General features: G+C 43.3%; 17 protein-coding genes and 1 pseudogene across 18 annotated transcripts in view; 1 reads left to right on the plus strand and 17 right to left on the minus strand.

The window, feature by feature from the left end:
- The window catches only part of LOC121271569 (ferritin heavy chain, oocyte isoform-like), a 10,907-nt gene extending 7,185 nt beyond the window's left edge, over positions 1-3,722 (minus strand). Inside the window, exons 1-3 of the mRNA XM_041177578.1 lie at positions 3,720-3,722; positions 2,937-3,080; positions 2,351-2,476 (exon numbers count right to left, since the gene is read on the minus strand). Of these exons, the coding sequence (XP_041033512.1) occupies positions 2,351-2,476; positions 2,937-3,080; positions 3,720-3,722 (273 nt within the window). The remainder of the gene's footprint in view (positions 1-2,350; positions 2,477-2,936; positions 3,081-3,719) is intronic.
- A 2,693-nt stretch (positions 3,723-6,415) lies between these two features.
- Positions 6,416-8,059, minus strand: LOC121271568 (ferritin, heavy subunit-like). The gene is made up of 4 exons (XM_041177576.1): positions 7,958-8,059; positions 7,203-7,349; positions 6,901-7,032; positions 6,416-6,562 (listed from the first exon to the last, which is right to left on the minus strand). The coding sequence occupies exons 1-4, from the start codon at positions 8,057-8,059 to the stop codon at positions 6,416-6,418; spliced, it is 528 nt and encodes a 175-aa protein (XP_041033510.1).
- Positions 8,060-12,278: 4,219 nt separating this feature from the next.
- LOC121271560 (ferritin, higher subunit-like) lies at positions 12,279-14,164 on the minus strand. The gene is made up of 4 exons (XM_041177569.1): positions 14,050-14,164; positions 13,320-13,466; positions 12,803-12,928; positions 12,279-12,434 (listed from the first exon to the last, which is right to left on the minus strand). The coding sequence occupies exons 1-4, from the start codon at positions 14,149-14,151 to the stop codon at positions 12,279-12,281; spliced, it is 531 nt and encodes a 176-aa protein (XP_041033503.1). The 5' UTR covers positions 14,152-14,164.
- Positions 14,165-18,846: 4,682 nt separating this feature from the next.
- On the minus strand, positions 18,847-22,273 carry LOC121271510 (annotated as a pseudogene).
- Positions 22,274-23,301: 1,028 nt separating this feature from the next.
- LOC121271623 (ferritin heavy chain B-like) lies at positions 23,302-25,495 on the minus strand. The gene is made up of 4 exons (XM_041177669.1): positions 25,305-25,495; positions 24,548-24,694; positions 24,021-24,146; positions 23,302-23,620 (listed from the first exon to the last, which is right to left on the minus strand). Exons 1-4 carry the CDS (start codon positions 25,404-25,406, stop codon positions 23,465-23,467), a joined length of 531 nt encoding a protein of 176 aa, XP_041033603.1. The 5' UTR covers positions 25,407-25,495; the 3' UTR covers positions 23,302-23,464.
- A 4,160-nt stretch (positions 25,496-29,655) lies between these two features.
- On the minus strand, positions 29,656-32,445 carry LOC121271818 (ferritin heavy chain B-like). Its single transcript, XM_041178109.1, has 4 exons — positions 32,320-32,445; positions 31,589-31,735; positions 31,091-31,216; positions 29,656-29,811 (listed from the first exon to the last, which is right to left on the minus strand). The coding sequence occupies exons 1-4, from the start codon at positions 32,419-32,421 to the stop codon at positions 29,656-29,658; spliced, it is 531 nt and encodes a 176-aa protein (XP_041034043.1). The 5' UTR covers positions 32,422-32,445.
- A 4,757-nt stretch (positions 32,446-37,202) lies between these two features.
- Positions 37,203-40,406, minus strand: LOC121271512 (ferritin, higher subunit-like). Its single transcript, XM_041177492.1, has 4 exons — positions 40,314-40,406; positions 39,406-39,555; positions 38,715-38,840; positions 37,203-37,418 (listed from the first exon to the last, which is right to left on the minus strand). Exons 1-4 carry the CDS (start codon positions 40,404-40,406, stop codon positions 37,203-37,205), a joined length of 585 nt encoding a protein of 194 aa, XP_041033426.1.
- Positions 40,407-42,893: 2,487 nt separating this feature from the next.
- LOC121271653 (ferritin heavy chain-like) lies at positions 42,894-45,482 on the minus strand. Its single transcript, XM_041177765.1, has 4 exons — positions 45,375-45,482; positions 44,108-44,254; positions 43,386-43,511; positions 42,894-43,049 (listed from the first exon to the last, which is right to left on the minus strand). The coding sequence occupies exons 1-4, from the start codon at positions 45,474-45,476 to the stop codon at positions 42,894-42,896; spliced, it is 531 nt and encodes a 176-aa protein (XP_041033699.1). The 5' UTR covers positions 45,477-45,482.
- Positions 45,483-47,617: 2,135 nt separating this feature from the next.
- Positions 47,618-49,718, minus strand: LOC121271648 (ferritin, higher subunit-like). The gene is made up of 4 exons (XM_041177759.1): positions 49,617-49,718; positions 48,730-48,876; positions 48,133-48,258; positions 47,618-47,773 (listed from the first exon to the last, which is right to left on the minus strand). The coding sequence occupies exons 1-4, from the start codon at positions 49,716-49,718 to the stop codon at positions 47,618-47,620; spliced, it is 531 nt and encodes a 176-aa protein (XP_041033693.1).
- A 3,843-nt stretch (positions 49,719-53,561) lies between these two features.
- Positions 53,562-56,184, minus strand: LOC121271652 (ferritin, higher subunit-like). The gene is made up of 4 exons (XM_041177764.1): positions 56,062-56,184; positions 54,797-54,943; positions 54,069-54,194; positions 53,562-53,708 (listed from the first exon to the last, which is right to left on the minus strand). The coding sequence occupies exons 1-4, from the start codon at positions 56,161-56,163 to the stop codon at positions 53,562-53,564; spliced, it is 522 nt and encodes a 173-aa protein (XP_041033698.1). The 5' UTR covers positions 56,164-56,184.
- A 2,077-nt stretch (positions 56,185-58,261) lies between these two features.
- LOC121271649 (ferritin, higher subunit-like) lies at positions 58,262-60,325 on the minus strand. The gene is made up of 4 exons (XM_041177760.1): positions 60,224-60,325; positions 59,452-59,598; positions 58,787-58,912; positions 58,262-58,417 (listed from the first exon to the last, which is right to left on the minus strand). The coding sequence occupies exons 1-4, from the start codon at positions 60,323-60,325 to the stop codon at positions 58,262-58,264; spliced, it is 531 nt and encodes a 176-aa protein (XP_041033694.1).
- Positions 60,326-63,883: 3,558 nt separating this feature from the next.
- LOC121271513 (ferritin heavy chain-like) lies at positions 63,884-68,566 on the minus strand. Its single transcript, XM_041177493.1, has 5 exons — positions 68,503-68,566; positions 67,864-67,931; positions 65,108-65,254; positions 64,399-64,524; positions 63,884-64,012 (listed from the first exon to the last, which is right to left on the minus strand). The coding sequence occupies exons 1-5, from the start codon at positions 68,564-68,566 to the stop codon at positions 63,884-63,886; spliced, it is 534 nt and encodes a 177-aa protein (XP_041033427.1).
- Positions 68,567-70,338: 1,772 nt separating this feature from the next.
- Positions 70,339-72,515, minus strand: LOC121271650 (ferritin, higher subunit-like). The gene is made up of 4 exons (XM_041177762.1): positions 72,414-72,515; positions 71,523-71,669; positions 70,859-70,984; positions 70,339-70,494 (listed from the first exon to the last, which is right to left on the minus strand). The coding sequence occupies exons 1-4, from the start codon at positions 72,513-72,515 to the stop codon at positions 70,339-70,341; spliced, it is 531 nt and encodes a 176-aa protein (XP_041033696.1).
- Positions 72,516-76,505: 3,990 nt separating this feature from the next.
- Positions 76,506-79,080, minus strand: LOC121271654 (ferritin, heavy subunit-like). Its single transcript, XM_041177766.1, has 4 exons — positions 78,967-79,080; positions 77,690-77,836; positions 77,023-77,148; positions 76,506-76,652 (listed from the first exon to the last, which is right to left on the minus strand). The coding sequence occupies exons 1-4, from the start codon at positions 79,066-79,068 to the stop codon at positions 76,506-76,508; spliced, it is 522 nt and encodes a 173-aa protein (XP_041033700.1). The 5' UTR covers positions 79,069-79,080.
- Positions 79,081-84,420: 5,340 nt separating this feature from the next.
- Positions 84,421-88,026, minus strand: LOC121271651 (ferritin, heavy subunit-like). Its single transcript, XM_041177763.1, has 4 exons — positions 87,925-88,026; positions 86,189-86,335; positions 84,924-85,049; positions 84,421-84,567 (listed from the first exon to the last, which is right to left on the minus strand). Exons 1-4 carry the CDS (start codon positions 88,024-88,026, stop codon positions 84,421-84,423), a joined length of 522 nt encoding a protein of 173 aa, XP_041033697.1.
- Positions 88,027-104,775: 16,749 nt separating this feature from the next.
- On the minus strand, positions 104,776-118,863 carry LOC121271646 (ferritin heavy chain, oocyte isoform-like). Of its 2 annotated transcripts, XM_041177758.1 has the most exons (5): positions 118,799-118,863; positions 114,794-115,109; positions 110,092-110,238; positions 108,402-108,527; positions 104,776-105,006 (listed from the first exon to the last, which is right to left on the minus strand). In XM_041177758.1, the coding sequence occupies exons 2-5, from the start codon at positions 114,827-114,829 to the stop codon at positions 104,854-104,856; spliced, it is 462 nt and encodes a 153-aa protein (XP_041033692.1). In that variant the 5' UTR covers positions 114,830-115,109; positions 118,799-118,863; the 3' UTR covers positions 104,776-104,853. The 2 variants fall into 2 exon arrangements, with proteins under 2 accessions (XP_041033692.1, XP_041033691.1); XM_041177757.1 differs by lacking the exons at positions 114,794-115,109; positions 118,799-118,863 and adding an exon at positions 113,465-113,566.
- Positions 116,628-130,961, plus strand: LOC121271514 (ferritin heavy chain B-like). The gene is made up of 5 exons (XM_041177494.1): positions 116,628-116,641; positions 118,782-119,049; positions 128,543-128,689; positions 128,798-128,923; positions 130,503-130,961. The coding sequence occupies exons 1-5, from the start codon at positions 116,628-116,630 to the stop codon at positions 130,656-130,658; spliced, it is 711 nt and encodes a 236-aa protein (XP_041033428.1). The 3' UTR covers positions 130,659-130,961.
- Positions 130,962-137,183: 6,222 nt separating this feature from the next.
- Positions 137,184-137,605, minus strand: part of LOC121271613 (ferritin heavy chain-like) — a 2,131-nt gene continuing 1,709 nt past the window's right edge. Inside the window, exon 4 of the mRNA XM_041177651.1 lies at positions 137,184-137,605. This exon is cut by the window's right edge and continues 13 nt beyond it. Coding sequence (XP_041033585.1) covers positions 137,463-137,605 — 143 coding nt within the window. The 3' untranslated portion in view covers positions 137,184-137,462.

Here is a 137,605-nt window from a genome sequence, read left to right on the forward strand (position 1 = left end):
GGGGTTGAGTGTAGGGGGTGATGGAGGAATGGGCCAGAGTGTCCCAGAGGGAATGATCCCTGTGGAAAGCCCCTGGGGGGCGGGGGTGGGGGGTGACGGGAAGATGTGTTTGGTGGCATCATCATGCTGGAGTTGGCAGAAATGGCGGAGGATGATCCTTTGAATGTGGAGGCTGGTGGGCTGATCATGGCTCTGGGAGGGAGAGGAAGGTGTGAGGGCAGATGCATGGGAGATGGGCCAGACATGGTTGAGGGCCCTGTCAACCACCGTGGGTGGAAAACCTCAGTTAAAAGGAAGGAGGAAGACATGTCAGAGGAACTGTTTTTGAAAGTGGCATCATCAGAACAGATGTGACAGAGGCAAAGGAACTGAGAGAATGGGATGGAGTCCTTACAGGAAGTGGGGTGTGAGGAGCTGTAGTCAAGGTAGCTGTGGGAGTCGGTAGGCTTGTAATGGATATTGGTGGACACTTGCAATTCACCAGAAATTGAGACTGAGGGGTCAAGGAAGGGAAGTGTCAGTGATGGACCACGTGAAAATGATGGAGGGGTGGAAATTGGAAGCAAAGTTAATAAATTTTTCCAGATCCAGTCGAGAGCATGAAGTGGCACCAAAGCAGTCATTGATGTACCGGAGAAAGTTGTGGGAGGGGGCCTGAGTAGGACTGGAACAAAGAATGTTCCACATACCCCATAAAGAGACAGGCATAACTGGGGCCCATGCAGGTACCCATAGCCACACCTTTTATTTGGAGGAAGTGAGAGGAGTTTAAGGAGAAATTGTTCAGTGAGAGAACAAGTTCAGCCAGACAGAGGGGAGTAGTGGTGGATGGGGCTTGTTTGGGCCTCTGTTCGAGGAAGAAATGGAAATCCATCAGACCATCCTGGTGGGGGATGGAGGTGTAGAGGGACTGGATGTTCATGGTGAAGAGGAGGCGGTTGGGGCCAGGGAACTGGAAATTGTTGATATGATGTAGGGCATGAAAGGAATTGCGGATGTAGGTGGGAAGACACTGGATAAGGGGGAGAGAGAATGGAGTTAAGATAACAAGAAATGAGTTTCTTGGGGCAGGAACAGGCTGACACGATCGGTCTGCTGGGACAGTCCTGTTTGTGGATTTTGGGTAGGAGGTAGAAGTGGGCCGTCTGAGGTTTGAAGACCATCAGGTTGGAAGTTGTGGAGGGAAGATCGCCAGAGGAGATGAGGTCAGTGACAGTCCTGGAAACAATGGCTTGATGTTCAGTGGTGGGGTCATGGTCCAGGGAGAGATAGGACGAAGTGTCTGCGAGTTGACGCCCAGCCTCTGAGGAAGAGGTCAGTGCGCCAGACAACAGCACCACCCTTGTCAGCAGGTTTGATGACAAGGTCAGGATTGGAGCTGAGAGAATGGAGTGCGGCAAGTTCAGAGAGAGATAGGTTAGAGTAGGTGATAGAGCAGAGAAAATGAGACAACTGATGTCACGCCAACAGTTCTCAATGAAAAGATCAAGAGCAGATAAGAATCCAGAGGGAGGGGTCCAGGTGGAGGGAGAATATCGGAGGTGGGTAAAAGGATCCGTTGAACAGGGAGCGGACTCCTGCCCAAAGAAGTGAGCACGGAGACGAAGGCAGCGGAAGAAGAGTTCAGCATCGTGCTGAGCCCGAAATTCATTGAGGTGAGGGCGTAAGGGTATGAAACTAAGTCCTTTGCTGAGCACTGAACGTGCAGCGTTGGAGAGGGGAAGGTCAGGGGGTATGGTGAATACACAGCTGGGGCTGGGATTGGAAGATGGGATGGGGACAGAGGGATAGGCAGGGGTGGAGGGTCCTGGATGGGCGTTGGTGTCGATGAGTTGTTGGAGCTTGCGTTCCTTAGCACTTGAAAGAAAGACAGACAAAAAAGGTTCCTCGTTGAGGTGTCAGATGAGAAGAATAAAATGACACTGGGGGCAAGGACAACTTAGAGAAAGGGTGCATTGGTGCTGCTGGAGGGAGAGTTCGAGTGTGTTCATATGGCGGCGCATGGCACTGAGTGTGGATCTCAGGATACGACGAGAACAGCAGTCCAAGGAGCGTTGTATGTCCCAGAGATACCTGTAATCGACAGCGGGGATTGAGAGCAGCACCATCAAGGGACATCTTTTGACTGGTGCATGTAAAAAAAAAAAAGCATGGTACTACTTCAGATAGAAGTTGATATTCCCTCAAGTATCCTGGCCAGTATTTATCCAGAGCCAACTTAATGGAACAGGTTCTGGTAATTTAGCAGCTATCATGCTAGATTAAATTGTGACTCCAGCCAATTCAACACTTAGTGATGCTTGGGACATCAAGGTCAAAAAAGTTCAGCATTTCATTTGAAGGACCTTACATGAGGGTCAGTGTTCCCAGGGGACAGCTTGTACAGATCCAGATGACTCTGGTTCACATTCTTCCCCATCTGCAGAGCTCTCTGCATTGCCTCCAGACCATTACTCCAATCATTCTGCTCTGGCTTCTGAAAAGGGGAAGAGAAGTCTTGTTAGTGCTACTGGAAAGTGGAAAGTTCTTGGGATGCTACATTGGAAACCAATACTGGACATTAGGTCAGTCCATCAGCTAAGAGTGAGAACACAGATTCATAAAGCCCATTTGTCTTTTTTTGGGGAAAATGACTCATCCATAGAAGTGCACATCTCTACACTAGTCTTAGCCAAGCACTTAAGTTTAAGCCATTAGTTTGCAGCACAGGAACACTTTCGTTTGATCCAGATTTATTGATCCGTCTCTAGCTATTAGGTTAGGATGATCAAGTGCCAAAGCCACCCCAACTCATCCACCGCCCATTCTCAATTCAATAGTAGCTGTTTTAGCCATTTCAGATACAAGGAACCAGAGGGTGTAGTAGTAGGTAAACTATTTAAAAATGAGCAAACTTCTTTTCAGCAAAATAAATTATATCAAGTTGAAAATCCAACCTTGACATCCTCCAGGCTGATCCGGCCTCCACGTTTATTCTGGAATTTCATCAGTTTCTCAGCATGTTCCCGTCCCTCATGTGACTGCTCCTTGAAGAACTCAAAGTGACACAGGGCAACATCATCCTGGTCAAAGTAAGAGGACTGCAGGGAGAGACAAAATGGAAAGGAAGAAGTCAGGTTAGGTGCAGATCATGTCCATGGTCAACTTGGTAGGTGACCATATTGAATTTAAAATCATTAATTCCACTCATTTATAAAAAAGGTATGAAGTTGTTTCAACACTCAGCCCCTGCTTAATGCAATAGCTGAACATCCCCATCCCTTTCAAAGCATTGATTTTAAAAGTTAGAAAAAAGAGAAATTTTTCAAATTCAGTCTAATACAACAATTCCAGTCCCAAAAGAAAGCTCAATACAACAGGATTTACTTATTTAGAATGAGGAGGGAGAAAAGCACTCATCTTAAATAGTCAATTTTGCACTAGTCACCTGATTAAGTTTAATTGTTATTATTAACCAGATTCATGCACATTCAAGATAAACCCTCTACTGGAAGCTTCATGGAGTCCTGGAGATAGTTTCAAACAAAGTTTAGAACTGGATGAAGCTATTACAGAGCAGGAGACAGTCTGTTAACAAGACCTTCAACAAAAGTCTCACCCCATAACATTCACTGGGAACATTCTAAGCCCAATTCATTGGCCTAGAGAAATCCCACCTGCCCAGAATACAATCAAATCACTCAATTTTAAAATCATACCCCCAAAAATACAAAGCTCACCATGGAGAGCTAAACATAGGAGGAATAGAGCTCCAGGTTGATCTGCTTGTTATCATCCTCAGTCCTTGTGGTAGTTCTGACGCACTTGGGAAGTCATCTTCAATCTACTAGCAACAAGAACCAAGTTCAAACAATAATATGACCTTGTCCTGCACAAACTTATATTTATACGCCTGGGACATCCTGCATTCAAACAGGGAATGACATCACCAATGATGATTGGCTATCAGATTGTCAATCAGGAATCTGCCATGAATCCCGACACCAGTAAGGGAGAAGGGGTGGGATGTGGTTCCCAGAGCCAATCAGAACTTTGAGGTATAGGCAGATTTGGATGATTTTTCAGTGATTGCAATATAGGAAGAGGCCATTGAGCCCCACAGTCTGTTCACCATTCAATTATATCCTGGCTGGTCTGAATTTTAAAGCCATTTGTTCACCTTGGCTCCATATGCCTTCATATTCTCAAAGGACTGCAAGACTATTCTGTACAAACTGTCCTCCTAATTTCACCCAATTAGCCCTGGTTATCATTCTGGTGAATCTGTGCAGCACTCCCTCCAAAGCCAATATATCAGAACTGAACAATGTTCCCGTTGTTCCCTCACTCATACTTTATACAGCTGTTGAAAACATCCATCCCTTTATATTCCAAGCCCCTTGAGAAGAAGACTAATGTTCTATTTCCATTACAATTCAGTTTTGTTATGGTCCACTAGATTTTAGGAATTGCTGTAATTGATCCTTAATCTCTCTGCTCCTCATTCCTACAAGGACACCAACTCTTTCTCCACAGTTCCCAGCTCCTCACCATTTAGTAAACATTCTGATTTATCTTTCTGGATTCAAAGTGGATGACCTCACATTGAACTCTCTCTGCCACAGTTTTTCCCACTGACTTTATCAATATCATCTGCAACCTCCCTCTCCCATCTGCACTATTTACTGTGCCACCTAACTTGTGATCAGGAAACTTGAATATATGGCTCCCTATTTATTTCTCTATGCCATTTATAAAGATAATGAGACATGGAGGCCTCTGCACAGATCCCAGGGGAGATAACTAGTCCCATCCTGCCAATCTGAGTGCACACCCATTATGCCTACTCACTTCTTCCTATATCCTAACTAATTTCCAGCAATGTCTGATGGTTGTATCCAATTGCAACAGTCTTAATAATCAATGGCATGGAACTTTGTCAGTGATGTAATTGTGGTTGATTTCTTTGACTTTCCTCAAGCTGAATCTGATAATGTAACTTCTCAGAATCAGAGCTTCACAATATATCTCAGATTGATGAGTTTGCAAATGGGAATTCCACCCTGTAGATAGTGTTGAACACAATTGGATCCATGTTAACCAGTTCATTGAAGAACATCTTGTGGGGCGGGGTTCCAAAACATGCCTACGATATGAATATTCACAACATTGACCTCAGTGGATTGGAAGAGACTGACTTTGTATCAGAGTCTGCAGTAAATATGAAAATACCAACCAATGAATTGGGCAATAGAATGTGCATCAGTGCAGTTTTAAACTGAACTCCTCACTAAATTGATGTGGAATGTTAATCCCATCAAACCTGAGCTACCAAATCCAGAATTCTTCCCCTACTGCAAATGTCAAGTTTGTGAATGGGTTGTGGGGAAAGATTTTATACCTGGAATGTAAGAATGTTTTGGCTACCTGCCCCAAATATCTGTGTTTATTCAAAGACTGAAGAGTACATTCCTTGGAGAGGTGCAAGCAGCAGTTGAACAAATGTCTACCTGCGTAAAGGGTAAGTGGTCAATATTTTTAAACGCATATAGTTAATGAAACCACCAAAAAAAGAGCAGCTTATTACAGTCTAATGAAAACACAATTGTACACATCTTCCCTCCTAACCTCCGCCAAGTCTGAAGCAGATACTCTCCAGACTAAAAGCAAATGCACTAAGTTGATTTCCTTTCCCAATTTCTAATGTTCCATAGCTTCCTGACATTCCACATCTAGATACTAGAAGTCCCCATTACACCAGGATGGGGGAGATTACAGTTCCAGAAATTGTATATTTCTGAAATTCCCTGCAAGCTTCTAAATGATGAAGCAGAGTTGTCATCAAGTTACCCTGGGCAGGCACAGAAAAGGAAGTTGGTCATGGAAGAACTGAAGACATGTTAGAAGTTTTGAATGAAACTGCATTTTCTACAGCTAGGGATCTGAACTTGGGTTGACAGTGGTGTAGCAGTAATCTCACAGGACTAATAACCCAGAGACCCAGGTTAATGCTCTGGGGACATGGCCTCAAATCCCACCTCAGTAGCTGGAGGGATTACAACTCAATTAATAAATCAAGAATTGAAAAATCTAGTCTCAAATAATGCTGGCCATTTATTGTTGTTAAATCTTAAGTGGCTGATGCATGCCTTTTAGGGAAGGAAATCAGCCACCCTCACCCAGTCTGACCTACATCTGACTCCAGACCCACAGAAATTTGGTTGACTCAAGCACCCTCTGAAATGGCCTAGCAAGACACTCAGATCAAAGGGCAATTAAGGATGGGCCAGTGACACCCACACCCCATGAAAGAAAAAGGAAAATTGATTTACAGTTCCATGATGAATACTGTGCTTTATTTCCATATGCATAATAGAAAGCAGAATTGGATTACCTTCCAACACCATGTTTAGAAATAATAATTCAAAAATCCCAGTCAGCTCAGGGTGAGCTTGTCAAACAGGTACTCTCCCATACCATTCTCAGGGGCTCCCAGTCTCCTCAGGTTGGTGATGTGATCTCCAAGCTTCTTGATCATCTTCACTTGCTCATCCAAGTAGTGAGTCTTCAGGAGGTCACAAAGCTGAAAGAAAGACAATAGGAGAGAAATTAAAGATATTAGAGAGGATCTTCCCTGGATGAAAATTATTTTTGCATTGGGAGGATGAAAAAAGTACTGCACTTGGGTGATGCAGGCAATTCTGGCTAAAATGTGCCCAAGCAGCATGTCACAGTTCCATTACACTGGGAGTGTGCCTCAAGGAACATGGGGATCTCAAAATCCAAATGCTCTGGGTGCTGCTTTTGTGGACCTGGATCACAATGTTTCCATTTTAAAAAAAAAAAGCATTCTACAGTCTGAAAATATGAAACATATATGCAATTCTAGAATGAAGGGCAGATTCCAATATCAGCTGCAGCACTTATATGAGGGTCAGTGGTCCCAGAGGAGAGCTTGTGCAGATCCAGCAGACTCTGGTTCACATTCTTCTCCATCTGCAGAGCTCTCTGCATTGCCTCCAGACCATTACCCCACTCATCCTGCTCTGGTTTCTGAAAGGGGAAAATCAGACAGTTCATTTACAATGGATTAAACATCACATGAGAAAGTGTGAGTAAAGCAACCAGAGGTCCATGTTGCCAGGAAACAATGAGCCACAAGAATCAGTAAACCATGGCATTAACTTCAGTCAAAGGGGATGCAGATAAGCATAAAATCCAACCTTGATGTCCTTCAGGATGATCCGGCCTCCACGTTTATTCTGGAATTTCATCAGTTTCCCAGCGCGTTCCTGTTCCTCATGTGACTGCTCCTTGAAGAACTCAGCAAAGTGACGCAGGGCAAAATCATCCCGGTCAAAGTAAGAGGACTGCAGACAGAACAGAAATCAAACTAGTATGAAATTTCACCACCCACACTTCCAAATGATCTAATGGCTGATCAGGAATTGTGCAGTGTCAGCTTAATGCATATAATTGGAGCAGTCAATTCTAGTTACTTGAAACTAAAGGAAACTTTCAATGCCTTTAAAATGTTTAAGATATTAAATATACTTTCACATGAGAAATAACTAATTTAGTAAATAGGAGGCTCAATCAACAGGAAAGATAAGGCTTCAGCTAACCTTTCCCCCTAGTGCCAGGTGAAATTACTATCAATTCCAGGTGTAAGAGCAGGAGCAAGGACAAATTCAACAATTTCATGCTGGAGGAAGTTTATACTCAGCAGTAGACTATTGAGTTTATTTCACCTGGATGAAAGAAAGCCTAGCCAATATATTTCAATTGTGATTGCAATTCATCATTTGCACTTTAATGCTTTTTATTTGGAGAAACTGCAGTCAAATCCAAACCCCTTGCAGCTTGTGGCAAACTAGAAGTTCAGGAAATGGCTCCCATTTAAATTTTAGCCCCCTAGATAAGGCAACTAGAATTTTAAAGTAAAGGATAGTTTAGGAGCTGGAAAAAGATTGCCTACCATGGAGAGGTAAACATAGGAGGAGTAGAGCTCCAGGTTGACCTGTTTGTTAACAGCATCCTCACAGTCCTTGTGGTAGTTCTGACACACTTGAGAGACCATCTTAAATCCTATTATGAGTTTGAATGATCAAGAAAGTCTACCAACTAGACTGACCCACTCTAACTGCTATAGCAGCAAGAACCAACACATTTAAACACATGGAAACCCAGCATTTCCATAACAGATAAAGAGTGACAGTTATTGGTAGCCAATCAAATAATGAACATGCCTCAAACAAACAATCCACAAACTTATTAATTAATGAAATGAACAGTGGATCAGCCAATCAGGGCTTTGAAAGTCATTTTATCTGATTACTTACTGACAAGCTCCCTTAAAATGTTTGGTTCAAAATGTCTTGATTAACTCACAAGATTCATTTTGTTGATTTGGTTTGATTGGTTTAACTCACAAGATTCAAAATGTCTTGAGCTTAAAATATTTAGCTATACCTTTCTGCTTGCAAATCGGTGACTTTAGGAATTCAGCTGTGCAATTTAAATTCAATTAATTAAATCTGGAATTAAAGCTAGTCTCAGTAATAGTGACCATGACAACTATCATCGATTATCGTAAAAACCCAATCTGGTTCACTTAAGCCCTTTAGGGAAGGAAATCTGCCATCATTACCTGGTCTAGTCCACCTCTGACTCCAGACCCACAGCAATGTGGTTAACTCTTAACTGTCCTCTGACATGGCCTAGCAAGCCACTGAGTTCCCGGGCAATTAGGGATGGGCAACAAATATTGGCCTTGCCAGTGAAGACCACATCCCATGAAAGAATAAAAAGTGAGGTGTGACATGCCTAGTTAATGAATCTTAACCACCATTGTCAAATGCCCAGTTCCAAACTTGACTGCATTTGACTAATTTGCAAGATTTCATGATAAACCTGGACCATCTGCTGGTAATTTTATATCAGGATGCCTGAAGAAAGGAGTAAGATGGAAGTGAAAGAAAGAATCTTCATTTATGTAGTGCATTTCATGGTCGTCTAGCTTGGTAACAGCTAACGTAGGATATGATCTTCCATTACAAATCCAGTTCACTGATTTACCTTTATAGTGAAAGAGTGGCTCCTGTTCTTACCCTCTGACCTTTCTCAGCTCACCACCCCAAGACTGTCTCTTTCATACCGACTCCCTATCAACATTTTATTCTTAAAAATCATTCTGGTGATAAAAGCCAAGGTTACTATTTACTGGCCGCCCTTACTTTGTCCTTGAAGGTGCTGGTGGGCTGTCTCCTTGACCTTGTACATGTGGTGAAGAGAGTTCCAGGATTTTAACCCAGAGATAACGAAGGAACCTGCATTATGACATGGTCAGATTGGGACAAACAGCCTGTTTCGGTGCAGGATATCCAATGTTAAGAAACACTTTCTAAACTGTTTGGTGGTTGAACAGAACACTTACCCCCTGCAGAAAAATGTAACTGAGACCAGAAGATCTCTGTTGACCAGTACCTTACTATTACAGCTAAGTGTAGAGTGGCAGTTGAATGGAACAAGTAATTGTTAAAATAAAATGGAATTTACCAGAAAAGAAAGTTCGAGATCCAAATTATAAATAGAGCATTCATCCACTGTTGTTTTTCTCCTGGTAATTGACTGAAGCACTGTCTGACTAGAGTATATTCAAATACCACTCTTCCTGTTACAGCCTGCCCAGAATGGAGGATGTCACTACCACCACCTCCCCGCAAATAAAGTTGGCTTAAAGTTGAAATGGTAAACAATCAACAGTTTTTTTAATTCTTTCATGGCATGTGGTTGTCATTGGCAATGCCAGGATTTGTTGCCTATCCCCAGTTGCCCTTGAACTGAACATTCCAGAGGGCAGTAAAGAATCAACCACATTGCTGTGGATCTGGAGTCACATCTAGGCCAGACCAGACGAGGATGGCAGATTTCCTTCACTAAAGGACATTAGTGAACTAGATGGGTTTTTTTAAACAATCAGTGATCGTTGCCAAAGTCATCATTACTGATTCTAGCTTTATATGATAGATTTATTAATTGAGTTTAAATTCCCACCACCCTTAGTGGGATTTGAACTCATGACCCCAGAGCTTTGAAGGAAAGCCATGCAGACTCAAAACGTTATCTCTGTTTCTCTCTCCACAGATGCTGCCAGACCTGTTGAGTTTTTCCAGCATTTTCTGTTTTTATTTACCCCGGACCGTTAACCTGGGACTCAGGATCACTAGTTTGGTGAGATTATCACAATGCCACCAGCTCGTCCATTAATGCAGTGTGTACTGGTTACAAAAAATATCGAATGACCCAGGGACCCACTGTGTAAAAGGTAGTTTTCAATTCATTGATCAGACAGATATACATTGATTCAGAATGTTGAGCAGCTTTCAGCACTGATGTTTGGCTTATATGGGAGACTGAATGTATGGTAGCTAAATTTGCCGATGACACCAAGAAAGTAAACTGACAAGAGGGGGCAAAAAGTCTATAAACAGCTATAGATAGGTTAAGTCAGTGGGCAAAAATTAAGCAGGTATATATACACGAAGGTACATATGAATTAGGAGCAGGAGGAAGCCTTTTGGGGTAAAATGTGAACTTGGCCACAGGAAGAATAGAAAAGCAGGAAACTGTTTAAATAGAGACTGCAGAACTCAGTGATACAGAGGGATCTGGGTGTCCTGGTATGTAAATCACAAGAAGTTAGTATCCAGGTACAGCCAGTGATTAGGAAGGCAAATAGAATATTGGTGTTTATTGTAAGGAGAATGGAATAAAGTAGAGAAGTTTTACTGCAGCTATACTGGGCCTTAATTGGTTCACCCAACTCTGGAGTACTGAGTATGGGTTTGTCTCTTGATTTGAGAAATGGTATAGTTGCATTAGAAGCAGTTCAAAGAAGTTTAAATCAATTAATTCCTGGGATGAAGAACTTATCTTACGAAGCAAGGTTGAACAGGCTGGGCCTTTACCTACTGGAGTTTCTAAGAATGAGAAGTGATCTGTTTGAAACATAAGATCCCAAGTGGACCGGATTGGCTGGATATAGAGAGGATGTTTCTTCTGTGGGGAAAACCAGAACAAAGGGACAGTTTTAGAATCTGGCTGTTAAATTCATTAAAAAGTGTCAGAGCAAGGTTAGAGAGTGACTAAAAAAAAAGCATACCGTATCCTAGGCTTTATGGGCATGGGCAGAGAGTACAAGTGTAAGGTGTTTATAAGACACTGGTATGACCTCAGCTGGAGTACTGCCTACAGTTCTGGGCACCACATTTTAGGAAGGATGTGAAGGCATCAGAGAGAGTGCTGAAGAGGTTTACTTCAGTTATGAGAGATTGGAGAATTCAGGACTCCCTTCCTTGGAGAGGACACAGCTGAGAGGAGATTAGAAAGAAGTATTCAAGAACACAAGAGGCCTCAACAGGGTAGATAGGGAGAAATTGTTCCCATTGACATTGATTTGGAATAAGAGGAACTGATTTAAGGTAAAAGCAATGAGATTAAGAAAACCACTTTCCACAGTGAGTGGTTAGGATCTGGAATGCACTGCCTGAGAGAGTGTGGTGGAGACAGTGTCAATCAAGGCACTAAGAATTAGATGAGTACTTGTTGAAAAGATGCAATGTGCAGGGTGGGTATATAGGTTAAAATAGAGGAAAATGACTCTAGATGAAATACTTAGAACTCATGCAGACACATTGGACCAAATAGCCTCCTTATGTAATCAAAAGCCCAGGCAAAGTATTAGACTGGATAGAGACATACACCAATTGGTTTACATGCCCCCCACCCCAGAACAAAGCCAGAGACCTGAAACTCCAAGGCACCATTGGTGATGAGTCCAAATTCCTGTCAGTCAGATGCAAGGACAAATTTAAGGAAATTTTCTTGGCCTTAAATTCAGGAGAAATTCTCATCTGCAAGTTTGTGATCATTTAAAACAAATGAGTGCAACAATTATATTCTTAACAAACAGCTCTATTAACAATTGTAGGAACACATTCCAGAGTTATGACAAGAAGGTGTTGAATATTAGAGGGAAGTCATGAATTTCTTCACTAATCATAGGCCCATGTGTTTGGGACATGAATGGGTAGCTAGCAAGGCAGTGGTTAATGTCACAGCCTCTATCAAATTCCCAATCATTTCAGCATTAAACCCAAGTTAGATGGTCCCTTAAGAACACTTAGGAAGAGAAAAGTCCAACAGAACAGCTTTTATTGGCAGCTTAAGTGATAATTGCTACAATATAGGTCACCAATATTATAGGAATACTTTGAAGAGCTAAATCAAGAGCAAATTCAGTCACTCTCCCCCAGGGTGAGCTTGTCAAACAGGTACTCTCCCATGCCTTTCTCAGGGGCTCCCAGTCTCTTCAGGTTGGTGATGTGATCTCCAAGCTTCTTGATCATCTTCACTTGCTCATCCAAGTAGTGAGTCTCCAGGAAGTCACAAAGCTGGAAAAAGAAGAACTAAGTGAGCCTTGGAGACAGGGTTGCTGTGCAAGAGACTAGTGACAACATTCAGTTTAAGTGGCTCCTTTTATTGGATGAGGAGCAAGTGACAATTCCCAAAATGTTATTGAATTATGTTCCACAACAGGAAAGATTAAGGTTGAAGTTTACCAACACTTGGGTACAGATATACTCTTGGTCAGCTGTATGTAATGGACCAAAGAGATGATTACTCAAGTGAACCATAAGACAAAAAAGTTACTGGTGGTTTTGCAGCATTTTGAATAAGACTGCAAGGGTATATGCATCTTCCAGCAACAGTCAGTCAATCAGGAAATCTCATCCTGCCAGTCAAATCATCAGGAACTTACATGAGGGTCAGTTTTCCCAAAGGAGAGCTTGTGCAGATCCAGCAGACTCTGGTTCACATTCTTCTCCATCTGCAGAGCTCTCTGCATTGCCTCTAGACCATTGCCCCACTCATCCTGCCCTGGTTTCTGAGGAAAAAACCACCACAGAGAAACATGAATTGAAGACTGCAACAACCTCGAGGGCTCCTACCCAAAGGAATGGATTCTGTGCAAGGCAGTATGTGATAGGGAGGGGACTATTCCAAGTCCATGGTTAAGTTATAGGCAGCAGCACAAAAACCCGATTATCTTAAAAACAATGACCACCTCCAAGTATGAGGATCAACAAAGATGTAATCTCACTAGAGAAGATGGACATCCAACACATTAATGGGCCATCAATTCTAGAATTAAAAAGTTTTTTTTGGCAAAGGGATTGCTGTTTTAGACTTGAAATTTAAGTTTTTTCTCCCAAGCCCACCACCACCATCCACAAAACAATACAAGTCAAAGCAGCTTATTCTGTCAGAATGGATACCTTGACGTCCTCCAGGATGATCCGGCCTCCGCGTTTATTCTGGAATTTCATCAGTTTCTCAGCGTGTTCCCGTTCCTCATGTGACTGCTCCTTGAAGAACTCAGCAAAGTGACGCAGGGCAACATCATCCCGGTCAAAGTAAAAGGACTGCAGACAGAACAGAAGTTAAACTGTAATAGAATAAATTTCAACATCTACAATTACAAGTGATCTCATCACTGAGGAAGTATTGTGAAGTGCCAACTTTAGTTTATATATCTGGAGCAGTCAGCAATTCTACAACATTAATCCAACATTTAGAATATTCACTTTATTCATATTAGAATGAATGAATTTAGTAATTAGGGGACTCAATCAGCTGAACAGACAAGTCTTCAGCCTAGCCTAGCCCTCCCCTGCTGGTGAGTGAAATTACTACTGATTCCAGGTGTAAGAGCAAATTCACAAATTTCATGCTGCAGGAAGTGTTTTACCAATAGTAAACTATTCTCAAGTTGGTTAATTACAATCACAATTGAAACATCCACACTTTTAAAAGTGGCATGAATTTGGAGAATCCTACAGTCAAATCCATATCCTTACAACTAGTGGCAAACTAGAAATACAGGAATTGGTTCCCATTTGAAGCTTAAGCCCCCCACATATGGCAACTATGACACATATAGACTTCTAAGTAAAGGCTAGCTTAAGAGATAGAAGTCAGTCACAGAGAGTGATGAAGATTACATACCATGGAGAGGTAAACATAGGAGGAATAGAGCTCCAGGTTGATCTGCTTGTTAACAGCATCCTCACAGTCCTTGTGGTAGTTCTGACGCACTTGAGAGGCCATCTTAATTTCTACTGAGTTTAGATGAGCACAAAAGTCTACCAACCAGACTTACTCACTCTAACTGCTGTAGTAAGGAACAACATATTTAAACACATGGACAAACCAGCATTTACATAACAGATAATGAGTGACAGTATTGGTAGCCAATCAAAACTAATATGCCTCAAGCATCCAATCCACAAACTTATTAATCAATGAAGTGAGCATTGGATGAGCCAATCAGAGCTTTGAAAGTAATTTTATCTGATTACTTACTAACAAGATCCCTTAGAGCTCCCTTAAAAATATTTGGATAAAAATGTCTTGAACTTAAAATACTGAGCTACACATTTCTGCTTAGAAATCAGTGACTTTAGGAATTCAGCTGAATTAGTGAGAAAACTAGAGCCTAGATTTCTTATTGTAGGTGATTGTAGCCTCAATGCAATATCCAGAGCTGAGGTAGTCCAGGGTTAGGCTGCATTATCAGTAGGTAAGGAAGATGGAAGTTCTATCCTACATTTTTCACAAAGATGCCCAACCTATGGAGAAGATGAAGGTTGTTGAGTATATTTTATATTCAAGACATGGTCTGTGTGCTGTTTAATCCAGTATGTGTTCATAACCGGATAGTGATTATAGTGTAAATGGCGGGGAGATGATGGTGTAGTAGGAACATCACTACCCTCATAATCTAGAGGTTCAGGGTGATGGTCTACGTCAGAGCTTCAAATCTTACCATGACAGCTGGTGTAGTTAAGATTCAACAAATAAAATCTGAATCAAAATTTAGTCTCAGTAATGATGATGATGAAACTATTATTGATTGTTGTAAAAGCCCATCTGGTTCACGAATGCCTTCACTGATCACTATTTCTGTCACTAATGATGGAAATCTGCCCTCTTTTTACCTAGTCTGACCTACGTTTGACCCAGACCAGCAGCAATGTGGCTGACTCTTACTGCCCTCTGAAATGGCCTAGCAAACCACCCAGTTCATGGGCACAAATCCATCAAATGATTAAAAAATGTGAGCTATGACCAGCCTGGTTAATGAATCTTAAACGTCATTGTCGAATGCCCAGGTCCAACCTTGGCAAAATGTTTTTATTTATTAATTCATGGGATGAAGGGAACACTGGCTAGACCAGCATTTATTGCCCATCCCTAATTACCCTTGAGAAGGTGGAGGTGAACTGTCTTTTTGAACTACTGCAGTCCATGTGGTGTAGGTACACCCACAGTGCTGATAGGAAGGGAGTTCCAGGGAAAAGTCCCTTCCTGCCTATTCCTATCTATGCCCCTCATAATCTTATACACCTCAATCATGTCCCCCCTCAATCGCCTCTGCTCCAGGGAAAATAACCCCAATCTATCCAATCTCTCCACATCACTAAAACTCTCCAGCCCAGGCAGCACCCTGGTAAATCTCGTCTGCACTCTGTCTAGTGCAATCACATCCTTCCTATAAAGCGGATTCCAGAACTACTTCTAGATGGTAGAGGTCGCAAGTTTGGAAGGTGCTGTCGGAACAGCCTTGGTGAGTTCCTGCAGTGCATCTTGTAGACAGTACAACACTGCCACTGCCATGCATCATGGTGGAGGGAGTGAATGTTGAAGGCAGTGGACGTGATACCAATCAAGCGGGGCTGCTTTGCCCTGGATGGTGTTGAGCTTCTTGAGTGTTGTTGAAGCTGCACCCATCTAGGCAACTAAGGAGTATTCCATCACACTCCTGACTTGGGCCTTGTAGATGGTGGTCAGGCTTTGGGGAGTCAGGATGTTCATTACCTCCTTAGAATTCCCAGCCTTAGATCTGCTCTTGTAGCCACAGTGTTTAAATTGCTAGTCCAGTTGAATTTCTGGTTAATGATAACCTCCAGGACGTTGATAGTGTGGGATTCCAGTATGGTTCTGTCATTGAATGTAAAGGGGAGATGGTTAGATTCTCCCTTGTTGGCTAATTTGCAGGATTTCATGGTAAACCTGGACCATCTGCCAGTGATTTTATAGCAGGATGTCTGGCAGATGGAGTGAGATAGAAGTGAAAGGAAGAATTTTCATTTATATAGCACCTTTCACAATCTTCTAGCTTGGCAACTGCAAACATCGATATGGTCTCCCATTCCAAATCCCAGATTTACCTTTATAGTGAAGAATTGGCTCCAATTCTAATCTCTGGCATTTTACAGCACACCATCCCAAAACACATCAACCAACTCCCTATCACCTTTGTATTCTAAATAATCAGTCTGGGGATAAGAGCCTCGTTAGCAAGGCCACCATCTATTGCCCATCCCTACTTTATCCTTAATGGTGGTGGTGGGCTGTCTTCTTGACCTGCTATCGTACATGTGTTGAAGCTGCTCCCAACAGTGAAGGGGTTGCAGGATTTTAACCCAGGGACAATGAAGGAACCTCCATTATGACATTGACTGGTTAGTGTGAACAGCCTGTTTCTGTGCAGGATATCCAATGTTAAGAAACACTTTCTAAACCGTTTGGTGGCTGAATACAATATTTACCCTGCTGCAGAAAAATGTAACTGAGACCAGAGGATCTCTGTTGACCAGTACCTTCCTATTACAGGCAAGTGTAGAGTAACAGTTGAATGGAACATATACTCCTTAAAATAAAATGCAACTAACTGGAAAAGAAAGTCCATGATCTAAATTGTAAATAGAAGATTCATCCATTGTGTTTTTCATATTGATGATTGACTCAAGCACTGTCTGACCAGTGTATATTCAAATACCACTCTTCCTGATACAGCCTGCCCAGTATGGAAGATGTTACTACCATCACCCAACTACCCCCCAAACCCCAAATGAAGTTAATCTTACCTTGAAATGGTAAATAACCAATTGTTTATACTTTCATGGGATGTGGTTGTCACTGGTAAGGCCAGGATTCCCAATTATCTTGAAGCGAACATTTCACAAGGCAGCAAAGAGTCAACCACATCGCTGTGCATTTGGAGTTACAACCAGGCCAGATCAGGTAAAGATGATTGATTTCCTTCCCCTCAAGGATGTTCTTCTTCTCTCCCTCTCTCTCCTTTTGCTCCACAGGGGCAGCCCTCAAGGACGTTAGTGAACCAGATGGGCTTTTTAAACAATTAATCCCTAGCTGTCACTGTTACCATTACTTAGTCTAGCTTTATATGCTAGATTTATCAATTGAGTTTTACTCCCACCACCCATAGTGGGATTTGAACCCACGACCCCAGAGCGTTAGCCTGGGACTCAGGATTATTACTCTAGTGAGATTATCATTGGTCAGACAGATATACATTGATTCAGAATGTTGAGCAGTTTTTAAGACCAAAGGTTTGGCTCATATTGGAGGTTGAGCCTATGGGAGTTAAATTTGTCAACAACACCAAGATTGGTAGAAAAGTAAGCTGTCAAGAGGAGGTAAAAAGAGTCTATAAAAGGCTGTAGATAGGTTAAGTGAGTGGACATACAAATTAGGAGCAGGAGTAGGCCATTTAGAGTATAATTTGAACTTGGCCAGAGGAAGAATAGAAAAGCAGTAAATTATTTAAATGGAGAGACTTTACAGAACTTGGTGGTTAAGAGGGGTGTGTGTGTCCTGGTATATAAATCATAAGTTAGTATCCAGGTACAGCAAGCAATTAGAAATGTTGGTGTTTATTACAGGGAGAATGGAATATAAAAGTAGTTGAAATTTTATTGCAACTATACTGGGCCTCACGCACATCTGGAGTACTGGGTACCGATATTGGTCTCTGAAAAAGGATGTAACTGCATTAGAAGTAATTCAAAGAGGGTTCACTTAATTCATTCCTGGGATGAAGGGTTTAGCTTATGAAGCAAGGTTAAACCTTTACCCTTTGGAGTTAGAGGGGTGATTTTTTGAAACATAAGATCCTGATGGGACTGGATTGGTTGCAAAAAGGAATTAGAAAGAAAAAACATTTTCCCCCCTCACTGAGTGAGTGGTTGGGGTCAGGAATGCACTGCCTGAGAGTGTGTGTGTGGGGGGGGGGGGGGTGGAGACAAGTTCAACTGACACACTCAAGGAGTTAGATGAGTATATTTTGAAAAGATGCAAAGGGGCAGGGTTATAGGGAGAAAGGAGGAGAATGACACTAGGTGAAATGCTCAGAACTAGTGCAGACACAATGGGCTAAATAGCCTCTTTGTGCAAGCAAAAGCCCAGGCAAGCTGCTAGATCAGCCAGATATAAACCTACTGGGTAAAACAAAGTGAGGGTGTAGAATCAAAACACCAAAGCACCACTGATGAGTCCAAATTTCTGTTGGTCAGAAGCATGAACAAATTTGACCCGTAGGACCAGCCCCAGTAATTCCCCCAGCCTCAAATGCAAGAGCGATCGTCATCTGCGTACAGTTCTATTCACATTTAAAATAAGTTGTGTAACATTATCATCAATTCTAGGAACTAAGACACTTTTCACAGTCATGAGAAGACAGGTGTTGAATATTTTGAAGGGAAGTCATGAATTTCTTCCATGTAATCAGTGACTTGCTAACTAAGATTACTGTTACAGCCTCTTTCAAATTCCCAATCATTTCAGCAGTAAACCCAAGTTACATGGTTCCTTAACAGAGGAAGATGAAGTTCAATACAATAGCTTTTATTTGTAGCAATTATTACTACAGCTGCAACACAGGTCACAAACATTACAGAAGTACTTGTAGAGCTAAATCAAAGCCTCATACACTAGAGATCACTTGATATATAGTTTCTTGGTCTGCAATTTAGATTTGTAGGCCAGGGTGAGCTTGTCAAACAGGTACTCCCCCATGCCATTCTCAGGGGCTCCCAGTCTCTTCAGGTTGGTGATGTAATCTCCAAGCTTCTTGATCATCTTCACTTGCTCATCCAAGTAGTAAGTCTCCAGGAAGTCACAAATCTGGAAAAGAATTAAACGAGCCATGGATGCAGTGCAAAAGACTAGTGACAACATTGAAGTTAAAAAGAGGTGGGATGATTCTTTCTTCCTACGTTGGGATGTCTTACACAATAAAAGGAGTCAAATGTCACTTCCCAAAATGGTATTAATTAGTTATGTTCCACAACAGAAAATACTGAGGCTGAAGTTTGCCAATAGCTGGGTAGTTAAACTCTTGGGTCAGCTGTATGCAATGGCTCATAAAAAAAACTCAAATGAATTGTAACACAAAGTATTGGTGGTTTTGCAGCATTGAATAAGACTGCAAGGCCATATTACAGCCTCTTTCAAACAACAGTGTTGATCAGGAAATCTCATCATGTCAGTCAAAGCATCAGGAGCTTACATGAGGGTCAGTGTTCCCAGAGGAGAGATTGTGCAGATCCAGCAGACTCTGGTTCACATTCTTCTCCATCTGCAGAGCTCTCTGCATTTTCTCCAGACCATTGCCCCACTCATCCTGCTCTGGTTTCTGAAGAAAAAAAGTTAATTTGAGGACATACTCCTTCAAAAATAAAGTGAATTGAAGACTGCAACAAACTCAAGGGTTCCTGTCCAAAGCAATGGACTCCAATAGGGAGTAGACTATTCCACATTAGCAATTAAAGGCAACAGCACAAATTTCTTAAAAACAAAAGACTACCTCCAAGTATGAGAAATAAAGATGATTTAATCTCTCTAGATAAGATGGAGATCAAACATATTGATGGGCCATCGATTCTAGAATGGAGGTTTTTTTTGCAAAGGGACTACCAAATTTAAGCCCTTTTTCCTCCACCCCACCTCCATAACAAGTCAAAGAAGCTTATTCTTTGTCAGGAAGGGTACCTTGATGTCATCCAGGATGATCCAGGCTCCACATTTATTCTGGAATTTCATCAGTTTCTCAACATGCTACTGTTCCTCATGTGACTGCTCCTTGAAGGATTCAGTAAAGTGACGCAGGGCAACATCATCCCGGTCAAAGTAAAAGGACTGCAGGGAGAACAGAGTTAAACTGTTATAAAAAAATGTCAGCGATCTATAATTCCAAGTGATCACATGACTGATTAAGTATGTTGCTGTGCCAACTTTAGCTTATATATTTGGAGCAGTCAATTCTGGTTATTTAAAATAAGCAACATTTGCAATTGTAAATTTGTAGAATGTTGAATACCCTTAAATTACTGAGTCTCCTAATTGCTAAATTCGGTCAACTGGAAAGATAAGGCTTCATTCAGCCTAGTCTTTCCAACTACTGGAGAAAGTGTAAATTTAACAATTTCATGTTGCAGGAAGTATATAACCTAATTAACCTAGCCAATATATGATTGATCTCAATCACATACTTGAAACATCCACTTTTAAAAGTGACATGAATTTGGAGAATCCTACAGTCAAATCCATACCCTTACAACTAGTGGCAAACTAGAAATACAGGAATTGGTCCCCATTTGAAGTTTAAGCCCCCCACACATGACAACTAGGAAGCATATAGACTTCTATGTAAAGGCTAGCTTAAGAGATAGAAGTCAGTCACAGAGAGTGAAGATTGCATACCATGGAGAGGTAAACATAGGAGGAAGAGAGCTCCAGCTTGATCTGCTTGGTAACAGCATCCTCACAGTCCTTGTGCTAGCTCTGACACACTTGAGAGGCCAATTTGGTTTCTATTGCGATTTCAATGATCACAAAAGTTTACCAACTAGATTTACCCACTCTAATTACTGTGGTAGTAAGGAACAACATATTTAAACACATGGACAACCCAGCATTTACATAACAGATAATGAGTGACAGTTATTGGTAGCCAATCAAAACTAACATGCTTCAAGCAACCAATCCACAAACTTATTAATTAACGAAGTGAGCATCGGATGAGCCAATCAGAGCTTTGAAAGTAATTTTATCTGATTACTTAATAACAAGATCCCTTAGACCTCCCTTAAAAATATTTGGATAAAAATGTCTTGAACTTAAAATACTGAGCTACACATTTCTGCTTAGAAATCAGTGACTTTAGGCATTCAGCTGAATTAGTGAGAAAACACCACCACCACCTCAAGAAATATTCTGCGTACTATTTAATCCTGTTTGTAACTAGGTAGTGATTGCAACTTGTTAATGGTGGTGTGATTGTAACATCATAGCACTAGGAATTGAATGGTTTAGTGGGATGCTCTGTGGATATGGGTTTAGATTCCACCATGGTTGCTTTTGTAACTTAAATTAAATTAATAACATCTAGCCTTAGTAATGGTGGTGATGATGAAACTATTATTAATTGTTTGAAAAGTCCATCTGGTTTACTATTGCCTTCATTACGTTTACTATTTCGGTCACTATTGAAGGAAATCTGCCATTTTTACCTAGTCTACCTTACGTGTGACCCAGATCGACAGAAATGTGGTTGACTCTTAATTACCCCCTCAAATGGCCTAGCAAACCACTCACTTCATGGCACACCTCCATAAAAGAATAAAAAATAATGAGCTCTGACCAGTCTGGTTAATGAATCTTAACTGCCATTGTCCAATCCTGAGTATATTTATTTATTTATCCATTCATGGGATGTGGGTATCGCTGGCTAGACCAGCGTTTATTGCTCATTCTTAGTTGCCCTTGAGAAGGTGGTGATGAGCTGCCTTCTTGAACCGCTGCAGTCTGTGTGGTGTGAGGAAGGGCGTTCCAGGATTGTGACCGAGTGACAATGAGCTGTTGTTCCTCCAGTTTGCAATGAGCTTCACTGGAACATTACAGCAGGCCAAGGACAAGCAGTGCTTCACTTGCACTTCCCTCAATCTGGTCTGCTGCATTCGCTGCTCCCAATGCGGTCTCCTCTACATTGGAGAGGCCAATCGCAGATTGGGTGACCACTTTGCAGAACACCTTTGGTCTGTCCGCAAGCATGACCCAGACCTTCCTGTCGCTTACCATTTCAACACACCACCCTGCTCTCACGCCCACATATCCACCCTTGGCCTGCTGCAATGTTCCGGTGAAGCTCAATGCAAACTGGAGGAACAGCACCTGATTTTCTGATTAGGCACTTTACAGCCTTCCGGACTTAACATCAAGTTCATCAGCTCCAGACCATGAACTCTCTCTCCTCCACCCTTTTTTCATCCCCCTTTTTCCATATTCATATTTATTTATTTTTAAATTTTTCATTAATTTTTCCCCTGCTTTTTTCATTATTATTACTTTTTAAATTGATTTCCATTTTCATTCATTGTTTTATCCCCAGCTTTTAGCCTATTTTCAATTTTTCTTCCAGTATCCAGGTACAGCCAGCAATTAGGAAGGCAAATAGAATATTGGTGTCTATTGTAAGGAGAATGTAAATATAAAAGAAGTTTTACTGCAGCTATATTGGGCCTTATTGGTTCACCCACATCTGGAGTACTGGGTACAGGTTTTAGTCTCTTGATTTGAAAAATGGTATAGTTGCATTAGAAGCAGTTTCACTCAATTCATTCCTGGGATGAAGGGCTGATCTTACGAAGCAAGGTCAAACAGATTGGGTCTTTACCTATTGGAGTTTCTAAGAATGAGAAGTGATCTTTTTGAAACATAAGATCTCAAGTGGACTGGATTGGCTGGATATGGGGAAGGATGTTTCTTCTGTGGCGAAAACAAGAATGAGGGGAAGAGTTTTAGAATTTGGCTATTAAGTTCATTAAAAGGTGTCAGGACAGGTTAAGAGAGTGACTCAAAGCAAACTGTATCCTTGGTTTTATTGATATGGGCATGGAGTACAAGTGCAAGGTGGTCATGTTGAACTTGTATAAGACCTCAGCTGGTGTACTGCATACAGTTCTGGCCACCATATTTTAGGAAGGATGTGAAGGCATTGGACAGAGTGTTGAAGCAGTTCACTAGAATGAGAAACTTCAGTTATGGGATAGATTGAAGAATTTAGAACTTTCTTCCATAGAGAAGAAATAGTTGAGGGGAGGTTTGACAGAAGTAACAATTATATTCCTACTAATGAACAGCTCTATTAATTTAGAACAGGCTGTATTAACAATTCTAGGAACACTTTCCAGAGTCATGACAAGAGGAGTGTTGAATATTGTAGAGGGAAGTCATGAATTTCTTCACTGTAATCATAGGCCCATGTGTTTGGGACATGAATGGGTAGCTAGCAAGGCACTGGTTAATGTTACAGCCTCCATCAAATTCCTAATCATTTCAGCATTAAACCCAAGTTAGATGGTCCCTTAAGAACACTTAGGAAGAGAAAAGTCCAACACAATAGCTTTTATTGGCAGCTGAAGTGATAATTGCTACAATATAGGTCACCATTATTACAGGAATACTTTGTAGAGTCAATTCAAAGCCCCATACACTAGAGATCACTTGATTATACAGGTTGCTGGTCTACAATTTAGACTTTAGGCCAGTGGTAAATTCAGTCACTCTCCCCCAGGGTGAGCTTGTCAAACAGGTACTCTCCCATGCCATTCTCAGGGGCTCCCAGTCTCGTCAGGTTGGTGATGTGATCTCCAAGCTTCTTAATCATCTTCACTTGCTCATCTAAGTAGTGAGTCTCCAGGAAGTCACAAAGCTAATGGAAAAGAAAAACTAAGTGAGCCTTAGAGACAGGATTGCAGTGCAGAAGACAAGTGATAACATCCAGTTAAAATGGGATGATTCCTCCTTGCTACATTGGTGTGGCTCCTTTTATTGGATAAAGCACAAGTGATACTTCCTTGGATTGTATTGAGTTAGTTATGTTCCATACAGAAGATACAGAGGCAGAAGTTTGCCAAGACTTTGGTACAGTTATACTCTAGGTCAGCTGTATGCAATGGCCCATCGAAAGAGACCAAAACTCAAGTGAATTGTAACAAAGCTATTGGTGGTTTTGCAGCATTTTGAATAAAACTGCAAGGGCATATTCATCTTCCAGCAAGAGTGTCAAATCAGGAAATCTCATCCTGCCAGTCAAAGCATCAGGAACTTACATGAGGGTCAGTGTTCCCAGAGGAGAGCTTGTGCAGATCCAGCAGACTCTGGTTCACATTCTTCTCCATCTGCAGAGCTCTCTGCATTGCCTCCAGACCATTGCTCCACTCATCCTGCCCTGGTTTCTGAAGAAAATAGGAAAACCACAGAAGTATTTACTTCAAAAATGAAGTGAATTGAAGACTGTAACAGCCTCGAGGGCTCCTACCCAAAGCAATGGATTCCATGCAAAACAGGTGTAACAGAGAGGGGACTATTCAATGTCAGTTATTAAATTATAGGCAACAGCACAAACAAACACTCAATTATCTTAAAGACCACCTCCAAGTGTGTGAATCAATGATAACTTAATCTCTAGAGAAGATGGACATTCAACATATTGATGGACCATTCATTCCAGAAAGAAAGTTTTTTTGCAAAGGGATTGCTGTTTTAGATTTGAAATTTAAGCTCTTTCTCCCAAGCCCACCATCACCATCCACAAAATGATATAAGTCAAAGAAGCTTATTCTGTCAGAAAGGATACCTTGACATCCTCCAGGATGATCCGGCCTCCACGTTTATTCTGGAATTTCATCAGTTTCTCAGCGTGTTCCCGTTCCTCATGTGACTGCTCCTTGAAGAACTCAGCAAAGTGACGCAGGGCAACATCATCCCGGTCAAAGTAAAAGGACTGCAGAGAGAACAGAAGTTAAACTGCAATTAAAAAAAAAATTGAATTTCAGCATCTACAATTGCAAGTGATCTCATTACTGAGAAGATATTGTGAAGTGCCAACTTTAGTTTATATACCTGGAGCAGTCAATAATTCTACTAAATGTTGAATATTCACTTTATTCATATTAGAATGAGTGACTGAATTTAGTAATTAGGGGACTCAATCAGCTGGAAAGACAAGTCTTAAGCCTAGCCTAGCCCCCCCTGCTGGTGAGTGAAATTTCTACTGATTCCAGATGTAAGGACAGGAACAAGAGCAAATTCACCAAGTTCATGTTGCAGGAAGTGCATAACCAGCAGTAAATTATTCTCAGGTTAACCTAGCCAACATATGATTAATTACACTCACATACTTGAAACATCCACTTTTAAAAGTGACATGAATTTGGAGAATCCACAGTCAAATCCATACCCTTACAACTAGTGGCAAACTAGAAGTACAGGAATCAGTTCCCATTTGAAGGTTAAGCTCCCTAGATATGGCAACTAGGAAGCATTTAGACTGCTAAGTAAAGGCTAGCTTAAGAGATAGAAGTCAGTCACAGAGAGTGATGAAGATTACATACCATGGAGAGGTAAACATAGGAGGAATAGAGCTCCAGGTTGATCTGCTTGTTAATAGCATCCTCACAGTCCTTGTGGTAGTTCTGACGCACTTGAGAGGCCATCTTAATTTCTATTGAGTTTAGATGAACATAAAAGTCTACCAACCAGACTTACTCACTCTAACTGCTGTAGTAAGGAACAACATATTTAAACACATGGACAAACCAGTATTTACATAACAGATAATGAGTGACAGTATTGGTAGCCAATCAAAACTAACATGCCTCAAGCATCCAATCCACAAACTTATTAGTCAATGAAGTGAGCATTGGATGAGCCAATCAGAGCTTTGAAAGTAATTTTATCTGATTACTTACTAACAAGATCCCTTAGACCTCCCTTAAAAATATTTGGATTAATTTGTCTTGAACTTAAAATACTGAGCTACACATTTCTGCTTAGAAATCAGTGACTTTAGGAATTCAGCTGAATTAGTGAGAAAACTAGAGACTTGATTTCTTATTATAGGTGATCGTAGCCTCAATGCAATATCCAGAGATTAGGTAGTCCAGGTTTAGGCTGCATTATCAGTAGGTAAGGAAGATGGAAGTTCTATCCTAAATTTGCCACAAAGATGCCCAAACTATGGAGAGGATGAAGGTTGTTGAGTATATTTTATATTCAAGACATGTTCTGTGTGCTGTTTAATCCAGTATGTGTTCGTGACTGGGTAGTGATTACAACTTGAGTGGATGGGAAATGGTGGTGTAGTAGGAATATCACTGCCCTCATAATCTAGAGGTCTAGGGCGATGCTCTGTCAAAACTTACTATGACAGCTGGTACAGTTAAAATTTAACTAATAAAATCTGAATCAAAATCTAGTCTCTGTAATGGTGATGATGAAGCTATTATTGATTGTTGTAAAAGTCTATTCGGTTCAAGAATGCCTTCATTCTTCACTATTTCTGTCACTAATGATGGAAATCTGCCCTCTTTATACTTAGTCTGGCCTACGTTTGACCCAGACCAGCAACAATGTGGTTGACTCTTAACTGCCCTCTGAAATGACCTAGCAAACCACCCTGTTCATGGGCAACAAATCCATCAAATGATTAAAAAATAATGTGTGCTATGACCAGGCTGGTTAATGAATCTTTAACGTCATTGTTGAATGACCAGGTCCAACCTTGGCAAAATGTTTTTATTTATTAATTCATGGGATGCAGGCATCACTGGCTAGACCATGCAGACAAAGGAACAGTATTCCATTACAATCCAGACTTGGGCCTTGTAGATGGTGGACAGACTTTGGGGGGTCAGGACATCAGTTACTCTCCTTAGAATTCCCAACTTCAGACCTGCTCTTGTAGCCACAGTGTTTAAATTGCTAGTCCAGTTGAATTTCTGGTTAATGATAACCTCCAGGACGTTGATAGTGTGGGATTCCAGTATGGTTCTGTCATTGAATGTAAAGGGGAGATGGTTAGATTCTCCCTTGTTGGCTAAGTTGCAGGATTTCATGGTAAGCCTGGATCAACTGCTAGTGATTTTATAGCTGGATATCTGGCAGATGGAGTGAGATAGAAGTGAAAGAAAGAATTTTCATTTATATAGCACCTTTCACAATCTTCTAGCTTGGCAACTGCAAACATCGATATGGTCTCCCATTCCAAATCCCAGATTTACCTTTATAGTGAAGAATTGGCTCCAGTTCTAATCTCTGGCATTTTACAGCACACCATCCCAAAACACATCAACCAACTCCCTATCACCTTTGTATTCTAAATAATCAGTCTGGGGATAAGAGCCTCGTTAGCAAGGCCACCATCTATTGCCCATCCCTACTTTATCCTTGACGGTGGTGGTGGGCTGTCTTCTTGACCTGCTATCGTACATTTGGTGAAGCTACTCCCAACAGTGAAGGGGGTTCCAGGATTTTAACCCAGGGACAATGAAGGAACCTCCATTATGACATTGACTGGTTAGTGTGAACAGCCTGTTTCTGTGCAGGATATCCAATGTTAAGAAACACTTTCTAAACTGTTTGGTGGCTGAATACAATATTTACCCTGCTGCAGAAAAATGTAACTGAGACCAGAGGATCTCTGTTGACCAGTACCTTCCTATTACAGGCAAGTGTAGAGTAACAGTTGAATGAAACACATACTCCTTAAAATAAAATGCGACTAACCGGAAAAGAAAGTCCATGATCCAAATCGTACATAGAAGATCTGTCCATTGTGTTTTTCATATTGATGATTGACTCAAGCACTGTCTGACCAGTGTATATTCAAATACCACTCTTCCTGATACAGCCTGCCCAGAATGGAAGATGTTACTACCATCACCCAACTACCCCCCAAACCCCAAATGAAGTTAACCTTATCTTAAAATGGTAAATAATCAATAGGTATTTTTTATACTTTTATGGGATGTCGATGTCATTTGCAAGGCTAAGATTTGTTGCCCATTCCCAACTGTCTCAAAGTGAACATTTCACAGGGAAGTAAAAAGTCAACCACTTCACTGTGAGTTTGGAGTTACAACTAGGCCAGTTCAGGTAAGGATGACTGATTTCCTTCCCTCAAGGATGTTAGTGAACCAGATTTTTTTTTTCTTAACAAACAATCCTAGTTGTCACTGTCACTATTACTGAGTCTAGTTTTATATGTTTGATTTATCAATTGAGTTTAAACCCCCACCACCCATAGCTGGGTTTGAACCCATGAACCCAGAACATTAGCCTGGGATTCAGGATTACTAGCAATGCAATGATTACTAGATTCAGAAATTACATAGTGACCACTGTGTAAAGGGTAGTTTACTATTCATTGATCAGACAGATATACATTGGTTCAGAATGTTGAGCAGTTTTTAAGCCCAGAGGCTTGGCACATATTGGAGGTTGAACCTAACTGAGCTAAATTTGCCAGTGATACCAAGATAGGTAGGAAAGTAAGCTGTCAAGCGGAGGTAAAGTGTCTATAAATGGCTATACTTAGGATAAATGACTGGGTATACAAACTAGGAGCAAGACATTTGGAGTATAATGTGGGAAAATGTGAACTTGGCCATAGGAAGATTAGAAAAAGCAGTAAACTATTTAAAGAGAGATTGCAGAACTCAGTGGTACAGAGGGACCTGGGTGTCCTGGTGCATAAAATCACAAGTTAGTATCCAGGTACAGCAAGCAATTCAGAATGTTGGTGCTTATTGCAAGGAGAATAGAATATAAAAGTAGTGAAGTTTTACTGCAGCCATTCTGGACCTTAATTCATTCAGCCATATCTAGATTACTGGGTGTGGGGTCTTGATTTGAAGGAGGATATAACTGCATTAGAAGCAATTCAACTAAATTTCACAATTCATTCCTGGGATGAAGGGTTTAATCTCATGAAGCAAGGTTGAAAAGTTTGGGCCTTTACCCATTGGAGTTTAAGAATGAGAGGTGATCTTTTAAAAGTGAAGATCCTGAGGGGGATTGGGTTGGCTACAAAAAGCCATGAGAAAAAAAAACTTTCCCCCTCACTCAGTGAGTGGTTGGGGTCAGGAATGCACTGCCTGAGTGTGTGTGGGGTGGAGACAGGTTCAATTGACACACTCAAGGAGTTAGATGAGTATATTTTGAAAAGATGCAAAGTGCAGGGTTATAGGGAGAAAGGATGAGAATTACACTAGGTGAAGTGCTCAGAACTAGTGCAGACACAATGGGCCAAATAGCCTCTTTATACAATCAAAAGCCCAGGCAAGCTGCAAGATCAGCCAGATATACACCTACTGGGTAAAACAAAGTGAGGGAATGGAGAATCAAAACACCAAGGCACTATTAGTGAGGAGTCCAAATTTCTGTCAGCCAGAAGCATGGACAAACCTGACCCTTAGGATCAGCTACAGGAATTCCCCAGCCTCTAATTCAGGAGTGATCTTCATCTGCAAGTTTGTGATCATTGAAAAATGAAAGTGCAACAATTGTATTCCTACTGATCAACAGCTCTATTCCCATTTAGAACAGGTGATATAATGCTATCACTTCTAAGCTAGTGAGACTCAGTTATGAAAAAGCAGGTGTTGATTATTGTGAATGGAAGTCATGAATTTCTTCACTGATTACTGTTACAGCCTCTATCAAATTCCAAATCATTTCAGCCATCAACCAAATCATTAAACCCAAGTTATCTGGTTCCTTAAGAAGAGGAAGATGAAGTTCAACACAATAGCTTTTATTTGTAGCAGCAGTAACAATTGCTACAATACAGGTTACCAATATTACAGAAATAATTGTAGAGCTAAATCAAAGCCTAATACACTAGAGGTCACTTGATATGCAGTTTGTTGGTCTGTAATTTAGATTTGTAGGCCAGTGGTGAATTCAATCACTCTCCCCCAGGGTGAGCTTGTCAAACAGGTACTCTCCCATGCCTTTCTCAGGGGCTCCCAGTCTCTTCAGGTTGGTGATGTGATCTCCAAGCTTCTTGATCATCTTCACTTGCTCATCCAAGTAGTGAGTCTCCAGGAAGTCACAAAGCTAATGGGAAAGGAGGAAAACCCATTTTTTTTAAAATCAGCAGGCAAAGAACATTTCAGCTTCTAGAGTTTGGACATCTTCCCTTCACCCTCCCCTGTCATCATCCCACAGGGGCCGTTCCCTCTGGGACACCTTGGTCCACTCCATCAAACCCAACCACCCCCTCCCACAGCACCTTCCCATGCAATTGAAGGTGCAACATGTGCCCCTTTACTTGCCCCACCATCCAAGGGCCCAAACACTTAAGTGAAGCAGCACTTCACTTGAACTTCCCTCAATCTGGCCTACTGCATTCATTGCTCCCAATACAGAATCCTCTACATTGGAGATGCTAGACACAGACTGGATGACTGCTTTGTCAAACACCTTCAGTCTGTCTGCAAGAATGACCCAGACCTCCCTGTTGCTTGCCATTTCAACACTCCACCCTGCTCTCATGCCCACATGTCCATCATTGGCCTGCTGCAATGTTCCAGTGAAGCTCAACACAAACTGGCAGAACAGCACCTCATCTTCTGATTAGGCACTTTACAGCCTTCTGGACTTAATATTGAGTTCAACAACTCAAGACCATGAACTCCCCTCCAGCCTACCTTTAATTTTTTTAAATATATATTCCTCCACCCACTTTAAAATTTATTTCAATTTTTATTCATTATTTTATCCCCACCTTTTAGCCTATTTTGGTATCCCCACCCCTACCATGACACTGTCCCCTCCCCCACCAGGACCATCTGTCACTTGCTCATTCTGCTTTCTACTCTTAATGTCACCATTAGCACCTCATTTAGTCAGTATCAACACCCCTTTGACCTTTTGTTCATGACATCCTTTGCAAGCTCTCCTTTGTCTCTACCTAACACTGGCCTTCTATCCAACTTCACCTGTCCCTATCCTCCTTAAACAGTATATATATTTCACTGTATTTTTACTTCTCTTTAGTTCTGAAGAATCATTCAGACTAAACACATTAACTGTCTTTCCTCTCCACAGGTGTGATCAGACTTGGAGTTTTTCCAGCATTTTTCAGATTTCCAGCATCTGCAGTATTTTGCCTTTAGCTTAATGCAAAAAAAGAAGTGTTTAGGCCCCTGTATTGCTTCCACCACCTTTACTTCCCAAAGGCCATTGAGCTAATTTTAAGCAGCTTCACCCTCCATTCTAATTAATCCAACATAAGATTTTTAAGTGAGGAAATCTTTTGAATAAGCTCAAGCAAAGTAATGTTCCACCTCCTTGAACTTACCCAACACCTCACATTAAAGCATCAGTAACTCACATGAGGGTCAGTGTTCCTGGAGGAGAGCTTGTGCAGATCCAGCAGACTCTGGTTCACATTCTTCTCCATCTGCAGAGCTCTCTGCATTGCCTCCAGACCATTGCTCCACTCATCCTGCTCTGGTTTCTGAAGAAAAGAAGAGTTACTTTGAGGAAGTTCTCCTTCAAAAATGAAATGAATTGAAGACTGCAACAATCCAAAGGTTTCTGTCCAAAGCAATGGACTCCGATAGGGAGTAGACTATTCCATATTAGCAATTAAGTTAAAGGCAACAGCACAAACAATTATCTTAAAAATAAAGACCACCTCCAAGTGTGAGAACCAATGAAGACTTAATCTCACTAGAGAAGATGGACATCAAACATATTGATGGACCATCAATTAGAGAATGAAAGTTTTTTGTAAAGGGGGTTGTTGTTTTAGACTTGAAATTTAAGCCCTTTCTGTCAAGTCTAACACCACTAGTCAAAGATGATTATTCTTTGTCAGAAAGGATACCTTAATGTCCTCCAGGATGATCCGTCCTCCACGTTTATTCTGGAATTTCATCAGTTTCTCAGCGTGTTCCCGTTCCTCATGTGACTGCTCCTTGAAGAACTCAGCAAAGTGACGCAGGGCAACATCATCCCGTTCAAAGTAAAAGGACTGCAGACAGAACAGAAGTTAAGATATTATAAAATTACATTGGTGCCATCTATAATTCCAAGTGATCTCATGACTGATTAAGTATGGTGCAGTGCCAATTTTACTTTATATATTTGGAGTCAATTCTGGTTATTTAAATAAACATTTTCAGTTCAACTAAACACTTGTAGAATGTTGAATACTCTTCACAAGAAATTACTGAGTCTCCTAATTACTAAATTCAATCAACTGGAAAGATAAGGTTTCATTCAGCCTAATCTTCCCAACTACAGAAAAAAGCATAAATTCAACAATTTCACACTACAAGAAGTGTATAACCAGCAGTAAACTATTCTCAAGTTAACTTAGCTAATATATGATTAATTAATTACAATCACATACTTGAAACAGCCACACTTTTAAAAGTGACATGAATTTGGAGAATCCTAGTCAAATCCATACCAGTGGCAAACTAGAAGTACAGGAATTGGTTCCCATTTGAAGCTTAAGCCCCCCACATATAGCAACTATGACATTTAGACTGCTAAGTAAAGGCTAGCTTAAGAAATAGAAGTCAGTCACAGAGAGTGATGAAGATTACAAACCATGGAGAGGTAAACATAGGAGGAATAAAGCTCCAGGTTGATCTGCTTGTTAACAGCATCCTCACAGTCCTTGTGGTAGTTCTGAAACACTTGAGAGGTCATCTTAATTTTTATTATAAGTTTGGATAACCAAAATAGTTTACCAACCAGACTTACCCACTCTAACTGCTGTAGTAAGGAACAACATATTTAAACACATGGAAATCCAGTATTTGCATAACAGGTAACAAGTGAGTTATTGGTAGCCAATCAAAACTAACATGCCTCAAGCAACCAATCCACAAAGTTATTAATTAACGAGGTGAGCATTGGATGAGCCAATCAGAGCTTTGAAAGTAATTTTATCTGATTTCTTACTAACAAGATCCCTTAGACCTCCCTTAAAAATATTTGGATAAAAATGTTTTGAACTTAAAATACTGAGCTACACATTTCCGTTGAAAAATATAATTTTAGGAGTTCAGCTGCATGTGTGAGAAAACTAGAGATTTGATTTCTTTGTGGGTGATTTTAGCCTCAGTGCAATATCCAGAGATTAGGTAGTCCAGAGTTAGGCTGCATTGTCAGCAGGTAAAGAAGATTGAAGTTCTACTCTAAATTCGTCATAAAGATGCCCAACCTGTGGAGAGAATGAAGGTTGATGAGTATATATTTTATTCAAGACATGTTCTGTTTAATCCTCTTTGTAACTGGGTGCTGATTGCAACTTGTTAATGTTGGTGTGGTGGTAATATCATAGCACCAGGAATTGAATGGTTTAGTGTTATTCTCTGTGGATATGGGTTCAAACCCCACAATGGTAGCTGGTGTAATTTAAATTCAATTAATCAAATCTGGTCTTAGTGATGGTGTGACTATTATTAAATGTTTTAAAAGTCCATCTGGTTCACTAATGCCTTCATTATGTTTACTATTTCGGTCACTAATGAAGGAAATCTGCCATTTTTACCTAGTCTGCCTTATGTGTGACCCAGACCGACAGAAATATGGTTGACTCTTAACTGCCCTCTGAAATGGCCTAGAAAACCACTCAGCTCATGGCACACCTCCAAGAAAGAATTTAAAAAAAATAATGTGAGCTCTGACCAGTCTGGTTAATGAACCTTAATTGCCATTGTCATATGCCCAGGTCCAATCTTGACAATATTTATTTATTCATCCCTGGGATGTGGCTAGGCCCAGCATTTATTGCTCATCCATAATTGCCCTTGAGAAGGTGATGGTGAGCTGCCTTCTTGAGCCGCTGCAGTCCATGTGGTGTAGGTACACCCACAGTGGTGTGAAGGAGGGAGTTCCAGAATTTTAGTCCTAGTGACACTGAAGGAGCAGCAATAAAGTTCCAAGACTGAGTGGTTCGGAAGCGAATTTGTAGGTGGTGGTGTTCCCATGCATCTGCTGCCCTTGTCCTTTTAGGTGGTAGAGGTCGAGGGTTTTGAAAATTCTGTTGGAGCAGCCTTGGTTAGTTGCTGCCATTCATCTTGTAGATGGTGCACACTGCTGCCACTGTGCATTTTGATGGAAGGAGTGAATGTTTGAAATTGTGGGTTGCTTTGCCCTGGATGGTGTCAAGCTTCTTGAGTGTCCTTGGAGCTGCACTTATCCAGGCAAGTGGGGAGTATTCCATCACTCTCCTGACTTGTGCCTCGTAGGTGGTGGACAGGCTTTGGGGAGTCAGGGGATGAGTTACTTGCCGCAGGATTCCTAGCCCCCCCATCTGCTCTTGTAGCCACAGTATTTATATGTGATAGGAAAAAGAGACATTATAAGTAAGTTATATTGTGCATCTTTTAGGAATGAATTTAACTTTAAAGTTTAAGTTTGATTTGTATTTCTAAATTTGTGTAAGAAAAGGTTAAGTGAGTTTCAGTTTCACTTTAAAATATGAAACCTGGGATCTAGTTTTATTTTTGAGGGAGACAGAAGACCTGAAGCTCTGTTGTATACCTGCATTTCTAAGGAGATTTTTTACAAAACTTGAAGCTAGGTTAAAGCAAGCACAAGGGTAGAAAAAAACTGCACTGTTGCCTAGCAACAGGGGCCCAAAGAAAGTCAGGCCCCACCCACACAGGCTAAGCAGTTGAAAGCAGTTTAAGTTCAGATGGAAGAAGGCGCTAGGATAGGCAGGACATGAAAAAGGACAGACAGCAAGTTCCAAACCAAAGAAGAAAGTCCCCAAGTCCAGGGGAGTGGAACAGGAGAAAGTCCCAAGAAGACCTTCTAGTCAAAGGAAGGACAGAAACCTGTTATGTGAAGTTAGGAAGGATCCAAGCTTAACAGGAGAAAACTGCAGGAAGCAGATTTAAAGTGAGAGTGGCATGTGAGAGGGTAGAAGGTCCAAAGAGACAGCTGAAGGTGTGTAACTCTTAATATGGGCATGCGAAGCAGTGGTGTACTGTTGGCACAGCTGAGCCATTTGAGGGAGGGTGTGTGGAAGGAAGCTTGGTGACCCAGGAGAGAGGAACATTGGAAGGAGAGTTTGAAACACTGGAGGTGGACCCTTGTGGAAGGGATCTGAGAAAAAGCATCAGTTTGAGAAAAGATTCCAAAGCAAGTTCTTGGAGAGTGCAGACTAGAAACCCTCGCGTGAAAGAGAGAATTCAGTGGGACTGGTCGGCTCAGTGTGATAAGCATCTGGGGAGAATTGGGGAGATCCATAGCATCTGTTTTTGGTGGTATCGGTCAATTGGTTATCAGATTGTGCTGTGTCTGACCACAGGTTGCATGGTTCATGTACTTACTGTGAACATTAAATAAGCCTTGTGTCATTCTTACAAATCTGTAAAGGTATAGTTGTGGGTGAAGGAGCATTGTAATAAAGTTCATTGTTTCTTGTTAAATAAATGTTTTATTCTTTTGTTAAAAGTTCATCAGCTGACTCCTGTGATTCTGTTCAGTAGCCACTCTCCACGTGTCTGTAAAAAAAAATAAGTAAAAGTCTGAATCTATCAAGCCAAGTTCCACCTGGGATCAGGCTTGTCTAGTTGTAACATTAGCTGGGATCATAACATATGGCTGGTCCAGTTCAGTTTCTGGTCAATGATAACCCTCAGGATGTTGACTATTGGGAGATTCAGCAATGGTAATGTCATTGAATGTAAAGGAGAGATGGTTATATTCTCCCTCGCCGGCTAATTTGCAGGATTTCATGGTAAACCTAGAACATCTGCTAGTGACTTTATAGCAGGATGCCTGGCAAAAGGAATGAGAAAAGTGAAAGAATTTTCATTTATATAAGCACCTTTCAGAATCTTCTAGCTTGGCAACTGCATATATGGGCTATGGTCTCCCATTCTGCATACCAAATTTACCTTTTATAGTGAAGAATTGGCTCCAGTTCTAATCTCTAGCATTTTACTGCTCACTATCCCAAGATAGTCACTTTTATCAGCTCTATCACCATTGTATGCTAAATCATTCTGGGGAATAACAGCCTTGTTAGCAAGGCCACCATTTACTGCCCACCCCTACTTTGTCCTTGAAGGTGTCATGGGCTATCTTGACCTTCCCACTGGACGTGGAGTGAAGGGGGTTCTAGGATTTTAAACCCAGTGCCAGAAGAAACCTCCATTATGGTATAGACTGGTTAGTGTGAACAGTCTGTTCCTGTTCAGGATATCCAATGTTAAGAAACACAAACGTTTGGTGGCTGAACACTATTTGCTGTGCTACAGAAAAAGTAAGAGACCAGAAGATCTGTGTGGTACCTTACTGTTACAGCTAAGTGTAGAGTAGAAGTTGAATAGAACACATCCAAAAAAAATGCAACTAACCAAGAGAGAAAGCTCCAGATCCCAATTATAAATGGAAGATTCATCCTTTAAAATATTTACTGGTGATTGACTGACTAGATTATATCCAAATACCACTTCCTGATTATAACCTGCCCAAAATGGATATTACTGACCTCCTAATGAAATAGTAAATGATAGCTGGATGTGGATGTTGCTGGAATGGTTAGGATTTGTTGACTATCCCCAATTTCCCTTGAACTGAATGTTTCACAGTCAAGCATATCATTGTAGATCGGGAGGCAAATTTAGGCCAGATCTAGTAAGGGTAGCAGATTTCCTTCCCTCAAGGGCATTAGTGTACCAGTATCTTGTGCAGAAGAGGCCATTTGGCCCCTTGAGTCTGCACTAGCTCGGAAAGAGAATTCCACCTAGTCCTAGTCTCCTGCCTTATCCCCATAACCTTGCAAATTCTCTTTAAATAGTAATCCAGTTTCTTTTCAAACAGCTCAGTTGAACCTGCCTCCACCACCCTCAGGAAGTTTGTTCCATTCTCCAACCACCCTCTGACAGAGTGGGGGAGAAAAGGGGGAAAAAAGGAATATTTCCTCACATTTACTCCCTTTGCCAATTATTTTGAATTGGTGCCCTAAAAACCCAGATGGTTTCTAAACAATTGATAGTTTGTGTTTTTATAAAGACCAGACAGGTTAGACAAAACTAGAGTGGAGAATCAAACTGTGAGGCAAATGCATGGACAAATTTGGGAAATTTTCTTTGCCCCAGCCAGAAGGACTGCCCACCTTACTCAGGAGTAATCCTCTTTTGTTGGATTTTCAATGGTTACAAACTTGCATTTGTATTCTTATAGATCAGATTCCATTAACATAAGCCTGATCCACAGGCCTGACAAGAGCATGTTGAATAATTGTAAAGGGAAGCCATTGATTAGTGAAGACATTCTAGACTGTTAGACACAAAAGGTTAGCCAGTAAGGCTAGGATTAATGTTACAGGCCCTTAATCAAATTCCCAATCATTTCAGCATAAACCCAAAGTAGATGGCCCCTTGAGAACAGAGGAAGATGAAGTTCAACACTTAAATGGCTTTTATTTTCAGCAGTGATAATTGCTACAATACACATCAATATTAGAGCTAATAAACCAAGTCCTCATACTGGAGATCATTTGATTTACAAGTTGTGGCAGCTGTAATGTAGGTGAATGGGTCTGTGGTGAGCTTGTCAAACAGGTACTCTCCCATGCCTTTCTCAGGGGCTCCCAGTCTCTTCAGGTTGGTGATGTGATCTCCAAGCTTCTTGATCATCTCCACTTGCTCATCCAAGTAGTGAGTCTCCAGGAAGTCACACAACTAATGGGAAAGGAGGAAAACTAATTTTTAAAATCAGCAGGCAAAGAGTATTTCAGCTTCTAGAGTTTGGATTAGAATCATTTTTTTTAAAACCTTGGAGTCAAACACATCTTCCCTTCACCCTCCCTTGTTGTCATTCCATAGAGACTGTTCCCTCTGGGACACTGGTGCATGCCTATTACCCCCAATGCCACAACTTCCTCCCACAGCACCTTCCCATGCAATTGCAGAATATGCAACACCTGCCCCTTTACTTCCCAAGGGCCCAAACAGTCCTTTCAAGTGAAGCAGCATTTCACTTGCACTTCCCTTGATTTAGTCTACTGCATTCACTGCTCCCATTGCAGTCTCCTCTACACTGGAGACACTTAACCCAGACTGGGTGACCACTTGGTAGAACACCTTCAGTCCATCTACAAGCATGACCTAGACCATCCTGTCACTCGCCATTTCAACACCCCAGGCCCACAAGTCTGTCCTTGGTCTGCTGCAATGTTCCAGTGAAGCTCAACGCAAACTGGAGGAAAAGCACCTCATCTTCTGATTAGGCACTTTACAGCTTTCCGGACTTAACATTGAGTTCAACAACTTCAGACCATGAACTCCTCTCCACCATACCCATTTAAAATATTTTAATTTTTAACATATTCCACCTATCCCCCACTTTATTTCAATTTTTATTCATTGTTTTATCCCCATCTTTTAGCCTAGTTTGGTCTCTCCCCACCCACCCCTCCCCCACCCCCAACATCCCCCCCATCCCACCCACCCACTAGGACCATCCGTCACTTGCTCATTCTGCTTTCTACTCTTAATGTCACCATTAGCACCTCTTTTAGCCAGTATCAACACCCCTTTGACCTTTTGTTTATGACATCTTTTGCAATCTCTCCTTTGCCTCTACCCATCACTGGCCTTCTATCCAGCTTCACCTGTCCCCACCATCCTTAAACAGTATATATTTCACCACATTTTTTACTTCTCTAGTTCTGAAGAAATCATACAGACTCAAAACATTAACTCTCTCCACATATGCTGTCAGACTTGCAGAGTTTTTCCAGCATCTGCAGTATTTTGCCTTTATCTTAATGTAAAAAGTGTTTAGGCCCCTGTATTTACTTCCACCACATTTACTTCCCAATGGCCATTAAGCTAATTTTAGCAGCTTCACCCTCCATTCTCTAATTAATTTAACAAAACTTTTGCGTGGGAAAAATTTTGAATACTCTCAAGCAAAACAATGTCCCACCTCCTTGAACTTACCCAGCACCTCACATTAAAACATCAGGAACTTACATGAGGGTCAGTGTTCCCAGAGGAGAGCTTGTGCAGATCCAGCAGACTCTGGTTCACATTCTTCTCCATCTGCAGAGCTCTCTGCATTGCCTCCAGACCATTGCCCCACTCATCCTGCTCTGGTTTCTGAAGAGCAGAGAAAGTCTTGTTATTCCAATAGAAGGCCCAGGGGATATGTTCAAGAATAATAAAAAAAGAAAAAAATGGGGTTTAGAAGCAAGAGATGTTAATCTGTACACCCAAATTTTACAAGGGAGTGTTGTGGATGAAAAAATAAATCAGTCACTGGAAATGACAGGAAACTAGATCAGTTCATTGGCTCAACGTCAGCCAGAGTCAAAAAAACCTCCACAATCTAAATTACCCCAATTTGCTAGTATTAAAACCTCAAAATACTTTTCATCTATGGAAGTCTACAATGATAACCCATATTGTGCAGGTTTCATAGTTAACCACCACGATGTCTGGGTTAATAGTGCAAAAAAATCATTCCATCTGAACATCCCCACTTACTGGACCTCTCATCACTAGCTCAGAGTGATGCAAAGTTTATGATACCAATTCATCTTATACCCACCCTCGTTGCAGCACAATTTGAATTCATCTCGCTGGCTTTTACACTCCAGGCTTTAACAGCAAGACAGAGCGAGCTAAGAATCTAAATTGCATCGCAGAAAAGTCATCAGCAAACCTTGACGTCCTCCAGGATGATCCGGCCTCCGCGTTTATTCTGGAATTTCATCAGTTTCTCAGCGTGTTCCCGTTCCTCATGTGACTGCTCCTTGAAGAACTCAGCAAAGTGACGCAGGGCAACATCATCCCGGTCAAAGTAAAAGGACTGCAAGTAGAGACAAAATGGAAAAGAGTCAGAAATAGACCCAGGTGCCATCGAAGTGGAAAAACAGTAGCCCCATGGTAAACAATTCATCCAATCTCTACCGCAATACCTGGTCTTTAATTAAGGACCTGACAGTTTAAGCTGTTTACTGGAAAAACTCAAATTGCTTTAAAATCAATATGTTTTGAATATGTTGAAAGTCTTTCCCTGTGAACAGCTCACCAGAATAGGAAGTGGTAGCACTAGAAAACCCAAGAGCAATAATGCTTTTGGATCAAATTTCATTTCCGCCCTCAATGATTAAGCAAAGTTCAGTGGTCCATCCTTTCCCCCACTCCAATGTGGAGTAATATCAGTGATAAGAAAAAAAAATCCTTCCAATTCAGTAAACACTTATTACAATGTTTCAGGTAAGAGAGAGTTCAGCGTATCAGGATCAAAGAAAACTGGTCAGCTAATGTTTCACTAGCTACTCACCCAATCGCACTTAATTACTCCCCTCCAAGTTCATGTAGTTAAGCACATTTATATACCCTCAAAATAACTCTTCCATTAGAAACTTCATGGAACCCTGGGGTTAGATTTAGATCTAAACTATTCCAAACAGGACACAGTAATTCTAAAACAAGGAATCAACTCCTGTCTTGAGAGTGTTCACACTCAGTGAGGAGGAATAAGTCAACTCATTAACCTAAAAAAATTCTACATGCTCAAGAATGCAACAAAAATCACAGTCCTAATTTTAAAATAGACTCCCAAAGATACAAATAGGAGGAATAGAGCTCCAGGTTGATCTGCTTGTTAACAGCATCCTCACAGTCCTTGTGGTAGTTCTGACGCACTTGGGAAGCCATATCGCTAGTGATAAGAACCAAACTCAAACAACAATCTAACATCTTTCCTCACAAGCTCTTGTATTTATATTACTGGGACATCCTGCATTCAAACAGGGAATGACATAATCAATGATGATTGACAATCAGGATTCTGCCATGAATCCAGGCACCAATTAACAAAGGAGAGGGGGTGGGGTGTGATACCCAGAGCCAATCAGGGCTGTGGTCTACAGGAAGATAAAAATGATTATTCTGTGACCAGGACATCGGAACAGTTGGTGGCCATTCAACCCTCAAGCATTTTCTATCATTCAGTGATATCATGGCTGGACTGGATTTTAACTCTTATACATCCACCTTGATTCCATACCCCTTCATTCCCTTACATAACAAAAATCTAACAACCTCTGTTTTGGAATGTTAAAATGACCTCCATCACTTTGGGGGAAGGGAGTTCCAGATTTCCAGCGTCCTTTGTGTGAATAAATGCTTCCCAATATCACCTTGAACAGCCGGGTTTGAAACATAAGGTTCAAAACCCCCTTTCCGCCAGGGGGGTACGGTTTCTCTCTAACTCCCCTATCAAAACTACTCATCTTCAACACCTCAATTATAATAATCCATTAATCCTCTCTACTCTAGGGATTGCAAGACTTGTCCTCATCTTTTAGCCCTGGTATTATTCTGGTGAATCTGTGTTACATCCCCCTCCAAAGACAATTTATCCAAACTGAACAGTTCCAGATGTGGTCTAACCCACACTTTATACAGCTGTTTCAGAACCTCCACCCCTCTGTATCTCAGCCCCCTTGAGATAAAGAATTAAAATCTATTAGCCTTTTTAATTTCTTTTTGTATCTATTCACTAGTTTTACATAATTTCTGTAGATGGGCAGCATTGACCACAATAGATTGAAAGAGTCTGAACTGCACCACACAGGCCCCAGTGAATCTGAACATCAACTGGCAAGTTGGAGAAATGGAAAATGGATCAGTGGTGAGTTTCAGACAAAACCCTATTGCTCAGTCATTGTAAGGTGTGATGTGGAGCTTTATCCCCAAATTTAAAAGCTATAAACACCAGTATTTCTCTCTTATGAAAATTTCAAGTCTACTTTTAAATTTTACTTTTATGGGCTGTGGGTGTCACTGGCACAGCCAGTATTTGTTGCCCGTCTCCAATTGCCTTGGACAGAGTGGTTTGCTAGGCTATTTCAGAGGGCAGTTCAGAGTTAACCTTGTTGCTTTGGGTCTGAAGTCACAGTTGGTCAGACCAGATATGGAGGGCAGGTTTCCTTCCATAAAAGGACATTAATGAACCAGATGGGTTTTGATGACAATTTCATGGCACCATCACTGAGACCAGTTTTCAACTCCTGATTACTAATTGAATTTAAATTCCACCAGCTTTCCTGGTGGAATTTGAACCATGTTCCTAGTGCATTAGTTTAGCCACAGGATTATTAGTCCAGTAACATTAACACTGCACCATCATCTCCTCCAATTCAGCCCCACGCTCCTGATCTATGGGCACCCGGTGCGGAAGGGGGTCGGGAAGGAGGAGGACCTCCTCGTGAACCTGCTCCTGGGCCTGGCCAAGTTGGCCATTAACAGGTCCAGGCAGCGGGCGATCGATGGGGGAGTCCCGCCCGATTGTTTGTCCCTCTTCCGTGGCTACGTTTGCTGCCGGATGTCCCTGGAGAAGGAGCACGCGGTGTCTGCTGGCACTCTCGAGGCCTTCCGTGCTCGGTGGGCACCGCGGGGACTGGGGTGTTTTGTTGACCCCTTTAATCACATTTTGATTTAAAGTTTGTAAGTTTCCTTTAAACTTTGTCCTTGGTTTTACAGCTGACCTGAATTAGGGGCTGTGCCTGATTTATCCCAATTTTGTTGATTTGGTTTTCATTTAAAAGATTATCATCTCCTCCAAAAGTTGAGAGGATCACAAGGAAAAACTGTTCTTAAATCTAGAGATTATGTTTTGATTACCTGGCCCAGGAATTTCTGCATTTGCTCATTCAAGATAGTGGGAAATACAGCCTGTGGAGAGTAAGGGGTGTAGGTAGCAGTAAAACAAATGCCAACATCTTCCTTCTTGTTAGATGCGAGTCTGAAGCAGATACCCTCCATGCTTAGAAAGAGCTAGTTAACACATGAATTCAGTGTCCTTTCCCCTGTTCCACAACTTCATAACGAAACTCCATTGTAGGAGAAATTAACAGTTATGATTGCAGTATGACATTTTAGAAATCCCTACAGGCTCCTAAATCAAAGTTGCAACTTGAGGAACTCAGGTTTTAGGTGCTGGGGTAATAAATGCTTAAGGCAAGTTCAAATGGGGTGAGATGTTTGTTTTCATGATTCAAATAATCAAATCAGTTTTTGACTTATACAAAGAAAAATATTTATCATTGAACTGATATTTATTTCCAAATACAGTAAAGCTCCAGAACCAGAATTGTTTGATCACACATCATTTCCACCATGTATAGAATGATTCTAGATTCAGTCACTCTCCCCCAGGGTGAGCTTGTCAAACAGGTACTCTCCCATGCCTTTCTCAGGGGCTCCCAGTCTCCTCAGGTTGGTGATGTGATCTCCAAGCTTCTTGATCAGCTTCACTTGCTCATCCAAGTAGTGAGTCTCCAGGAAGTCACAAAGCTGGAAACAAGGCAAGAGAAATGAGTATTATTAGCATGAATCTTCTCCAGAAGAGAATTACCCTCATTTCCTCCTCCCCAGGATGATGGTAATGTGCAGCTTTCACTAGAATTACCCACAAGTAGCAAATCAACTCCATTAAACAGAGTGAAATCAAGAAACATTGATGCCTCGGAGTGAGCTCAGGAAACATTGATCCAGGTCGACAGTGCAGATGGCCTTTGATTAAAAGAAAAAAATCCATGAGTGTAACCTAAACCTATGGAGTTCTGTCAGTGAATGGCTGATACTAACATCAGCCCCGATGGGGGCAGAAGAAATAAACATGGAACTTACATGAGGGTCAGTTTTCCCAGAGGAGAGCTTGTGTAGATCCAGCAGACTCTGGTTCACATTCTTCTCCATCTGCAGAGCACTCTGCATTGCCTCCAGACCATTGCACCACTCATCCTGCTCTGGTTTCTGAAAAGGGGAAAAGAGGGGTCTTGTTAGTGTTATTGGGAGTGGAAATTCCAAGGGGTGTTACAATTTAGAAGTAGCAGAAGCTAGTCTGTGCATGTAAAGACCAGCATGTTGGGAGTACTGAGGGAGTTTAAAATCACTGGGATGATATTGGAGACCATCAAACACAAGATCAGCTCACTGACTCGGCTTTGCAATTTTTAGCCAAAAGCTTCCATTCCCAATTATTAGTCCTTGTTATATCAAACAAAAAGGACAGCACCCTATGTTGATATCTTCAGCCCACATTTGACACCAGTTTCCTTCGCAAAACACCACAAAACCTAGGTTAAGACTTTACAGTTTAAAAGTAGTAATTTCCGAATATCCATTTTTAGTGATCCTCCTCTATCCATTAATCAGGTTATCCAAAGATCAACATCACACCAACTCATCCTATAACTGTCCTCACTTTGCACAAAGAACAATTTGAGTCATGAATCTCAATGGATTGAGATCTTAGGGTGTAACAGCAAAATAATGAACCATTTTAAATAACAAGGACTTTCTTTACAGCGATCTAAATCGTTTGGAAAACTCCAAGTTGAAGATCAAACCTTGATGTCCTCCAGGATGATCCGGCCTCCACGTTTATTCTGGAATTTCATCAGTTTCTCAGCATCTTCCCATTCCTCATGTGACTGCTCCTTGAAGAACTCAGCAAAGTGACGCAGGGCAACATCATCCCGGTCAAAGTAAAAGGACTGCAGGGAGAGACAGAATAGAAAAGGAAGAGTCACAATTAGACCCAGGTGCCATCCAATTGGAAAAACCCAGCAGCCCCATGGTAAACAACTCATCCCATTCTCTGCCTCAATGCCTGGCCTTGAATTCAGGACCTAACAGTTTTAAATTGTTGACTGGAAAACTCAAAATGCTTTAATCAATGTTTTCCTTCCCTGTGACAAACACAGTAGAATAGAGATGTACAAAATTATAAGGGGCACAGATAGGATGAAAATTTCCCCCTTAGAGGGGTCAACAATTAGCAGGAATAGATTTAAGGCAAGAGGATTGAGGAAAAAATTTTCACCCGGAGGGATATTGGAATCTGGAACACTGCCCGAGGGGGTGGTGGAGACTGGAACCCTCACCATTTTATTCATATTTAGTTGAGCACTTCAAACACTTTGGCATACAGGGCAATGGGCCAAGTGCCAGAAAACGGGATTAGAATAGATAGGTGCTCAATGGCAGGCACAGACACAATGGGCTGAAGGGCCTGTTTCTGTGCTGTATAACTCCATGACTATGAGATTAAGAAGTAGTAGCACTAGAATACCCAAAATCAATAATGATTTTTGACAGAAGCTTCATTTCAGACCCAAACTATGATTAAGCAAAATACAGTGATCCATCCTTCTCCCTCCCACACGAATAGTGGTCTAATATCAGTGATTGAAAAAAAAAAGAATTCCTTCCAATTCAGTGAACACTTATGACAATGTTTCAGGAAGAAAGAGTTCAACACATCAGGATCAAGGAAAAACTGACAACTAGTCAGCTAATGCGTCTCTAACTACTCACCCTATCACATTTAATTACTCCCCTCCAAGTTCAAGTAGTTAAGCATATTTATATACCCTATAAATAATTCTTCCATTAGAAACTTCATGGAACCCTGGGGTTAGTTTTCAATCCAAGCATGACGCAATAATTCTAAAACAAGAAATAAACTCCTGACTCAAGAGTGTTCACTAAATCTGAGGAGGGATACATCTAAAGTCAACTCATTAACCTAGAGAAATTCTACATGCTCAGAATGCAACAAAAAAAAAATCAGTACTAGCTTTAAAACAGGACTCCCAAAAATATCATACTCACCATGGAGAGATAAACATAGGAAGAATAGAGCTCCAGGTTAATCTGCTTGTTAACAGCATCCTCACATTCCTTGTGGTAGTTCTGACGCACTTGGGAAGCCATCTCACTGGTGATAAGGAACAAACTCAAACAACAATCTAACCTCTTCCCGCACAAGTTCTTATATTTATACCACTGGGACATCTTGCATTCAAACAGGGAATGACATCACCAATGAAGATTGACAATCTCTGATAGCCAGTCAGGATTCTGCCATGAATCCAGGCACCAGTTAACAGAGGAGAGGGGGTGGGGTATGATACCCAGAGCCTATCAGGTCTGTGCTATACAGGAAGATAAAGATGATTATTCTGTGACCAGGACATCCAAGCAGCTGGTGGGTATTCAACCCTCAAGCATTTTCTACCCTTCAGTGATATCAGGGCTGGACTGGATTTTAACGCTATGCATCCACCTTGGTTCCATATCCCTTCATCCTGTTACATAACAAAAATCTAACAACCTCTATTTTGGAATGTTAAAATAACTTTCAACACATTGGGGGAAGAGAGTTCCAGAATTCCAGCATCCTTTGTGTGAATAAGTGCTTCCTAACATCAGCCCTGAACAGCCAGATTTGAAATTTAAGGTTATGCCCCCCAACACTTCCCACCATCTCTATCTCCCCTATCAAATCCATTCATCATCTTCAACACCTCAATTATAATCATCCCTTAATCTTCTCTACTCTGGGCATTGCAATACTAGTCTATGCAAATTGTCTTCATTTAACCCTTTCAGCCCTGGTATTATTCTGGTGAATCTGTGCTGCATCCCCTCCAAAGACAATTTATCCAAACTGAACAGTGTTCCAGATGTGGTCTAACCCACACTTTATACAGTTGTTTCAGAACCTCCACCCCTCTGTATCTCAGCCCCCTTGAGATGAAGAATCAAAATCTATTAGCCTTTTTAATTTCTTTTTGTATCTGTTCACTAGTTTTACATAATTTCTGTAGATGGGCAGCATTGACCACAATAGATTGAAAGAGACTGACCTGCACCACACAGGCCCCAGTGAATCTGAACATCAACTGGCAAGTTGGAGAAATGGAAAATGGATCAGTGGTGAGTTTTAAATACCAGTCCTTCTCTTCTGAAAATTTCAAGCCTACTTTTGAAAAATTTTACTTTCATGGGCTGAGTGTCACTGGAAGGTCGGTATTTGTTGCCCATCTCCAATAGCCTTGGACGGAGTGGCTTGCTAGGCTATTTCAGAGGCCAGTTCAGAGTTAACCTTGTTGCTTTGGGTCTGAAGTCACAGTTGGTCAGACCAGATATGGAGGGCAGGTTTCCTTCCATAAAAGGACATTAATGAACTAGGACATTAATGAACTAGATGGGTTTTGATGACAATTTCATGGCACCATTACTGAGACCAGCTTTCAACTCCTGATTACTAAATGAATTTAAATTCCAACAGCTTGCCTGATGGGATTTGAACCATGTCCCCAGTGCATTTGTTTGGGCACAGGATTATTAGTCTAGTAACATTATCACCACACCATCATCTCCCCCAGAGGTTGAGGGGAAATCACAAGGAAAAACAAAAGTTATTTTAAGTTGAGATTGTGTTTAGATTACCTGCCCCAGGAATTTCTGCATTGGCTCATCCAAGATATTGATGAAGTGCAGCCCTTGGAGAGTAAGGGTGCAGGTAGCAATTAAACAAATGCCATCCTGCTCAGAAAAGCAGATTTAAGGGTAGTTAATGCTTTACAAAGCTAGAGAGAAATAACAGCTTTATCAACAGCGAATGGTGCCTGACAGACAAATACAGAGACACCTCGATTGCACATTTCCCTTCTTGGTAGAAGAAGGTCTGAAGTAGATAACCACCATGCTTAGAAGGAGCAAGTAAACCCATGAAGTCAGTGTCCTTTCCCCTGTTCCACAACTTTATAATAATTTCTCCTACAAAGGAGTTTCAACAGTTACAATTACAGTATGACATTTTAGAAATCCCTACAGGCTCCTAAATCAAAGTTGCAAGATGAGGAATTTGGGTTTTAGGTGCTGGGGTAATAAAGGCAAGTTCTAATGGGGTGAGATGTTTGTTTTCATGATTCAAATAATCAAATCAGCTTCTGAATTACACAAAGATATTCGTTTCATGATAAATATTTTTATTTCCAAACACCAGCTCCAGAACTGGAATTATTTGCTCACACATCATTTCCACCATGTATAGAATGATTCTAGATTCAGTCACTCTCCCCCAGGGTGAGCTTGTCAAACAGGTACTCTCCCATGCCTTTCTCAGGGGCTCCCAGTCTCCTCAGGTTGGTGATGTGATCTCCAAGCTTCTTGATCAGCTTCACTTGCTCATCCAAGTAGTGAGTCTCCAGGAAGTCACAAAGCTGGAAAGAAGGCAAGAGAAATGAGTGAGTATTATTAGCATAGATCTTCTCCAGAAGAGAATTACCCTCATTTTCTCCCCCTCCCCAGAATGATAGTAAACAATGCACATGGGTAATTCTGGCTAAATCTGCACAAGTAACAATTCAACTCCATTAAACTGAGTGGATTCAAGAAATATTGATGCCTCAGAATGGGAGAGTTTAGTGATCCAGGTCTAGAGTGTAGATTGCCTTTGCTTAAAAGAAAAGCAAATCCACGAGTATGGAATTCTGTCAGTGTTAGAGCTGATGTTGGTATCTGCCATTCACCTTGTGGTGGTTGGGGGGGTGGGGGTGGAAGAAATAAACATGGAACTTACATGAGGGTCAGTGTTCCCAGAGGAGAGCTTGTGCAGATCCAGCAGACTCTGGTTCACATTCTTCTCCATCTGCAGAGCTCTCTGCATTGCCTCCAGACCATTGCCCCACTCATCCTGCTCTGGTTTCTGGAAAGGGGAAGAGAGGTCTTGTTAGTGTTATTGGAGTGGAAAGTCCAAGGGGTGTTACAATTTAGAAGTAGCAGAAGCTAATCTCTGCACAAAGGTTAGCATATTGGAGTATTTACTGGGATGACAGTGGAGACCAATTACTGGAAACTGGACATTTACAGCTTTGGCCCATATTTCACACCAGTCTCCTGTGCAGGCACCAAATTCTGGAGTAATAGTTCAGAATACAGAAAATCATTCCATCCAAATATTCAGATTTTATTGATCCTCCTCTATCCATTAGATCAGATAATCCAAAAATCAATTTATCTTATACCAGCTCTTACTTGGACCCCAACACCAGCAATTTGTCATTAATCTCAATGCATTAAGAACTGAAGGATGTAATGGCAAGATAAAAAAGGTTCCTTTAAATTAGATCAATTAATCTAAATTGCATCACAGGAAATAATCAAGTTAATACCCAACCATGACATCCTCCAGGATGATCCGGCCTCCACGTTTATTCTGGAATTTCATTAGTTTCTCAGCATCTTCCCATTCCTCATGTGACTGCTCCTTGAAGAACTCAGCAAAGTGACGCAGGGCAACATCATCCCGGTCAAAGTAAAAGGACTGCAGGGAGAGACAAAGGATGGAAGATTCAGAACAGATTCCATATTTCATCCATAGCCAGCTTCAGGTGGCTAAGTTACCCTTTCTCCACCCTATTACCTGGTGTTTGATTAGTGAGTTTACAAATTTAAGTAACCTGATATCACCTCGATTAATGTTTCTCAATACATTGAATGTTCTTGTGTCTAGTTCAGCAGAATGAGTTTATTTAACAAAGATTTATTTAAGCTTTATTTGTGCACCAACTTAAATTGATCTGATATGTTTTTAATGCTTTCTTCCATAGGCATCTAATCGTAGCAGTAGAAAAAGAAATCTTCCAATTCAGTAGTTGAAGATTTTGAATCATTGCTTTAAGGATCCAGTCTTAGGTGAGAAATAGTTCAGCACAAAAGAACCCACTGATTTAGTAGTTGAGCACAAATAGTCAGGTAATGTTTCATTAACCATTCATCTAGTTAGATTTAATTGCTTCCATCCAAGTTGACCAGGTTCACACATCTTCAAAGAAGAATCCACTATTAAAAACTCCATGGGATACTCACTTCAGGAATTGGACAATTACAGAACAGTCCAGTCTTCAGAAAGACTGTTTATTGCATTTAGTCAGAGGATGTGGAAAGCAGGCAATAGTTGGCACCACAGCATTACATTCTAAAGCCAAGTTATTAATAAAGAAATTCTACTTGCTCAATGCATTGAAGTCATTGCCTTAATTTAAAAATAGCAACAAAACTCACCATGGAGAGATAAACATAGGAGGAATAGAGCTTCCTGTTGATCTGCCAGTTAACAGCATCCTCACAGTCCTTGTGGTAGTTCTGATGCACCTGGGAAGCCATTTTTTACTTTTACTAGCAGTAGAAACTAAACTCAACCTGATCCCTTCCCTCACAAGCTCTTGTATTTATACTACTGGGTCATCCTGCATTCACACAGTGAATGATATCACCAATGATGACCAATCCCTAATAGCCAGTCAGAAATCTGCCACCACTCCAGGTACTTAATAAGGAGAGGGGGTGGGGTGGGGAGATGGGGTGGAATACAGACAGATTTAGATGATTTTTCTGTGATTGGAACATTGGAACTGGAGGAGGCCATTCAGCCCCTCAAGTCTGTTCCACCATTCAATTTGATCATGTTGTCTAACTCCATTAACCTGCCTGGATTCCATATCCCTTCAAACATTTGCTAACAAATAGCTGGCAATATTAGATTCAAAATGTTCTAATGACTCTCAGCATTTTTGGGGAGAGAGTTCCAGATTTTGATCCTTTGAGTGAAGAAATGCTTCCTGACAACCTCCCTGAACATCCCAGCTCTAATCTTAAGATTATTCTGCTCCTGTACTGGACCACTTCACCAGAAGAAATCATTCCTCTATATCTACCCTATGAAATCTATTAATCATCTTCAACACTTCACTTATAATCATCGGTTATTCGTCTGTACTCGAGGGAATACAAGACTGTTCTGTGCAAACTGCCTCATAATTTGACCCCTTCAGTCCTGGTAACATTCTGGTGAATCTGTGCCGTACTCTCTCCAAAGCCAATATATCAGAACTGAACATAGTGTTCCAGACAACCTCTAACTCACCGTTTCCATAACTGCAGTAGATCATCCACCCCTTGATGTTCCAACCCCTTGGAGATATTTTCTGTGCAAAGTCCTGGGCTGGAAACACTGAGAGGTGTGCACGCGGCTGCACTTTAAATATAGCGCCCGGCGTGAGGAAGTGGTGAGGTGCCGGCGTGAGGAGCAAATGCAAGTCTGCCCGCCATGGAAACAGGGCCACTTAGCTGGGGCCACTTTCCCAGCAGCCCTGTGAGTGCCAGAGAGCTTGGCTGTCACTGCCCCCTCCTGCTATGGACACGTGTCTGTGAGGTGACCACCAGTTTTTGAGCTCGAGCCTAAATTAGATCGACGAGCGACCGAGGTGTGTGTCTGTGGGCTGGTGGAGGGAGAAGGTGAATGCTGTGGTGGCTGTACAGGTGTATAGTACTCTCGCAAAGTCTCCTGGGGGCTGGGGCTGGGTTGAGGTGTGGGGGATGGGGCTGGGTTGAGGTGTGGGGGATGGGGCTGGGTTGAGGTGTGGGGGGTGGGGCTGGGTTGAGGTGTGGGGGGTGGGGCTGAGTTGAGGTGTGGGGGATGGGGCTGAGTTGAGGTGTGGGGGGTGGGGCTGGGTTGAGGTGTGGGGGGTGGGGCTGGGTTGAGGTGTGGGGGGTGGGGCTAGGTTGAGGTGTGGGGGGTGGGGCTGAGTTGAGGTGTGGGGGGTGGGGCGGAGTTGAGGTGTGGGGGGTGGGGCTGGGTTGAGGTGTGGGGGGTGGGGCTGAGTTGAGGTGTGGGGGGTGGGGCTGAGTTGAGGTGTGGGGGATGGGGCTGGGTTGAGGTGTGGGGGATGGGGCTGGGTTGAGGTGTGGGGGATGGGGCTGGTTTGAGGTGTGGGGGGTGGGGCTGGGTTGAGGTGTGGGGGGTGGGGCTGAGTTGAGGTGTGGGGGATGGGGCTGGGTTGAGGTGTGGGGGATGGGGCTGGGTTGAGGTGTGGGGGATGGGGCTGGGTTGAGGTGTGGGGGGTGGGGCTGGGTTGAGGTGTGGGGGATGGGGCTGGGTTGAGGTGTGGGGGGTGGGGCTGGGTTGAGGTGTGGGGGGTGGGGCTGAGTTGAGGTGTGGGGGGTGGGGCTGAGTTGAGGTGTGGGGGGTGGGGCGGAGTTGAGGTGTGGGGGGTGGGGCTGAGTTGAGGTGTGGGGGGTGGGGCTGGGTTGAGGTGTGGGGCCTGGGGCTGAGTTGAGGTGTGGGCCTGGCCTTACCCTCTTCCTGCTGGCCACTGGAATGGGGAGAGGAGAGAATGAGTGAGTGTCTAGGCTGCCTCCTACGTTGCACAGCGCCTCACCCTCCGGTTCCGATTTGCAGAGATTACCCTTGCTCCCTCACTGGATGCTTGGGGGGGGCCGATCTCACCCTCGGCACAGGCAGGGTCACGATCCACTCCTGCCAGCTCGGCAGCCTGCTGCTCAAATTGTAGGAGGGGCCGGATCTCGGGCATGACTCCTTCCATCTTCTCCCTCCCTCATGTGTTGTGCATTGTCTTCTCCTGCATAAAGTTAGATAGATGGATTGAGAGTGTTTCTGATGCAGGAGCAGTTTATATGTAGCTAATCCAGAGGCCGACACATGACCACCATGTAGAAGGCACATGTCCTCACAGTCTGCCGCAATACTGCCCTCTTCCCACGATAAGCGTGGCTCCAACAGCACTAAGGAAGCTGGAGACCATCCAGGACAAAGCAGGTCGCTTGATTGGAACCTGTTCCAGCACCATCAATGTTGAGTCCCTCCTCCAATGACTGGTTGCTGGCTGTGTTTGTGTGTGTGTGTGTGTGTGTGCGCCATGTGTAAGATACACTGCTGCTAGTCCCCAGGGCTACTTTGCCAGCCTCCTCCAGACCCACTCTAGTAACTAGAGGGACAAGGGTAGCAGAGGCATGGCCTCAGCAGCATCTATAAGTCGAACCCTACTCCAGCCTCCTCCCCACCCTGCATGGGCAGCACCCACTCAAGGGCTTTTAGAAATGGGCAGCAGATACTGGCCTTGCCATTGGTGCTCACTTGAAATTGTTGCTAAATTTTCTGCACCGCAGGACACTCTTACTCTGCTTCTGTGCTGAGCACTCTGGTATCCTCCTTGCTGACCACTGTGGGACCAGTGACTAAAGCCTGGCATGCTGAATCACAGGTTGTCTGGGTGCCTTTTACATATGGTGCCTGGACTTGACTGCAGGGCATGTAACTTCCTGCCCACTCCACCATATGTACCACCAGTGTTCACCTGCCCTGGTCTCTAGTTGAGGTCACTCCGATTTCCCACTCCCACCAATGGAATGTGGGCTGGAGTGGAAAATTCTGCCCATTAACTCAGTGCCTTTTTAAAATTACGTTGATAGCATTCAGGCATTGCAGATTAACCAGCATTTATTGTCCATCCCTAATTGCCTTTGCTCAGGGTGCATTTAAAGAGTCAACCACATTGCTATGGGTCTGGAGTCACATGTAGGCCAGACCAGGTAATGATGGCAGATTTCCTTCTCTAAGGGCATTGGTGATGGAAATGGGTTTCTAAACAATCAGCAATGGCTTCACAGTTAGATTTTTAATTAGATTTTTACTGGATTTAAATTTCACCATCTGCCATGACAGGATTCAAAGCCAGGTCCCTAGACCTTTACCCTAGCTCTCCAGTGGTGCCATAGGGACAATACCACTATCCCACCACCTCTCCAGCAATCCCCCAACATCTTGACACGTCATCTGCAAAGGGCTTTCCTTACAGCTGAAATTAACAGATAACAGTGGCAGATATTACACATTTCAGAAATCCCCCACAAACGTCTGAATCAAAATTGCAAGACGTAAGTAAATTTTCCCAGAAAGACAGTGAATCAAATTTAGGAAGCTGGGTAGGAAGGAGGGAAATTTAAAGCCAAGTTTTAATGGTCTCAGATGTTAGACAGCGAGGAATCACCACAATCTGCCAAATCAACTACTGAATTATACAAAGACAAATCAATTGAATGTTTTTTTTTACATTTCCAAATAAAGCAACAACTGGGAATGGGATTGGAGCACAGAAAATACAAAATCACACTTAATTCCCATCCTGTACAGAATAATTCTAAATTCAGTCAATTCAGAGCGAGCTTGTCAAACAGGTACTCTCCCATGTCATTCTCAGGGGCTCCCAGTCTCTTCAGGTTGGTGATGTGATCTCCAAGCTTCTTGATCATCTTCACTTGCTCATCCAAGTAGTGAGTCTCCAGGAAGTCACAAAGCTGAAAACAAGACAATAGGAGAGAATGTGTATTATTAAATCGGGAACTTGTCCAGATGAGGATGTTTTGTGCACAGTAGCATGATGGTGAACAATGCACATGGATTATGTGCAGGTTCAACCAGAATTACCTACAAGTGACAAGTCACAAAACTGAGTGAACTCAAGAAACATTGATGCCTCAGAATGGGACAATTTAGTGATCCAGGTCTAAAGTGTAGATGCCCTTTGCTTAAAAGATAAAAAAAAATCCACAGGTGCGTAATGTAAATCTATGGAATTCTGTCAGTGAATGGCAAATACCAACATCAGCTCGAACACCATGGGGCTGGGAAGGAGCAGAAATAAACATGGAACTTACATGAGGGTCAGTGTTCCCAGAGGAAAGCTTGTGCAGATTCAGCAGACTCTGGTTGACATTCTTCTCCATTTGCAGAGCTTTCTGCATTGCTTCCAGACCATTGCCCCACTCATCCTGCTCTGGTTTCTGAAAGGGGAAGAGAGGTCTTGGTAGTGGCATTGGGAGTGGAAAGTCCACGGGATGTTACAATTTAGAAATAACAGAAGCTAGTCTGTGCACGTAAAGACCAGCATGTTGGGAGTACTGAGTTTAAAATCACTGGGATGATATTGGAGACCATTAAATCAACACAAGATCAGCTCACTGACTCGGCTTTGCAATTTTTAGCCAAAAGCTTCCATTCCCAATTATTAGTCCTTATTAAACCCGCAAAAAAGGTCTTCACCCATCTATGCTGACATCTTCAGCCCATATTTGACACCTGTTTCCTATACAAAACACCACAAAGCCTAGGTTAAGAATTTACAGTGCAAAAGTAGTAATTTCCGAATATCCATTTTTATTGATCCTCCTCTATCTATTAATCAGGTTATCCAAAGATCAACATCACACCAACTCATCCTACAACTGTCCTCACTTTGCACAAACATCGACAATTTGATTCATGAATCTCACTGGATTGAGAGCTTAGGGTGTAACAGCAAAATAATGAACCATTTTAAATAACAACCAACTTTCATTACAGTCTCCTAAAAATCACACAGAAGACTCCAAGTTAAAGATCAAACCTTGACATCCTCCAGGATAATCCGGCCTCCACGTTTATTCTGGAATTTCATCAGTTTCTCAGCGTGTTCCCGTTCCTCATGTGACTCCACCTTGAAGAACTCAGCAAAGTGACGCAGGGCAACATCATCCCGGTCAAAGTAAAAGGACTGCAGGGAGAGACAATAGAAAGCGCAAGTCAGAATTAGACACAGGTGCCATCCAACTGAAAAAAACCAGCAGCCCCATGGTAAACATCTCATCCCATTCTCTACCGCAATGCCTGGCCTTGAATTCAGGACCTAACAGTTTTTAAATTGTTAACTGGAAAACCCAAAACGCTTTAATCAATGTTTTGAGTAGGTGGAGTCCTTCCCTGTGACAAACTCAGTAGAATAGGAGGTGGACAAAATTATGAGGGGCATAAATAAGAAGAAAATTTTTCCTTTAGCAGGAATAGATTTAAGATAAGAGGATTTGAGGAAATAATGTTCACCCAGAGGGAGATAGGAATCTGGAACACTGCCCGAGGGGGTGGTAGAGACAGGAACCCTCACCATTTTATTCATATTTAGATGAGCACTTCAAACACCATAGCATACAGGGCTATGGGCCAATTGCCTGGAAACGGGATTAGAATAGATAGGTGTTCAATGGCTGGCACAGACACGATGGGCTGATGGGTCTGTTTCTGTGCTGTATAACTCTATGACTATGAGATTAAGAAGGAGTAGCACTACAAAACCCAAAATCAATAATGATTTTTGATTGAAGCTTCATTTCAGCACCAGAACTATGATTAAGCAAAGTTCAGTGATCCATCCTTCTCCATCCCACACCAATAGTGGTCTAATATGAGTGATTGAAAAAAAAATCCTTCCAATTCAGTGAACACTTATTACAATGTTTCAGGAAGAAAGAGTTCAGCACATCAGGATCAAGGAAAAACTGACAACTGGTCAGCTAATGCGTCACTAACTGCTCACCCAATCACATTTAATTACTCCCCTCCAATTTCAAGTAGTTAGGCACCTTTATATACCCTAAAAATAATTCTTCCATTAGAAACTTCATGGAACCCTGGAGTTAGTTTCAGATTTAAACTGTTCCAAAAAGGACACGGTAAATCTAAAACACAGAATTAACCCCTGTCTTGAGAGTGTTCACTGAATCTGGGGAGGGATATATCTAAAGTCAACTCATTAACCTAGAGAAATTCTCCATGCTCATAATGCAACAAAAAAAAACAATAACTTTAAAACAGGACTCCCAAAAATACAAAACTCACCATAGCGAGGTAAACATAGGAGGAATAGAGCTCCAGGTTAATCTGCTTGTTAACAGCATCCTCACAGTCCTTGTGGTAGTTCTGACGCACTTGGGAAGCCATCTCACTGGTGATAAGAACTGAACTCAAACAACAATCTAACCTCTTCCCACACAAGTTCTTATATTTATACCACTGGGACATCCTGCATTCAAACAGGGAATGACATCACCGATGATGATTGACAATCTCTGATAGCCAATCAGGAATCTGCCATGAATCCAGGCACCAATTAACAGAGGAGAGGGGGTGGGGTGTGATACCCAGAGCCAACCAGGGCTGTGCTATACAGGAAGATAAAGATGATTATTCTGTGACCAGGACATCAGAGCAGCTGGTGGGTATTCAACCCTCAAGCATTTTCTACCATTCAATGATATCAGGGTTGGACTGGATTTTAACCCAATACATTCATTTTGGTTCCATATCCCTTCATCCCTTTACATAAAAAAAATCTAACAACCTCTATTTTGGAATGTTAAATTGACCTTCAACACTTTGCGGGGGAGAGTTCCAGATTTCCAGCATCCTTTGTGTGAATAAGTGCTTCCCAACATCACCCCTGATCAGCTGGGTTTGAAATTTAAGGTTATGCCCCCCAACACTTCCCACCATCTCTATCTCCCCTATCAAATCCATTCATCATTTTCAACACCTCAATTATAATCAACCCTTAATCTTCTCTACTCTGGGCATTGCAAGACTAGTCAATGCAAATTGTCTTCATTTAACCCTTTCAGCCCTGGTATTATTCTGGTGAATCTGTATCCCAGCCCCCTGGAGATGAAGAATCAAAATCTATTAGACTTTTTCTTTTTGTATCTGTTCACTAGTTTTACATAATTTCTGTAGATGGGCAGCATTGACCACAATAGATTGAAAGAGACTGACCTGCACCACACAGGCCCCAGTGAATCTGAACATCAACTGGCAAATCGGAGAAATGGAAAATGGATCAGTGGTGAGTTATGGTGAGTTTCAGACAGAACCCTATTGCTGTCATTGTAAAGTGTGATGTGGAGTTTTATCCTCAAATTTAGAGGTAATAAACACCAGTCCTTCTCTTCTGAAAAGACTACTTTTGAAAAATTTTACTTTCACAGCCTATGGGTTTCACTGGCACGGCCAGTATTTGTTGCCCATCTCCAATTGCCTTGGACAGAGTGGCTTGCTTGGCTATTTCAGAGGGCAGTTCAGAGTTAACCTTGTTGCTTTGGGTCTGAAGTCACAGTCAGTCAGACCAGATGTGGAGGGCAGGTTTCCTTCCCTAAAGGACATTAATGAAGCAGATGTGTTTTGATGACAATTTCATGGCACCATTACTGAGACCAGCTTTCAACTCCTGATTACTAATTGAATTTAAATTCCACTAGCTTTTCCAGTGGGATTTGAACCATGTCCCCAGTACATTAGTTTGGCCACAGGATTATTAGTCTAGTGATATTATCACCACACCATCATCTCCTCCAAAAGGAGGAGGGGGAAAATCACAAGGAAAAACAAAAGTTATTTTAAATCTAGAGATTATGCTTTGATTACCTGCCCCAGGAATTTCTGCATTGGCTCATCCAAGATATTGATGAAGTGCAGCCCTTGGAGAGTAAGGGTGCAGGTTGCAGTTAAACAAATGCCATCCTGCTCAGAAAAGCAGGTTTAAGGGTAGATAATGCTTTACAAAGCTAGAGAGAAATAACAGCTTTATCAACAGCGAATGGTGCCTGACAGACAAATACAGAGACACCTCGATTGCATATTTCCCTTCTTGGTAGAAGAAGGTCTGAAGTAGATAACCACCATGCTTAGAAAGGAGCAAGTAAACCCATGAAGTCAGTGTCCTTTCCCCTGTTCCACAACTTTATAATAATTTCTCCTACAAAAGGAGTTTCAACAGTTACAATTATAGTATGACATTTTAGAAATCCCTACAGGCTCCTAAATCAAAGTTGCAAAATGAGGAATTTGGGTTTTAGGTGCTGGGGTAATAAAGGCAAGTTCTAATGGGGTGAGATGTTTGTTTTCATGATTCAAATAATCAAATCAGCTTCTGAATTACACAAAGATATTCGTTTCATGATAAATATTTTTATTTCCAAACACCAGCTCCAGAACTGGAATTATTTGCTCACACATCATTTCCACCATGTATAGAATGATTCTAGATTCAGTCACTCTCCCCCAGGGTGAGCTTGTCAAACAGGTACTCTCCCATGCCTTTCTCAGGGGCTCCCAGTCTCCTCAGGTTGGTGATGTGATCTCCAAGCTTCTTGATCAGCTTCACTTGCTCATCCAAGTAGTGAGTCTCCAGGAAGTCACAAAGCTGGAAACAAGGCAAGAGAAATGAGTGAGTATTATTAGCATGGATCTTCTCCAGAAGAGAATTACCCTCATTTTCTCCCCCCCTCCCCAGAATGATAGTAAACAATGCACATGGGTAATTCTGGCTAAATCTGCACAAGTAACAATTCAACTCCATTAAACTGAGTGGATTCAAGAAACATTGATGCCTCAGAATGGGAGAGTTTAGTGATCCAGGTCTAGAGTGGAGATGGATTTGCTTTTCTTTTAAAGAAAAAAAGGCTGTGTGTGTAACAAACATATGGAATTCTGTCAGTGTTAGAGCTGATGCTGGTATCTGCCATTCACTATGTGGTGGGGGGGCAGGGGAAGAAATAAACATGGAACTTACATGAGGGTCAGTGTTCCCAGAGGAGAGCTTGTGCAGATCCAGCAGACTCTGGTTCACATTCTTCTCCATCTGCAGAGCTCTCTGCATTGCCTCCAGACCATTGCCCCACTCATCCTGCTCTGGTTTCTGGAAAGGGGAAGAGAGGTCTTGTTAGTGTTATTGGAGTGGAAAGTCCAAGGGGTGTTACAATTTAGAAGTAGCAGAAGCTAATCTCTGTACATAAAGATTAGCATGTTGGCGTATTTACTGGGATGACAGTGGAGACCATTACTGGACACAAGATTGGAGAGCATTCAATGACCCAATTTCAAGTCCTAGTTCAACATCCTCAAATAATCCATCACCCATCCATTTACAGCTTTGGCCCACATTTCACACCAGTCTCCTGTGCAGGCACCAAATTCTGGAGTAGTAGTTCAGAATACAGAAAATCATTCCATCCAAAATATTCAGGTTTTATTGATCCTCCTCTATCCATTAGATCAGATAATCCAAAAATCAATTTATCCTATACCAGCTCTCACTTGGCCCCTAACACCAGCAATTTGTCATTAATCTCAATGCATTAAGAACTGAAGGATGTAATGGCAAGATAAAAAGGTTCCTTTAAATAGTTCAATTAATCTAAAATTGCATCACAGGAAATCATCAAATTAATACCCAACCATGACATCCTCCAGGATGATCCGGCCTCCACGTTTATTCTGGAATTTCATCAGTTTCTCAGCATCTTCCCATTCCTCATGTGACTGCTCCTTGAAGAACTCAGCAAAGTGACGCAGGGCAACATCATCCCGGTCAAAGTAAAAGGACTGCAGGGAGACAAAGGATGGAAGATTCAGAACAGATTCCATATTTCATCCATAGTCAGTTTCAGGTGGATAACCTGCCCTTCCTCCTCCTCAATACCTGGTGTTTGATTAGTGAGTTTACAAATTTAAGTAAACTGATATCATTTCAATTAATGTTTCTCAATACATTGAATGTTCTTGTGTCTAGTTCAACAGAATGAGTTTATTTAACAAAGATTGTATTTAAGCTTCATTTGTGCACCAACTTAAATTGATCTGATAGATGTCTATGGAAGGAAACAAAGCATATTATATAGCAATAGAAAAAGAAATCTTCTAATGCAGTAGTTGAAGATTTTGAATCATTGCTTTAAGGATCCAGTCTGAGGTGAGAAATAGTTCAGCACAAAAGAACCCACTGATTTAGTAGTAGTTGAGCACAAATAGTCAGGTAATGTTTCATTAACCATTCATCTAGCTAGATTTAATTGCTTCCATCCAAGTTGACCAGGTCAGAGGGTGTGGAAAGCAGGCAATAGTTGGCACCACAGCATTACATTCTAAAGCCAAGTCATTAACAAAGAAATTCTACATACTCAATTCATTGAAGTCATTGCCTTAATTTTAAAATAGCAACAAAACTCACCATGGAGAGATAAACATAGGAGGAATAGAGCTTCCTGTTGATCTGCCAGTTAACAGCATCCTCACAGTCCTTGTGGTAGTTCTGACTCACTTGGGAAGCCATCTTTACTTTTACTAATGGTAGAAACTAAACTCAACCTACAACCTGATCCCTTCCCTCACAAGCTCTTGTATTTATACTACTGGGTCATCCTGCATTCACACAGTGAATGATATCACCAATGATGATCAATCCCTAATAGCCAGTCAGGAATCTGCCACCACTCCAGGTACTTAATAGGGAGTGGGGGTGTGGTGTGTTACCCAGAGCCAATCACTTCTGTGGAATACAGACAGATTTAGATGATTTTTCTGTGATTGGAACATTGGAACTGGAGGAGGCCATTCAGCCCCTCAAGTCTGTTCCACCATTCAATTTGATCATGTTATCTAACTCCATTAACCTGCCTTGATTCCATATCCCTTCAAACACTTAGCTAACAAATAGCTGGCAATATTAGTTTTAAAATGTTCTAATGACTCTCAGCAATTTTGAGGACAGAGTTCCAGATTTCGATCCTTTGAGTGAAGAAATGCTTCCTGACAACCTCCCTGAACATCCCAGCTCTAATCTTAAGATTATTCTGCTCCTGTACTGGACCACTTCACCAGAAGAAATCATTCCTCTATATCTACCCTATGAAATCTATTAATCATCTTCAACACCTCAATTATAATCATTGCTTATTCTTCTGTACTCGAGGGAATACAAGACTGTTCTGTACAAACTGCCTCATAATTTAACCCCTTCAGTCCTGGTAACATTCTGGTGAATCTGTGCCGTACTCTCTCCAAAGCCAATATATCAGAACTGAACATAGTGTTCCAGACAACCTCTAACTCACCGTTTCCATAACTGCAGCAGATCATCCACCCCTTGATGTTCCAACCCCTTGGAGATGTTTTCTGTGCAAAGTCCAGGGCTGGAAACACTGAGAGGTGTGCACGCGGCTGCACTTTAAATATAGCGCTCGGCGTGAGGAAGTGGCGAGGTGCCGGCGTGAGGAGCAAATGCAAAACTAGATCATTGAGCCACCGAGGTGTGTGTCTGTGGGCTGCTGGAGGGAGAAGGTGAACGCTGTGACGGCTGTCAAGGAGTGTAGTCATCTTGCGAGGTCTCCTAGGGGCTGGGGCTGGGTTGAGGTGTGGGGCCTGGGGCTGAGTTGAGGTGTGGGGGATGGGGCTGGGTTGAGGTGTGGGGGGTGGGGCTGGGTTGGGGTGTGGGGGGTGGGGCTGAGTTGAGGTGTGGGGGGTGGGGCTGGGTTGAGGTGTGGGGGGTGGGGCTGAGTTGAGGTGTGGGGGGTGGGGCTGGGTTGAGGTGTGGGGGGTGGGGCTGAGTTGAGGTGTGGGGGGTGGGGCTGAGTTGAGGTGTGGGGGGTGGGGCTGGGTTGAGGTGTGGGGGGTGGGGCTGAGTTGAGGTGTGGGGGGTGGGGCTGGGTTGAGGTGTGGGGGATGTGGCTGGGTTGAGGTGTGGGGGGTGGGGCTGGGTTGAGGTGTGGGGGATGGGGCTGGGTTGAGGTGTGGGGGGTGGTGCTGGGTTGAGGTGTGGGGGGTGGGGCTGAGTTGAGGTGTGGGGGGTAGGGCTGAGGTGGGGGGTGGGGCTGGGTTGAGGTGTGGGGGGTGGGGCTGGGTTGAGGTGTGGGGGGTGGGGCTGGGTTGAGGTGTGGGGGGTGGGGCTGAGTTGAGGTGTGGGCCTGGCCTTACCCTCTTCCTGCTGGCACCTGGAATGGGGAGAGGAGAGAATGAGTGAGTGTCTAGGCTGCCTCCTACGTTGCACAGCGCCTCGCCCTCCGGTTCCGATTTGCAGAGATTACCCTTGCTCCCTCACTGGATGCTTGGGGGGGGGGCCGATCTCACCCTCGGCACAGGCAGGGTCACGATCCACTCCTGCCAGCTCGGCCGCCTGCTGCTCAAATTGTAGGAGGGGCCGGATCTCGGGCATGACTCCTCCCATCTTCTCCCTCCCTCACGTGTTGTGCGTTTTCTTCTCCTGCATAAAGTTAGATAGATGGATTGAGAGTGTTTCTGATGCAGGAGCAGTTTATATGTAGCTAATCCAGAGGCCGACACATGACACTGTGACTCCCACATGCCTGTCCACCATGTAGAAAACACATGTCCTCACAGTCTGCCGCAATACTGCCCTCTTCCCACGATAAGCGTGGCTCCAACAGCACTAAGGAAGCTGGAGACCATCCAGGACAAAGCAGGTCGCTTGATTGGAACCTGTTCCAGCACCATCAATGTTGAGTCCCTCCTCCAATGACTGGTTGCTGGCTGTGTGTGTGTGTGTGTGTATGTGTGTGTGTGCACCATGTGTAAGATACACTGCTGCTAGTCCCCAGGGCTACTTTGCCAGCCTCCTCCAGACCCACTCTAGTAACTAGAGGGACAAGGGTAGCAGAGGCATGGCCTCAGCAGCATCTATAAGTCGAACCCTACTCCAACCTTCCCCCCACCCTGCATGGGCAGCACCCACTCAAGGGCTTTTAGAAATGGGCAGCAGATACTGGCCTTGCCATTGGTGCTCACTTGAAATTGTTGCTGTATTTTCCACTGCACAGGGCACTCTTCCTCTGCGTCCCTGTGCTGACCACACAGGTGTCCTCCTCCCAGACCACTGTGGTGAGGCAGGTAAGGGCCTTAGAAAGAGGACCCATCCTATGAGAGTGTCCAGGGAGGCCTCGATGAATCATGGGACCTTGGCATAATGCTTCCTGGAGGCTGTCTCAGTGACTGAAGCCCTGGTGTACTGAATCACAGGCTGTCTGGGTGCCTTTTAAATATGGTGCCTGGACTTGGCTGCAGGGCATGTAACTTCCTGCCCACTCCATCATTGCTCACCCTGGTCTCCAGCTGATGTCAAGTTTATTTCCCACTCCCACCAATGGGCTTAAGTCTGGAGTGGAAAATTCTGCCCACTAACTCAGTCCCTTTTTAAAATTTCATTCATCACAGCTAAACCAGCATTTATTGTTGCTGCCGAGTTGCCTTTGGTCAGTGGGCATTTTAAGATTCAACCACATTGCTGTGGGTCTGGAGTCACATGTAGGCCAGGCTTCATTCTCTAAGGGAATGAAGGAAATAGGTTTCTAAACAATCAGCAGTGGCATATCACAGACTCTTTTACCCTGGATTTAAATTTCACTATCTGCCATGGTAGGATTCAAACCCTGGCTCTTCAGTGATCCCACGAGGTCGAGGGACAATGCCACTATCCTATCCCACCATCTCTCCAATGGTCCCACAACTATTTGATATGGTCTTCTACAGCTCAAAGGAAAGCCCTTTGCAGCTGAAATTAGCCATTTCAGAAATCCCCCACCAACTTTTGAATCAAAATTGCAAGATGTGAATAATTTACCCCAGACAGTGAATCAAATTTAGGAAGCTGGGCAGGAAAGAAGGAAATTTAAAGGCATATATTAATGGGCTCAGATGTTAGACTGCTAAGAATTATCACAATCTATCAGCTACCGAATTATAGAAAGACAAAATCAATTGAATGATCTTTTTATTCCCAAATACAGCAATAACTGGCAATGGGAATAGAGCACAATATTCAAAATTGGATCACACTTCATTCTTATCCTGTACAGAATGATTCAAAATTCAGAGCTTGTCAAACAGGGTGCTCTCCCATGCCATTCTCAGGGGCTCCCAGTCTCCTCAGGTTGGTGATGTGATCTCCAAGCTTCTTGATCATCTTCACTTGCTCATCCAAGTAGTGAGTCTCCAGGAAGTCACACAACCGAAAGCAAGATGACAGGAGAAAAAGTGTATTGATGTGGAACTTGTCCAGATGAGGATTTTGCATACACTAGCATGATGGTAAACAATGCTCATGGGTTGTGCAGATATAGCCAAAATTACCTATAAGTGACAAGTCACAATTCCATTAAACCGAGTGTATTAAAGAAACATTGATGCCTCAGAATGGCACAGTTTAGTGATCCAGGTCTAGAATGTAGATGGCCTTTGCTTAAAGGAACAAACCCCATGAGAGTGTGTGTAATGTAAACATATGGAATACTGCAAGTGAATGGCAGATACCAACACCATGGCAGTTGGGTGTGGGTGTGTGGTGGGGTGGGTGGGGGGGGGGGGCGGGTGGCAGAAATCAATCATGGACCTTACATGATGGTCAGTGTTCCCAGAGGAGATCTTGTGCAGATCCAGCAGACTCTGGTTCACATTCTTCTCCATCTGCAGAGCTCTCTGCATTGCCTCCAGACCATTGCCCCACTCATCCTGCTCTGGTTTCTGAAAGGGGAAAAGGGAGGTCTTGTTAGTTACTGGGAGGAGTGGAAAGTCCAAGGGGTGTTACAATTTAGAAATAACAGAATTTAGTCTGTGCATGTTGAGTACTGAGTTTAAAATCACTGGAATGATATTGGAGACCATTAAATCAACACAAGATCAGCTCACTGACTCGGCTTTGCAATTTTTAGCCAAAAGCTTTCCAATTATTAGTCCTTGTTAAATCATCAAAAAAAGGTCTTCACCCATCTATGCTGACATCTTCAGCCCATATTTGACACCAGTTTCCTATGCAAAACACCACAAAGCCTAGGTTAAGACTTTACAGTGCATAAGTAGTTATGTCCAAATATCCATTTTTATTGATTAATACCTCTATCCATTAATCAGGTTATCCAAAGATCAACATCACACCAACCCATCCTATAACTGTCCTCACTTTGCACAAACATCGACAATTTGAGTCATGAATCTCAATGGATTGAGAGCTTAGGGTGTAACAGCAAAATAATAACCATTTTAAATAACAAGGACTTTCTTTACAGCAATCTAAATTGCATAGAAAACTCCAAGTTAACGATCAAACCTTGACGTCCTCCAGGATGATCCGGCCTCCACGTTTATTCTGGAATTTCATCAGTTTCTCAGCGCGTTCCCGTTCCTCATGTGACTGCTCCTTGAAGAACTCAGCAAAGTGACGCAGGGCAACATCATCCCGGTCAAAGTAAAAAGACTGCAGGGAAAGACAATAGAAAGGAAGCGTCAGAATTAGACTTAGATGCCATCCAATTGGAAAATAACAGCAGCCCTATGGTAACCAACTCATCCCATTCTCTACCTCAATGCCTGGCCTTGAATTCAGGATCTAACAGTTTTTAAATTGTTTACTGGAAAACTCAGAATGCTTTAATCAATATTTTGAGCAGGTGGAGTCCTTCCCTGTGACAAGCTCAGTAAAAGAGAAGTGTACAAAATTATGAGGGGCACAGATAGGAAGAAAATGTTCCCCTTAGAGGGGTCAACAATCAGCAGGAATAGATTTAAGGCAAGAGGATTGGAGGAAATAATGTTCACCCAGAGGGAGATTGGAATCTGGAACACTGCCCGAGGGGGTGGTAGAGACAGGAACCCTCACTGTTTTATTCATATTTAAATGAGCACTTGAAACACCATAGCATATATGGCAAGGAAGTATTCAGTGAACGGCATGGCACTAGGAAGCTCTGAGGAACAAAGGGACCTTGGCGTGTGTGTCCATAGATCTGAAGGCGGAGGGGCACGTTAGTGGGGTGGTGAAAAAGGCATATGGGACACTTGACTTTCTCAATCAAGGCATAGATTACAAAAGTAGGGAGGTCATTTTGGAGTTGTAGGGAACCTTGGTGAGGCCACAGCTGGAGTACTGTGTGCAGTTCTGGTCACCACATTATAGGAAGGATGTGATTGCACTGGAGGGGGTGCAGAGGAGATTCACCATAATGAAAACAAAAAACTGCAGATGCTGGAAATCCAAAACAAAAACAGAATTACCTGGAAAAACTCAGCAGGTCTGGCAGCATCGGTGGAGAAAAAAAAGTTGACTTTTCGAGTCCTCATGACCCTTCAACAGAACTGAGTGAATCTAAGGAGAGGGGTGAAATATAAGCTGGTTTAAGGTCGGGGGGGGGGGCGTTGGGTGGGGGGAGAGAAGTTGGGGGGGGTAGTGTGGTCGTAGGGACAACCAAGCAGTGATAGGAGCAGATAATCAAAAGATGTCACAGACAAAAGAACAAAAGAACACAGAGGCGTTGAAGGTGGTGATATTATCTAAACGAATGTGCTAATTAAGAATGGATGGTAGGGCACTTGAGGTACAGCCCTAGTGGGGGTGGGGTGGAAAGGCTAGCAGGGCATAAAAGATTTAAAAATAATGGAAATAGGTGGGAAAAGGAAAATCTATATAAATCATTGGAAAAAACAAAAGGAAGGGGGAAGAAACAGAAAGGGGGTGGGGATGGAGGAGCGAGTTCAAGATCTAAAGTTGTTGAATTCAATATTCACACCGGAAGGCTGTAAAGTGGTTAGTCGGAAGATGAGGTGCTGTTCCTCCAGTTTGCGTTGGGCTTCGCTGGAACAATGCAGCAGGCCAAGGACAGACATGTGGGCAAGAGAGCAGGGTGGAATGTTAAAATGGCAAGCGACAGGGGAGGTTTGGGTCATTCTTGCGGACAGACATTCACCAGGATGTTGCCTGGGATGAAACATTTAAGTTATGAACAGAGGTTGGATAGACTAGAGTTGTTTTCGTTGGAGCAGAGAAGATGGAGGGGCTACCTGATTGAGGTGTACAAGATTATGAGGGGCATGGACGAGGTGGATATGTAGCAGCTGTTCCCCTTAGTGGAAGGGGAAGTCACAAGGGGGCATAAGTTGAAGGTAAGGGGCAGGAGGTTTGGAGGTGGGGGAGTGGGATGTGAGGAAAAACCTTTTTACCCAGAGGATGGTGATGGTCTGGAATGCACTACCTGGGACGGTGGTGGAGGCAGGAGGCAGGTTGCCTCATATCCTTTAAAAAGTATCTGGATGAGCACTTGCACTTGACCCATAGCCTTGAACGTTATGATGTGCCAAGTGCAGGTAAATGGGATTAGGTAGGTAGATCTCGATGGGCCGAAGGGCCTCTTCGGCACGATGAATCTGTGAAAACGGTATTAGAATAGATAGCTGTGCAATGGCTGATACAGACACAATGAGCCAAAGGGCCTGTTTCTGTGCTGTGTAACTCTGACTGTGAGATTAAGTAGTAGTAGTATGAGAAAACCCAAGAGCAATAACGATTTGACTGAAGCTTCATTTCAGCACCCAAGCTATGATTATGCAAAGTTCAGTGATCCATCCTTCTCCCCCCAACACCAATTGTGGTCAAATATCAGTGATGGAAAAAAAAGAGATCCTTCCAATTCAGTGAACACTTGTTACAATGTTTCAGGAAGAAAGAGTTCAGCACACCAGGATCAAGGAAAAACTGACAACTGGTCAGATAATGTTTCACTAACTACTTACCCAATCACATTTAATTACTCTCCTCCAAGTTCAAGTAGTTAAACAAATTTATATACCCTCAAAATAATTCTTCCATTAGAAACTTCATGGAATTTGAGTCAGTCTTAGATCTAACCTATTCCAAACATAACACAACAATTCTAAAACAAGGAATAAACTCCTGACTCAAGAGTGTTCACTAAATCTGGGGAGGGATACATCTAAAGTCAACTCATTAACCTAGAGAAATTCTACATGCTCAGAATGCAACAAAAAATTAGTGTTAACTTTATACAGGACTCCCAAAAATACAAAACTCACCATGGAGAGGTAAACATAGGAGGAATAGAGCTCCAGGTTGATTTGCTTGTTAACAGCATCCTCAAAGTCTTTTGGCAGTTCTGACGCACTTAGGAAACCATCTCACTGGTGATAAGGGCCAAACTCAAACAATTTAACCTCGTCCCTCACAAGTTCTTGTATTTATATTACTGGGACATCCTGCTTTCAAACAGGGAATGACATCACCAATGATGATTGACAATCTCTGATAGCAATCAGGATTCTGCCATGAATCCAGGCACCAAGGAGAGGGGGTGAGGTGTGATATCCAGAACCAATCAGGGCTGTGGTATACAAGAAGATAAAGATGATTGATTATTCTGTGACCAGGACATTGGAACAGCCAGTGGCCATTCAACCCTCAAGCATTTTCTACCATTCATTGATATGGTTGGACTGGATTTTAACTCTATACATCCACCTTGGTTCCATGTCCCTTCATTCCCTTACATAACAAAAATATAACAACCTCTGTTTTGGAATGTTAAAATGACCTCCATCACTTTGGGGGAGAGAGTTCCAGATTTTCAGCATCCTTTGTGTGAATAATTGCTTCCCAACATCACCCATCAACAGCCAGTTTTGAAACATAATGTTATGCCCCCCAATGCTTCCCACCATCTCTATCTTTATCAATCCTATCAAATCCATTCATCATCTTCAACACTTCAATTATAATCATCCCTTAATCTTCTCCACTCTGGGCATTGCAATACTAGTCTATGCAAATTGCCATTTAACCCTTTTAGCCCTGGTATTATTCTGGTGAATCTGTGCTGCATCCCCTCCAAAGACAATTTATCCAAACTGAACAGTGTTCCAGATGTGGTCTAACCCACACTTTATACAGTTGTTTCAGAACCTCCACCCCTCTGTATCTCAGACCCCTGGAGATTAAGAATAAAAATCTATTAGACTTTTTCTTTTTTGTATCTGTTCACTAGTTTTACATAATTTCTGTTGATGGGCAGCATTGACCACAATAGATTGAAAGAGACTGACCTGCACCACATAGGCCCCAGTGAATCTGAAAATCAACTGGCAAGTTGGAGAAATGGAAAATGGATCAGTGGTGAGTTTTATACAGAACACTTTTGCTCAGTCATTGTAAAGTATGATGTGGAGTTTTATCCTCAAATTTAAATACCAGTCCTTCTCTTCTGAAAATTTCAAGCCTACTTTTGAAAAATTTTACTTTCATGGGCTGAGTGTCACTGGAAGGTCAGTATTTGTTGCCCATCGCCAATAGCCTTAGACAGAGTGGCTTGCTAGGCTATTTCAGAGGCCAGTTCAGAGTTAACCTTGTTGCTTTGGGTCTGAAGTCACAGTTGGTCAGACCAGATATGGAGGGCAGGTTTCCTTCCATAAAAGGACATTAATGAACCAGATGGGTTTTGATGACAATTTCATGGCACCATTACTGAGACCAGCTTTCAACTCCTGATTACTAATTGAACTTAAATTCCATTAGTTTTTCCAGTGAGATTTGAACCATGTCCCCAGTGCATTAGTTTGGCCACAGGATTATTAGTCTAGTAACATTATCACCACACCACCATCTCCCCCAAAGGTTGAGGGGAATCACAAGGAAAAACAAAAGTTATTTTAAATCTAGAGATTATGCTTTGATTACCTGCCCCAGGAATTTCTTTAGCCAGAGTGGTGAATCTATGGAATTCATTGCCACAGAAGGCTGTGGAGGCCAGGCCATTGAGTGTATTTAAGACCGAGATAGATAGGTTCTTCATTGGTAAGGTGATTGAAGGTTACAGGAAGAAGGCAGGAGAATGGGATTGAGAAACTTATCATTGACAGAGCAGACTGAATGGGCCAAATGCTCCTATGTCTTATGGAATTTTTGCATTGGCTCATCCAAGATATTGATGAAGTACAGCCCTTGGAGAGTAAGGGTGCAGGTAGCAGTTAAACAAATGCCATGCTGCTCAGAAAGGCAAGTGGTTAATGCTTTACTATCTTTACAAAGCTAGAGAAAAATAATAGCTTTATCAACAGCAAATGGTGCCTGCCAGACAAATACAGAGACATCTCAATTGCACACCTCCCTTCGTGGTAGATGCAAGTCTGAAGCAGATAACCACCATGCTTAGAAGGAGCAAGTAAACATGAACTCAGTGCCCTTTCCCCTGTTCCACAACTTTGTAAGGAAGTCCTTTTTGGCTGAAATTAACAGTTACAATTGCAGTATGACATTTTAGAAATCCCTACAGGCTCCTAAATCAAAGTTGCAAGATGAGGAATTCAGGTTTTAGGTGCTGGGGTAATAAAGGCAAGCTCTAATGGGGTCAGATGTTTGTTTTCTTGATTCAAATAATCAAATCAGCTTCTGAATGACACAAAGGAAAGATATCAGTTTCATGTTAAATATTTTTATTTCCAAACAGCAGCAGCTCCAGAACTGGAATCATTTCCACCATGTATAGAATGAATCTAGATTCAGTCACTCTGCCCCAGGGTGAGCTTGTCAAACAGGTACTCTCCCATGCCTTTCTCAGGGGCTCCCAGTCTCTTCAGGTTGGTGATGTGATCTCCAAGCTTCTTGATCAGTTTCACTTGCTCATCCAAGAAGTGAGTCTCCAGGAAGTCACAAAGCTGGAAAGAAGGCAAGAGAAATGAGTGAGTATTATTAGCATAGATCTTCTCCAGAAGAGAATTACCCTCATTTTCTCCCCCCTCCCCAGGATGATAGTAAACAATGCACATGGGTAATTCTGGCTAAAATTTGCCCAAGTAACAATTCAACTCCATTAAACTGAGTGGATTCAAGAAACACTGATGCCTCAGAATGGGAGAGTTTAGTGATCCAGGTCTAGAGTAGATTGCCTTTGCTTAAAGCAAAAGCAAATCCATGAGTGTGTAACATAAACATATGGAATTCTGTCCATATTGGAGCTGATGTTGGTATCCACCATTCACTGTGGTGGGGGGCAGGGGAAGAAATAAACATGGAACTTACATGAGGGTCAGTGTTCCCAGAGGAGAGCTTGTGCAGATCCAGCAGACTCTGGTTCATATTCTTCTCCATCTGCAGAGCTCTCTGCATTGCCTCCAGACCATTGCCCCACTCATCCTGCTCTGGTTTCTGGAAAGGGGAAAGAGAGGTCTTGTTAGTGTTATTGGAGTGGAAAGTCCAAGGGGTGTTACAATTTAGAAGTAGCAGAAGCTAATCTCTGCACAAAGGTTAGCATGTTGGAGTATTTACTGGGATGACAGTGGAGACCATTACTGGACACAAGATTGGAGAGCATTCAATGACCCAATTTCAAGTCCTAGTTCAACATCCTCAAATAATCCATCACCCATCCATTTACAGCTTTGGCCCACATTTCACACCAGTCTCCTGTGCAGGCACCAAATTCTGGAGTAGTAGTTCAGAATACAGAAAATCATTCCATCCAAAATATTCAGGTTTTATTGATCCTCCTCTATCCATTAGATCAGATAATCCAAAAATCAATTTATCCTATACCAGCTCTCACTTGGCCCCTAACATCAGCAATTTGTCATTAATCTCAATGCATTAAGAACTGAAGGATGTAATGGCAAGATAAAAAGGTTCCTTTAAATAGTTCAATTAATCTAAAATTGCATCACAGGAAATCATCAAATTAATACCCAACCATGACATCCTCCAGGATGATCCGGCCTCCACGTTTATTCTGGAATTTCATCAGTTTCTCAGCATCTTCCCATTCCTCATGTGACTGCTCCTTGAAGAACTCAGCAAAGTGACGCAGGGCAACATCATCCCGGTCAAAGTAAAAGGACTGCAGGGAGAGACAAAGGATGGAAGATTCAGAACAGATTCCATATTTCATCCACAGCCAGCTTCAGGTGGCTAAGTTACCCTTTCTCCACCCTAATACCTGGTGTTTGATTAGTGAGTTTACAAATTTAAGTAAACTGATATCATTTCAATTAATGTTTCTCAATACATTGAATGTTCTTGTGTCTAGTTCAGCAGAATGAGTTTATTTAACAAAGATTGTATTTAAGCTTCATTTGTGCACCAACTTAAATTGATCTGATAGATGTCTATGGAAGGAAACAAAGCATATAATTATATAGCAATAGAAAAAGAAATCTTCTAATGCAGTAGTTGAAGATTTTGAATCATTGCTTTAAGGATCCAGGCTGAGGTGAGAAATAGTTCAGCACAAAAGGACCCACTGATTTAGTAGTAGTTGAGTGCAAATAGTCAGGTAATGTTTCAATAACCATTCATCCAGTAAGATTTAATTGCTTCCATCCAAGTTGACCAGGTTCACACATCTTCAAAGAAGAATCCACTATTAAAAACTCCATGGGATACTCACTTCAGGAATTGGACAATTACAGAACAGTCCAGTCTTCAGAAAGACTGTTTATTGCATTTAGTCAGAGGATGTGGAAAGCAGGCAATAGTTGGCACCACAGCATTACATTCTAAAGCTAAGTCATTAACAAAGAAATTCTACTTGCTCAATGCACTGAAATCATTGCCTTAATTTGAAAATATCAACAAAACTCACCATGGAGAGGTAAACATAGGAGGAATAGAGCTTCCTGTTGATCTGCCAGTTAACAGCATCCTCACAGTCCTTGTGGTAGTTCTGATGCACTTGGGAAGCCATTTTTACTTTTACTAGTGGTAGAAACTAAACTCAACCTGATCCCTTCCCTCACAAGCTCTTGTATTTATACTACTGGGTCATCCTGCATTCACACAGTGAATGATATCACCAATGATGATCAATCCTTAATAGCCAGTCAGAAATCTGCCACCAATCCAGGTACTTAATAAGGAGAGGGAGTGGGGTGTGTTACCCAGAGCCAATCACTTCTGTGGAATACAGACAGATTTGGATGATTTTTCTGTGATTGGAATGTTGGGACTGGAGGAGGCCATTCAGCCCCTCAAGTCTGTTCCACCATTCAATTTGATCATGTTATCTAACTCCATTAACCTGCCTTGATTCCATATCCCTTCAAACACTTAGCTAACAAATAGCTGGCAATATTAGTTTCAAAATGTTCCAATGACTCTCAGCATTTTTGAGGACAGAGTTCCAGATTTCGATCCTTTGAGTGAAGAAATGCTTCCTGACAACCTCCCCGAACATCCCAGCTCTAATCTTAAGATTATTCTGCTCCTGTACTGGACCACTTCACCAGAAGAAATCATTCCTCTATATCTACCCTACGAAATCTATTAAGCATCTTCCACACCTCAATTATAATCATTGCTTATTCTTCTGTACTCGAGGGAATACAAGACTGTTCTGTACAAACTGCCTCATAATTTAACCCCTTCAGTCCTGGTAACATTCTGGTGAATCTGTGCCGTACTCTCTCCAAAGCCAATATATCAGAACTGAACATAGTGTTCCAGATAACCTCTAACTCACCCTTTCCATAACTGCAGTAGATCATCCACCCCTTGATGTTCCAACCCCTTGGAGATATTTTCTGTGCAAAGTCCTGGGCTGGAAACACTGAGAGGTGTGCATGCGGCTGCACTTTAAATATGGCGCCCAGTGTGAGGAAGTGGCGAGGTGCCGGCGTGAGGAGCAAATGCAAGTCTGCCCGCCATGGAAACGGCGTGTTTCCCAGGAACGCATGATTAACGAGGTGGGTTTGGGACGATATGGCACGAAAAGCTTCCATTGCGGCCGACGGTTAAACATTCCTTTCCCCGCCTGCTACCACGCTTTGTGCAAATCTGGGACAATTCCAACCCACCTCTTTTGAAACCTACTGAGTGGGTCTGATATAGAGATGCTTCAATTGCACATGTCTCCTCCGCTTTGCGTACCACTCTGTTGAGGGCGTCTGACACCTCTACCTGATGTTTTCCTGTGTCTCGATGATAATCCAGTATCTTCTCCAGGACCGCCCCCAGAGGCACATCATCTGACTCGGACTTAGCAGGGGCCACTTTCCCAGCAGCCCTGTGAGTGCCAGAGAGCTTGGCTGTCACTGCCTCCACCTGCTGTGGACACGTGTCTGTGAGGTGACCACCAGAGAGTGAGCTCGAGCCTAAACTAGATCGACAAGCCACCAAGGTGTGTGTCTGTGGGCTGGTGGAGGGAGAAGGTGAACTCTGTGATGGATGTCAAGGAGTGTAGTCATCTTGCAAGGTCTCCTAGGGGCTGGGGCTGTTGAGGTGTGGGGGATGGGCCTGAATTGAAGTGTTGGGGCCTGGGGCTGGGTTGAGGTGTGGGGGGTGGGGCTGGGTTGAGGTGTGGGGGGTGGGGCTGAGTTGAGGTGTGGGGGGTGGGGCTGGGTTGAGGTGTGGGGGGTGGGGCTGGGTTGAGGTGTGGGGCCTGGGGCTGAGCTGAAGTGTTGGGGCCTGGGGCTGAGTTGAGGTGTGGGGGGTGGGGCTGGGTTGAGGTGTGGGGGGTGGGGCTGGGTTGAGGTGTGGGGGTTGGGGCTGAGTTGAGGTGTGGGGCCTGGGGCTGGGTTGAGGTGTGGGGGGTGGGGCTGGGTTGAGGTGTGGGGGGTGGGGCTGGGTTGAGGTGTGGGGGGTGGGGCTGGGTTGAGGTGTGGGGGGTGGGGCTGGGTTGAGGTGTGGGGGGTGGGGCTGGGTTGAGTTGAAGTGTTGGGGCTGGGTTGAGGTGTGGGGGATGGGGCTGAGTTGAGGTGTGGGGGGTAGGGCTGAGGTGGGGGGTGGGGCTGGGTTGAGGTGTGGGGGGTGGGGCTGGGTTGAGGTGTGGGGGGTAGGGCTGAGGTGGGGGGTGGGGCTGGGTTAAGGTGTGGGGGGTGGGGCTGGGTTGAGGTGTGGGGGGTGGGGCTGGGTTGAGGTGTGGGGGGTGGGGCTGGGTTGAGGTGTGGGGGGTGGGGCTGAGTTGAGGTGTGGGGGGTGGGGCTGGGTTGAGGTGTGGGGGGTGGGGCTGGGTTGAGGTGTGGGGGGTGGGGCTGAGTTGAGGTGTGGGGGGTGGGGCTGGGTTGAGGTGTGGGGGGTAGGGCTGAGGTGGGGGGTGGGGCTGGGTTGAGGTGTGGGGGGTGGGGCTGGGTTGAGGTGTGGGGGGTGGGGCTGGGTTGAGGTGTGGGGGGTAGGGCTGAGGTGGGGGGTGGGGCTGGGTTGAGGTGTGGGGGATGGGGCTGGGTTGAGGTGTGGGGGGTGGGGCTGGGTTGAGGTGTGGGGGGTGGGGCTGGGTTGAGGTGTGGGGGATGGGGCTGGGTTGAGGTGTGGGGGATGGGGCTGGGTTGAGGTGTGGGGGGTGGGGCTGGGTTGAGGTGTGGGGGGTGGGGCTGGGTTGAGGTGTGGGGGGTGGGGCTGGGTTGAGGTGTGGGGGGTGGGGCTGAGTTGAGGTGTGGGGGGTGGGGCTGGGTTGAGGTGTGGGGGGTGGGGCTGGGTTGAGGTGTGGGGGGTGGGGCTGAGTTGAGGTGTGGGCCTGGCCTTACCCTCTTCCTGCTGGCACCTGGAATGGGGAGAGGAGAGAATGAGTGAGTGTCTAGGCTGCCTCCTACGTTGCACAGCGCCTCGCCCTCCGGTTCCGATTTGCAGAGATTACCCTTGCTCCCTCACTGGATGCTTGGGGGGGGGCCGATCTCACCCTCGGCACAGGCAGGGTCACGATCCACTCCTGCCAGCTCGGCAGCCTGCTGCTCAAATTGTAGGTGAGGCCGGATCTCGGGCATGACTCCTTCCATCTTCTCCCTCCCTCACGTGTTGTGCGTTTTCTTCTCCTGCATAAAGTTAGATAGATGGATTGAGAGTGTTTCTGATGCAGGAGCAGGTCACATGCAGTTAATCCAGAGGCCGACACTTCACACTGTGACTCCCACATGCCTGTCCACCATGTAGAAGGCACATGTCCTCACTGTCTGCGGCAATACTGCGCACTTCACACGATGAGTGCAGCTCTAACAGCACTAAGGAAGCTGGAGACCATCCAGGATAAAGCAGGCTGCTTGATTGGAACCACACCCAGCACCAAAGTTGAGTCCCTCCACCACTGACTGTGCACGCCCTGTGAAAGATGCACTGCTGCTAGTCCCCAGGGCTACTTTGGCAGCCCCCTCCAGACCCACTCTAGTAACTAGAAGAACACGGGCAATGGAGGCATGGCCTCAGCAGCATCTACAACTTGACCCCTACTCCAACCTCCTCCCCACCCCACGAGCGCAGCACCCATTCAAGGGCTTTTAGGGATGGGGAGCATAGGTATTGCCATTGGAGTCCAAGGACAACATCACTATCCTATCCCACCACTTCTTCAATGCTGGAACAACTTCTTGACTAGGCAACTACAGCTGTAAGGAAAGCCATTTGCAGCTGAAATTAGCAGGCTACAGGGGCAGAAATTACAAATTTCAGAAATCCCCCACAGACTTCTGAATCAAAATTGCAAGACGTAAGTAAATTTTCCCAGAAAGACAGTGAATCAAATTTAGGCAGCTGGGTAGGAAGGAGGGAAATTTAAAGCCAGGTTTGATGGTCTCAGATGTTAGACAGCGAGGAATCACCACAATCTGCCAAATCAACTACTGAATTATACAAAGACAAATCAATTAAATGATTTTTATTCATTTCCAAATACAGCAATGTGAATAGAGAACAATATTCAAAATTGGATCACACTTCAATACCATCATGTACAGAATGATTCTAAATTCAGTCAATTCAGGGTGAGCTTGTCAAACAGGTACTCTCCCATGCCATTCTCAGGGGCTCCCAGTCTCCTCAGGTTGGTGATGTGATCTCCAAGCTTCTTGATCATCTTCACTTGCTCATCCAAGTAGTGAGTCCCCAGGAAGTCACAAAACTGAAAGATGACAGGAGAAGAAAATGTGTATTATTAAATGTGGAACTTGTCCAGATGAGGATTTTGCATACACTAGTGTGATGGTAAACAGTGCACATGGACTATGTGAAGATTTAGCCAAAATTACCTACAAGTGACAAGTCACAATTCTGTTAAACTGAGTGAATGGATGGAAAAAACATGGATGTCTCAGAATGGGACAGTTTAGTGATCCAGGTCTACATTGTAGATGGCCTTTGCTTAAAAGAAGAAAATCCATGTGTGTGGACCATAAACCTATGGAATTTAGTCAGTGAATTTCAGATACCAACATCAGCTTAGAACCATTGGCAGGGAGGGAAAAGAAGGGGAGATAAATCATGGAGCTTACATGAGGGTCAGTGTTCCCAGAGGAGAGCTTGTGCAGATCCAGCACGCTCTGGTTCACATTCTTCTCCATTTGCAGAGCTCTCTGCATTGCCTCCAGACCATTGCCCCACTCATCCTGCTCTGGTTTCTGAAAGGGGAAGAGGAGAAGTCTTGTTAGTGTTATTGGAAGTGGAAAGTCCAAGGGGTGTTACAATTTAGAAGTAACAGAAGTTAATCACTGCATGTAAAGATTAGCATGTTGGAATATTTACTGGGAGGACAGTGGAGACCATTACTGGACACAAGATTGGAGAGCAGCCAATGACTGCATTAACTAGTCCCTGTTTAAAATCCTCGAAAGACTTTACCCATCCATATTTACAGCTTTAGCACACATTTCACACCAGTCTCCTGTGCAGGCACCACAAAGTCTGGAGTAATAGTTCAGAATACAGAAAATCATTCCATCCAAATATTCAGTTTTATTGATCCTCCTCTATCCATTAGATCAGGTAATCCAAAAATCAATTTATCCTATACCAGCTCTCAGTTGGCCCCCAACACCAGCAATTTGTCATTAATCTCAATGCATGAACTAAGGGGTTTAACGGTAAGATAATAAAAGGTTCCTTTAAATAGTTCAATTAATCTAAATGGCATCACATAAAATATTCAAGTTAAAATCCAACCTTGACATCCTCCAAGATGATCCGGCCTCCACGTTTATTCTGGAATTTCATCAGTTTCTCAACGTGTTCCCGTTCCTCATGTGACTGCTCCTTGAAGAACTCAGCAAAGTGACGCAGGGCAACATCATCCCGGTCAAAGTAAAACGACTGCAGGGAGACACACAATAGAAAGGAAGAGTCAGAATTAGACACAGGTGCCATCCAACTGGAAAAAAACCAGCAGTCCCATGGTAAACAACTCATCCCATTCTCTATCTCAATACTTGGCCTTGAATTCAGGACCTAACAGTTTGAGCTGCTTACTGGGAAAAAAACCCCTCAAAATTGCTTTAAATCAATGTTTTTGAGTAGGTAGAGTCCCTCCCTGTGTCAAGCTCAGTAGAATAGAGATGTACAAAATTAGGTGAGACATGGATAGGAGAAAACTTTCCCCTTAGCGTAGGTCTCAATAACCAGCAGGCATAGATGTAAAGTAAGAGATTTAAGGAAAAAACATTTCTCACAAAAGATGGCAATTGGAATCTGGAACACTGCCTGAAGGGTTGGTAGGGGCAGGAACCCTCACCAATTTATTAATATTTAGATGAGCTTTTGAAACATTATAGCATATAGGGTAAGGGCCAAGTGCTAGAAAATGGGATTAGAATAGACAGGTGCACAATGGCTGGCACAGACACAATGAGCCGAATGGCCTGTTTCTGTGCTGTATAACTCCATGACTATGAGATTAGGAAGTGGTAGCACTAGAAAACCCAAGAGCAATAATGATTTTGGACTGACGTTTCATTTCAGTACTAAAACGATGATTGAACAAAGTTCAGTGATCCATCCTTTCCCCCCACACCAATGGTGGTCTAATAGCAGTGGTGAAAAAAAAAGAAATCCTTCAAATTCAATGAACACTTATAAATGATGTTTCGGGTAAGAAAGATTTCAGTGTATTAGGCTCAAGGAAAAACTGGTCACTACTCACCCAATCACATTTAATTACTCCCCTCCATATTAGAGTAGCTAAGCACATTCATGTACACTCAAAATAATTCTTCCATTAGAAACTTCATGGAACCCTGGAGTTAGTTTTAGATCTAAACTATTCCAAACAGGACACAGTAATTCTAAAACAAGGAATAAACCCTCGTCTTGAGAATGTTCACTAAATCTGGGGAGGGATATATCTAAAGTCAACTCATTAACCTAGAGAAATTCTACATGCTCAGAATGCAACAAAAATCACAGTATTAACTTTAAAACAGGTCTCTGAAAAATACAAAACTCACCATGGAGAGATAAACATAGGAGGAATAGAGCTCCAGGTTGATCTGCTTGTTAACAGCATCCTCACAGCCCTTGTGGCAGTTCTGACGCACTTGGGAAGCCATCTCATTGGTGATAAGAATTAAACAACAATCTAAACAATTCACGTACAAGCTCTTGCATTTATACCACTGGGACATCCTGCATTCACAAAGGGAATGACATCACCAATGATGATTGACAATCTCTGATAGTCGGTCAGGAATATGCCATGAATCTAGGCACCAGTTAACAGAGGAGAGGGGGTGGGGTGTGATACCCAGAGCCAATAGGGCTGTGGTATACAGGAAGATAAAGATGATTATTCTGTGACCAGGACATCGGAATAGCTGGTGGGTATTCAAGCATTTTCTACCATTCAGTGATATCATGGTTGGACTGGATTTTAACTCTTATACACCCACTTTGGTTCCATATCCCTTCATTCCCTTACATAACAAAAATCTGACAACCTCTGTTTTGGAATATTAAAATGACCTCCAACATCTTGGGGGAGAGTGTTCCAGATTTCCAGCATCCTTTGTGTGAATAAGTTAATCCCAACATCACCCCTGAACATAAGGTTATGCCCCCATCCCACCAGGGAGTATGGTTTCTCTCTAACTACCCTATCAAATTACTCATTTTCAACACTTCAGTTATAATCATCCCTTAATCTTCTCCACTCTGGGCATTGCAATACTAGTCCATGCAAAATGTCTTCATCATTTAACCCTTTTCACCCTGGTATTATTCTGGTGAATCTGCTGCATCACCTCCAAAGCCAAATTTATCCAAACTGAAGTGTGTTCCAGATGTGGTCTAACCCACACTTTATACAACAGTTTCAGAACATTCACCCCTCTGTATCCCATCCCCCTTGAGATGAAGAATAAATCTATTAGTCTTTTTAATTTGTTTTTGTATCTGTTCACTAATTTCTGTAGATGAGCAGCATTGACCACTATAAGTTGAAAGAGACTGACCTGCACCATACAGGCTGCAGTGAATCTGCAAATTAATTGGCAAATTGGCGAAATGGGAAATGGATCAGTGGTGAGTTTCAGACAGAACACTATTGCTCAGTCATTGTAAAGTTTGATGTGGAGTTTTATCCCCAAATTTACAAGTTGCAAATACCAGGGCTTTTCTCTTCTGAAAATTTCAAGCCTACTTTTTTTTTAAAAATGCATTCTTTCGTGGGGCGTAGGTGTAACTGGCAAGGCCAGCATTTGTTGCCCATCCCCAATTGCCTTGAACAGAGTGGCTTGCTACGTTGTTTCAGAGGGCAGTTAAGAGTCAACCACATTGCTGTTGTAGCAATTATAGTTCTGATATACATAGGACTCTAGATTTAAGAATAATCCTGTGTTGTAAGATCACATGATCTGTGTAAACCAATGAGTTAGCAATGCAGGGGAACCTGTAGGGGGAAAGTTCTTTAGTGATCGAGTGAGGTGCACACATGTAGTTGCTGCTGCTGTCTTGTAAATAAAGTTTAATATTTCCATAGAGAAAAGTTGCCTGGAAAGTCAACTGTAAAACCAACTGGCGATGAGGATAAATCAGATCCGGTGCTGTCCCTCGCCCAGTGATTGTGAGTATCTAAGATAATCAAAAATGAAAAATATACTCATCCAAGATGCCGCAGTTTGGCTGAATCAACCCCTTTGAGCCAGCCACAAATGACTGGTCTCAATATGTAGAACCTCTTGCATTCTACTTTCAAGCCAATGAAATCACTCAGGAGGAAAAGAGAAGAGCAATTCTCTTGAGCATTTGTGGGTGCAAATTCAAAGCTTGGCAGCCCCCGGTACTCCAGATTCAAAGACCCTCAGTGAATTAGTAAACCTTGTTAAGCGACATTTTCAACCGAAGCCCTCAGTCACAATGCAGATGTTCAGGTTCAATTAACGGAATAGAACCCCAGACTATTACTACCTATGTGGTGAAATTAAAACTTACGTAACATTGTGATTTCGGTGAAACCCTGAAATGATAGTGCCCAGGGATCATGTGGTCTGTGGTGTGCAGGAGGATGCTATTCAGTGAAGCTCGCTGGCTGAAGTGGATCTTGTTTTTTAGGAAAGCATTAGAAATAGCACTTGCAATGGAAAGTGCTGTAAGGGATTTACAAGTGAATCAATGGGCACAAAATGGAGCCGTTTTCCTAGTTGGCTGGGAACGGGTCAGCCAAAAGTGGATGCGAAAAGCCAGGACTCTGCTGCAAAGTGGGAAACAGCCCCCACAAACCATACACTTAAAGGAAACAGCTCAGCAGCAAACTTGAAAACTAGTTTTTAAATAGGCATGGAAACAATTGGCAATTTAAAATGGTGGAGTGTAATTTTTGTCACAAAAGAGGGCACATATTGAAACATTGCAAAGCAAAACTAAAACAGGCTTCCAGGCAACAAACGAAGTTCAATGAAATATAGAGTGTGGAAGAGCCAGAAACAACCAATTCTGACATTTATTCCTTATTCAACATGAAGGTTGGGAAGACAGAGCCATATACTGTCAAATTGCAAGTGAATGGTAAACCCTTAAAAATGGAAGTAGACACTGGTGCTTCTACCTACACTTTCAAATATTTAAATGAAGATGCTCAACAATTAAATTTGGAACAAATCTTTGCCAAGTTGAAAATGTACACAGGTGAAGAAATCCAGGTAAAAAGGTATCACCAGTATATCTGTCTATTATAGGCACCAAACAGCACAACTACCAGTGATGGTATTAGAAAGCGGAGGACCAAGCCTTCTAGATCGAAATTAACCTTAATTGGTCAGTGAGATTTCAAAAGGAAGTTGGAAGAGTTCCTGAGTTGGAAAAGGAACAAGGCAAGAAGGAGCCTGGAGAGTCCAAGGACTGCAACTGGATGAAAAAGGAGTGCGTGTAGCCATTCAGCAAGAAATGAAGACTGTCTTAAACAACAAAATGGAAGAACAGCAGAAGAAACTCAAGGAGTCTCTGTTGAATGACAGAATTTAAGATGAAGTGAGTGCGTTTCGCAAAGAAAAGGAAAACCTGTTGAAAGACCTTCATACACTACAAGGACCCCTCAGGTCAAAGTTTGTACCTCTGGAAAATCACAAAGGGAAACAGGAAGAATTTAACATCACTCTGAACAAACCGAAGAACCAGTTGGCAGAGAAGATGCAGCAACATTCAAGGTTCTTGGAAGAAGCCAAGATACAAGGAGACAGAAGAGCTGAAGAATCAGTTGATAGAAGCTAAAGAGGCTTTGAAAGCAAAACTGTAAAACTTTCCAAGATGCAAGTAGATAATGAAATCGCGGGTAGCTCAACTACTGAACTAAGTCAAGTTGAGACAACACCTGAGAGAAGTCTGGCCGGCAGTGAAGTCAAAAAGAAGGCCGAGACTAAACTGTGGTAGAAAGATGACAACAAGAAAGGAGATTCTGAAAAGACAATAAAAGGTGGGAATGAAAAGGTTAACTGGTGAATCGTTGGAAACTAAACTTGCCTGTTTCCTATTTCACTTCAGAAAAACCCCCCTCACTACGAACTCAGTAGACTCATAGGCGTTTACAGCATAGAAGGAGACCATTCAGCCCATCATGTCCATGCCAATCAACAAAGATCTGGCTACACTAATCGCATTTTCCAGTGCTTGGCCCGTAGCCCTGGAGGTTGCGGCAATGCAAGTGGCAACATCTGCAGAGTTACTGATGAGGTGTCATCTTCGAACAGGACTAAGGCTGATACTTCCCAATTTGGAGGGGAAGATGGAGAAAAGTCCAAGGGAACCAAAAAGCGACTCATGATTTGCACAGTCATGAGCGACAATTTACCGTTAAAGCAGTACATTTGTAAGGATTTCGGTGGAGGACTGAAGTGTTCCCTGGTAAAGTAAGCTCTGTGACTGGACTATTGTCGTACCAAGTGGAAGTGAAGGGCCAGATCACCCATAAGCATGTGGATCATTTAAGAAGGGAGATAACCCAAAATGTTTCACCTGAAACCATTGCTGATTGAAGTTGCTCAACCAAGGATAGAGATGCCAACATCTGTCGGAGTGGAAGACATTGAGCTGCCCGTGCCTAATGAGTTACATGTTAACGCAGTTCCAGAGAATGTTTCCTATCAAAGAATCGGAAGTTATGGAGCTACAATATTCCACATGGATCAGGAAACCACTTGAAAGACAGAACTTGTAATTTCATGACCTGTGTAAATACAAAGTGTACAGAAAAATTAAAGGGGAAGGAATGTAATTATAGTTCTGATAAATGTAGGACTGTAGCTTCAATTGTGTCCTAAGATCACATGATCTGTATAAACCAATGAGTTAGCAATGCAGGGAACCTTTAAAGGGGGCAAGGTGAAAAAAAATTCCTTAGTTATAGAGTGAGATGCACACATGTAGCTGCTGCCACCTTGTAAATAAAGTTCAATGTTTCCCCAAAGAAAAATTACCTGGGAAAAATTAACTCTAACAGCTGGGGGCCTGGAGTTACATGTTGACCAGATTTCCTTCTCTAGAGGGAATTAGTGACATCAGATGTGCTTTAATAAAAATTGTTGACCTTTTCATGGCACCATTGCTGAAACCACCTTTCAGCTTCTTTAAGAAATTTAAATTCCAAATTACTGTGTTGGGATTTGAACCTATATCCCAAGTGATTAGGTTGGCTGCTGGATTATTAGTCCAGTAACATTATCCCTACTCCATCTCCTCAAAAGTTTGGAGGATCGAGTACAAGATAATATTTTTAATCTTAAATATAGAGTATCTTGTGATTTGATTATCTGACCTAGGAATTCCTGCATTTGCTCATCCATGACATTGTGAAGTACAGCCCTTGGAGAATAGGGGTGCAGGCAGCAGTTAAACAATTGCCATCCTGCTTAGAAAGGTAGGTTTTAAAAAAGGTGGTTAATGCTTTACTATGTTTATAGAACTAGAGGAAAAACAGTTCAGCAACAGTGAACAGTGTGTGATGGACAAATACAGAGACACCTCAGTTGCACATCTTCCTTTCCTTGTGTTGGTGGATGCAAGCCTGAAGCAGATACTCTATGCTTAGAAGGAGCAAGTAAAGCCATGAATTCAGTGCCCCCCCCCCCCCCCGATTATGCAACTTTGTAAAGAAACTCCATTGTAGCAGAAGTTAACATTTTAGAGATCTCCTACAGGTGCCTGAATCAAAGCTGCAAGATGAGGGAATCAGGTTTTGGAAGCTGGGGTTGGGGTGCAGGGAAAATGAATACTTAAGGCAAGTTTTAATGGGGTCAGATGTTAGACAGCTAGGAATCTTCATGGTCAAATAATCAAATCAGCTTCTGAATTATACAAAAACAAAAATCAGTTCAATGATAACTATTTTTATTTCCAAATACAGTAACAGCTCTAGAACTGCAAATTATTTGATCACACATCATTCTATATATGGTGGAAATGGATAGAGATGGTCAGTTCAGGGTGAGCTTGTCAAACAGGTACTCTCCCATGCCATTCTCAGGGGCTCCCAGTCTCCTCAGGTTGGTGATTTGATCTCCAAGCTTCTTGATCATCTTCACTTGCTCATCCAAGTAGTGAGTCTCCAGGAAGTCACAAAGCTGGAAACAAGGCAAGAGAAATTAGTGAGTATTATTAGCATGGATCTTCTCCAGAAGACAATTACCTCATTTTCTCCCCCTCCCCAGGATGGTGGTAAATGTAACACACAAGGTGATGTGGGCAATTCTGGCTAAATCTGCACAAGCAGCAAGTCAATTCCATTAAACTGGGAGCAAACTCTAGAAATATTGATGCCTCAGAATGGGACAGTTTAGTGATTCAGGTCTACAGTGTAGATGGCCTTCACTTAAGGCAAAATAAATCCATGTGTGTAACAAACTCATGGAATTCTGTCAGTGAATGGCAGATACCAACATCACTGACACCAGGAGGAAGAAATAAACATGGAGCTTACATGAGGGTCAGTGTTCCCAGAGGAGAGCTTGTGCAGATCCAGCAGACTCTGGTTCACATTCTTCTCCATCTGCAGAGCTCTCTGCATTGCCTCCAGACCATTGCTCCACTCATCCTGCCTTGGTTTCTGAAAGGGGAAGAGAAGGCTTGTTAGTGTTATTGGGAATGGAAAGTCCAAGGGCTGTTACAATTTAGAAGTAACAGAAGTTCGTCTGTTCACACTAAGAACAGTGTTATGACAGTTTGTAAAAGGCAGAGTTACTTAAAATCCCAGAGGAAAAAAACTTTAAACTGTAATAAACATGCCAATTGAAAATATAGGTAGCGATGCAGCTCTGAGGTCAGAAATGGACCAAGCCGCCAGAGGTTTTTATACAAAATTAAACATATCTACAAATTACCACCATAACTTCAAATCCTCAAATTAACCACTTCTAGTTAAATCTAGATCCAGGCAACAATAACCCATTGACTTAGACATCAGGCAAAGCACATTTTATCTTATTAATTCAAAAAAAAAAAGAGGCTCCTTTCAATTTGGTTGCTTCAGAGTTGGAGGCTTACAGGTAGCTTAGATCTCATATGCCTCTGACCCATAAAACTGTATATATCCAGCCTTCTGATTGTAAATTCTCATTGTATCACCAGGCCCTTTGAACTCCATCTTTCTAACAAAACTTTCATAACAACAATTTATTAGTAAACATATTGCTTGGTGTATCCTTGCTAGGTGCAAGATTTCACCTCATCTTTGATTGGTTTATTCAAAGAAATGGAAATGTACTCTTTACCTTTTGTTCAAGGTCTCAAAACTACTATACATCAAAGCACCCAGACCAGCTGGCTTTAATCCAATTGACAGACCCTACTACAAGTCCAATGAACACAAGATCAGGTCATTGACTCTGCTTTGCAATTTTTAGCAAAAAAAAAATTGCATTCCCAATTATTAGCTCTTGTTTAAATCCTCAAGAGGACTTCACCCATCTTTGCTTACGTCTTTGATCCACATTTCACACCAGTTTCCTATGCAAACACGACAAAGCCTGGATTAAGAATTTAGTGCAAATAGTTCTGAATATCCAGATTTGGATCAGGTCAAAGATCAACAACACACCAATTTATCCTGTAACTGTCCTCACCTTGCACCAACAATTTTAATCATTAATCTCAATGGATTGAGAACTATGGTGTAACAGCAAAACAATAAACTATTTGAAATAACAAGGAACTTCACAGAAGACACCTTCCAAGTTAAAACCGAACCTTGACGTCCTTCAGAATGACCCGGCCTCCACGTTTATTCTGGAATTTCATCAGTTTCTCAGCGTGTTCCCGTTCCTCATGTGACTGCTCCCTGAAGAACTCAGCAAAGTGACGCAGGGCAACATCATCCCGGTCAAAGTAAAAGGACTGCAGGGAGAGACAAAAACCCAAATATCATCCATGGCTAAAACAAAATAAAAAAGCAGCTTCATGGTAGGCAAGTTACCCATTCTCCACCTCAGTATATTGTTTTCAGTTAAGGGGCTTACAGTTAGTCATTTGGTAGTACAAATCCATCCTGCAACATAATGGCTACCCTGCTTGCTGTATATTACACAAACGTATGGGACTAAGGCTGCCCCTTTCAGTCCTGAAAAGTGGCCACTATCTCATTAGCCTAGAAGGGCAAGGTATCTCAAATTTGATCAATAGGTGAAGGTAGCCATTTCATGCTGCTACTACACAATAGCAACAAGTGGTGTTCACCACTAACGGTGCTGCCACCAGGATGTACTGCTGCGGCATAAGAATTTCAGAGTATTACTAGGTATTTAGGCCATATTCCAAAGACTGGCAGATCATATCAAACAATACATCCTTCAGCTCTTTGCAACAGGCAAGGTACTGACTATACCCAACCAGCCCATACTGGCAAAACTCATGTAATCCTGCAACTGTTGTCCAATCATGTGTGCACTAAGAATTACACTGACAATTTAAGATTAAGGCACTCTGTGGTTCACTTACACATGTTAGAAGTTACATATCAATATACAGGACTCTTCTTTGCAGGCAGAAATAGCTTGCACACATTAAAACAGACATTCTCTGCTATATTCCCCAGGGCATTGCCCTAAGTTCAAGTCAGGCAGGTTCACTCCAACGAGTTTAGTTGTTAACAGTCAGTGCATTCTCCATGGCACACTTCTGCCAGAGTCCACTTACCAGCCAATTAGCACACTCTTTTCATGAAGTATAAATTGTTGTCCCTTTTACATTTGGTATTGTTGCAAAGTTTCCTGATAAGTGAGACACAAAAAGTTTCAAAAGGGCTTACAGTTTAAGAAAAAAAGGGTAGTGAAACTGAAGTCACTCCAATTAGTGTTTCTTCTGAATACAAAGTTCTTATATTAAAAGGAGAATCAATTTATCAATAGAAAAAAATTAAGGAATTTTTAAAGTTTCATTTCTGCACTCAAACATATTTAAATGACATGCTTCCTTTCCCACACCCTCCCCACCCCCATGGACACCTGAATCAGTGATAGAAAGAACAAAAAACTATTTTACACATTGAGCAGGTTAACATTATGAATATTGCATGTTAAGAACCCAGTTTGAGGTAAGAAACATAACAGGATTCACTCATTTCTAAAAAGGCAGGGGGAAATGGGGGTGGGGAAGGAGAAAGATGATGATAGCTGACCACAGCTAGTCAGCTAATGTTTCACTAACTAGTCACCTGATTATATTTAATTGTTTCCATTTAAATTGGAAAGTTGACCAAGTTTAAAAATCTTCAAAATGAATCATCTATGGGGAAACAGGAATCCTGGGAGTTAATTTTAGATGCAAACACTTCAGGGATAGGGTACAGCTATTAAAGAACAAGGAACACACTCCTGTCATGGGGAGGGCTATATTTCAAAACCAATTCATTGACTCAGGGAAATGTTACCTACTCAGGATGTCATAGTCATAACTTTAAAACAGGACCCCCACAAAATCCAACTCACCATGGAGAGGTAAACATAGGAGGAATAGAGCTCCAGGTTGATCTGCTTGTTAACAGCATCCTCACAGTCCTTGTGGTAGTTCTGACGCACTTGGGAGGCCATCTTAACCTACAAAGTTAGTTTTAAAAAAAACCAAACTGACATCAAACAACTACCAAACTCTTGTATTTATACTACTGGGACACACATCCTGCATTCAAACAGGCAATGACATCACCAATGATGATTGTCAATTCCTGATAGCCATTCAGGAACCTGCCATGAATCCAGGTGCTTATTGGGGATTGGGGGTGGGGTGTGTTACCCAGAGTCAATCACATCTGTGGAATGCAAACAGCTTTAGATGATTTTACTATGATTGGAATATTAGAGCTAGAGGAGGCCATTCAGCACCTCAAATCTGTTCTACCATTCAATTTGATCATGTTGGTTGTTAGTTTAACTCTATTTACCTGCCTTGATTCCATATCCCTTAAAACCCTTGGCTAACAAATAACTAGCAATATTAGTTGCAAAATGTTCAAATGACCCTCAACATTTTTGGGGAGAGAGTTCCAGATTTCCATCCGTTGTGTGAAGAAATGCTTCCTGACAACCTCCCTGAATAGCCCAGCTCTAATCTTAAAATTATTCTGCCCCTGTCCTGGACTAACTCACAAGAGGAAATCATTCTTCTCTATCTACCGTATCAATTAATCATCTTCAACACCTCAACTATAATCATCGCTTATTCTTCTGCACTTGAGGGAATAGGAGATAATTTAACCCCTTGGTAACATTCTGGTGAATCTGTGCCATATCCATTCCAAAGCCAATATATCAGAACTGAACATAGTGTTCCAGATGTCTTCTAACTCAGCCTTTATATAACGGTAGTAGATCATCCACCCCTTTATTTTCCAACCTCTTAGAGATGAAGACTAAAATTTTATTAGTCTTTTCAATTCATTTGTGCATCTGTCCAATAGTTTTTGTAATTTCAGAGGTGGACCCATAACTCTCCCTTTCCTCCACAGTTCTCTTCATCATTTATTAACACTCTGATCTATATTTCTCGGTCCAAAGTGGATGACCTCACTCTTCCTTGTATTGAACTCTTTCTACCACAGTTTTGTCCACAACACTCCATATCCATATGCAGCAAGACCTGGAGAACATTCAGGTTTGGGCTGAAAAGCGGCAAGCAACATTCATGCCATGCAAGTGCCAGGCAATGACCAGCTCCAACAAGAGAGAATCTAACCATTTCCCCTTGACATTCAATGGCATTTCCATCGCTGAATCCCCCACTAACAACACCCTGGGGGTTACCATTGACCAGGAACTGAACTGGACCTACAAAAGTAGGTCAGAGGCTGGGAAATCTGTGACAAGTGACCCACCTCCTGAGTCCAAAGCCTGTCCACCAATAACAAGGCACAAGTCAGGAGTGTGATGGGATACTCTCTGCTTGCCTGGATGAGTGCAGCCCCCAACAACAGTCAAGAACCTTGATTTCATTTAGGGCAAAGCAGCCCACTTGATCAGCATCCCATCCACCATCTTAACCATTCACTCCCTTCATCATTGACACACAGTGGCAGCACAAGATGCACTGAAGCAATTCGCCAAGGCTCCTTCGACAGCACCTTCCAAACTCGCGACCTAGAAGGGCAAGGGCAGCAGATACATGGGAACACCACCACCTACAAGTTCCCCTCCAAGCCACACACTATCCTGACTTGGAACTATATCGCCGTTCCTTCACTGTTGCTGGGCCCAAATCCTGAAACTCCTTTTCCTAACAGCATTGTGAGTTGTACATGGACCAATGCAGTGGTTCAAGAAGGCTGCTCTCCACCACATTCTCAAGGGCAATTAGAGATGGACAATAAATGCTGGCCTAGCCAGCAAAGCTCAAATCCCATAAATGCATATTATATAATAAAAAACCTCCCTTAATCTATCATTGTCCCTTTGCAAATTTCTGCACCCATCTACACTATTTGCTGTGCCACCTAACTGAGTGTCATAAGGAAATTTGACTATACATCACTTATTCCTTCATCTACAGTATATATAAATAGGATGAAAATCTGAAGCCCCTCCATCCATATCCCTGGGGAGATGACTAGTCACATCTCAAAGTAAACACCCATTATCCCAACACTGTCTCTTACATCGTAACAATTCCCCAGTCATGTCAAAGAATTTCCTCCAATTCCATCTGCTTCCATTTTCCCTAAGTTTTTTTTTAAATGGAACCTTGTCAGTGATACAATTGATGTTGGTTTCTGTTGCATTCCTCGAAATGAAACTGATAGCATCTGTTCCCAGAATCAGAGCTTCAGAACATATCTGTGTGATGGGTTTGCAAATAGAAATTCAACTCTGTAGACGGTGTTGAGCACATCTGTATTTTGTTTTAATTCATTTATGGGATGTGGGCTTCACTGGCTTGGCCAGTATTTATTACCCATCCCTACTTGCCCTCAAGAAAGTGGTGGTAAGCTGCCTTCTTGAACCATTGCAGTTTATATGATGTAGATACACCGATAGTGCTTAGGAAGGGAGTTCTAGGTATCCTTGTTAACCAATCACTTGGAGAATAGATGCACCACTTGTTTGATTGGAATGAGTCCATGATAGCAAAGCTGGTTTCTGTAGTTGAAAGAGACAGACCTGCACTAGATAGCCTGCAGAATCACTGTAGACTTACTGAACAAGTTGGGCAAATGGAATGTGGATCAGTGGAGAAGTGTCAGTCAGAACTCTAGTGCTCCATCATTTTCAAGTTTGACACAGTTTTTCCCCCTTCTACAAATCTCAAATTTGAGATTTAATTTAAAAGAAAGATTTTGTGCTGGAACTGTAGAGTACCTTGTGTTTTGGTTCCCTGGCTGAAGAATTTCCAAGTCTACTCATCCAAGACCATTGGATGAGGCCCTTGGAGATGAGGTACAGGCAATGATTGAACAAATGACAAAGTGTGTACAGGCTAGCCAAAAAAAACACATTACTTTGGCAATGTCATGCATGACATTTTCCCCTCAACTGCTTCCTCATTTAATGAGACCATGGCTGATGCTATCAGAGCTGCAAAACCCCATAACCATCATGACTCTTGTAGATTATTTTTTTTTAACCAACAGCCTTAAATATAGTCAAAGGATCCAGCTACCACTACTCAATTTCAGAAGGGGGTTAATTTTGGCAGGAGGGGGGGGTGTGCAGATACACCGTAGAAAGTTTTCCCAAAAGGTGCACAATTCCCAAAGAACTTCCTCCTCATCTGTCTACAAAATATGGATGGACAGGCCAATCCAGACCCTGGCCTCGCTCTCTCCCCCAGGGCCTCTCTCTGGATCTCGATCTCTCCATGGATCTGGATCTCGATCTCTCCATGGATCTGGCTCTGGATCTCGATCTCTCCATGGATCTGGCTTTGGATCTCAATCTCTCCATGGATCTAGATCTGGATCTCGATCTCCCCATGGATCTGGCTCTGGATCTCGATCTCCCCATGGATCTGGCTCTGGATCTCAATCTCTCCATGGATCTGGCTCTGGATTTCAATCTCTCCATGGATCTGGCTCTGGATCTCAATCTCTCCATGGATCTAGATCTGGATCTTGATCTCTCCATGGATCTATATCTGGATCTCGATCTCTCCATGGACCTGGATCTCGATCTCTTCATGGATTTGGGTCTCAATCTCTCCATGGATCTGGATCTTGGTCATTCTATGGATCTGGATCTCGACCTCTCCATGGATCTGAATCTCGATCTCTCCATGGATCTGGATCTGGATCTGGATCTCTCCCTCTCTCTGGATCTGGATCTCGATCTATCCCTCTCTCTGGATCCAGATCTCGATCTCGATCTCTCTCTGGGTCAGGATCAGGATCAGGATCTCTTTCTCTCTCTGGATCCGGATCTCGATCTCAATCTGTCTCTTCAGGTTGGTGATGAGATCTCCAAGCTTCTTGATCATCTTCACTTGCTCATCCAAGTAGTGAGTCTCCAGCAAGTCACAAAGCTGGAAACAAGAAAACAGAAGAGAAATTAATTAGCAATGTTTGAGCCAACAAAAGTGATGATTTTCTGAAGTAATGCACATGGATAATATACACACATAGCCAGAGAAGACCAGAATTCTCTTTATTTATCTTGTGAATGAATGATTGTGGCACAGATTGAAATTGGCAGGTATGATGTGGTGGGCATTAGGGAGACATGGCTGCAAAGGGATCAGGACAGGGAGCTAAATATCCAAGGAATACATCCTATTGAAAAGATAGGCAGGTTGGCAGAAGGGGTGGGGTTGCTTTGTTAGTAAGAAATGAAATTAAATTGATAGCAAGAAATGATGTAGGGTCAGATGATATAGAATCTGTGTGGGTAAAGTTGAGGAACCGCAAAGGTAAAAAAAACCATAATGGGAGTTATGTACAGGCCTCTGAACAGTAGTCAGGATGTGGGGCACAAGATACACCAGGAGATAGAAAAGATGTGTAAGAAAGGCAAGGTTACAGTGATCATGGGGGATTTCAATATGCAGGTAGACTGGGAAAATCAGGGTGGTAGTGGATCCCATGAAAAGGAATTTGTAGACTGTCTACGAGATGGCTTTTTGGAGCAGCTTGTGGTGGAACCCACTAGGGAACAGGCAATTCTAGATTTAGTGATGTGTAATGAGGCAGATTTGATAAGGGAGCTTAAGGTGAAGGAACCCTTAGGAGGAAGTGACCATAATATGATAGAATTTACCCTGCAATTAAAGAGGAAAAAGCTGGAATCAGATGTAACTAAATTACAGTTGAATAAAGGCAACTACAGAGGCATGAGGGAGGAGCTGGCCAGAATTGACTGGAAGATGAGCCTAGCAGGAAAGACAGTGGAACAGCAATGGCAGGAGTTTCTGGGAGTAATTTGGGAGACATAGCAAAAATTCATCCCTAGGAAGAAGAAGCATACTAAAGGGAGGACAAGGCAACCATGGCTGACAAGGGAAGTCAGGGACAGCATAAAAGCTAAAGAGAAAGCATACAATGTGGCGAAGAGCAGTGGGAAACCAGGGGATTGGGAAGCCTACAAAGACCAACAGAGGACAACTAAAAAAGAAATAAGGACGGAGAAGATTAAATATGAGGGTAAACTAGCCAGTAATATAAAATAAGATTGCAAGAATTTTTTTTAGATATATAAAGGTTAAGAGAGAGGCAAAAGTGGACATTGGGCTGCTGGAAAATGACGCTGGAGAAGTAGTAGTGGGGAACAAAGAAATGGCGGAGGAACTGAATAGGTACTTTGTGTCAGTCTTCACAGTGGAAGACACGAATAACATCCCCAAAATTCAAGAGAGTCAGGGGGGCAGAGGTGAGTATGGTGGCCATTACCAAGGAGAAGGTGCTAGGAAAACTGAAAGGTCTGAAGGTGGATAAATCACCTGGACCAGATGGATTACACACCAGAGTTCTGAAGGAGATAGCTGAAGAGATAGTGGAGGCGTTAGTGGTGATCTTTCAGGAATCACTGGAGTCAGGGAAGGTCCTAGAGGACTGGAAAATCGCTAATGTAACCCCCCTGTTTAAGAAGGGATTGAGGCAAAAGACAGGAAATTACAGGCCGATTAGCCTGACCTCGGTCTTTGGTAAGATTTTAGAGTCCATTATTAAGGATGAGATTTCAGAATACTTGAAAGTGCATAGTAAAATCAGGCAAAGTCAGCATGGTTTCATCAAGGGGAGGTCATGCCTGACAAATCTGTTAGAATTCTTTGAGGAGGTAACGAGTAGGTTAGACAAAGGAGAGCCAATGGATGTTATCGACTTGGACTTCCAGAAGGCCTTTGACAAGGTGCCGCACAGGAGGCTGCTCAGTAAGATAAGAGCCCATGGTGTTTTTTTTTAGCATTGATAGAAGATTGGCTGTCTGGCAGGAGGCAGAGAGTGGGGATAAGGTGGTCCTTCTCAGGATGGCGGCCGGTGACTAGTGGAGTTCCACAGGGGTCAGTGTTGGGACCACAACTTTTCACTTTATACATTAATGATCTAGATGAAGGAACTGAGGGCATCCTGGCTAAGTTTGCAGATGATACAAAGATAGGTGGAGGGACAGGTAGTATTGAGGAGGCGGGGAGGCTGCAGAAGGATTTGGACAGGTTAGGAGAATGGGCAAAGAAGTGGCAGATGGAATACAACATGGGGAAGTGTGAGGTCATGCACTTTGGTAGGAAGAATAGAGGCATAGACTATTTTCTAAATGGGGAGAGAATTCAGAAATCCGGAGTGCAAAGGGACTTGGGAGTCCTAGTCCAGGATTCTCTTAAGGTTAACTTGTAGGTTGAGTCGATAGTTAGGAAGGCAAATGCAATGTTGGCATTTATTTCAAGAGAACTAGAATATAAAAGCAGGGATGTGCTGCTGAGGCTTTATAAGGCTCTGGTCAGACCACATTTAGAATTTGTGAGCAATTTTGGGCCCCATATCTCAGGAAGGATGTACTGGTCCTGGAGATGGTCCAGAGGAGATTCACGAGAACGATCCCAGGAATGAAAGGCTTAACATATGAGGAACGTTTGAGGAGTCTAGGTCTATACTCGATGGAGTTTAGAAGGATGAGGGGGGATCTGATTGAAACTTACAGAATACTGAAAGGCCTGGATAGAGTGGATGTGGGGAAGATTTTTCCATTGGTAGGAGAGACTAGGACCCGAGGGCACAGCCTCAGAGTAGAGGGAAGACCTTTTAGAACAGAAATGAGGAGAAACTTCTTTAGCCAGAGAGTGGTGAATCTATGGAATTCATTGCCACACAAGGCTGTGGAGGCCAGGACATTGAATGTATTTAAGACTAAGATAGATAGGTTCTTGATTGGCAAGGGGATCAAAGGTTACGGGGAGAAGGCGGGAGAATGGGGTTGAGAAACTTATCAGCCATGATTGAATGGTGGAGCAGACCCGATGGACTGAATGGCCTAATTTCTGCTCCTATGTCTTATGGTCTTATGGTCTTATGGTCTTATGGATGTGGGCATCACTGGCTAGGCCTGCATTTATTGCCTATCCCCAATTTCCCTGAAGGTGGTGAGCTGCTGCAGTCTGTGGTTTAGATACAACCACTACAGTTAGGGAGAGAGTTCCAGGATTGACGATGCATTTCCAAGTCAGGATGGAGAGTGGCGGTGTGGGTGGGGTGGGGGGAGGTGGGGGGGTACTTCTAGGTGGTCCCATCTGTCTGCTGCCCTTGTGTCCTTCTAGATGGAGATGATTTGGAAGATGCTGTCTAAGGAGGCTTGGTGAGTTGCTGCAGTGCATCTTGGAGATGGTATACACTGCTGCCACTGTGTGGTGATGGAGGGAGTGAATGTTTGTGAAAGGGGTGCCAATCAAGCAGGCTGCTTTGGCCTAGATGCTATGCAGCTTCTTGAGTTGATGGAGCTGCACTCATCCAGGCAAGGGGAGAGTATCCATCACTCCAGACCTGTGCCTTGTTGATTTATGGGCAGGTTTTGGGAGTCACTGCAGGATTCCTAGTCTTACCTGGTCTGTACCCATGGTGTTTCTATGGCTAGTCCAGTTTCTGAACAATAGTAGCCCCCAGGGTGTTGATAGTGGGGGAGTTCAATGATGGTGATGCCATTGAATGTCAAGAGGTGATGGTTAGATTCTTAGATGAAATTGCCTGGCATGTGGCACAAATGTTACTCATCAGCTGAAACCTGGATATTGTACAAATGCAGCCACACCTGGACATGAACCACTTCAGTAGCTGAGGAGTCACAAATGGTGCTGAACAAGCAAACATCCCCACTTCTGACATTATGATGGAAGGAAGGTCATTGATGAAGCAGCTGAAGATGGTTGGGCCTAGGACACTACCCTGAGGAACTCCTGCAGAGATGCCCTGGGACTGAAATGACTGACCTCCAACAACCACAACCATCTTCATTTGTGCTAGCCTATGGCTCCAACCAGTGGCAAGTTCCCCAGTCAGATTCCAATTAGGGCTCCTCGATGCTACACTCAAATGCTGCCTTGATGTCAAGTGCAGCCACTCTCACCTCAGGAGTTCAGCTCTTTCATGTTTGAACCAAGGCTGTAATGAGGTAAGGAGCTGAGTGACCCTGGCAGAACCCAAACTGAGAGTCAGTGAACAGGTTATGATGAGCAAGTGCCACTTCATTGCACTCTTGATGACCCCCTTCCATCACTTTACTGATGAGGCAATAATTGGTTGGATTCATCTGCATTTTTGCATACTGGACTAGGCAATTTTCCACATAGCTGGGTAGATGCCAGTGTTGGAGCTGTACTGGAACAGCTTGGCTAGCAGTGCAGCAAGTTCTGGAGCACAAGTCTTCAGTACTATTGCAAGGGCCAATAGCCTGAGCAGTATCCAGTGCTTTCAGCCATTTCTTGATATCACATGGAGTGAATAAAATTGGCTGAAGACTGGTATCTGTGATGCTGGGGACCTCAGGAGATATGGATCATCCACTTGACACTTCTGGCTGAAGATTGTCGCAAGTGGTGAGTCACAATTTCATCAATATGGGACAGAATTTCTCAAAAAAGGGTGAAGGCTTAGACAAATACCCTGGAAGCAATTTAGTAATCCATGTCCAGTGTCAATATCAGACTAAGTAAAAGAAACAAACCTATATGGAGTTCAACCAATGTAGAATGAAGGGCAGATTCCAATATCAGCTTCAACTCTTTAGAGATAAAAGAATCATGAATCATAGCAAAGGAAACAAAACAGGAACTTACATGAGGGTCGGTGTTCCCAGAGGAGAGCTTGTGCAGATCCAGCAGACTCTGGATTGGCCACTCAAGATCAATGAGTGCATCATGTGATTCTTAAGTTTAAAGGTAGTGATAGGCGGGTTTCAAATGAGAGTTGTACACCCAGGATGCCACGTCTTTTCAAAAAAATCTAAGACTGCCTTTTCACAAGTTTGCCCTTTAATGGCTGCTGATGCTTAAAATGAATTTCCTGGTGGGGCATCAGGGGCTGATACAGGGGAGTGGGTACTCGGGATGTTTTTGTTTGGAATGAGACCCCCATCCAGACTGTCAGAAATAATTTAAATGATCCGCCCTTGCGTTATCCATTGAGGTAAGTTAACTTGTATACAAGTGACCACGTTGCACTGGACTACATTTGTACTGGTGGAATTGCACAAGCGTGAGCTGTACAGATGTGCCAGTATTAACAGCAATCCATGGGGCCACCAAGAATACACACTGTAGCTTCCGGCCATGGGTTGACCGGAACTGATATTCTGAGCTACCCCAACACTTTGAGCAACCCTTTCAAACTTGTTTGCACTTGGAGCCATTCCTTCACACACCACATAACCTGTTGCATAATATTGGTATTCAATTAGTCCTTCGTTGTAGCTCTGCCAAATCTTGTCTAGTTACTTAAGCTTAGATCAAAAGTGGTTACACCCTGCCTACAAACCATAAATTCTGTTCATCAAAAGGCTCTTCACCACAATTGGAGGGTGATTGATTTGACAAGCAGGTGGCAACTACATTTACCCCAGGATGGTAAAGGTTTATCTGTGGGGGATGGGGTAGGCTATTAGGTAAAAACAAAAAACTGCAGATGTTGGAAATCCAAAAACAAAAACAGAATTACCTGGAAAAACTCAGCAGGTCTGGCAGCATCGGCGGAGCAAAAAAGAATTGATGTTTCGAGTCCTCATGACCTTTCAACAGAACAGTTCTGTTGAAGGGTCATGAGGACTCAAAACGTCAACTGTTTTCTTCTCCGCCGATGCTGCCAGACCTGCTGAGTTTTTCCAGGTAATTCTGTTTTTGTTTTTAGGCTATTAGGTGGTTCAGTAAGGAGCCTGCAACTACGGTGAAAGTAGCTCTCTCTCTCTCTCTCTTTTTCACACTGGTATTTCTTTGACTATATTTTCTAGCTCCATTTGTGTCTTCTCTTTCTGATTGTTTTCTTTTGCTTCTCACTTTGTTGTTCTCCCTATCTCTGTCTTCAGTTGAGCTGAATAACATGGGTGTATTTACAGGGCAGAGGGAAATGAGCATTTGAGGTAGGATGGAACAGAAGGATATGCTGATAGGGAGAGAGGTGGGAGAGGCCTTGTATGGAGCATCAGTACCAGCATGAGCCAAATGGCCTGTTTCTGTGCTGTTACTCAACGTAATAATTCTTTCTTGGATCTATCCGGAGCCTGTTCAGAACTGTTTTTGTACAGATATTCAAGAATACATAGAGTGGGACACTCAACTCCACATACAGAATAATTTAAGGGAGACAGTGACATCGTGGTAATGTCACTGGACTAGTAATCCAGAGGCCCAGGCTAATGGTCTGAGGCCAAATCTAGACCCCCCCCTCCCCCCCCACTCCCGGTTGTCTAGAGGAATACAGAGGATCATCCAGAAAAAGAAAGCATACGATAGGCACAAAGAACTAAGCACTAGCCTAGACGAATATAGGAAGTGCAGAGACGAAGTAAAAAAGGAAATCAAAGAGAGGGCATGAGAAAAAGATTAGCAAGTAAAGTTAAAGATAACCCAAAGATGTTTTACCAATACATTAATGCTAAAAGGTTAGTTAAGGAAAAAGTGGGACCTATCAGAGATGAAGATGGAAACTTGTGTGTAGATGCAGAGGATGTGGGAAGTGTTTTAAATGAATATTTTGTCTCCGTGTTTACAAAAGAAAGGGAGGATGTAGATATAGTAGTCCAGGAGGAACACTGCGAGATATTGGACAGGATAGTCATAAAGAGAGAGGAAGTACTCGAAGGGTTGAAATCCTTGAAAGTGGATTAGTCACCAGGGCCAGATGGATTGTTTCCAAGGCTGCTGAAGGAAGTCAGGGAGGAGACAGCAGATGCTCTGAGGATGATTTTCCAATCTTCACTAGATACAGGGGAGGTACCAGAGGACTGGAGAAATGCAAACGTAGTTCCATTGTTTAAAAAGAGATCAAAGGAAATGCTAAACAATTATAGGCCAGTTAGTCTTACATCGGTGTTGAGCAAATAGTAGAATCAATCCTGAGAGATAGGATTAACTCTCATGTGGAAAGGCATGGACTACTCAGGGATGGTCAGCATGAGTTTATTAAAGGAAGGTCTTGCCTCACAAATTTGATTGAATCCTTTGGGAAGTGACAAGAAGAGTTGATGAAGGTAGCGCAGTGGACGTTGTGTACATGGATTTTAGCAAGGCATTTGACAAGGTCCCACGTGGCAGATTGGTCAGGAAAGTAAAAGCCCATGGGATTCAGGGTAATGTGGCAAACTGGATAAAAGGTTGGCTTTGTAACAGGAAACAAAGGGAAATGGTCGATGGATGCCCTTGCGAATAGAAAGTTGTCTCAAGTGGTATTCCACAGGGCTCGGTGTTGGGACCCTTGATGTTTATGTTATATATTAACGATTTGGACGTGAACGTGGGGGTCACGATTGGGAAATTTGCAGTTGACACAAAGATTGGCCAAGTAGTGGATAGTGTAGAGGATAGTCATAATCTCCAAAACGAAATAGATGGGATGGTGGAGTGGGCGGTAAAGTAGCAGGTGGATTTTAACATAGAGAAGTGTGAGGTCATATGTTTAGGGAGGTCAAACAGTTACAGGGATTACACAATAAATGGGAATATACTAAGAGGGGTAGATGAAGTGAGAGATCTTGGCATACAAGTACACAGGTCCCTGAAGGCAGCAGTTCAAGTAGACAAGGTTGTAAAGAAGGCATATGGAATGCTCTCCTTCATTGGCAGAGGCATAGAATATAAAAGTAAGGATATAATGTTGGAATTGGATAAAACACTGGTGAAGCCACAACTGGAGTACTGTGTGCAGTTCTGGTCACCACATTACAGGAAGGATGTAATAGCTCTGGAGAGATTGCAGAGGAGGTTTACAAGAATGTTGCCAGGGTTAGAAAAGTGTAGCTATGAGGAGAGATTGGATAGATTGGGGTTATTTTCCTTAGAACAAAGAAGGCTGAGAGGTGACTCGATTGAGGTGTACAGAATTATGAGGGGAATAGATAGAGTGGACAGGATAAAATTGTTTCCCTTGGTGGAGAGTTCTAGAACCGGGGACATAGATTCAAGATAAGTGGCAGAAAGTGTAGGGGGGACATGAGGAAGAATTTTTTTACACAGAGGGTAGTGGGTGTCTAGAATTCGCTGCCCAAGTTGGTGGTAGAGGCAGAAACTCTAAACTCTTTTAAAAAGTACCTGGATCTGCACCTTAAGTGCTGTAAGCTGCAGGGCAATTGGCCGGGTGCAGGAAGGTGGGATTAGAAAGGGCACTTGGGTGTCCTCGGGCTGGCATGGACAAGATGGGCCAAATGGCCTTCTTCTGTGCTGTAACTTTTCTATGGTTCTAAGGGTTCAAATCCCATCATGGCAGTTGGCGGAATTTAAATTCAATTAATTAATAGAAAAAAAGTCTGGAATTGAAAGCTAGTCTCAGTAACGGTGAGCATGAAACAATCATTGTTGTAAAAACCCACCTGGTTCACTAATGCCCTTTAAGGAAGGAAATCTGCCTTCCTTGCCTGGTCTGGCCTACATGTGACTCCAGACCCACAGCAATGTAGTTGGCTCTTAACTTGCCCTCTGAAATGGCCAAGCAAACCGTTCAATTCAAAAACAGCTAGGGATGGGCAATAAATGCTGGCCTTGCCAGTGACGTCCATCCCATGAAAGATTTGAAATAAAGTCATTTTTTTTCATAGCTTGTTCAAAACTAGACTTGGGAAAATGTGGTAAGATGTTGAAAATGAATAAATATCAATCTGTCATGTCAGAAATATTAATTATGTTGGTGTCAATGCAATGAGTTCCAAATACCCGGCACATTAAAAAACTCTAAAGCAGAATTGGTTACACCCTCCAACCTTAAGGGTAGATTAAGAACAAAGAACGTCCTGCTGAAAACCCAACCATCGGAGTCATCACAATAATTGACTTGACATCCAATGGGCCACAGCAGTGATAGATCTTCACAGGTGAGGAGAGATTAACTATCTGATCTCATAAGAGCTTTGGTAAATTGACTCAACTAAGATGAATAAAAATGAATTTCAGAAGAAGTCTACACATTAACAAATGAAACTAACAATAATTTCAGTCATTAGACCTTAGCTGAATTATTGTGTCCAAGCCTCAGCACTGCACTTTAGGAAGGATGTCAAGGCCTTGCAGTGGGTGCACAGGAGGTTTATTAGAATGGGAGCAGGGGCTTCACTTGTGTGGACAGACTTAGAGAAAATGTTCTCCTTAAAGCAGAAAAAGTTAAGGGGAGATTTAATACAGGTGTTCAAAATTATGAAGGATTTTGTAAGAGTAAATAAGGAGAAACAATTTCCATTGGCAGAAGGGTTGGCAACCAGAGGCTATCAGATTTAAACTAATTGCCATGAGAACCAGAAAGGAGGTGAGGATTTTTTTTTATGCAGTGAGTTGCTGTGATCTGGAATGCATTACCTGAAAGGGCAGTGGAAGCAGATTCAATAGTAGCTTTCAAAAGGGAATTGGATAAATACTTGAAAAGGGAGAATTTGGAGAGCTGTGGGGAAAGAGCAGGGAGGAGTGGGACTAATTGGATAACACTTAATGAGACAATGATGAGTTCCTTCTTCTGTGCTGTATAATCCCAAAATATTGAAAATTCAGCCCAGAGGTGAAAGGACAATAGGTGAAGCCACTGCCAACTAATTTGCTGACCCTCTGTCTGTCCTTCAAAGTTCAAATCTTTCTAGTCCAATTTTAAGAAGGTAATGGAGGAATATGTGGTAAATCCAAACATGAATAGTATTCAGTTATTTGAATGTTTTTGAAGGTCATAAAGTATAAAATAGAACCTATCTTCATCCTGTAAAAGTCTGTTAATTTGTAGACTGTTAGACAATGATACATTCTCAGTCCTAAATCGTCAACTATAAAATATATTAGCATCTCCGTAGCAAATCGTTTCATTGGTGCAGATTAAAGCATCCAGTAGCTGTGGAAGACACAGTGCACCCTTCCAAGGGTGCTTTTGTTTCTCAACCTGCAAGAGATCCTTTCTAAAACCACTCAGTAAAAGTGCATTATGTGGCACAAATACAGCGATTTCAATCTGCTGCAGGTCTGAAAGGTAAACCAGAACTTATTGTATCTTAATTTGTAAATTAATTTTGACTGTAAAAAGTCCCATGCAGAGTACACGTTTGACTTAGTTGAGCACTTAAGAGCGTGTGAGAGCTACAATTGGTGTGTGCACTGTTCAGGTGCACCAATAAAAGCTGCCGAACAACAGAAGCACTGTCTTATTGTCCAACTGTACAATTAGTTTGACTTTTTTTGAATCTCTATTTTTTATGTCCTTTCAAGGCCCTTTGCTGTGACCAGAATGACCTTAAATGTATTCCACATCTAGCAATAGGATAAGGGATCATGTTTACAATTCTCCACATATTGAATTCCAACCTCACCTGTGCAGACACAGCACAACCTCATTTATGGCTCCACTTTCTTTTATTCTTTCATGGGATGAGTGTCGCCGACAGGGCCAGCATGGGTTACCCATCCCCAATTGTCCTTGAGAAGGTAGTGGTGAGTATTTGGGATTAGTTGCTCAGGCAGGAATCGGAGTAAAGATAGTTCCTTACAGGGAGGGCAACAGAATTGCATAGGCTCCGACAAATACCTAGAGAGTGGCATTTAAGGGGAAGCTAGATGAGTACATGATGGAGAAAGGAATTGTTGATAGGAGAACATGAAGTATGGTGGAAGAAGGCTTGTTTGGTCCATAAACGTTGTCTAGACCTCTTAGGCCAGCTTCTATGTTATAAAACTCTGTGTCATTCAATGCATCAATGAGACAAATGGCGGGATTTTCTGCACCCGCCCACTACCACGATCTTCCAGTCCTGCCGCAAGTGCTAGTAAATGGGATAAGGTAGGTAGGTCAGGTGTTTCTCACGTGTCGCTGCAGACTCGATGGGCAGAAGGGCCTCTTCTGCACTGTGTGATTCTGTGAAGTCAGTGGACTTCTGGCTGGGACACCGCCCCACCCACAGAGAGGGGTGGGGAATCCCGGCCAAATTCTTTGTTCTAGCTGGGCAGATATGTGGCAACTTAAAAAGAGATGAATAAAGTAAAACAAGTGACCAAGGGAGATTCTTGGTGTGGAATTAATGTTGAGGAAACGTAGTCTAAATAAAACCCACAAATATGAACATTCAACATAAGGTGAGCCAATTCCTAGGTCTGAATGGATTCCAGGGGCTCTACATGATCCTGTCTAAATAAACTCTGAAGCAAATTCAGTATGCAACAAGTTTTATTTTGAGCGGTTACCTGGCATGACTGCTTAATTTGCGACATAATTAGCTAGAACTGTCAACATCAGTGTTCGATTTTACACAATGCATTGGACTTACAGTCTGAGCTGCATTCTGTTCACCTACACACTAACCCCTGCAGCTCACACTCAGGATGATAGAATGCACAAGAACACAAGAAATAGGAGCAGGAGTGGACCAGATGGCCTGTCGAGCCTGCCCCACCATTCAACACGATCCTGGATGGACTTGGGCTCCAACAAGAATTTCCCGCTAGCTCCCCATGTCCCATCAGCGGTGTTCACATATGTATTCCTGTTAGACTCCTATTGTTTCACGGACATTTAAATAAATGCAAAAAAAAAGCTGTGAGTGTGATTAGTAAGTGAGCTTTGCCAGTCTGAAAATCTACCCTATCAAGTCACTTACAGGTGATGGAGGCAAAAGCGTTTACAGCGACTGATCGTGTTGACAGAAAGTAAACACACAACAACAAATCTCCCATGGTCAGGTTTTATTGGTGGATTCTTTGAATTACATGTGATGGCAGTGAGTGCTTTGTTACTGGTTACAGGGCTAGTGATCTCGCAAAGCATGCCATCCCAATTTTACACTGTGCCCTCACAATCTGCCTAAAAAGAGTATGTCATGCTACTCCTGAAAGCAGGAAGGGGGAGAGTGTCTGGCTGCTAACTTGCGAGGCACACTCAGGTCGGCTGAGTTCCTCAGTACTGATTTGTTGGTTTCCCACTTAAGCTTTTTAGAAATGGAGGTGCTCCAGATCCCAGGAAATCACCCAGAAAAAAAATATCGGGATGTATCTGGGGGCTCCGGATTCCCCTTGTCCAGATGACATGGGAGCAGGCAGGTGCCAGTGGACACCAACATGGACTTGATGGTCTGCTTCCATGTTGCAATGTTGATGCAAATCTACATATGGACAGGATAGGACAAGGCCCAAAGCGAGGTGGGGAGTCAACTGAGACAGATCAGCTGTCAGTCATGTCCTTGATGCTGGGTCAGGTTGTGAGTCAGCGGTCTTAAGCGTACATCTTCCAAGTTTGACTATAACTACAAGCCATCAAAGCTCAGTCATTGAGCATATTCAAGGTTGAGATCGATGGGTTCTTGGACACTAAGGGAATCAAGGGATTTGGGGAGCTGACAGGAAAGTTGAGTTGAAGTGGAAGATCAGCCATATTTTGAATGGCAGAGCGAGCTCGAGAGTCTGTATGGCGTACTCCTGCTCCTATTCCTTATGCTCCTAACTGGTCTCTAATCGTTGGCAAATTTTTTTCTAATGAGTTAATATCCTTCAACTATTTGTTCAGTCAGGTTCCAGGAATTTGTTGACTCTGCTGCCAAGTTTGTCAATGAGAGCATTTATGCAGCCCAACAATATTAGCAGCTAAACTAAATTGTGGTAAACAGTGTGAAACTTTCTAACAGACATCAAGTGGTAGAGAATTCTAGAACCAGTCAATATTTATTCGGGGGTGTGGGGTGGGGGGGGTGGGGGGGGAGGTGGGGGGTGGGTGGCAGGGGGCACTGGAGAATGTTTGGAGAGAAATGGGTATTGTCGCATTCAGGGTGAGAGGTGAAGGCCTGCTGTTGCACGATCTACTCCACCCCCAAGGTGTGCTTGTTGAACAGGTATTCAGCCGTGCCATTCTGCGGGGCACCTAGACGATGCAAGTTGGTGATGTGGCTCCCAAGTTTCTTGATGGTCTTGACCTGCTTTTCCAAGTACTGAGTCTCCAGGAAGTCACACAACTGGAAGAAAATGAAATCAGACTCTGTTTATTGTGCATAAAGTACTAATTGCTTTGAAGCTGAAAAATAATCTAGTTGTCCAGGCGTGAACCACTCAGGATAAGTTATACAAGTTTGTTCATGTCTCCTATTGATAGAGGAACATGAGAAATAAGAGCAGGAGTAGGCAATGCAGCCCCTTGAACCTGCTCCGCTACACAATAAGATCATAGTTGAACTTTTATGTCAACTCCACTTTACTTCCCTATCTCCATATTCCTTAATTCCCTTAGTGCCTAACATCTACCAATCTCAGTCTTGAATATACTCAACAACTGAGCATCCAAAGCTCTCGGGGGTACAGAATTCCAAACATTCTCAATCTTCTGAGTAAAGAAACTTCTCCTCATCTCAATCCTAAATGGCTGAACTCTGACCCTGAGACTATGACCCCTAGTTCTAGGCTCTCCAGCTGCGGGGGTTGGGGGGGGGGGGGGGATGGTGGTGAACAGCCTCTCAGCATCTACCCTGTCAAGCCCTCTAGGAATTCTATACATTTCAATAAGAAAATCTGTCATTCTTTTAAACTCCAAAGAGTATTATCCCAATCTACTCAATCAGTACAGGTCCGTTATACTCCATTGAAGGATCTAACCTGTGGTGTCTATCGAAACACTTTGTCCTTGCAAAAGCCTAGGGCAAATAATCCCCCCGTTGGGGGGTAAGAGCGGGAGAGGGCACGAACGCCCCCACTATGCGCCCCATGTGCGGGCAGAGAGGATTCCCTGAGCTGGGAGTGCGCTCTTTCACACATGTGCGTGAAATAACGCACACATCTCCCTGATGCTAAGTGCTGCCTCAGGGAGACAGGCTCAGATTTTCAACTTTTAATAAAGGAGTTTAAAATTTTTCCCTGCCATGCCTCCTCATGTGATACTGTTGGGGACATATCCATCACTTTTATTTAAACCTTTCTTTAAAATTTAAATACCCTCATGAAACCTCATCCCTCCAGCGGATGAGGTTTCCTGTTTATTCACAAGCCCGCCAAGGTTCCTGGCCTGCCCGCCAACCTTAAGGTTGGACAGGCAGGTCCATTAATGAGCTGAGTTGGTTTCCTAATGGCCTTAGTAGGCCGTTGACAGGTCAACGGGCGCGCATCCAACTCAGCTGCGCCCCCGCTGGCCTGAAAATGGAAATGGCGCGGGGTGCCATTGGGAGTTCCACCCGATATCACCCCCACGCCATTTTACATGTCGGTGAGCAGGCCCCCCCACACCCCCCGCTCATCAATTGGAAGATCCTGCCCCTAGTGCTTTAGAACACCAATGTGACATGTGACCATTAACGGAGCCAGGATTGGCCAGTTCCAAAATATCCCATCTCCCTTCCCCTACGTCCAAACAGTTGGTTTGCTTGTCCAAATGAAGCAGGAAGCTGAAGAGAGTTGGACGGCTTCAAAGGTTGAGTTAAAGTAAGATTTGAGGACACAATGGGGGGGTTTAATGTAATAACCAGTTAGGAAAGCTCCTGCACTATGTAGGAGCAGCTAATCTTACAACAAAGAGGGAAGCAGTCCCACGATGGCAGGCTTGCAGAACTTTCAAATGCTGACGATTGCTGGCAGCAAGGTTTTCAGAAACGGTCACCACCCCCGTTTTAGGCAAAATCTAAGGGCGGAATGGTCCGCTCCCCTTTGAGCCGGGCGTCACAGTGGGTGGGAGCGCAAAATATCGGGAGATGGCAAAAATCGGTTTCACGTTGTCATAAAACCATTTCCTGCCGTCACATATCGGCAATTCGACGTGCGTGTGATGAAACACGCTGGCAGAAAGAGATTTAAGGCGGAATCATCCCAGAGCGGGCATAAGGAACGACGTTTTTTGCGCCCTTTTGTCCGCTTCCCACCTCATTAATTACGCGGCCACAGGAAACACGCCATCTCACTGCCGGGCAGCCTCTGAATCACCCGCCACACCATTACCTCACCGCTTCCTCACTCCGGGCACTATATCTAAACTGCAGCCACGCACACAGTTCTCAATGCTTGCAACCCAGGACTGCTCCAGTGAAGACATGGCCCTGAAAGCCAAGTAGAGTTCAGTGACCTGTCCCTGGAATGTCTTTCGGAGGCCCACCATGGTGTTCTCCACCCCCACTCTGGCCACAGGAGGTCCAGCAATCTCACCACTCCGGTTTGGGAGGTGTTGGCAGTGGCAGTCAGTGCTTTGCTTTAGCAATACTTTAGCATCTCATTATAAGCCCTGCTCGCCGGAATCATCACCCACCCACCCCCCCACCCCCCGCCCCCACGCTGGATCATCCGGGCACATTGGCGTGATTGCCCGGTGACATGTTTCACAACTGTACATAAGCGACATGCACCTGGTGAGCTGCACATCACTCGGGACTTTGAGGTTTGTTTGCCGACCTTGCTTCAGGCAGCACTCACGGGCATCAGCGCCAGGCTTCACAGGCAGCACCACATCACTGTTAGGGGGGCTCAGGGGCAGGTCTCTACCCACCAGACCCGCCATAAGGTAGCGGTGGCTTTTTAATGGCTGCAGGGCTAGGGTTTGCTTGGGGAAGGGGGCGAAGTGGCCTCAGGCAAGGGCAGGGGCTGCAGAGTGAGGGTTGTACTGGGGATGGGAGGGTATCCCAGGGTGTGTGTGTGTGGAGGGGGCCGGGCACAAGTTGATCTGTTCAAGTGGCCTAAAGATGGTGAGGGCTGAGGAGGCAGTCTCCAGAGGAGATGAGGCCAGATGGAGATGTGAGGGTGTGTGTGAGAGAGAGTGAGTGGTGATGTCCCTTGAGCTGGCAGTGAGTGAGATGCCAGTGAGTGTGTGATGGGTTTGAATGTGTATGTTTAGTGTGATGAGATGGTTGCCTTAACCTGGCAGCACAAATGAGATCATTCACCCTCTTTCTGCACTGGATGGCCAACCCCTCCTGTGCAGCGTTGGCACTGACCACCTCTGCCACCGCCTACCAAGCCGGAGTGGTGAGATTGCTGGACCTCCTGCAGCCAGAGTGGGGGTGGAGAACACCATGGTGGGCCTCCAAAGGCATTCGAGTAACGGGTCACTGAACTCTACTTGGCTTTCAGGGCCATGTCTTCACTGGAGCAGTCCTGGGCTGCAAGCATTGAGAACTGTGTGCGTGGCTGCAGTTTAGATATGGCACTCGGAGTGAGGTAACGGCGTGGTGGACGATTCAGAGGCTGCCCGGCAGTGAGATGGCGTGTTTCCTGTGGCCGCATAATTAATGAAGTGGGAAGTGGACAATATGACATGAAAACATCGTTTTTTTACGCCCGCTTTGGGATGATTCCACCTTAAATCTCTTTCCACCAATGTGTTTCATCATATGCATGTTGAATTCCCAATACCCTACATATTTCTTTTCTGAATACTTACATGAGGGTCAGATCTATCTTTGGACAGTTTGTATAGCTCCAGCAGGCTTTGGTTAATATTCTTCTCCAGTTGTAGAGCACACTGCATTGCCGAAAGACCATTGTCCCAATCCTCTTGCTCGGGTCTCTAGAGAGACAAGTGTAGCCTTGGTTAGTGACGGTCATGGTTATGTACAAGGGAAGCAAAATAACTCACTGCATTCCATAGATTCTAGGTTATCATTCAATAGGTTGTTCCCTGGGATGAAGAGGCTGTCTTATGAAAAAAGGTTGAGTAGGTTGGCCCTATATCCATTGGAGTTTAGAAGAATGAGAGGTGACTTTATTGAAACATATGAGATTCTTAGGGGGTTTGACAGGGTGGATACTGAGAGGATATTTCCCCTCATCTAGAACAAGGGGCACAGTTTCAAAATGAGGGGTTTCCCTTCAAAAACCGAGATGAGGGGGAATTTCTTCCCTCAGTGGGTCATTAGTTAACCTTTGGAATTCTCTACCCCAGAGAGCTGTGGAGGCTGGGCCATTGAATGTATTCAAGCACAAGTTAAACAGATTTTTGATCTACGAGGGAGTCGAAGGTTACAGGGGACTGGCAGGAAAGTGGAATTGAAGCCATGATCCGGTCAGCCAAGATCTTATTGAATTGTGGAGCAGGCTCGAGGGGCTGAGTGACCTACTCCTGCTCTTATTTCTTATGTTTCTATGCAAGCATCACATCCATTTTCCCAGCTAGCTTTTTGGTGCAAGTAAATGTGCAGAGATTGAGCTGATGGGCAGTAACACTGCGGAATGAAGATGTTCCCACTTTGTAATTGGATACAAAAATATCAAGAACCGTATGCATTGTTCCAGTCTAATGGGAAGCAGAGATAACACAGAAGTTCAGTAATGAAACGCATCAGAGAATAAGGCAAAGGGAAAACAGAGACAGTGCAGGACTTCAGTTGCACCAACACGCTTATATCCTAATCCCAGAAGAGCATTCCTTCTTGCTCTCGTGTGATGTTTCCTTAGCCCTAATTTAATTAGATTCTATAGGGAGTAGTGAACAGAGAGCAGTTTTGTTCTAGAATTCTTTCAGAAGCTGACTGAAAAACTGCATGAGTTAATAGCCAGTCTGCTTTAGACACTTTAAAATAAGCGAGCAGACTCTGATTCACTTGGTAGTACAGAACTTGAGAATTGCTGAAAAAAAGAGACATGCTGTCAAAGCTTTTCATCTTGCATTCATCAGGACAGATGCAACAATACCAAATACCAAATTCAAATGCAGAGCCTGGTCCTCTGCAACCAGAAAGAATATATCCAGACAGTGCGCCTTTTTCAATTAAGCAAAAGCATGGGAGAACAACGGATCACTAGTGAATTCTTTATAGCAACGCCTTGACCAATCATTTGACTTGCCTTTTTCAATTAAACAAAAGCATGGGGGACCAGCAGGTCACTGGTGCATCCTCCACGGCAACATCTCAACCAATCAGAGTCCAGTCGCCAACCAATTAGCATTTTTTTCTCATGCAGTATAAATTGTTCTTCCCTTTGAAATTTGGTATTCTTGCATCTGTCCTGATGAGTGCAAGATGAAAAGCTTTGACAGCATGTCTCTTTTTTCAGCAATACTTAAGTTGACTCTGTTCACATTTGTCACATAACGAAAACACATTCCAAATGGTTGTTTTCTACAGACTAACCTTGATATCTTGCAGGGTAATATGGCCCCCTCGCTGATTCTGAAATTTCATCAGCTTCTCTGCCTGCTCACGTTCCTTGTCCGAGTGCTTCTTGAAGAATTTTGTGAAGTTGTCCAGAGCAATGTCACCTCGGTCAAAGTAATATGACTGCAAAACAGTGTACAGGGTGGGGAGAAATTAATGGATAATGAATCCAGTTGGTTCCCAAAGTGAGATAATCTGCTTCCTGGAATAGAAAGATACAGAGGGAACAGCAAAGCTTCAATTTTATCTTGGGGTATGAGTGTCACTGAAAAGGCCATCATTTATTGTCCATCACTAATTGCCCTTGAGTAGTTTTTGATGAGCCACCTTCTTGAATCGCTGCAGTCCATGTGGTGCAGAGGGCAGGTAAGAGTCAACCATAATGCTGTGGGGCTGGAGTCACATGTAGGCCAGACCACATAAGAATGGTAGATTTCCCATTCATGAAGGTCACTAATGAACCAAATGGGCTTTTATAATAATTTGGTAGTTTCGCGATGATTATTACTGAGACTAGCATTTTATCCTGGATTTATTAGTTAATTGAAGTTATACTCCCACAGCTGATGGGATTTGAACTCATGTTTAAGATCATTAGTCCGGGCCTCAGGGTTACTAGTCCAGTAACATTATCACTGTGCCACCCTCCCTTTGTTCCATAATATACTTCTTATCATTGTTGTGCCTGTGCAAAATAGTAATTTTTTTGCACTAGAGAATTAGCAAAAAAAATATTTTGCTCCCTCCACATATCCATCGAACATTATCAGAAGACAAATGCTCTTTAGAATCGGGGATATTTCAGTAATGACCTGGTTTAATGACTTGGCCAGCTAATTATTAAAACACATATTAAAACAGAAATGCCTCAGCTCCCTCTGGTCAAGAATCTGTTACCATTTAGACAGATTCAATCCCTCACTCCCTTCGTGCAAACGCATCCCTATCCGTTTTAATAGGAATTCATGTGAATAGCGCACACCCAAAGAGTTCAATATCCATTTCATTACCAACAAGGCATTCTCATTCAACTGTGACAGGACAGCCATTAGCAGAGTTTAAAAAATGGGCGGATATGGTACTGAATTCCCTTTTTATTAGCCGAAGATTTGGGGACGGTTTCAACTACTGTAGGATCTGTTAGGTCATCGAGAAAGGACAAAAGATTGTTCCCAAAGACCAAGTACCTATAAGCAGAACAAGAAGCAGGGAGGATTATTTCAGGCAGTGTTGTCTTAGAGAGCTCAGGTAGACTTAGCTTAAATTTTCAATTATTTGTAACCATCTCATTGACTGCCCACCCCCCCAATACCCCCCCCCACCCCCCACCCAACCAGCCACCCCACTGCTCTCTCTGAGCGTAGGTTGTGCCCCAAAACTTGTCTTTTTCCAGAATTTTGTACGGGTGAAGGGTATGACTCTCTGGGAAATTTGAGATTTCTGAACAAGAATTCAGTCTTTCCAGCAACGACTAGTGAAACGGGAAATGACCTTGCACCTCGATGGTACCTTGATAACACCTCAGCACACTGAATTCCTTCAGCTACCCAAATTAACTCCCGGGGTGGGTAGAGGGTGGAATCCAAAGTGGCAGAAACAAATGGCTCTATTGATGCCAAGTGAATTGCACCAGCAGTTTCAAGCACTATAGAATCTCAAAGTCTTCCCTTCACTGTTGCTGGGTCAAAATCCTGAAACTACCTTCCTAGCAGCACTGTGGATATACCTACATGGACAGCAGCAGTTCAAGAAGGCAGCTCACTACCACCTTCTCAAGAGCAATTAGGGATGGGCAATAAATGCTGGCCCAGCCAGCGACACCCACACCCTGTGGAAAGAATTAAAAAAAGAGGAAGACATGGATGTGAAAGGGTGTAGAGGAGATATACCAGAATGGTTGCGGGGATGAGAGATTTTAGCTGCAAGGTTAGATCACAGAAGCTGGGCTCGATCTCTTTGGACCAAAGGTGATTTGATGGAGCTATACAAGATAATTACAGGTGTGGGTAAGGTAGACAAAGAAAAGTTGTTCCCATGTACTGTGGGACACAGTTTCCTGGTTTTGGGCAAGTGTTATGGGGTGAGCCTGTGAGGAAAGACATTTTAATGCTGCGTGTGGTTTGTTGCTTACAAGGGTGGTGAAAGCGGAGACAATCACTGATTTCAAAAGGAAATTGGATGGGCACTTGAGTCAAATATACTAATGGGGCAGTGGCGATAGAGTGGGGCAATGGGACTGACTGAATTGCTCGACAGAGCCGGCATGGACTCGATGGGCTGAGTGGACTCCTTCTGTGTCATAATGACTCTACGACTCCATGTCATGCTCTGGTCACCATGTATGGCGACACTGCCATAACATTTCATGTTCAGTATTTATAATTAGATTGTGAACTCATTATATCAGAAATAGTCAACAGATATCATTGACAAACCACTTGACCAGTTGCTTACACATAATGATAAGAGCAATTCTACCCTGACCTGTTAATGAATGGACACAATTGGCTCACACCATTACATGACCTATTAAGAGGCGAACGTTTTCTCACCGGTCAGTCGTTAGTCTGTTAAGAATTTGGAAAAATTGTATCCATAAACACTTGTTGACAACATATGGTGGCTTGTGAGAATACACATTGTGAGAATACACATTGCAGAAATTCACCACTGGAATCATTAGCTTTGCTTTGAGGGGGATTTTTGATCTTTGTGGGGAGATCTTCGCCCTTGTGCCAAGTTGACAAAAAATAAATCTGTAGGTGTTAGGCAGCGTGAAAGAAAAAGAAGGAGTTGCATTTATATAGCACCTTCCCCCCAGGAATCCCAAGGTCATTTTTGAAATACTTCTTGAGATGTTATCCACTGCTGTAACATAGGCACCCTGCACTTTTTAATCATGTTTAATCATTTACTGTAAACATAGAGAAAAAGCTTTCACTGAGACCTCTGTTCAGCAAAATTCAGGTTTGACCATTTAACACACACGTAATATTCCTTAAATGCTATTTTACAACAGGAGTTATCTCACAATGTTAAACAGCACACCCAGGAATGTAGTCTGAAAACCTTAAAAACATCTTTGATGATCAGAAGTTCTACTCCAAGATTTAATTATTCCCAGAATTTGTCAACACATCGAAGAGTGGATGACCAGAGTTGCCACATATACAGGACTGGGGAAATAATTATTTTTTAAACTTAATCTAGGCAAAAATTACAAAAAAAATTAGTTTCTTCCTGCAATTCATCACTGACTCTTTAAAGAGAAACGTACCTTTTGAAAATACCTACATGAATTCATTCAAGGGCCAAGCTTAAAGAGATTTGCTTCAAGTGCAGAACTCACCATGGAGATGTAAACATACGAAGCGTAGAGTTCCATGTTGATCATGCGGTTGACAGCACTCTCACAGTCCTTGTGGTAGTTCGAACGCATATTGTGGTCCATGCCGAACACGTTGTCAATGCACGGTAAAATAACCGATGTTCAAAAGTCTTCTGATGTGATTGGGGATTAAGGAATGGCTGCTGGTGACAGGTGTGCAGAGGCAGCAGTCTGGAGATATATCTCAGGTGCACCTGAATTTATATTGCTCAGGTACAGCCTGGCTTTAACTTCAAGTTGCTGCATGCTCCATGAGTGACAGCTCTTTCAACCAATAGGCCAGCTGCTTTGACTCAGGTGCTGACAGAAGGGAGGGGATGGGGAGATGGCGTGAGGGCTCGGAAGGGTTGACAAGTCTGCTTGGTTGCTTCCTGACTTTCTTTGTGCTGTTTAATTGATCAGGAGGTCTCTCTGCCTGGAGAATCTCCAAGTCTTCCCTTCTTACTTTAAAATATTACACGTTAGAAATAAATTTTAGTGAGATCAACAGGAGAACATGTTGACAGTCTTCTGTTGGTTATCTTACCAAAGGCATTGACCAGTTTACATTAATTGAGTTAACACAATCACTAGTGTGCTCAGCATTCTCCCATTAGGATCTAAAGATAACCCTAAATGTCGAAGGTCATTCTGCCTACCTTGCTTCACCCACCGGGAAGATCTTAAATTCTGCCCTTTGCCTCAGATAATTAATACTTAAATGAGTTTGGGGATTCTGTCCTTATGACTCCACTAAGAAATTGATTACATGCATGTAAAATTCTTAAATTTTCCATTTATCAGTTTGAACCTGTGTCCCCTTGTCCTACTCTTGCAATTCAAATTAATGCTAAGTAATTTTCTGGATTTAGGGAAGACAGTGGTGTAGTGGTAACATCACTGGGGGGAGGGGTGGTATAATTCAGAGATCTGGGCTAATGCTCTGGGGATACAGGTTCAAATCCCACCATAGCAGTGGATGGAATTTCAATTCGATTAATAAAATGTGGAATTGTAAGTTAGTCTCAGTGACTGTGAAACTATCATTGATGGTTGTAAAAACCCATCTGGTTCACTAATGCCACTTAGGGAAGGAAATCTGCTGTCCTTACCCGGTCTGGCCTATATGTGACTCCAGACCCACCGCAATGTGGTTGACTCTTAACTGGCCCAGCAAGACGCTCAGTTCAAGGGCAATTGGGGGTAGGGGAATAAATGCTGACCTTGTCAGCGACACCCACGTCCCATGAAAGAATAAAAAAGAAGCAAAGTCTTTTCCAGACATTTCTGTTAATCAACTGTCTTACTTACCTGTGCAAGAACGCCTCGAAGATCGTCTTCTTTCATGGTTGAAGCACACAAGTTTCTTCCATCTGCCTCAGGTTTGGGATCAGACTGATGGCTCCTCTCTGCACTGCCTCTGTGTGTGTCCTTTATCAGCCTTGGATCTCAGCCAGCGGTGTTGAACATAATACACAAGGTGTACAACCAGAGGACTGTACACTTTGATCATGATTTCTATTTTCCCTTTTGGCTATCTCAGCATTTTATTAGCACGGGTACAAGAAGATCCACCCAAGTGGAAGCGTAGAGTTAGGGAGAATCCAGAGGAACGGTACAGGGAAGGCTAAAAGAAGAACAGAAAGCAACACATTTTAAATAAATTATTTTTTTAACTTGAGTTCAAAATTTTAATATATAAACATTACTTAAAGACTAGTCAAGAACATCTATTAATTTGAACAAGCTTTATGTTATATCATTGAATCGTACGTTGGTTTCAGCACAGAGGAAGGCCATTCAGCCCATTGTGTGTGTGCTGGCTCTCTAAAGGAACCATTCACCTATTGCCACTCCCCCGCCTTTTCCCTGTAGCCCTGCAAATTTTTCCTTTTCAATTAATGATCCAATTCCCTTTTGAAAGCCTCAGCTGAACCTGCCTCCACTGCACTCTCAGCCAGTGCATTCCAGATCCTAACTACTCACTGAGTGAAAAAAATTTACCTCATGTCTCATTACTTCTTTTGCCAATTACCTTAAATCTGTGCCCTCTGACCTTCAACCCTTCCAACAATGGGAACTGTTTCTTCCTATCTACTCTGCCCAGCCCCCTCATGAATTTGAATACTTCTATCAAATCTCTTCTCAACTTTCCTTTCTCCAAGGAGCTTCTCCAATCTTTCTAAATAACGGAAGTTCCTCAACCCCGGATCTATTCTCATGAATGTTTTCTCGGCAACCTCTTATAGAAACATAGAAACTAGGAGCAAGAGTAGGCCATTCGGCCCTTTGAGCCTGCTCTGCCATTCATTATGATCATGGCTGATCATCCAACTCAATAGCCTGCTCCTGCTTTCTCCCCATACCCTTTGATCTCTTTTGCCCCAAGAGCTATATCTAACTCCTTCTTGAAAACATACAATGTTTTGGTCTCAACTACTTTCTGTGGTAAGGCTCACCACTCTCTGGGTGAAGAAATTTCTCCTCATCTCAGTCCTAAATGGTCCACCCCATATCCTCAGACTGTGACCCCTGGTTCTGGACTCCCCCACCATCGGGAACATCCTTCCTGCATCTACCCTGTCTAGTCCTGTTAGAACCTTATAGGTTACTATGAGGTTCCCCCCTCATTCTTCGGAACTCCAGCGAATATAATAATGCCTTCACATCCTTCCTAAAGCGTGGTGCCCAGAACTGGATGTAATACTCCTTTTTGAACCTAAATTAAGTCAGTGAATTTTTTGAGATCAGTGAGCAATTAATTAAGCCTGCCTCTGAGCTATGGGCCTGCCCATTTTCTTGCCACATAACATTTGGTGCTTTTAGACATTGCTTTTGTCTAATTAACTTTAAAATAAAAGTCACGTCATCACATGTGCCTACAAAGTAAAGGTAGGCCATGCCCCAATCACAGCATTTACAAATATAAAGATTCCTTTGTGTCGTTTTTCACAATCTGGGCTGTGTTCATGCTTCAACAGTCTTTGAATGGAACACTGAGCTCAGCGTCTTTCTGTGCCAACTCCTTATTTTATTGGCTATACATCCAACCACTTTACTACCTTCTGATTTACATTCCAGAGCCATCCTGAGGCCACCAAAAGATCCTTTTCAGCATCTTCTGTTTGGCTATCATATGCGAAAGATGGCGATGCAGAGGTAATGTCACTGGACTAGTAACCCAGGGGTCCAGGCCCATCCTCTGGGGACGTGATTTCAAAGCCCACCACAGCAGCTGGTGGTGTTTAAATTAAATTATTCAATTCAATTAATGAATTTTAAAAATCTGGAATTGAAAGCGAGTCTCAGTTATGGTCACCATGAAACCACATCAATTGACATAAAAACCCACCTGATTCACTAATATCCTTTAGGGAAAGAAATCTGCCATCCTTACCTGGTCTGGCCTATCCAGATATGTGACTCCAGACTGGGCCCACAACAATGTGGTTGAGGATGGTCTGAGAGCTCTCCGCTTCTTCCTTGAAAAGAGGCCCGAACAATCCCCAGCCACCACCACTCTCCTCCACCTGGCTGAACTTGCTCTGTCACTGAACAATTTCTCCTTAAACTTGTCTCACTTCCTCCGAATAAAAGGTGTACCCGCATGGGTCCCAGTTATGCCTGTCTCTCTATGGGGTACTTGGAACATTCCTTGTTCCAGTCATTCTCAGGCCTCCTCCCACAACTCTCTTCTCAGTATAAATTTCATCACATTTCTACTTCTCTTTAGCTCTGAAGAAAGGTCATATGGACTGGAAACATTAAGGTTTCTCTCTCCACAGATACTGTCAGACTTGTTGAGTTTTCCCAGCATTTTCTGTTCTTATTTCAGATTTCCAGCATTGGCAGTATTTCGCTTTTATCCTAGTGGTTGCGTCGTTATTACCTGCTGAGGTCTATGCTTTCTTTTCCGCAGGCTCTGACCCAAATTCCTTTTGTTTTTATATAGCAACCATTGAATTTAATTTGTTACATGATTTCAAGGCTGGTAGAATGGGTGGACATATAGGTGATGAAATGTAATGCGGAGAAATGAGAAGTGATACAATTTTGGAAGGAGCAGAGGCAACATAAAATAAAGGGTACAATTCTAAAGGGGTTGTAGAAACAGAGCGATCTGTTGAAGGTCGCAGGGCAAGCTGAGAAGATGGTGAAAAAGGCATATGGCATCTGGGCTTTATAAACCGAGTACAGAGGCAAAGAGACTATGGCGAGCCTTTATAAACACTGGCTCGGCCTCAACTGGAGTCCTGTGTCCAATTCTGGGCACCACACTTTAGGAAGGACGTGAAGCTTTAGAGAGGGTACGGAGAAGATTTACAAGAAGGGATGAGGGCAGGGACCTCAGTTATGAAGGTGAATTGGAGAAGCTGGGGCTGTTCACCTCAGAATGAAGGTTGAGAGGAAATATAATAGAGGTGTTCAAAACCATGAGGGGGCTGGATGGAGTAGGTGGAGAGAATCCCCATTGGCAACAGGGCTGAAAACCAGAGGACATCGATTTGAGATAAAAACATCAGGGTCATGAGGACTCGAAACATCAACTCTTTTCTTCTCCGCCGATGCTGCCAGACCTGCTGAGTTTTTCCAGGTAATTCTGTTTTTGTTACCGATTTGAGATGATTGGCTAAAGGAGCAATGGTGGCACAAGGGAAAACTTTTGTTATGTAGCAAGTGAGTAAGATCTGGAATGCAGTGCCTGAATGGAGGCAGATTCAATCGTGAGTTTTCAAATGGAATTGAACAAGCTCCCGAAGAGAAAAAAAATTGCAGGGCGATGGGGAAAGGGCCAGGCAGTGGGACTAGGTGAGTTGTGCTTGTGGAGATCCAGCATGGACATGACAGGCCGAATGGCTTCCTTCCATTCTGTAACTGTATTATGAGTCCATAAGCAGCCTGAGCTAAAATGATAGATCACAGCTAGTGGGAAGATGAAGATGCATTGTCTGCCACACCCAACATGGCGTAGGGCCTGCCACACCCAACATTAGTGGAGGACTTGCCACACCCAACATGGCCGACATACAGGGCAACTCGAGCTGATACCACTCAAAATGGCGGACGATGCACGACAATGGGCGCGCCACTCTCAACATGGCGGCCTTCTCTACAATATCCTCCCTTCCCAATATGGCGGAGGCCGGCTGGCCACCCGCCTACGCCACCGTTGACCAATCAGCGGCCTCGGATCCGGTGGCACACGCCCACCCCCCCCTCCCCCTCCCCACCTGGAGGGACGGGCGTCGTGGGCGGCGCCTTGCGCGCACCCGCGGCTTGTGCGCGCTCCTATGGGCAGGCTGTGGGGCCTCTTACCCGGCTTGTTGTTGGGCCTACAGCCTGGCCGCCGCCTCCTCAACCCCCTCCAGTGCCCGCCCTGCTGCTCTCCCGCCGCCGGGCGGCAGTGGAGGGGGTCGCAGGTCCACGGAGGCGGCCAAGCGGGCCAGAGCCAGGGCCAGAGCCAGGGCCAGAGCCAGGGCCGCCAGAACTGCCCGAGTAAATGTGAGGATGGCATCAACAGCCAGATCAACCTGGAGCTCACCGCCTCCTACGTCTACCTGTCCATGGTGAGAGTCTAACACATCGCAAGAGGGAATCCCAGTAGATAAACCCATCAGGTAATCCACATCCCATCAGGTAATCCACATCCCATCAGGTAATCCACATCCCATCAGGTAATCCACATCCCAGCAGGTAATCCACATCCCAGCAGGTAATCCACATCCCATCAGGTAATCCACATCCCATCAGATAATCCCAGCAGGTAATCCACATCCCAGCAGATAATCCACATCCCAGCAGGTAATCCACATCCCAGCAGATAATCCCAGCAGGTAATCCACATCCCATCAGATAATCCCAGCAGGTAATCCACATCCCAGCAGATAATCCCATCAGGTAATCCACATCCCAGCAGGTAATCCACATCCCAGCAGGTAATCCACATCCCAGCAGGTAATCCACATCCCATCAGGTAATCCACATCCCATCAGATAATCCCAGCAGGTAATCCACATCCCAGCAGATAATCCACATCCCAGCAGGTAATCCACATCCCAGCAGATAATCCCAGCAGGTAATACACATCCCATCAGATAATCCCAGCAGGTAATCCACATCCCATCAGATAATCCCATCAGGTAATCCACATCCCAGCAGGTAATCCACATCCCAGCAGGTAATCCACATCCCAGCAGGTAATCCACATCCCATCAGATAATCCCAGCAGGTAATCCACATCCCATCAAATAATCCCATCAGGTAATCCACATCCCAGCAGGTAATCCACATCCCATCAAATAATCCCATCAGGTAATCCACATCCCATCAGGTAATCCACATCCCATCAAATAATCCCATCAGGTAATCCACATCCCATCAGGTAATCCACATCCCATCAAATAATCCCATCAGGTAATCCACATCCCAGCAGGTAATCCACATCCCATCAAATAATCCCATCAGGTAATCCACATCCCATCAAATAATCCCATCAGGTAATCCACATCCCATCAAATAATCCCATCAGGTAATCCACATCCCAGCAGGTAATCCACATCCCATCAAATAATCCCATCAGGTAATCCACATCCCAGCAGCTAATCCACATCCCATCAAATAATCCCATCAGGTAATCCACATCCCATCAAATAATCCCATCAGGTAATCCACATCCCAGCAGGTAATCCACATCCCATCAAATAATCCCATCAGGTAATCCACATCCCAGCAGGTAATCCACATCCCAGCAGGTAATCCACATCCCAGCAGGTAATCCACATCCCATCAGATAATCCCAGCAGGTAATCCACATCCCATCAAATAATCCCATCAGGTAATCCACATCCCAGCAGGTAATCCACATCCCATCAAATAATCCCATCAGGTAATCCACATCCCAGCAGGTAATCCACATCCCATCAAATAATCCCATCAGGTAATCCACATCCCAGCAGGTAATCCACATCCCATCAAATAATCCCATCAGGTAATCCACATCCCAGCAGGTAATCCACATCCCATCAAATAATCCCATCAGGTAATCCACATCCCATCAGGTAATCCACATCCCAGCAGGTAATCCACATCCCATCAAATAATCCCATCAGGTAATCCACATCCCAGCAGGTAATCCACATCCCATCAAATAATCCCATCAGGTAATCCACATCCCAGCAGGTAATCCACATCCCATCAAATAATCCCATCAGGTAATCCACATCCCATCAAATAATCCCATCAGGTAATCCACATCCCAGCAGGTAATCCACATCCCATCAAATAATCCCATCAGGTAATCCACATCCCAGCAGGTAATCCACATCCCATCAAATAATCCCATCAGGTAATCCACATCCCAGCAGGTAATCCACATCCCATCAACTAATCCCATCAGGTAATCCACATCCCAGCAGGTAATCCACATCCCATCAAATAATCCCATCAGGTAATCCACATCCCATCAGGTAATCCACATCCCAGCAGGTAATCCACATCCCATCAAATAATCCCATCAGGTAATCCACATCCCAGCAGGTAATCCACATCCCATCAAATAATCCCATCAGGTAATCCACATCCCAGCAGGTAATCCACATCCCATCAAATAATCCCATCAGGTAATCCACATCCCATCAAATAATCCCATCAGGTAATCCACATCCCAGCAGGTAATCCACATCCCATCAAATAATCCCATCAGGTAATCCACATCCCAGCAGGTAATCCACATCCCAGCAGGTAATCCACATCCCATCAGATAATCCCAGCAGGTAATCCACATCCCATCAAATAATCCCATCAGGTAATCCACATCCCAGCAGGTAATCCACATCCCATCAAATAATCCCATCAGGTAATCCACATCCCAGCAGGTAATCCACATCCCATCAAATAATCCCATCAGGTAATCCACATCCCAGCAGGTAATCCACATCCCATCAAATAATCCCATCAGGTAATCCACATCCCAGCAGGTAATCCACATCCCATCAAATAATCCCATCAGGTCAGGTAATCCACATCCCATCAAATAATCCCATCAGGTAATCCACATCCCAGCAGGTAATCCACATCCCATCAAATAATCCCATCAGGTAATCCACATCCCAGCAGGTAATCCACATCCCATCAAATAATCCCATCAGGTAATCCACATCCCAGCAGGTAATCCACATCCCAGCAGATAATCCCATCAGGTAATCCACATCCCAGCAGGTTAATCCACATCCCATCAAATAATCCCATCAGGTAATCCACATCCCAGCAGATAATCCCATCAGGTAATCCACATCCCAGCAGGTAATCCACATCCCAGCAGATAATACCATCAGGTAATCCACATCCCAGCAGGTGATCCACATCCCAGCAGATAATCCCAGCAGGTAATCCACATCCCAGCAGGTAATCCACATCCCATCAAATAATCCCATCAGGTAATCCACATCCCATCAGATAATCCCATCAGGTAATCCACATCCCATCAGATAATCCCATCAGGTAATCCACATCCCATCAGGTAATCCACATCCCATCAGATAATACACATCCCATCAAATAATCCCATCAGGTAATCCACATCCCATCAGATAATCCCAGCAGGTAATCCACATCCCATCAGATAATCCCATCAGGTAATCCACATCCCAGCAGGTAATCCACATCCAATCAGATAATACCAGCAGGTAATCCACATCCCATCAGGTAATCCACATCCCATCAGGTAATCCACATCCCAGCAGGTAATCCACATCCCATCAGGTAATCCACATCCCAGCAGGTAATCCACATCCCATCAGATAATCCCATCAGGTAATCCACATCCCAGCAGGTAATCCACATCCCATCAGATAATACCAGCAGGTAATCCACATCCCATCAGATAATCCACATCCCATCAGATAATCCCAGCAGGTAATCCACATCCCATCAGATAATCCCATCAGGTAATCCACATCCCAGCAGGTAATCCACATCCCATCAGATAATCCCATCAGGTAATCCACATCCCAGCAGGTAATCCACATCCCATCAGATAATACCAGCAGGTAATCAACATCCCAGCAGGTAATCCACATCCCATCAGATAATCCCAGCAGGTAATCCACATCCCATCAGATAATCCCAGCAGGTAATCCACATCCCATCAGGTAATCCACATCCCATCAGGTAATCTACATCAGGTAATCCACATCCCATCAGGTAATCTACATCCCATCAGATAATCCCATCAGGTAATCCACATCCCATCAGCTAATCAACATCCCATCAGGTAATCCACATCCCATCAGATAATACCAGCAGGTAATCCACATCCCATCAGATAATCCCATCAGGTAATCCACATCCCATCAGATAATCCCAGCAGGTAATCCACATCCCATCAGATAATCCCAGCAGGTAATCCACATCCCATCAGATAATCCCAGCAGGTAATCCACATCCCATCAGGTAATCCACATCCCATCAGGTAATCTACATCAGGTAATCCACATCCCATCAGGTAATCTACATCCCATCAGATAATCCCATCAGGTAATCCACATCCCATCAGCTAATCAACATCCCATCAGGTAATCCACATCCCATCAGATAATACCAGCAGGTAATCCACATCCCATCAGATAATCCCATCAGGTAATCCACATCCCATCAGATAATCCCAGCAGGTAATCCACATCCCATCAGATAATACTAGCAGGTAATCCACATCCCACCAGGTAATCCACATCCCATCAGATAATCCCATCAGGTAATCCACATCCTGTCAGATAATCCCAGCGGGTATATCCACATCCCAGCAGGGAATCCTGGCATATTCCAGCAGGGAATCCCAGGAGGGAATCCCAGTAGATAATCCCAGCACTTCCAAGCAGGGAATCCCAGCAGATAATCCGCATCCCAAGAGGCAGTCCCGGCACATCCTGAGAGGGAATCCCAGCACATCCCATACAACCCAGGATATCGTAGGAGGGAATTCCAATGATGCAAGGAGAGGATCCAACAGATCCCATTCAACCCAACACATCGCAGGATTGGAATTCCAGCAGATGCTCACTGTTCAATACATTCCAAGAGGGAATCACAGCACATCCCAGCAGGAAAAAAAAACCTAGGAGAGAATACAACAGGTACCATTCAACCCAACACACCCCTGGTAGGGAATCCCAGGAAAAATCCAGCACATCCCATAGAGCACAACACATCTCAATAGGGAATCCAGCACATCCAGCAGTAAATCTAACACAGACCCAATCGCAGCAGAAAAAATAGCCAATCCCATACAGCATAGCATAACCGAACTGTAAAATCCCAGCACCTCCTCACTGTCGAGCATATCCCAGCAGGGAATTCCAGCAGACCCTTACTGTATGACACAATCTAGCAGGAAACCTGGAAATCCCTTACAATTTAGCATATCCCACTGTCTAGAGAAACACCAGCCAGCACATCCCATGCAATCTAGAATATTGCTTCAATCTCAGTGGAGAAACCAGCACATAGCCCACAGTACCAACAGAGAAATCTAGTACATTCCCACACAATGTAACATATCCTCATAGCACCAGCAGAGGAACCAAGCATATTCCCTCACAATCCCAGTACATCCCATTACACAATTTCAGTGTATTCCCTCAATCCCAGTCCAAAATGTAGAATCAATTTGGGTGGAGATAAGAAATAGCAAAGGAAAGAAGTCACTGCTGAGAATGGTTTATAAGCCCCCTAACAGTAGCTACTCTGCAGGACTGTACAAATCAAAAAATAATGGGGGGAGGGGTGGGTCCTTGTAAGAAAGTTACTGCAATAGCAGTTTAAATGGTGGGGTGGGGGCGGGGGTTAATCTTCATATAGATTGCACAAATGAAATTGGCAAAAGTAGCCTGAAGGATGAGTTCATAGAGTCTAATTGGGACAGTTTCTTAGAACAATATGTTGTTCTTGAACCAACCAGGGAACAGACTATTTTAGACCTGGTAATGTGTAATTAACCAGGATTAAGTATTGACCTCATAGTAAAGGATCCTCCAGGTAAGAGTGATCATAACATGGTAGAATTTCACATTCAGTTTGACAGTGAAACTAGCCTTGGACTTAAATAAAGGCGATTACATCGCTATGAAGACAGAGTTGGCGATAGTGGAATGGGGAAAGCGGTTAAAAGGTAAGACAGTAGAGAAGCAGTGGCAGACATTTAAGTAGGTATTTAATAGCTCTCAACAAAGATATATTCCACTGAGAAAGGAAGGTGCTACGAGAAGGATGCCCCATCTGTGGCTTACTTAAGGAAGTTAAGGATGGTATCAAATTGAAAGAAAACATGTACAATACTGCAAAGATCAGTGGTAGACCAGAAGATTGAGAAAATTTTAGAAGCCCGAAAAGGATGACTAGAAAAATAATAGAGAGAAAATGGAATATGAGAGAAAATTAGTAAGAAACACAAAACAGACAATGAAAGCTTTACAAGAATATAAAAAGGAAGAGAGTAGCTAAAGTATGTGTTGGTCTCTTAGAGGGTGCGACTAGGAAATTAATAATGGGAAACAAAGAACTGTCAGAGACTTTGAACAAGCATTTTGTATCTGTCTTCATGGTAGGAGACACTTAAAGCATATCAAGAACAGAGGAAGATCAAGAGATGAATGGGAGGGAGGAACTTAAAACAATCACGATTACTAGAGAAAAAGTACTAGGAAAGCTAAAGGCTGGTAAGTCCTTTGGACCTGATGGCCAGCATAGAGTCATATATGACACAGAAGGAGGCCGTTTTTGCCTGTTGCACCTGTGCCAGTTCTCCGCACAGTAATCCAGTCAGTCCCCCACTTGATCCCCATACCCGTAAGGTCTTAAAGGAAATGGCTGCAGAGATAGTGGACGCGTTGGTTGTAACCTTGCAAAATTCCCTAGACTGTGGTAAGGAGCCAGAGGAGTGGAAAGCCACAAATGTAACCACAGGATTCAAGAAAGGAGGGAGACAGAAAGCAGGAAACTGTAATAAAAGCAAAATACTGTGGATGCTGGAAATCTGAAATAAAAACAGGAAATGCTGGAAAAGCTCAGTAGGTCTGGCAGCATCTGTGGAAAGAGAAACAGAGTTAATGTTTCGAACCCGTACGATTTATTCAGAACTGAACAGAGGTAGAAATATGATGGGTTTTATGCTGTTGAAGAGAGGGGCTGGAGCAGGTGGAGACTACCGTCTAGCATTTATCATTGGGAAAATGCTAGATTCCATTACAAAGGAGATAGTAACACATTTATGAAAATCATAAACAGGCAGAGTCACTATGTTTTTGTGAAAGGGAAAATGTATTTGAAAAATTTATTAGCGTTCTTTGAGGATGTAACAAGTAGGGTGGATTAAGGGGAACCAGTAGATGTAGTATATTTGGATGTCCAAAAGTCATCCAATAAGGTGCCACATGAAAGGTTAGTGGACCAGATAAGAGCTCATGGTGGTATATTAGCATGAATAGAGGATCGGTTAACTGACAAAAAACAGAAAATCGGTATAAGTGGGTCTTTATCAGGTTGCAAGCTGTTAGCTAGTGGAGCACCACAGGGATCAATGCTGGGAACTGAACTATTTGCTATCTCTATTAACGACTTGGATGAAGAACTGTATTGTAGCCAGCTTTGCTGAAGGTACAATGATAGGTTGGACTGCAAGTTGTGAGGAGGATACAATCTGGAAAGGGATATAGGTGGGTTAAGTGAGTTTGCAAAAAAATTGGCATATTAAGTGTAATGTAGGAAAATATTTGGTTGTCTTCTCTGGCAGAAAGAATAGAAAAGCAGACTATTATTTAAATAGTGAGAGAGTGCAGAATGCTGCAGTACACAGGGATCTTGGTGTCCTTGTGCATGAATCAACAAGTAATGAGGTAAGCAAATGGAATGTTGTTCTTTATTGCAAGGGGGATGGAGTATAAATATAGGGAAGTCTTGCTACAGTTGGACAGAGCATTGGTGAGGCCACACCTGGAGGGCTGTGTATAGGTTTGGTCTCCTCACTTAAGGTGAGATATAGTTACATTGGCAGCAGTTCAGAGACGATTCACTGGTCTGATTCCTGGGATGAAGGGGTTGTCTTATGAGGAAAGGTAAAGTAGGTTGGGCCTATACACACTGAATTTGAGAAGATTTGAGAGGTGATCTTACTGAAACAAATAAGATTCTGAGAGGACTTGACAGGGTAGATGTTGAGAGGATGTTTCCTCTCATGGGGAAATGTAAAACTAAGGAGTGCAGTTTCAAATTAAGGCCCCCCTCCCCCATTTAAGACAGAAAGGTCAAAGGGTCATTAGCCTTTGGAATTCTCCAGAGAGAGCAGTGGAGGCTGGGTCATTGAAGATGTTCAAGGCTGAGGTGGACATATTTTTGATTGACAAGGGAGCTAAGGGTTATGGGAGACGGGCAGGGATGTGGAATTAAGGCCACAATCAAATCATGCATTACCTTATTGAACAATGGAGTAGGCTCGAGGGCCGAATGGCGTACTACTGCTCCTATTTCTTATCATCATGGTCATTGTCTCTCAGTCCCAGCACATCCCACATGCAATCCTGGTGTATCCCCTATCAATCCCAGGACACCTGTTAACAAACCAGTACAGCCCCTTCACAACCCAGCAGACTTTGCAAATCTAAATGCAACATGGAATCTAGTTGATTTAGAATAAGCACAGGAGATTTGTTTCAAACCTAACAGCCTTAAATGTGGCTGAAGATTAGAAGCCACCAAGGAGTATTTATAGAGAGGACTCTCCCCTAATATGACTGAGACTAAGTCCATCATCTTTATTTAAAGTAGGAACAGGATAAAATAAAAGCAAAATACTGTGATTGTTGGAAACAAATAAAAACAGCAGCCGTGGAATTGTCACATCTCTGGATTGTGCGCAGACCCATAACCTTCTGACTCGGGGATGAGGGCTACTCACTGAGGCACAGCTGGCACTTAGGCATTCTTATTTGCCCTGAGAAGATGGTGAGGGATTATTTCTTGAAGCACTGAAATCCTTGTGGTGATGGGCCTCTCACAGTCGTGTTAGGTAGTGAACTGTAGGAGATGGCAATGATGAAACACAATGATTGCACAATTTTTCAGCATCATTCGCGACTCCTCAGATACTGAAGCAGTCCATGTCCAAATGCAGTTAAGATCTGGACAATATTCAGGCTTGGGCTGACAAGTGGCAAGTAATATTCGTGCCACACAAGTGTCAGACAATGACTATCTCCAAAAAGAATCCAACCATCGCCCCTTGATGTTCAGTGGCATTACCATCACTGAATCCCTCACTATCAACATCCTGGGGGTTACCATTGACCAGAAACTGAACTGGACTAGCCATATAAATACTGTGGCTACAAGAGCAGGTCAGAGGCTAGGAATCGTGCAACGAGTAACTCACCTCCTGACTCCTCATCTACCATCATCTACAAGACACAAGTCAGGAGTGTGATGGAATACCCTTCACTTGCCCGGATGAGCGCAGCTCCTCCAATACTGAAGAAGCTGGACACCGTCCAGGAAAAAGCAGCCCCGCTTGATTGGCACCACATCCATAAACATTCACTTCCTCCACCACTGACGCACAGTAGCAGCAGTGTGTACCATTTACAAGATGCACTGTAGGAATTCACCAAGGCTCCTTAAGACAGCATCTTCCAAACCCATGACCGCTATCATCTAGAAGGACAAGGGCAGCAGATAGATGGGAACACCACCACCTGGAAGTTCCCCTCCAAGTCATTCACCATCCTGATTTGGAAATATATCGGTCGTTCCTTCACTGTCGCTAAGTCAAAATCCTGGAACTCCCTCCCTAATAGCACTGTGGGTGTACCTACACCACAGGGACTGCAGCGGTTCAAGAGGGCAGCTCACCGCCACCTTCTCAAGGGCAACTAGGGATGGGCAATAAATGCTGGCCCATATCCCTTGAATGAATGAAAAAAAAAAGTGAGGTTTTGTTCGTGTCGGAATGGTGTGCACCTTGGAGGTGAGGGTGTTCTGAAATCTGCTATTATGCATTGTTCTTTTCTGCTTCAGTCGTACTACTTTGACCGGGATGATGTTGCTTTGAAAAACTTCGCTAAGTTTTACTTGGAGCAGTCGCTTGAGGAACAGGAACATGCTGCAAAGCTGATGAAGTTTCAGAATCAGCGTGGAGGCCGCATCATCCTGAAGGACATCAAGGTTAGTGGGAGGGAGATCTCTCCGTCCTCTTCTTCCCCTTCCACCCACTTCTCCCCAGTGTTAAGAAATTTCCTTCAACTCCAATGAACCAGTTGTCTTTATTCCTAGAAACCCCACCGGGATGAATGGGGCAACGGCTTGGAGGCTATGGAGCATGCCCTGCAGCTGGAGAAAGCTGTGAACCAATGTCTCCTGGACCTGCACAAACTGGCATCTGAACAGAACGATCCTATTGTGAGTTGTGCAACCCTCACCAAATCTTGGCCACCCAGAATTGGTGTATAAATTTATCGCACTTCAAGTAGATAGCTGCGTAGATATGATCAAAATGTTCAAAGTTATGAGATGTTTGGTTAGAGTAAATAAGGAGAAACTTTCTCCATTGGAGGGTTGGTAACTAGGTGACACAGATTTAAGATAATTGGCAAAGAAACAGAGGGGTAGATGAAGAATTAAAAACCTAATGCAGCAAGTTGTTGTGATTTGGAATGTTAGTCAACAGTTTTCTGACTAAACTTAGAAGGGGAGAACCCAACAAAGAGCATGACCTTGCCTACTTTTGCTCACCTTGGGTGGGTAAAGATTATTAAAATGTGCTGTGATTCATTGATTGTTGCTAGATAAGGAAGGGTAGCACATGAAACTCGCCCATCCTTTACTTCGTAAGATGTGGACAGAAGTTCCACCCAGAAAGGGCAGAATCCCCACATCCCTGCAATTCTAGATGCTGTTACCATATTAGCGACCCTGCAGTAAGCACTGAGCAGCGAATGTCATAATTCCAAACACCTTAGATTAGTTCCTACCTATCAGAAAATCCCTCTCTGGCCAATTGGATGAATTCTCATAATTTTATAACCATTCCACAGAAGGGAACAAACCTGAAGTGTGGAAATTTGATTCTCATGTGGGCAAATACAACAGCTTTCATTTATATATAGTGCATTTTACACAACAAATGCTCCAGGGGCGTTAATCTGACAAAGTTTGACACTGAACCTCATGAAGGGGAGATGGTGGCGTCCTGGCAATGTCCCTGGACCAGTAATCCAGAGACCCAAGCTAATTCTCTAGGGGCACCGGTTCAAATGCCACCATGGCAACTGGTGGAATTTTAAAAATGCAATTAATAATATCTCAAATTGAAAGCTAGCCTCAGGAATGGTGACCATAAAACTATCATTAACTGTTGTAAAAATCCACCTGGTTCACTACTGCCCAGCAGGGAAGAAAACCTGCTGTCCTTACCCAGCCTGGCCTGCATGTACTCCAGATCCACAGCAATGTGGGTGACTCTTAACTGCCCTCTGAAATGGCCCAGCAAGTTACTCGTTCAAGGGTAATTAGGGATGGACAATAAATGCTGGCCTTGCCAGCGACACCCACATCCCATGAAAGAATAAATTACATTAGATGACCAAAGCTCGATCAAAGAGGTTTTAAGGAGCATCTTAAAAGAGGAGAGGCTTAGGGAGGGAATTGGTCTTAGGGCCTAAGCAGCTGAAGGGTGATAAAATCAGGGCTGCAAGAAACCAGAACTGGAGGAGAGCAAAGATCTCCAAGGGTCTTTTGTTTTGGGAGATTCAGGGTCAGGATCTGGTAATAAAGAACTATCTAACTGGTTGTGAACAATTTCTTGAAATTTGTTTCACTGATCAACTGGATAATGCGAATGAATTGAGGTTGGTTATTCTAAATCCATCGGGAGGGTCTGATAGTAGTGGTTTTAGACCTAAACTGGATTGTCCCCTGTTGGTGAATTAAATTACAATGTGGAAAGACTCTTCAACACTGCATTTTCTTTCTGTTTTAGCTGTGCGAATTCCTGGAGTCAAACTACTTGAATGAACAAATTGAGGCCATTAAGAAGCTTGGAGATCATATTACCAACTTGAAGCGATTGGGTGCTCCTGAGAATGGCATGGGAGAGTACCTGTTCGACAAGCACACCCTGGGGGAGAGCAGTTAGTGATGGGTTACATTTAGCCACCTTGGCTCATTAGGGTACGGCTTGCATCTGTTAAGTCTGCCTTTCCTCGTTTTCCGCAAGCTCATCATCCTGACTGGCCAGAAAGGGTTCCATTGTTCAATGGGGCTGTAAACCTTGCTGTCCCATGTGTTAAGTTATAGCACCGTTATTACCAGAATGGTTGTGGTAAATGCAGTGTGGCATTAAAGTGAATCCCTTGCGGTGACAATAACCCATTGGACAAGCTCTCTGGAAAGAACACACTTTGCAATCTGTTCCCAAATAAAAGCTGTTAAACCTTTACTGTTTTGCCTCTCAATGCTTCTTGGATCCACAAGGAAAGACTAGGGCCCCTTTTCACACAGAGGATCTTGCACCAACCATGCATATGGATGAACTCCTAAAGGTGCTTCAAGTCCATATAATTCTTCTTCAAAGCTTTAGCTCTGAAGAAGTCATAGACTCAAAATGTTAACCTGTTTCTCTCCACAGATTCTGCCAGACTGCTGAGTTTTACCAGCTTTTTCTGTTTTTATTTCAGATTTCCAGCATCCGTGGTATTTTGCCTTTATCCTAAAGGTGCTTGGCTGGGTAGCTCGTTGTCTCCCTGTAATTTGCCGAAATGACCAGCCTTCTTGGCGATCCCTCTTGCCTTTTCCTGCCTGTCATTTTTTAATGTAGTGATCAAGCACAGGAATGCTAGCTTTTTCTGAACCTATTTCACATAAACCTCACTAGTACTGGGCCCACTTTGTGCTCCCACTATTGATGCACTTGGGACAATTTAATTGGCCAAAGCTGAAATTGAACTGGAAACCTTTCTGATCTACATGGCTCTGTCTCACACCTAACAATGCACTTGGGAACTCTGTGAGGATGCTTAAAGGAACAAGATGTCTGCATGACAACTCAAAGACATTTATATAGGAGTGTTTCACAGCTACTTAAGTACTTTAGAATTGATGTGACACTTCTGTAGGCAAATAGTGAAGCCAGTTTGTACACAGCAACAAAATAAATGACTAAATGATGATGGAGGGATGAATATCAGCCAAGACACCAGAAGAAATCCACCACCCTTCTCCCAGTGAAGATCCCATGGGATCTTTGATGCTCACCTGAGAGATTTAACATCTCATCCAAAACACAGCAGCTTGGACAGTACAGCATTCCCTCAATACTACACTGGGAGTGCTAGACAGGAGTTGTATTCAAGTCTCAAGTGGGGCTCCAGCCAACAGGTGGTGGAGGTCATAGGAAAGCAACAGGATATCAACATTGAAAAAAGATACAAGTCACTCAGAAGCAATTGGGTACTCTGTTAACAGTGCTTTCCAAAAGTTTAGGTTTTAACTGTTCATTGATAAAGGTTTGAGCAGTACCTCCAGACATGAACGAGGTTTGCAATAGGCTTCCTACAGTGTTACTTTGTCAAAATGTAATAAATTACATTTGATTAGTAACCAACCCGAAAACACCATCTTTTAACAAGCAGTCTCAATATTCATTTGCATGAATACATTTAACCTTAAGGACTACTGGGGTGGAGGGGAAAAGGAAAGACAATGGTGTTGTGATGTCACTCGACTAGTAATCCAGAGCCCAAGGCTAAAGTTCAGGGGAACATTGGTTTAAATCCCACTACAGCAGCTGGTGAAATTTAAATTCAATTAGATCTGAGCTCCCTCCCCCATCCCCACCCCCTTTCTGTTTCCCCCTTCCCTTTTTTTTCCAATAAATTATAAAGATTTTCCTTTTCCCACCTATTTCCATTATAAAAAAATTTAAAAAAAAACCCCACTAGAGCTATACCTTGAGTGCCCTACCATCCATTCTTAATTAGCACATTTGTTTAGATAATATCACCAACTTTAACACCTATGTGTTCTATTGTACTATTGTCGTTGACATCTTTTGATGATCTGCTTCTATCACTGCTTGTTTGTCCCTACAACCACACCCCCCCTCCACCTCTCTGTCTCTCTATCTCTCCGCCCCCCCACACACACACCTTAAACCAGCTTATATTTCAACTCTTTCTTGGACTCGAACTCAAGTTCTGTCGAAGGGTCATGAGGACTCGAAACGTCAACTCTTTTCTTCTCCGCTGATGCTGCCAGACCTGCTGAGTTTTTCCAGGTAATTCTGTTTTTGTTCTGGAATATATAAAGCTAGTCTCCATAATGGTGACCATGGCAACTATCATTAGTAAACCAGGATGGTTTTTAAACAAAACAAAAACAGAATTACCTGGAAAAACTCAGCAGGTCTGGCAGCATCGGCGGAGAAGAAAAGAGTTGACGTTTCGAGTCCTCATGACCCTTCGACAGAACTTGAGTTCGAGTCCAGGAAAGAGCTGAAATATAAGCTGGTTTAAGGTGTGTGTGTGGGGGGCGGAGAGATAGAGAGACAGAGAGGTGGAGGGGGTTGGTGTGGTTGTAGGGACAAACAAGCAGTGATAGAAGCAGATCATCAAAAGATGTCAACGACAATAGTACAATAGAACACATAGGTGTCAAAGTTAAAGTTGGTGATATTATCTAAACGAATGTGCTAATTAAGAATGGATGGTAGGGCACTCAAGGTATAGCTCTAGTGAGTTTTTTTTTAATAATGGAAATAGGTGGGAAAAGGAAAATCTTTATAATTTATTGGAAAAAAAAAGAAGGGGGAAACAGAAAGGGGGTGGGGATGGGGGAAGGAGCTCACGACCTAAAGTTGTTGAATTCAATAATCAGTCCGGAAGGCTGTAAAGTCCCTAGTCGGAAGATGAGGTGTTGTTCCTCCAGTTTGCGTTGGGCTTCACTGGAACAATGCAGCAAGCCAAGGACAGACATGTGGGCAAGAGAGCAGGGTGGAGTGTTAAAATGGCAAGCGACAGGGAGGTTTGGGTCATTCTTGCGGACAGACCGCAGGTGTTCTGCAAAGCGGTCGCCCAGCTTACGTTTGGTCTCTCCAATGTAGAGGAGACCACATTGGGAGCAACGAATGCAGTAGACTAAGTTGGGGGAAATGCAAGTGAAATGCTGCTTCACTTGAAAGGAGTGTTTGGGTCCTTGGACGGTGAGGAGAGAGGAAGTGAAGGGGCAGGTGTTGCATCTTTTGCGTGGGCATGGGGTTGTGCCATAGGAGGGGGTTGAGGAGTAGGGGGTGATGGAGGAGTGGACCAGGGTGTCCCGGAGGGAGCGATCCCTACGGAATGCCGATAAGGGGGGTGAAGGGAAGATGTGTTTGGTGGTGGCATCGTGCTGGAGTTGGCGGAAATGGCGGAGGATGATCCTTTGAATGCGGAGGCTGGTGGGGTGATAAGTGAGGACAAGGGGTACCCTATCATGTTTCTGGGAGGGAGGAGAAGGAGTGAGGGCGGATGCGCGGGAGATGGGCCGGACACGGTTGAGGGCCCTGTCAACAACCGTGGGTGGAAAACCTCGGTTAAGGAAGAAGGAGGATATGTCAGAGGAACTGTTTTTGAATGTAGCATCATCGGAACAGATGCGACGGAGGCGAAGAAACTGAGAGAATGGGATGGAGTCCTTACAGGAAGTGGGGTGTGAGGAGCTGTAGTCGAGATAGCTGTGGGAGTCGGTGGGTTTGTAATGGATATTGGTGGACAGTCTAACACCAGAGATTGAGACAGAGAGGTCAAGGAAGGGAAGGGAAGTGTCAGAGATGGACCACGTGAAAATGATGGAGGGGTGGAGATTGGAAGCAAAATTAATAAATTTTTCCAAGTCCCGACGAGAGCATGAAGCGGCACCGAAATAATCATCGATGTACCGGAGAAAGAGTTGTGGAAGGGGGCCGGAGTAGGACTGCAACAAGGAATGTTCCACATACCCCATAAAGAGACAGGCATAGCTGGGGCCCATGCGGGTACCCATAGCCACACCTTTTATTTGGAGGAAGTGAGAGGAGTTGAAGGAGAAATTGTTCAGCGTGAGAACAAGTTCAGCCAGACGGAGGAGAGTAGTGGTAGATGGGGATTGTTCGGGCCTCTGTTCGAGGAAGAAGCTAAGGGCCCTCAGACCATCCTGGTGGGGGATGGAGGTGTAGAGGGATTGGACGTCCATGGTGAAGAGGTAGCGGTTGGGGCCAGGGAACTGGAAATTGTTGATGTGACGTAAGGTGTCAGAGGAATCACGGATGTAGGTGGGAAGGGACTGGACAAGGGGAGAGAGAAGGGAGTCAAGATAACGAGAAATGAGTTCTGTGGGGCAGGAGCAAGCTGAGACGATCGGTCTACCGGGGCAGTTCTGTTTGTGGAACAATTTCTCCTTCAACTCCTTTCACTTCCTCCAAATAAAAGGTGTGGCTATGGGTACCCGCATGGGCCCCAGCTATGCCTGTCTCTTTATGGGGTATGTGGAACATTCCTTGTTGCAGTCCTACTCCGGCCCCCTTCCACAACTCTTTCTCCGGTACATCGATGATTATTTCGGTGCCGCTTCATGCTCTCATCAGGACTTAGAAAAATTTATTAATTTTGCTTCCAATCTCCACCCCTCCATCATTTTCACGTGGTCCATCTCTGACACTTCCCTTCCCTTCCTTGACCTCTCTGTCTCAATCTCTGGTGATAGACTGTCCACCAATATCCATTACAAACCCACCGACTCCCACAGCTATCTCGACTACAGCTCCTCACACCCCACTTCCTGTAAGGACTCCATCCCATTCTCTCAGTTCCTTCGCCTCCGTCGCATCTGTTCCAATGATGCTACATTCAAAAACAGTTCCTCTGACATATCCTCCTTCTTCCTTAACCGAGGTTTTCCACCCATGGTCGTTGACAGGGCCCTCAACCGTGTCCAGCCCATCTCCCGCGCATCCGCCCTCACTCCTTCTCCTCCCTCCCAGAAACATGATAGGGTACCCCTTGTCCTCACTTATCACCCCACCAGCCTCCGCATTCAAAGGATCATCCTCCGCCATTTCCGCCAACTCCAGCACGATGCCACCACCAAACACATCTTCCCTTCACCCCCCTTATCGGCATTCCGTAGGGATCGCTCCCTCCGGGACACCCTGGTCCACTCCTCCATCACCCCCTACTCCTCAACCCCCTCCTATGGCACAACCCCATGCCCACGCAAAAGATGCAACACCTGCCCCTTCACTTCCTCTCTCCTCACCGTCCAAGGACCCAAACACTCCTTTCAAGTGAAGCAGCATTTCACTTGCATTTCCCCCAACTTAGTCTACTGCATTCGTTGCTCCCAATGTGGTCTCCTCTACATTGGAGAGACCAAACGTAAGCTGGGCGACCGCTTTGCAGAACACCTGCGGTCTGTCCGCAAGAATGACCCAAACCTCCCTGTCGCTTGCCATTTTAACACTCCACCCTGCTCTCTTGCCCACATGTCTGTCCTTGGCTTGCTGCATTGTTCCAGTGAAGCCCAACGCAAACTGGAGGAACAACACCTCATCTTCCGACTAGGGACTTTACAGCCTTCCGGACTGAATATTGAATTCAACAACTTTAGGTCGTGAGCTCCCTCCCCTATCCCCACCCCCTTTCTGTTTCCCCCTTCTTTTTTTTTCCAATAAATTATAAAGATTTTCCTTTTCCCACCTATTTCCATTATTAAAAAAAAACTCACTAGAGCTATAACTTGAGTGCCCTACCATCCATTCTTAATTAGCACATTCGTTTAGATAATATCACCAACTTTAACACCTATGTGTTCTATTGTACTATTGTCGTTGACATCTTTTGATGATCTGCTTCTATCACTGCTTGATTGTCCCTACAACCACACCAACCCCCTCCACCTCTCTGTCTCTCTATCTCTCCGCCCCCCACACACACACCTTAAACCAGCTTATATTTCAGCTCTTTCCTGGACTCGAACTCAAGTTCTGTCGAAGGGTCATATTGACTCGAAACGTCAACTCTTTTCTTCTCCGCCGATGCTGCCAGACCTGCTGAGTTTTTCCAGGTAATTCTGTTTTTGTTTTGGATTTCCAGCATCCGCAGTTTTTTTGTTTTTATCTCTGGTTTTTAAACAATTAATAATCTTTAGGGAAAGAAATCTGACATCGACTTGGTCTGACTCCAGACTCTCTGCAATGTGGTTGACTCTTCACTACCCTCTGAAATGGCTTAGCAAGCTTCTCAGTACAAGGGCAATTAGGAATGGGCAAAAAAATGCTGGTCTAACCAGTGACACCCACGTCCCATGAAAGAGAAAAAAAAATGGCAAGACAACGTGTAGTATTTGTTTGTTTTTGAAATGGCGCTAAACAGAATTGCCTAGGTTGGAGTAACCAACCCATGATTTTATTTTAACAGGACTACAGGGCGATGGACTAGCTGCACATAGAAGGGAGACAGTTGTTCTCCCCTAGTTTGAGAAAGGTTTCCACCCATTAGTGCATGTAGTTAAGGGTGTCACCATATAGTTACACCCAGCTGCATTCAAGAATTTAGTCTGGGGTTATGAGATTAAAGTTTGAAGAATTCCTCCCCTACAACGTTCACTAGACCAAAGGAAGTGCATGATGTGTTAAATAAAGAACAACAACTTAACACGACAGCTTTTATTTACTTAAACCCAATTGTGCCACATTTTTAAACAATTTGGCAGTTTGATAAAAGATTACTACAAACTTCAGAACATTGATCTTATCCTTTCCATTTACAAACTTAATTCACAACCCGAGTTAACACCCCATTTAAAGATATCAAAAACTGACTCAAATTCAAAAAAAGGTAAACATTGCCCAACAAATGAAAAAAAACATCAATAGAGATGATTGAGGAAATGTAGGCACACTGTTGATTTCCATGTTTGGTGGGTGTTTTTAGCTGCTCTCTTCCAGGCTATGCTTGTCAAAGAGATACTCAGCCATGCCATTCTGGGGTGCCCCCATGCGTACCAGGTTGGTGATGAAATCCCCAAGCTTTTTGATAGCTTGGACCTGCTCATCCAAGTAGTGAGTCTCCA

The sequence above is a fragment of the Carcharodon carcharias genome, chromosome 31 (genome assembly GCF_017639515.1).
Source record: "Carcharodon carcharias isolate sCarCar2 chromosome 31, sCarCar2.pri, whole genome shotgun sequence".
Taxonomy (NCBI): Eukaryota; Metazoa; Chordata; class Chondrichthyes; order Lamniformes; family Lamnidae; genus Carcharodon; species Carcharodon carcharias.

What these genes read in the sequence shown, in the direction of transcription:
- LOC121271568 (XM_041177576.1), bottom strand. Translation starts at nt 8,059, where the DNA reads ATGGTCTCTCAAGTGTGTCAGAACTACCACAAGGACTGTGAGGATGCT. An exon ending in TCATCCTGAAGGACATCAAG is followed by an intron (nt 7,033 to 7,202) that starts GTTGGATTTTAT and finishes TTCCCCTTTCAG; the next exon opens with AAACCAGAGCAGGATGAGTG. An exon ending in CCACTGACCCTCATATAAGT is followed by an intron (nt 6,563 to 6,900) that starts GCTGCAGCTGAT and finishes TCTTTCTTTCAG; the next exon opens with CTTTGTGACCTCCTGAAGAC.
- LOC121271560 (XM_041177569.1), bottom strand. Translation starts at nt 14,151, where the DNA reads ATGGCCTCTCAAGTGCGTCAGAACTACCACAAGGACTGTGAGGATGCT. An exon ending in TCATCCTGGAGGACGTCAAG is followed by an intron (nt 12,929 to 13,319) that starts GTATCCATTCTG and finishes TTTTTTCCTCAG; the next exon opens with AAACCAGGGCAGGATGAGTG. An exon ending in TTGGGAAAACTGACCCTCAT is followed by an intron (nt 12,435 to 12,802) that starts GTAAGTTCCTGA and finishes TTCTTTTTCCAG; the next exon opens with CTTTGTGACTTCCTGGAGAC.
- LOC121271623 (XM_041177669.1), bottom strand. Translation starts at nt 25,406, where the DNA reads ATGGCCTCTCAAGTGCGTCAGAACTACCACAAGGACTGTGAGGATGCT. An exon ending in TCATCCTGGAGGATGTCAAG is followed by an intron (nt 24,147 to 24,547) that starts GTATCCTTTCTG and finishes TATTTTCTTCAG; the next exon opens with AAACCAGGGCAGGATGAGTG. An exon ending in CTGGGAACACTGACCCTCAT is followed by an intron (nt 23,621 to 24,020) that starts GTAAGTTCCTGA and finishes CTTTTCCATTAG; the next exon opens with CTTTGTGACTTCCTGGAGAC.
- LOC121271818 (XM_041178109.1), bottom strand. Translation starts at nt 32,421, where the DNA reads ATGACCTCTCAAGTGTTTCAGAACTACCACAAGGACTGTGAGGATGCT. An exon ending in TCATCCTGGAGGACATTAAG is followed by an intron (nt 31,217 to 31,588) that starts GTATCCTTTCTG and finishes TCTTTTCTTCAG; the next exon opens with AAACCAGAGCAGGATGAGTG. An exon ending in CCAGGAACACTGACCCTCAT is followed by an intron (nt 29,812 to 31,090) that starts GTGAGTTACTGA and finishes CTTTCCCATTAG; the next exon opens with CTTTGTGACTTCCTGGAGAC.
- LOC121271512 (XM_041177492.1), bottom strand. Translation starts at nt 40,406, where the DNA reads ATGGCTTCCCAAGTGCGTCAGAACTACCACAAGGACTGTGAGGATGCT. An exon ending in TCATCCTGGAGGACGTCAAG is followed by an intron (nt 38,841 to 39,405) that starts GTTTGCTGATGA and finishes TCTGCTCTTCAG; the next exon opens with AAACCAGAGCAGGATGAGTG. An exon ending in CTGGGAACACTGACCCTCAT is followed by an intron (nt 37,419 to 38,714) that starts GTAAGTTCCTGA and finishes CTTTCCCATTAG; the next exon opens with TTGTGTGACTTCCTGGAGAC.
- LOC121271653 (XM_041177765.1), bottom strand. Translation starts at nt 45,476, where the DNA reads ATGGCTTCCCAAGTGCGTCAGAACTACCACAAGGAATGTGAGGATGCT. An exon ending in CCTATGTTTATCTCTCCATG is followed by an intron (nt 44,255 to 45,374) that starts GTGAGTATGATA and finishes CTCTCCCTGCAG; the next exon opens with TCCTTTTACTTTGACCGGGA. An exon ending in CTGGGAAAACTGACCCTCAT is followed by an intron (nt 43,050 to 43,385) that starts GTAAGTTCCATG and finishes CCTTGTTTCCAG; the next exon opens with CTTTGTGACTTCCTGGAGAC.
- LOC121271648 (XM_041177759.1), bottom strand. Translation starts at nt 49,718, where the DNA reads ATGGCTTCCCAGGTGCATCAGAACTACCACAAGGACTGTGAGGATGCT. An exon ending in CCTATGTTTATCTCTCCATG is followed by an intron (nt 48,877 to 49,616) that starts GTGAGTTTTGTT and finishes CTCTCCCTGCAG; the next exon opens with TCCTTTTACTTTGACCGGGA. An exon ending in TCATCCTGGAGGATGTCATG is followed by an intron (nt 48,259 to 48,729) that starts GTTGGGTATTAA and finishes TCCCCTTTCCAG; the next exon opens with AAACCAGAGCAGGATGAGTG.
- LOC121271652 (XM_041177764.1), bottom strand. Translation starts at nt 56,163, where the DNA reads ATGGCTTCCCAAGTGCGTCAGAACTACCACAAGGACTGTGAGGATGCT. An exon ending in CCTATGTTTACCTCGCTATG is followed by an intron (nt 54,944 to 56,061) that starts GTGAGTTTTGTA and finishes CTCTCCCTGCAG; the next exon opens with TCCTTTTACTTTGACCGGGA. An exon ending in TTATCCTGGAGGATGTCAAG is followed by an intron (nt 54,195 to 54,796) that starts GTTTGATCTTTA and finishes TTCCCCTTTCAG; the next exon opens with AAACCAGAGCAGGATGAGTG.
- LOC121271649 (XM_041177760.1), bottom strand. Translation starts at nt 60,325, where the DNA reads ATGGCTTCCCAAGTGAGTCAGAACTACCACAAGGACTGTGAGGATGCT. An exon ending in TCATCCTGGAGGATGTCATG is followed by an intron (nt 58,913 to 59,451) that starts GTTGGGTATTAA and finishes TCCCCTTTCCAG; the next exon opens with AAACCAGAGCAGGATGAGTG. An exon ending in CTGGGAACACTGACCCTCAT is followed by an intron (nt 58,418 to 58,786) that starts GTAAGTTCCATG and finishes CCTTGTTTCCAG; the next exon opens with CTTTGTGACTTCCTGGAGAC.
- LOC121271513 (XM_041177493.1), bottom strand. Translation starts at nt 68,566, where the DNA reads ATGATTATAATTGAAGTGTTGAAGATGATGAATGGATTTGATAGGATT. An exon ending in TCATCCTGGAGGACGTCAAG is followed by an intron (nt 64,525 to 65,107) that starts GTTTGATCGTTA and finishes TTCCCCTTTCAG; the next exon opens with AAACCAGAGCAGGATGAGTG. An exon ending in CTGGGAACACTGACCATCAT is followed by an intron (nt 64,013 to 64,398) that starts GTAAGGTCCATG and finishes TCTTGCTTTCGG; the next exon opens with TTGTGTGACTTCCTGGAGAC.
- LOC121271650 (XM_041177762.1), bottom strand. Translation starts at nt 72,515, where the DNA reads ATGGCTTCCCAAGTGCATCAGAACTACCACAAGGACTGTGAGGATGCT. An exon ending in TCATCCTGGAGGATGTCATG is followed by an intron (nt 70,985 to 71,522) that starts GTTGGGTATTAA and finishes TCCCCTTTCCAG; the next exon opens with AAACCAGAGCAGGATGAGTG. An exon ending in CTGGGAACACTGACCCTCAT is followed by an intron (nt 70,495 to 70,858) that starts GTAAGTTCCATG and finishes CCTTCTTTCCAG; the next exon opens with CTTTGTGACTTCCTGGAGAC.
- LOC121271654 (XM_041177766.1), bottom strand. Translation starts at nt 79,068, where the DNA reads ATGGCTTCCCAAGTGCGTCAGAACTGCCACAAGGGCTGTGAGGATGCT. An exon ending in TCATCTTGGAGGATGTCAAG is followed by an intron (nt 77,149 to 77,689) that starts GTTGGATTTTAA and finishes TTCCCCTTTCAG; the next exon opens with AAACCAGAGCAGGATGAGTG. An exon ending in CTGGGAACACTGACCCTCAT is followed by an intron (nt 76,653 to 77,022) that starts GTAAGCTCCATG and finishes GTCATCTTTCAG; the next exon opens with TTTTGTGACTTCCTGGGGAC.
- LOC121271651 (XM_041177763.1), bottom strand. Translation starts at nt 88,026, where the DNA reads ATGGCCTCCCAAGTGCGTCAGAACTACCACAAGGACTGTGAGGATGCT. An exon ending in CCTATGTTTACCTCTCCATG is followed by an intron (nt 86,336 to 87,924) that starts GTGAGTTGGATT and finishes CTCTCCCTGCAG; the next exon opens with TCCTTTTACTTTGACCGGGA. An exon ending in CTGGGAACACTGACCCTCAT is followed by an intron (nt 84,568 to 84,923) that starts GTAAGCTCCATG and finishes CCTTGTTTCCAG; the next exon opens with CTTTGTGACTTCCTGGAGAC.
- LOC121271646 (XM_041177757.1), bottom strand. Translation starts at nt 113,566, where the DNA reads ATGGACCACAATATGCGTTCGAACTACCACAAGGACTGTGAGAGTGCT. An exon ending in CGTATGTTTACATCTCCATG is followed by an intron (nt 110,239 to 113,464) that starts GTGAGTTCTGCA and finishes ACTGTTTTGCAG; the next exon opens with TCATATTACTTTGACCGAGG. An exon ending in AAGATAGATCTGACCCTCAT is followed by an intron (nt 105,007 to 108,401) that starts GTAAGTATTCAG and finishes ATTTTCTTCCAG; the next exon opens with TTGTGTGACTTCCTGGAGAC.
- LOC121271514 (XM_041177494.1), top strand. An exon ending in CCTACGTCTACCTGTCCATG is followed by an intron (nt 119,050 to 128,542) that starts GTGAGAGTCTAA and finishes TTTCTGCTTCAG; the next exon opens with TCGTACTACTTTGACCGGGA. An exon ending in TCATCCTGAAGGACATCAAG is followed by an intron (nt 128,690 to 128,797) that starts GTTAGTGGGAGG and finishes CTTTATTCCTAG; the next exon opens with AAACCCCACCGGGATGAATG.